The sequence below is a fragment of the Hyaena hyaena genome, unplaced genomic scaffold (genome assembly GCF_003009895.1).
Source record: "Hyaena hyaena isolate Hyena2069 unplaced genomic scaffold, ASM300989v1 scaffold_297, whole genome shotgun sequence".
Taxonomy (NCBI): domain Eukaryota; kingdom Metazoa; phylum Chordata; class Mammalia; order Carnivora; family Hyaenidae; genus Hyaena; species Hyaena hyaena.
In genome coordinates this window covers 1621356-1743251 of record NW_024080929.1, presented here as the reverse complement: position 1 = coordinate 1743251, position 121896 = coordinate 1621356, and the positions used below count along the sequence as shown (strand labels likewise).

At 40.7% G+C, this 121896-nt stretch overlaps 1 protein-coding gene across 2 annotated transcripts; it reads right to left on the bottom strand.

Moving 5' to 3' along the window:
• Positions 1 to 1166: 1166 nt before the first annotated feature.
• Positions 1167 to 113516, bottom strand: DCX (doublecortin). 2 transcript variants are annotated; one of them, XM_039247427.1, is made up of 6 exons: positions 113136 to 113516; positions 103573 to 103913; positions 33588 to 33690; positions 31271 to 31408; positions 13447 to 13541; positions 1167 to 1281 (listed from the first exon to the last, which is right to left on the bottom strand). In XM_039247427.1, the coding sequence occupies exons 1-6, from the start codon at positions 113497 to 113499 to the stop codon at positions 1225 to 1227; spliced, it is 1098 nt and encodes a 365-aa protein (XP_039103358.1). In that variant the 5' UTR covers positions 113500 to 113516; the 3' UTR covers positions 1167 to 1224. The 2 variants fall into 2 exon arrangements, with proteins under 2 accessions (XP_039103358.1, XP_039103359.1); XM_039247428.1 differs by having other exon boundaries at positions 31286 to 31408.
• Between the last annotated feature and the right edge of the window lie 8380 nt (positions 113517 to 121896).

Genomic DNA, 121896 nt, shown 5'->3' with positions numbered 1-121896 from the left:
AGAATGTCTGGTCCACATTTAAATTATTAATGTAAGCATAACTGTTAAAAAGTTATCAAAAGACTGATTCTATTGAATTGGCCTCTGCTATTCATTTTGTTTCCTCCTGGAGGTTTCTGTTTGGCAGTGACAGCATGATTCCTAAACTACGTTATTATTCTGCATTTTTTTGGTAAATTTTCTGCATGTGTTTTTTAGACAAAAGAAAAATCACCAGTTTATAAAAAGGGAGCCTGAAGAGTTTGCTCCTGAAATACAGACATGAGGCTTTATAAAAAGGATATTGGTTTCTTGCTATAAAAAGCGACCGAAAGGTGTCAGACCTGAAAACAAATTCTCACAGTGTTTTCAGTGTTGGCTGTTTACAAGGCATTCAATAGAACAGAGATAGATGGATACTGTACAGTTTTGTGTAATAACTTGCTATGTTAGACAGTGTCCTAGAGGAATCGGGTATATGAAGTCCCTCACCACCAATTCTTAATTGCTTATTGATTCCAAAGTGCCCCACTGGAGAGATTGACAAGAAATTCACTGTGCTTTAGAAACTCTACTGAAATGTCTACAGTGTTTCTCACTCAGTGCTGCCTAGTCTCTTTTTAGCTAGCCCTGCACTGGGGTCCTAAACATCTGGTGTCAGAATTACAAGTTGCTGGTGTTTCTCCCCCTTGACAGCCAGAATTGTTGTGAGACAACAAACTGGTAGGCTCAATCAGGAGTGAAGAGCGAGGCTGGGGAGCTGCCTTGCCACCCCCCCGGGAGTCTCCAGCATTCTTGAGATAGGGAGACAAGGGGCACTTGTGTTTGTCACTCTTGGATTTGCCAATGAGTTTCTTTCCCACATACGCATTTTAAGTGCTATGTATGTAAACAACCCTCTACAGAAGGAAGATTGTCGCGTGTATGAGCAACATGACACAGGGGAGAAATAGCACAGGCGCCTATGTTTTCAATAGAAAGGTCATGGACTAGCACATTTTGCATCCCCGGAAAGTTACCCCAAAGGATGATTATCAATCTATCTCTTATGGTTGCTTAACTGTGGATCAGTGGCCAAAGGAGAAATCACAAGAAAATAAACCCAACATATTACAGTGTTTTTTAAAATAACAACAACAAAAACATAAAAACTTGAAAGCACCAGTAGCCATGTTGGACACTTGAGCAGAAGTACCCTATTGTAACAGTAAGCTTGGGTTTGTACTCTGAACGTTCTCTTCTCCTTTACATGGAATCACCAAGCGAGTCTGAGTCATCCAAGGACAGAGGCAGGTACAGATCCTGTAAGAAGATAAGATACCAAGTTAACTTTCCTTTTTTTGCCATCTGAGGTGCTGCAATGGGAAAAATCACATGGTTGCTTTTTTAATTAATACTTTCTTTAATTTTTTAAAATTGTTATTGAGACAGAGAGAGAGAGAAAGAACAAGCAGGAGAGGGGCAGAGAGAGAGAGAATCACAAGCAGGCTCTGTGCTCTCAGCGTGGAGCCTGATGCAGGGCTCGAACTCATGATCCGTGAGATCACGACCTAAACTGAAATCAAAAGTCAGATGCTTAACCGACTGAGCCATCTAGGGGCCCCTCTAATTTTTATCTTGAACTAATTATAGGTTCATAGGAAGCTGAAGTACAGGGAGGTATACTTGTGCCAGTATATCCTTCACTCAATTTCCCCCAATGGTAATATCTGACCATTTTCCATGCAGTCGTGTGTATGGAGTGGTGTAGTCTTATGAAATTTTACCACATGTGTATATCAGTGTGACTACCACCACAGCTGAGATAAAGACCTGTATCTTTGTCAAAGGGCTCCGTCATGCTACCCCATTTAGAGCTACATTCCCACCTCCCCATCTCCTACCTCCAAACCTCCCTGGCGACCAATAATCTGTTTCCCATCTCTACAGTCTTGTCATTCCAAGAACATTATATAAATGGAATCATACAATATGTAACCTTTTGGGACCAGCACTTCCCATTCAGCATAATTCCCCGGAGATTCATATAAGCTGTAGTGACTGTGCACTCCTTTATATTGCTGAGCAGTATTCCACAGTGTGATTATAGCACAGTTTGGTTAACTCTTCACCGACTGAAGGGCACGGGGGTTATTACAAACAAAGCTTGCAATAAACATTCCCATACAGGTTTTTGTGTGAATGTAAGTTTTCATTTCTCAGGAATAAACGCTCACGAGTATGGCTGCAGAGTTGCATTGTAATTGGGTGTTTCATTTGTAAAGACTGCAGTATCATTTTCCAGAGTGGGTGTACTATTTCATTCTCACCAGAAAAGTATTAGTGATTTGGTCTATCCACAGCCACACCAGTATTTGGTGTTTGCACTACTTTTTTATTTTAGCTATTCCCATGGGTTTGTAGTGCTATCTCTTTGTGATTTTGATTTGCATTTTCCTGATGGTTAATGGCTTTAAACATCTTTTCATGTGCACAGTTGGCATCTGTAATTCCTCCTCAGTGAAACGTTTCTTTGGATCTTTTGTTCATTATCTAATTGGATTTCTTCTTTCTTACTGTTGAGTTTTAACAGTTGTTTTTATACTCTACATATGTCTCTAGGTTGATCTGTGGCTCACAAGTTTTTTCTCCCACTCTGTAGCTTGTCTCTTCATACCTTTAGGGTGGTCTTTGACAGAGCAAAAGTTTTGAATTTTGATGAGGTCCAATTTATTATTTTTTATTATTATGGATGGTGCTTTTGTTGTCAAACCTAAGAATTCTTTGCCTAGTGAAAGATCAACAAGATCTTCTCTTATGTTTCCTTTCTACATGTTTTACACATACATCTCTAGTCTATTTTTGAGTTATTTTTTGCATACGATGTAAGGTTTAGATTAGGGGTCATTTTTTTGGCCTATGGATATCTAATTGCTCCAGCACCACTTATTGAAAAGGCTATCTTTCCTCCATTCATTGGGCTTGTGCCTTTGTCAAAAATCAGTGGTGAATATATACATGTGTGTTCATTTCAGGCTCCCAGAGAACTCCCAGGCCCTGAACAAATGCCTGACCCAGAAAAAGTACCCCATTTTCCTACTTCTAACTTATTTCCTAATGCTTTTGCACCAGGAGTTAGGATCCATGGATCTAATACAGCCCAAGCCTTTTGTCAGACGTCTCCTATGTCTGTAGGAGATGGGGAGATGATATGACATTGGTTTTTCCCATTGTCCTCAGAGCTGTATTTGGAAGTACTTGTGATTCTTCTTGGACTTACTTCACCCATAGTCTAAATCAGTGATTTTCAAATCTCTTTCTTCTCCTTCTAAATCCTCCATTCAAGTGAAATTTTTTTGGAAACCCAAAACATAAAATAAATAAAAGTGCAGTTGTTGTAGTTGAATAAGACATGGGGGCGGGGGTCAGAATCCCACATTATCTTATCATTCACATTATCGCAAGATACTAAAGGGAACTGAAAAAATTAAGCTCAACTCTCTAGGTATTTAAGATACCCTTCTTGGTGTAATAATAAACTGAAGAGAACTTCAGTCGAGAGCTGTCCAAAAAATTGGAGCATACAGCTTCTCTGTAAGTTAGATGAAAAAAGACAAGAATACGGAAGAGAGTGACTTATTCATCTAGCATTAAGAATGCTTCTTACTGTGGGATGCCTGGCTGGCTCAGTCGGTAGAGTGCACAACTCTGGATCTTGGGGTTGTAAGTGTGATCCTCATGTTGGGTGTAGACATTACTTAACAATAAAATCTTTTAAAAAAACAATAATTTTTGCTGAGATGGAAGGGGCAAGAAAACTTTTAGGCAGATTCAATGGAAATAGAAGCAAAGTGTATTCAGAAGCCTGGGCTTTTATTTTTTATTTTTTTTCTTAAATAGTTTATTGTCAAGTTGGTTTACATATAACACAGAAACCTGGGCTTTTAGCCCCTGAATAATTAGTACTGTGGCATTGAACAAGTCTTCAAATTTTGGTGTCTTCATCAAGAAAATTCAAACTTTGGGATGGACAGTATGTAAAGTCTCTTCTACCTCTCAGACTATTATTTGGGACTATCCAGGGAAAACAATTATTTCAAAGCACAAGAAAGGCAACTATAGCAAATAGACTCACTTCTCACTGACCTGCCATCCCTTCACTGTAAATCAGGGGCTGGCAAACTTTTTTTGCAAAGGGCTAGATAGTAATTATTTGGGTTCTCTTGGCTGGTCACCTTTGGTGTCTGTAATGCAGTCCTGTTTGTTTGGGTTTAGTTTTTTATAACTCTTTAAAGATGTAAGAAACATTATTTTTTACATTGGGGGGGGCATCCCCAAACAACCAGGCCATGGACAGAATTTGGCAGCCTTGTTCTAAACTACCAAGCACAGTCTTTTATAAAACTGACAAACAGGTAGGAAGTGCAAGGCTGAGGGAACAGGAGTTCAATAAAAACTTGTAAAATTGAACTGAGGCAAAGTGGCATATGATTGAGTCACACCTTTGAATGGATTTTATTTTTCTTATACTTGAATAAAGTGAAAATTAGACATAGACTAAAGTATCTTTGAGCTCTAGACACCCAGAACAGTGAAGAAAGACTTTGAAAATGTGCTCCCACATAAATGCAATGACACTGGAAAAATTGTCAAAATCAATATTCTCAAAACTCTGGAAATTAACCAAAAGCTTGCAGCAATCCAAGAGGTGTTTATTCAAAAAAAATGGCTGAATTGCAGTAAGAATACCAAAATGTGCAGTGCTTTAGCTTCTTCTCTTTCCCTTCTCTATCTCTCCACACTCTGGGTAGCTTTGAAAGCCAATAGCCTCGGGGCACCTGGGTGGCTCAGTCAGTAAAGCATCTGACTCTTGATTTTGACTCAGCTCTTTATCTCATGGTTTATGAGATCGAGCCTGGCATCGAGCTCTCTGCTGGCAGTACGGGGCCTGCATGGGATTCTCTTTCCCTCTCTCTCTCTGCCCCTCGCCTGCTCACTCACTCTGTTTCTCTCTCAAAATAAATAAACATTTTTAAAAAACCAAGAAAGAAAGCCAATAGTCTCACAATTACGGTATCTGAACAACAGCAACTTAGTAGCAACTGGAAGATGCAGAATGAGTTGGGAGCTCCCTGAAATGCCCCATTCCCAGAGAATTGTCACTCTTCAACCGATCCGGTACCTCCTTGGAAATTCCCACTTGTAGGGCTCTCCTTCATTTGACCTGATGCAGAGTACACTCACTGTGAACAGCCTTTTCAGGGAGCATTAATCAGCTACAATTGTTTAAAATCACAGCTGCCTAAAGTAAAGGAACCCATTGGGGCAAATGAAGCTGCTCAAAACCTTAAAAGGAAAAGGTAGAGAATTAATGTCCATAGGAGACTTTGAAAAGCTCCAACATATTTTTAGCCATCTCTATGACATGGCACATATTTAGGACTGGGTGTATTCTGGGAAAAGACCTAAGAAGGCCCTAATCTCTCACCTATGGTTGTTATTGTGGCCCTGCACAAGCAACAAATGAAGGCTAAGGCAAAGATATAAAGTGCCTGACAGGGCACTGAAATAATGCCCCAACACACACACACACACACACACACACACACACACACACACAGTGTCTCTGCCAAGGCAGGAGACTTATTGGTTCACTGCATTTAAGAAAATCTAGCAAAATTATCCTTCAAGAATGAAGGAGAAAATAAGACATTCCCAGATAAACAAAGAGCATTCATTGCTAGCAGACATATCCTCCAAGAATACTAAAGAGAATCCTTCAGGGAGAAAAGAAAGGACAATAGACAGTAATTCAAATCCACATAAGAAAGAAAGAACACTGGTAAAGGTAAATACATAGGTAAATACAAAAGACAAAACAAATTGATTTTTATAACTCTTTTCTTCTATTATCCAGTTCAAAAGACAACTTCATGGAAGTGTAATTATATAAGTGTGTTGATGGAATTATTATGTATAAAGATGTAATTTGTATGTCAATAAGAGCACAAAAGGAGGGGGAGGGACAAGCTATACTATAGTAAGTATTTTTTATATTCAATTGAAATTAAGTTGATATTATTCCAAAGTAGATTGCATTAAGATATTAATTGTACCCCCCAGGGCAGCCACCAAGAAAATAACTCAGAATGAAATTAGTAAAAATACAACAAAGACATTAAAATGATATGTGTCAGGGGAGGTTGGGTGGCTCAGTCAGTTAAAAGTCGACTTTGGCTCAGGTCATGATCTTGTGGTTTGTGAGTTTGAGCCTTGCATTGGACTCTGTGCTGAGAGCTGGGAGCCTGGAGCCTGCTTCAGATTCTGTGTCACCCTCTCTCTCTGCCCTTCCCCTGCTCATGCTCTCTCTCTCTCTCTCGCTCTCTCTCTCTTTCTTTCTCTCTCAAAAATAAATAAACATTTAAAAAATAAAATAAAATGGTATGTGTTATCCAAATGGTTATCTAACACAATAAAGAGCAGGAATTAAGGAATAAAGGAACAAAAAAGATATAAGACATATAGAAAATTACAAAATGGCAGATGTAATTTGTACCTTACCAGTAATTACATTAAACATAAGTAGATTAAGCACTCAAATGAAAAGGCACATTTGTGGAATGGATTTAAGAAAACAACATGATCCAGCTCTATGATGCTTGAAAGAGACGCAATTTAAAGACACAAATACGTTGAAAGCAAAAGGATGGAAAAAGACTTACATGCAGTTAGTAACCAAAAGAGAACTGGCGAGACTATACTAATAACAGAAAAAAATAGACTTCAAGCCAAAATTTTTTACTAAAACAAATAAGGACGTTTTCTAATGATAAAAGAAATCCAAACATCTGAAAACATAATTATAAACATATATGTGCCTTAACAAAAGAGCCCCAAACTATGTAAAGCAAAAAGCACTTAATTGAAGGAATCAACAACTCAGCTATAATAGTTAAAGACATCAATACTCCACCTTCAATAATGTACAGAATAACTAGGGAGAAGACCAACAAGGAAAGAGAAGACTTGAACAACACTACAAAATACTACACATCTATAGAATACTCCATTTGACAACAGCAAAATAAACATTCTTCTCAAGGGCCCGTGGAACATTCTGCAGAATAGATCAAATGTTAGGTCATAAAACAAGTCTCAATAAATGTAAAAGGATTGAAATCATACAAAGTATGTTCTTTGACTACAGTAGAAATAAATTAGAAAGAAATAACAGAAAGATATTTTGGGGGGTGCTGGGCAGCTCAGTCGGTTTAGTGTCCAACTCTTGATCTCAGCTCAGTTCTTGATTTCAAGGTTGTGAGATTGAGCCCCGCCCAGTGTGGAACCCACATTAAAAAAAAAAAAAAAAAAAAAAAAGGAAAGAAAGATATTTGGAAAATTTACAAATACATGGAAATTAACATATTGCTAAATAACCAATGGGTCAAAGAAGGAATCACAAGGGAATTTAGAAAAGACTTTTGAGATAAAAGAAAATGAAATAACAATACAGGAAAAGTTATGAGATGCAGCCAAAGCAGTGATCAGAGGGAAATTTATATGAAATGTTCAAAATATGTTAACTCGTCAAAACAGAGAATAGATTAGTGGTTGCCAGGGATTGGGTGGAGGGAGAAGGGGCTGTGACTACTCTTGAGGGTAATGAGTATATTCTGGTACAAGTTTGTGATTACACTGAAAACTACTAAAGTGCATACTGTGAAAAGGTGAATTTTATAGTATGTGAATTACATCTCAAAAAGCTGTTCTTTAAAATAGTAGTACCTTTGAAAATCCCTTATGCTGACAACTGAATACTGATTATGTGATTCCTGAGCATACAACCCTATACAGCAATATGCACGCATCGAGGTATAATGTATATGGTAATATCCAGCATGTAAAGATGTGTAAAAATGTAAGAGACAGTTTTGTAGCGGTTTTGTTCTAGGACTATACTGTAACTATTGATGAACTCCATTAGATAGAAGATCTTTCAGGTTCCTTCTGGTTCTAAAATTCTATAAAATAGAAGTGAGATCATTGCAGTTTGTGTTTTATTAGTCAGACCAAAGCAAGAAATATAAGACAGACACTGCCGTGTTTATGAGCTCCCTGGGCATTTTTTGGGCAATATAGAAGGGCCTTTCCATTCTGGAGGCCTCTTTGAGTCCCACCACACTGACCCACTGGGGCTTTAGCATTCACCCTTGCTCTTGATTATTCATGTAACAGACCTTTCTGTGTAGTTGGTTGGTCTGTGGAAATAATTATAGGAGAAGACTATTTCAGACCTATATTTAGAGGAAGTGGGGACAGGCCTAAGGGTAGCATCATGAAGAGATTTCACTTGGGATGGGCAAGGTGAGGTACAGGCTATGGAGAGAATCCATAGGACTAGGCTAGGGAATGAACTTCTGTGCTTCTGTTCTCTATCCACTTATTTAGTATTCCAAATGTATTTTCTTGTGTGGGTAGAACAATGTTCAGGAAAAGGAATTATCTCAACACTGTGTTTTTGTTGATCAATATGTAGAAATACAGAAACACACATATTGCTTAACAATACAAATAATTTGCACCTGAAATTCATTTGCTTGGTCCCTTGGAGCCCCACAGAACAAAATGTTTGTAACAAATGCAGCTGTGCTGGCGATACTATTGCATTAGAGAAAACAAAAACTTGGTCTCTGATCCAAGGAGCTTATAGTCCAAAGGAAGTCAGAGAGGAGTTTTGAGAACCCTGGCTTCTAGTTTGCGTTTGGTTTTTCCCAAATGTGCCCTGCACTTTTCTGATGCTGTGGCTTTGTTCTTGAAAATGCTGGAATGCCCATTCTCATCAAAAGCCTACCCAGGCTTCAAGGCCCCAGCTAAATGTCACCTTGTCCGCAAAAAGTTCCCCATCTCCCACCCTCCCCCAGTCAGATGCCTTACCCACCCCTCTTTGTGCTCCTATAGTCCTTTTGTTTGGTCTTGATTACACTACCAAAATCCCCTTAGAGTGGTGTCTGTGTTTTAAGGACCAGGACCCTGCTTTATTCATCAAACTATCTCTCCAAGCACTTATAGGATGACAGTAAAAAGGTCTGGAAACATAGAGGAAAATGTACATTTAAATCTGAGCCGATGGGGCGCCTGGGTGGCTTAGTCGGTTAAGCGTCCGACTTTCGCTTAGGTCATGATCTCGCGGTTCGTGGGTTCGAGCCCCGCGTCGGGCTCTGTGCTGACTGCCAGCTCAGAGCCTGGAGCCTGTTTCAGTCTGTGACTCCNTTTAATAGAGACCCTTTATCTTAAATCCCTCTATTCCTCAAAAGTTATATACTTTTTCCTTGACCTTTTCATCACTCTACCAGAATAGAAATGATGAAACTTGGGACATAAAATCATTAGCCAAAATTACCTCATGTATACTCAAATCATAATAGGATATGGATATTGAATGATTAGGATTTATGAATATCTAAAATATTTTTAACAGACTCTTTCCAATTTTTTTTTCCCAATTAGACTGATTCTTTAAAATGCAATATTTCAGTCTGTGACTCCCTCTCTCTCTGACCCTCCCCTGCTCACACTGTCTCTCTCTCTCCTAGAAATAAATAAAACATTAAAAAAAATAAATAAATAAATCTGAGCCGAAGTCAATGGTTCCACCAACTGAGCCACCTATGTGCCCCAGCTCTATTTTCAAATAATATGTCAAATATATTTCTCTTCGATATCTAGACAACTTTGCAAGCAAAGTGCCTCCAAATATAAAGGTATGGATGCAAATCACTAATCTGGCAAAACATATTTTTAATAAACGAGAGAGTTTCACTATATGTCTAGGTTTTTTGAACATCTTTAATGTGCTACCTTCTCCAAAGTGTTGAATCATACAGGGGTTGTCTTTAACCTCGGCACCCACTTTTTGTCATTTGTAAAGTGGAAACTCCACCTGCCCTATTTCTCTCACAGTGTTATCACCAAGGCAAATGGGAAAATGACTAGCAAAAGGATGAAGCAGTATAGAAATGCAAAATGTTGTTCACATTAACTATCCAAGGATTTACTTTGTGTCCATATTGTAGCACTTGAGTATGTGGACTTTGGCTAACCCCATCACAGCTGCATTAAAGAGGATTCTCCATGAGCTGCTTAAGAGGGGAAGCCAAGAGGCTGATTACAGCTTAGGGCCCTGCCACAGCCATCAAAAGTTACCAAAGGGATGCTGGGACTTCAAGTTTGTTTCCAATTGCGCAGGAGGAAAGTCATGGCCTCAACCACCTGCTTCCTGTCTCCACCATGACTCACACCTTTCAGGTCCACTTGGATGGGAGTACAGATGAGAAGGGCTTGGGCCCACTGCCCAAGGACCTTGACGGTGCTGAGACCCAGGTAGCTGTGTAAAAGAAGGAGCAAGAAGCTGAGTCCTGGGACCCAGGGGGACTGAGCCAAGGTCACAAGATACTTTTTAGCTTATTCAGAAACACCAGTTCACCCTCCATCATTGGTGGTGTAAGCATGAGGTTATTGCCCCCTGATAGAATGCAGTGCTAAGAGACACACAACATCACTTCCATGTCAATTCTGCCCTTAATGCATACTATGGACTTACAAAGAAACATCAAGCACACCTAAATAAGAGGACATGCTACCAAATAACTGGCCTGTACTCTCCATTTCTACAATATGCTGTCAAAAAGAAAGACTCAAGAACTTTTCAAGATTAAAGAAGACTAAAAGGGACATCCCAACCAAAGGCGATGTGTCATCCCAGATTGGATCTTGGCCCAGAACAAGAATGTTATTGGGGCAACTGATAAAGTTTTAATATGGGCTGTAGGGTATATAATAGTGCTTCACCAGTGCAAAGTTCCTGATTTTAATAACTGTACTATTGTCATGAATGAAAATGTCCTTATTTTCCTATTCAGTGTATAGGAAATACACACTGAAGTATGTAGGGGTCAAAGGGTATGATATCTGCAACTTAATATCTATCAAGTGGTTAAAAAAATGGCAAAGTGTGTGTGTGTGTGTGTGTGTGTGTGTAAAAGTAAATGGGGCAAAACGTAAACAATTGGTGAATCTGTGTAAACAGTATACAGAAATTTTTTTATGTTATTCTTGTGACTCTTCCATAAATTTGAAATGATCTCAAAGAAGTTAAAAAATCAGTATCAAGTTCACCAACATCCAACTGTTTCTTAAAGGTTCACCAAAACCCAAAATTTTGCTCTAGGAAACTCTATAATTTATTATTTAATGGTTGCTTGCTTCACTGTCATAACAAAAAGAGTAATTTTAAAAATAAGGGGAGGCACTAAAAATCCCACAGTGAAGAAAACAGTGAGGCTCTGACAATGCTGCCACCTATAGTTTGTTCTAGTCCTTCAATAGTTAAATCAGTTTGGAGAATTGAGTCAAAACAAAACACCCCCACCCAAAGCCTGCAAACCCAACCAGAAGAAATTGTTTAATACTGCCAGCCCTTCACCTTAGCATAAATGAACTGAGCGCGTCAAATTGAAAAACTGAATGACTTTCGTGAGCAGACTAAATAAATGCACAAGCAGCCCCATCCCTTTGGGAAGTTACTGATGAAAGGTGCTGGGGCAGGTCACACTTCTCAGAAAGACAATAAGGGCAGAAGTGCATAGGGCAAAGCTACAGTAAGAATCAGGGTAACGCCGAAGTTTCTGTTGGAGCGTCCATAGGAACAAGCTTTGCTGCTCAGAATAACTGAAAACTGACTGAAACTCCACGCCACAACCTCTAGGTAACATTAGCTACACAGACAGTTCAGCAGACCAAAGAAGCTTTGGGGAAACAAAATAGCTGAGCAGGACAATTAGAAGGTTCTGGTTGGGGTCAATACCAGAAAGTTAAAGGGATCATTAAAGGAACGGAACAGGAACTAGGAATGACAGAACAGGTAATGGTCAGATTAACCAGGAAATTAAAGCCCTAGTGGAGAGAGAAGAAAATGAAAATGAATGTCAGGCAGTGGTGTGCTGTTAAATGTTTAACAACCAATTTTCTGGGGCAGGGGGAAACAACAGCTTTGATTTATAGTGCTTGCTGATTTCCATGGTGCAAATATTCCCACCACAACTGAGTTCTGGCTATCAACAGGATGTCACTGAACACAGAGCTGGGAAGCAATGTTCACAGTCAGCTCTTGTGAGCTAGTGTGAACTGGCTCCAGCATCCTGCTGGTAACCTGGGTGCCAGTCTTATGTGTGACACTACCTAGCTCTCACCCTAGTAGCTTGACCTTCCTGGCTCTTAATTTTCTCCCCTGAAAAACGCTAACCTCACAAGATTATTGAGAGAATCAAAGGAAATTAATGTATCTCCATCTAAAATCTTTTTCAGCTCTGACCATCTATGGTAGGTACCGTGATGGAATTAGCCACGTTGGTGGCTTTTCACCTTTTACCATCTCAACCCAAGTCTTCTTAAAAAAATTTTTTTAATGTTTTATTTATTTCTGAGAGAGAGACAGCATGAGCAGGGGAGGTTCAGAGAGAGAGGGAGACACAGAATCTGAAGCAGGCTCCAGACTCTCAGCTAGCTGTCAGCACAGAGCCCGACGTGGGGCTAGAACCCACGAACCACGAGATCATGACCTGAGCCAAAGTTGGACGCTTAACCGACTGAGCCACCCAGGCACCCCATCTCAACCCAAGTGTTCTGAGCAGGAAGAAGTCAAAAGAATCCTAGAGGAATCTGCACCAGAGTGAGCTCATCAGAGCAGAAACCACATTCACATTGCCTCAGAGATGAGGTTCAAGGCAGTGACCACTTCAGATTTTCTATACAGAAGAGACTTCTGAGTGGGAATCTGCTTGGAAAGTGGGGCTAGAGAATTTACAAACTTCTACTCTTTTAGTGGCATATTTACTTTGAGTGACTTAGACATGTAAATGGTGCCCAGGGTCAATGTGGCATATATGTGTCCTCTCTTCCCATGCTGTACCAGAATCTGCCTGGGAACGAAGAATACACAGCAAAACTAGGGTCTGTTCATATTTTGATGTCCAGCAAATCTAAAGGGAGTAACTCAGTGCTAACTTTCTTTGACTGCTGTCTTTGTCAGTTCTACAGACTGGTGCCTGGGAACATACATTGTCCTCAATGCCCTCTTTGCTATGACTCTGAATTGGAAGGAAAAGAGCCAAGCTCATCCTCTGAGCCATCATTTGGTGACACCATTAGGTCAGAATGTGTGTTTAGGACCTTTGTTACCTCTTCTTTTTGGTTAAGTGTCACTGGAAGTAGACAAACGTGTTAGCGGGGGCTGAGGTCAGAGGAATAAATAAAAGCGACCAGAAGCTTGGCCCCTGCTGGGATTCCCAGGCCTTTTTGCTCAAGGACCAGATGAAGGGAAAGTCTGGCCTTGGTGCACGGTTGAAGTAGGATGGCAGAGCAAACCCTCACCCAGCCATTCAAAGAAGTCCAAGTGCAAAGGGGTTTAGTAAGGTATAAGAGACATAATACCTTGTGCTTCCGGAGACTGCCAGGACTGGTGGGCGTGGAAATGGGTGACTGTTTAGACTTGGGGGTGGAGAGCTGGCTGCTGGAGGTCCCGTTTGCTAGCCCAAGGCAAGAGAAAAGGAAAGGATAAGAATCAACAGCATACAAAAGAACCAGTTATCCTTCCCCTCCGAAGACACTAAAAACATTCAAGCAAGGTACACAGACAACCAAGTGATTTGATGAGCGGAACAAAGGTGAAAAGAAACACATTCTTCAGAAAGGCCAGAACTGCAATCCTCAGTTAATTAGATCCTGGAGCAGTGCAGGGCCCATAATCCTCCCACCCTTTCCCCTGAGCGCTTCCAATTACAGGGCTCTGGTTATTTTCAAACCTTTCTCATATTCATTCCCAAGTTTGACCCTAACACCATCTCTGGGAGGTAGTCCGGGAACATATGATTTCGTTTCGAGGTTACAAGTGAGAAAAAAAGTAAGGCACAAAGCAGATGATGTGGCAGATAGTCAATCTCTCCCCACTCTCTTTCTTCTCACCTCCCTGCCACCCCACTCTCTACCTTGCCTCATCCTGGCAGAAAAGAACAGAAGGAAAGAAAGACAACGGGAGCTAGCTACTCAGGAAGAAGACTGAAAAGAAAATGGAGGAGAAACAGTGTGAGACATAAAGAAAGGCTTGGACAGCAAGATGGGAAGAGGAGGGAATCAAAAAAAGAGAGAAAGAGATCAGGACTGGAGAGGAGGGGAGATGGGGAAGACAGGGTAAGAGATCAGAAGAAAAGAACGAAGATGTTTGAAATCAGGAGAAAGGCACAGAGACCGAGGAAAGCAGACAGTGGTGGCCAGAGTCAGGGTGCACCGCCTTTTCTCTCTAGGCCAACAAAATGCTAAAAATGAGATGGTTTAGTATGCAACATCTTGATAGTCCATTGTGTTTGCAAATCGTTTTATATTCCCTTTGCTACTGAGTTTTTTAAATATACCATCATGTAAAAAAAAATGTGGTGCATGGGATGGAACAATTAAACAGCTTTTGAGTGGACACATGTTTAGACATCTGCTAAAGTTAAGTTCTTTGTTATTTTTTTCATGTTTATTCATTTTTGGGAGACAGAGAGAGACAGCACGAGCCAGGGAGGGGCAGAGAGTGAGGAAGACACAGAATCCAAAGCAGGCTCCAAGCTCTGAGATGTCAGCACCCAATGTGAGGCTCTAAACCAGGAACTATGAGATCATGACCTGAGCTGAAGTCAGATGCTTAACCGGCTAAGCCATCCAGGTGCCCTAGAGTTAATTTTTTTTTTTAATCTAAGGACCAATATTATCAGAGATATTCTGAAATGCACTTCAAAAATAAAGGGATATTTTGTAAATATCCCAAATGTCCGTGGGAGCAGGGAGAGGGAGAGGGAGAAGGAGAGAAATGAAAAGGAAGAGAAGGCAGGAGGGAGGAGAGAGAGAACTGAAAAAGTTAAGCAGGAGAGTAGCCTGAGGGTGTTTCTGTTAGTCTCACACAAAAGCTTAAACTGTTGTATCATGAGTATATCCTGAGGATATACTTCCTCTCCTCTACTTACAGCAACTTTTCCCTAGGTTCTGGAACCTGAGTATCAACAGTAGAGGTGGAAGAGACATCAATGGGGTGGTTTATCTTGAGTTTATCCAAGAGCAAGTAAGCTGAAGAATGGGCATGTAGGCATCCACTGTCTGGGTTGACCTGTGTATTAGTGAATGCATCTCTCGCCCACTCACTGAGAGACCTCTCTCCCTGTTAGGGCTTCCTGGAAGACATTCATTCATTCATTTAGCCAGTTGTTACGAGGTGCTTTGTCTAAACCAGGTCAAGTGTTAGACATGGGGTTTTCAGAGACAAGTAAGTCACATCCTGTGGTGAAGTAGGCAAGAATACGGTGGGCTAAATACTATGGCACATCCATGCAGAGGTAATTCTTAGAGATGAGGAGAGGCTTTGAAATCAGGGGACCGGGAGGCATAAAGAAGGAGACAAACTGAGAAAAGTCTTGAATGATGACTTTGGAATAACTGGAGACGAATCTATGGAGACAGAAGGTAGTAGATGAGTGGTTTCCAGGGGCTGGTCAGGGTTGAAGTGACCAGTTGTGGGGGAAATGAAGAGTGTCCACTAATAGGTGCAGAGTTTATTTTAGAGGGACAAAGATATTCTGGCAATAAATAGTGGAGAGTGTTGCACAATTTTGTGGTTAAATGAAAATCCATTGAGCTGTACATTCTAAATGAGGAAATTCTTATGTGAATTGTATCTCAAAGCCCTTAGAAAAAGATGAATTGAAACTAGAAGGCAGAAAAAGTTATTCTAGAATTTAGGATTGCACCAGTAGGGGCAAGGACATGGAGGTGTAAAAGAATACAGTACATTTGCAGAGTGCAAATAGTTCAAAATGACTCAAGCACAGGGTGCCAGCAGTGAGTTCCAAAAGATGAGACTGGAGATGGGCATAAAGGACAGACCACGGGATCCTTTTGTGGGACCTTTTGTTTGGGATTGATTTGTGAAAGAACTCTGAGAGTGAAACTATCAAATTTGCATTTTAAAACGGTTTCTCCAACGGCACCTGGGTGGCTCAGTCGGTTGGGTGTCCGACTTTGGCTCAGGTCACGATCACACAGTTCGTGGGTTCGAGCCCCACATCGGGCTCTGTGCTGACAGCTAGCTCAGGGCCTAGAGCCTGCTTTGGATTCTGTGTCTCCCTCTCTCTCTGAACCTCCCCTGCTCACACTGTCTCTCTGTCTCTCAGAAATAAATAAAAAACATTTAAAAATTTAAAAAAACTATTACTCCAGCTATTGTGGTAAAGCTGGGGTGGGCTGGGGTGGGCTGGGGTAAGGATAGAAGCAAAGAAATTGGTTAGAAGACAATGCACTAGTCCATTGTGAGACATGATCATGAATTAATTAAAGTAGTGGGGAGGGAGAGAAAGGACAAGATGGAAGATAGAGGCCTAGAAGACAGACAAGCTTAGAGTGTTATGTGCACACACCATGTAAACCACCCCAAGAGGAATGTGACTTGTGCTAACCAGCACAGAGACTGTGAGAGCTAGGCTTGTCCAGGGTACTAAGCTTTCTGGTGAATAAAGGAGGCACTGTGGAAAAAGCAAGAGTGTGGAGCCACATTGGGGCAAAGTAGTCTGTTACAGGAATAGGAAGGAGTTACGGGGCACTTTCAGTGCCTGAAGGACCTAGCAGGTCCTCCCTAGCAGGACCTGACCATAGTATTCAAGATAGAGAACAATCTTGGGGATCAGTCTGAGTTTATGTAATGCCAGTCTTCCCAAAGATCCCTGACCTCAGCCACAAAGGTTAACAGATGTAGGCATCCCCAGGTTAAGTTCTGGCATTTTGTTCCAATAATTGATGCCTCCTTTGGCAACAACAGATTGTAGTTCCTCAGTATTTGTCAGCCACGGTGCACAGTGGTGGTTACTATACTCCCAATGTGCAAACTGTCTTTTTCTACCTACACTCTTATTTAGCTGAGGATGAGCCCACCAGTCTTGCCAAGATGAGAACATTGTGAACCATAAGCATGTCTGCTTGTGAGGCAGTTTCTACCTGTTTATTGGCCATAGACCTGCACATACAGGTTCTTGTGCAACTTCCAGTACTTTCCTCAATATCCTCTGAAACTCTCTCACTTAAAAAGTTTAGGGGTAGTGCATAAATACATATTTTATTAATACCTTTCTCTATTCTCTGTGTGTGCATCTGTGTTTAGTCTCTGCCACTTCTCAGCTACTCAATCTTAAGCTTCCCATAATAAAAGACTTTATTGTGTCATCCACATTCAACAAGCATTTTGAAAATTAGTGTCTTAATTCTTTAACTGCCACTCACAGCCTGGTTGAAAAAATGCAAACACTTTCCCAGAATTCTTTTTTTTTTTTTATATTTTTAATGTTTTATTTATTTATTTATTTCTGAGAGAGAGAAAGAGAAAGAGAGACAGTGTGAGCAGGGGAAGGGCAGAGAGCGAGGGAGACACAGAATCTGAAACAGGCTCCAGGCTCTGAGCTGTCAGCACAGAGCCCGACGCGGGGCTCGAACCCACGAACCGTGAGATCATGACCTGAGCCGAAGTCGGACGCTTAACTGACTGAGCCACCCAGGCGCCCCAACACTTTCCCAGAATTCTTGATGGAAAAAAAAGAAACCAAAGATGGACACAGAGAAATAAAAGAACATAGACATGCACAAGCAAATGTCAATTCCTCACAAGATGAAGGAACTCCTATATTTATAGATTAGATAAAAGTACACTCAATGTGCACTTCTTCTATGGGTTCTGTGGGGAAAAAATTTAGGAGGGTGCAACTTGATATAGATTCTGAAGCCAATTCATAGAAATGTCAAGTAAAAGAGGAGCAGGGAAAAACGCAAAGAGGGCCTGATGAATTGTGCACTGTCTTACATTGGCAAATCCATGCAGAAGGCCATGACAGTTCATTGTGACAGTGGCTTGACACTTGACATCCCTTATTGTCCTTTATTTTTCTTTATTAAATGTCGTTAGCTCTTGTTTCTGAGCTTCTAATTATCAGCTACAATTTGGGGATGCACTGGGAGAGACTGCATCCCCTTTTAGTTGTCTCCCTTTCTCATTTCCCTCCTCAGAACAGCATTGTCTCACTGTGGCCACCTTTATTTCCCCATAGTCCAAATTCCTTCCTTCCTTTCTTGTCATTGTACATATAAGTTTTTTTCCCTCTACAACAGTGTACATCAGAACTTTTTAGTCTCCTATGACATCTTATCAATAAAAAACAAGATAATAATTAGTGCGTTTTAACTATGCAATAGGCCAGGCACTCTGCGTGCACTCCCCCCCCCCAAAAAAAAAAAAAAACCAGCCTCTTTTAGTTGTATTCTCATTTCCATGGTGAAAGAGAAGCTTGCTCCAGTTAGAGATAGCAAAGTCAAGATTTGAACACAGGTCTCTCTGACCCCAAAGTTTGTGTGTGTTTCAGTTTGTTTTCAGTGTTTGCTACATCACTCTTCCTTTTATAAATTAATTGCTTCTGGAACTCCTTCCCATGACAACTTTCTGACAGAGGAAGGAAGGGGGCAGAAATGTTCCTGTAGAGAAAACAGAGATAAAGTAGGACAAGGTAGAAGCAGACACCAGGGATTAGAGAAGTCTTTTGGACTTTTATTCCACTTATCTAGTTTAGATTAGAAAGTATTTAGCAAGAACTTTCTTTTATTCACCAAACAGACTGGATGTCATAGACAATGTCATTAAACAGTAGCATACAGAACTCAGCATGGCATGTAACTACCATCAGGCCACAGAGCTCTCTGGGAAGATGGTATCTGTGCTATATCTATTACTTTCCTCAGCTGGTGTCCCTCAGCTATGCAGCACAATGGCCGAGCTTGGCTCAGCATATAGTCTTATCTCATTAGCTTCTCTGGATCATTATGCCTTCCCTTGCCCAAGCGCTCATCTTTAAATCCTTGGCTGAGTCAGAATGGAGCTGGACAAACCCAAACAAAAGATGGCTGTTAAGGTAACTAGGTTGACTTGCCTATTTATGCGAATGTAAACATATGGGGGAGAAAGGGAATTGCCTATTTATAGGAATTTAAACATATGGGGGGAAGGGGCTCCCAGGAGTGAGGAATAAGGTGGGCTGAGTCAGTTTCCAAAGAACAAGGAGAAGGACCAATTTCTGGCATGGACAGCCAAGGACAGAGTATGGTCCCCAGCCAAGCAGAGTTGATGCTGAGCTCCTAGACTATGGATTTCCTTGTCTGGAGGCTGGACTGGTCCTTGGAAATTGGGATCCAGCTGCATATAAGGTGGGTGTAAGTAGCCCCAGATGTGGCAATTATAGAACTGTCTGGGCAGCGAGTTAGACATGTCAATATACTTTATGGGTTCAAGTCTGGATGGCCAGAATGGCACAGAAAGAAAAGAGCCAGTTTGGCATCAGCTTTTTAACCAAATTGATAATGCTCATTCACTTAGCTCTGGCTTTTCCTTCCATTTGAATCACAATGCTTCAGCTCAACTCAAAAGCAAGCCTATTGGTTTTGGCTGGATGTCTATCTTGAAATATTGCCCACTAAAAATAACCCATCTTTAGAAAAAGCCATGACAATAATTTGAGAGCCACTTTAATAATTGCAGTTGTATGACATGGAAAGAGCCTAAGTATCCATCAACTGATGAATGGATCAAGAAGATGTGGTTTATCTATACAATGGAATACTACATGACAATGAGAAAGAATGAAATCTGGCCATTTGCAGCAACATGGATGGAACTTGAGGGTGTTATGCTGAGCGAAATAAGTCAGGCAGAGAAGGACAGATACCATATGTTTGCACTTATAGGAGGATTAGGAGGAACTTAACAGAGGACCATGGGGGAGAAGAAGGGGAAAAGTAGTGGGGGAGAGGGAAGGAGCAAACCATGAGAGACTCCTGAATGCTGAGAACAAACTGAGGGCTGATGGGGTTGTGGGGAGGGGAAGAGGGGTGATGGTCATGGGTGAGGGCACTTGTTGGGATGAGCACGGGTGTTACATGGAAACCAACTTGACAATAAACTATTTAAAAATAAAAAAATAATAGTAATAATTGCAGTTGTAGGGGCACCCGGTTGGTGTCAGTTAAGCGTCTGATTCTTGATTTAGGCTTAGGTCACAATCTCACAGTTCGTGCATTTGACTCCCACCTCGGACGCTGCACTGAAAGTGCAGAGCTTGTTGGGATTCTGTCTCCCTATCTCTCTGCCCCTCCCCTGCTCGCTCTTGCTCTCTTTCTCTCTCTCTCTCTCTCTCTCAAATAAATAAGTAAACATTTTTAAAAACTTTAAAAATAAAAAAATTGCAGTTTTATTTCTACAATTATTTTCAAAGCATTTTACCATGTATGAATTCACATGATTCTCCTGATAACCTCAAGAAATGATGGCCAGGAATTAATGGTCTCCTTTTAATCATAAGAATATAGAGGTTTAGAGAGAGTAGAACTTAAAGGGTATAAATTACTTGTCCTCAATGGATGGTGGCCTCAGGGATTTACTTGCAGATTCGTTTCAAAATTGCCTTAGGGTTAGCACCTCATATGCCTCCCACCGTGACCTTGTAGTGACTAGTTCTCTGTGTTGTCATCTCCAATTCCCTAATGCCTTGCAGAGGGAGATCTCAATACATAATTCAGCCACTCCCTCACTTTTTCTCATATTGAGATGCTCTAAGTGTTCCTTCATTCCAGTTCAAACACACCCTGTTTGCTCCCTACCTACACAGGGAATTTTTCTGGAAGGCCATCCAAGTAGAACCAAGGTGGTTTCAGCTTACTTCAGAACAAGGCCAAGACACAGAGCCTGTGGTCTTCACACATTTATTCCAAAGAGCCCTTCAGATGGGTGTCTGGACGGGTTTAGGTAATTGTTTCTGCTCAGTGGAAAAGCTTGTGTCACTCTCCCCAGACCCATCCATTAGGGAAGCAAGAACTGAGGGTTCAGGAACAGTTCTTCACTGATGTGATCATACTGCTGGTTCCCAGGCCAAATTCAATCCTAGGTTGTGAGACGCTGTAACTTCAGGAGTTTGAATTTGAATTTTAAATCTATTTCCTACAGAGTCTTGGGCAGCATGCAGTTTGGAATGTTCTAAAGAAAGAGAGAAATAAAAATTTTCCCTGTTGCAAAACAAACATGTATACCCATTCCTACAATATTTTGACACAGATCGGTTTCCCTCAAGAAGAAGACATCTGTAAGAAGACTGATGGAAGTGCCAGGATTGTTTTCTCAGACTTAATAATGCTGACAACATTTACTTCCAGTTGAAGGTGGTTCTGTGGGAACATGTTTCTAGCGGAAAAAGCCTATTGTCAATGCTCACTGCTGGTTTCATGGGGTAGAAACTAGAAAAAAACTACATGGCTCTTAATTTGTGGAAACACACACTTTGGAACCAGTCAAGGTTCCAAATTCTGGCTTATCCTGGATGTGTGACCTGACATGTAACCTAACCTCTGTAGGTCTTAGTTACCCTATCTGTAACATTTGAATGACAATAATGCATATGTCAATTGTTGTTTTGAGGATTACACAACAGCTAAGTGCCTTAGTATGTAGAAAGGGCTTCGTAAAGACATCTTCTTCTCTTAATATTACTATTACCACTACTAGAAATGGAAGGACATGAGCAACTATGCAATATATAGGCACTGAGTTAGGAAATCCCACGTCTACAAGAGATGACTTATCAATCTCAATGGGCTGAGGACTTTCTTTGGCTAGCAGGTCAGGCGTTAGAGGACTGAAGCTTTCCCAAGTAAAGCCCATTGCTTTTTGGTTTCTTGCTGTGCTTCCAAAAACATAGCCCTTGGCCCTCTGCACCTCTCTCTTTTTACTCTCGCAGCCATTGCCACAGAGGTGGTCAATGAATGCAATGTGGAACCACTGAAGGTTCTACGTTAGGGGGTGACACAATGGAAATGTGTTTTAGGATGAGAAATATGGTGGCACCACACCAGATGCAAAAGGGGACAGAGAATTGAAACAGGGATACTACTTAGGAGTCTGTTGAGTAATCCCAGCATCACATGATGAAGGAAAGGAAGGAACTTCTGTGTGAGTAATGTAAAAATGATTCAAAGGTTCGACGCAGCATATGGCTGACTTGAAGGATTAAAGAGTAGGAAGAATCAAAGATAATACCAAGGCATTGGGCCCAGGGAATAGAATAGAATAGATTCTATTCACAGACAGGGAGTTGAGGGTAGAAATGCTTTTGGTCTTTAGACACATTATATTTGGTACATTTAAGTAAGATTGCCTGGTAGGCATTCATGGGATTAACATCCAGAAGAAAAGTTGGGGCTGGAGATGTAGATTTAACAGCCACTTCCCTTGACTTTCATATGCTGTATTCATCACCATCCCTACTCATTTGTTCATGCTTCCCCACAACACCCCCATCAGAAATAATCTATTTTCAGGTGGCTTATTCTATTGAGCATCCGACTCTTGATTTTAGCTGAATCTCATGATCCTAGGGTCATGGGATTGAGCCCCGTGTCTCTGGAAATTCTGTCCCTTTCTCCCTCTGCCCCTCTCACCGACTTGTGCTTTCTATCTCTTTATCACTTTAAAATTTAAAAAAAAAAAAGACAAATACATTTCCTATCAATTGAAATATAACCCTTCTTCAAACCCAGTTTTTCCAGGAAGCCTTCCTTACTGCCTATATCTCGCATTCACTTGGCATTGAAACAAATCATTACTGTTAACTCATATTTAGCACCACAGTGTCATGGTTAAATTGTGGACTGTGGAGCCAGACTTCCTGGATTCAAACCTCAACTCTACCACCTAGGAGCTGTGAGGTATTGGGCAGGTTACTTAGCTTTCATATGCTCTGGTTTTTTCATCTGCAAAAGGGGGGGCAAAAGTGCCTACCTCATAAGGTTATTATAAAGATTAAATTGGTTAATACATGCATAGTGGTTAGAACAGTTGCTTGGCACATAAGAAGAACTATATAAGTATTTGCAAATATTCTTTTTGTTAAATGTATATGGATACTGGTTCCCGAAATAAATCATAAGCTTCTTAGTGACAGGGAATTCTTCTTATTCCTTTTCCGCATAGTACCTAGCACTATTAGATATTCCATCCAAACTCTGGAGAGTCAGTTGCATTTAAACACAAGTCCCAGACTGCAGTAGGTGTATAGGGCTCCTATTATGGGGAGGTGGGTCAACACTACCACATCCCAAGCCCTGTGGAGTGTTCAGTGGTCCCCATTATATTGCTTTTGCCAACAATTTCTCAAGTGGTTCTCCAATACCAATTGAAACGTTGCCTTAGCTATGGGGCAGTTCTTCCAGTGAAACTTGACATAAGCTGTGGTTTTAGAAAGAATCAGAATGAGGGAGAGACAAGGGATGCTTTTATCTTCCCGAAGCACCAATTCACTTTGGAGTGACAGTAGAGGAGATGATGGAATGTCTAGGACTGGGGCCTGGGAACAGAGGTGCCCAATTCCTCATAGCTGTGCTTTATGTAGCACAAAGAGAACGACACACATGCCATTCCATTCCCCTGCCTACAGGTGAGGGAAGGTGGAAGGAAGCAGAGAAGCAGGGACTATCCAACAGAGACCTTTCTATTTACCAGTCTGGAGCTCCCACACCTTGCCTCAGAGACAGTGCAGGGATTGTCTGCCGGGAAGTCAGGGCAGCTGGGCTCTCGCTCTTGGGTAGTAAATAGTTGCATGACATTGGGAAGACCACAAGATACTGAACCTCTTTATATCTTAGTTCCCCCATCAAAAAGAAAAAAAAAATGGATGATTTTCTTTTCCCAACCTAATTCGTGGTGCTATTATGACAACTGAGGTAATGAATTTGGAAGTGTTTTTGCAAAGTGCAGAGCATTTAATATATGTAGAAGATCGTTATCTTCAACCTTTCTAAGACAGAGAGGAAAGTTATTATGCTGTCTAGTACAGTAGCCACTCGTCACATTTGCCTTTGAGCATTTGAAGCGTGATGAGCCACAGTTAAGATGTTCTGTAAGACACAGCCCAATTTCAAAGAATGGAAAAAACCTCATTGGGTTTTTTTTGCATTGATTACATGGTGAAATTATAATATTTTGGATATATTGAGTAGAGGAAAATATATTATCAAAACGGATTTCTCCTGTTTCTTTGACCTTTTTAACTGTGGCTATTAGAAAATTTAAAATTATGTACAAGGCTCACATTATGTTTCTATTGGATAGAGCTGGTCTAGACAGTCACATTCAGGAAGGACAGAATAGCTAGGTCCCTCCTCAGGCAACCCAAAGCAGCCTGTTCAGTTCCAAAGAAAAATATTCCTGGATACAATTCTCCCATGGACACACACACCCCCTTCACTGCTGTTTTTTGTCCCTTGACCTCCCTTTACAAAGGCTGTATATTTTGGCGTAGAATCCATTCTTTCTCAGAGGGTTGGGAACAGGAAAGATTTGACTTTCAGGAATAGGTACACATAGGTTGGGGGAAAAGAGGGTAGGGAACATTGGGTTGCTACAACAATGACTTACTACTGAATAACGGCAAACTAATTATCACATTGTAATTCTCTCAACCTACCAGGGTGGGTAATTAGCTTCCTTGGAGGCTCCTTAAGAAAAAAATAAAAAAAGAAAGAAAGAAAAAGAAAAGACTCCTTCCCAGCAACTAGCTACTTTGTCCTTTTAATTCAATTCAATTCAACTGGAGGTAGTTGCTGAAAAGGAAAAATTAACACATTAATGGCTGAAATGAAACAGCAAGGGACACACTAGAAAGGTCTTCGTTTAGTTCTGAGGCCAGGCTTACCTTTGCCCATCAAAGTGGCAAGTCCGGGGTTAATCAAAATGGGGGCACTAGACAAGCTTTCTTCAAACATGCCGTAGGAGACCTCTGGACTCAGATTTTCTCTGCTTTACCACAGATTTTCTCTGCAGTACCACTCGTCCTACTATAAAGACAGAGATAGCTAATGGGACTTGAATTCTAAGAGTCCATCAGCTCTGCCCAGGAAGAAAGAATGAGAGCTCTTTATAGCATTATTATGTAGGCAACCGAATCCTTCCTTAACTTACTTAGGGTTTAGCAACAGACATTCCATTTGGGGCACATTCAATATTGGCAGGAGTAGGGATTGAATTCAAAGGGAATAAAGTATACAGATTTGGATTTATTCATGGGAAGAACAGAAAAGAGACAACTTAAGGACTAAGGAATCAAATTATGATGCAAATTACAGACCAAATCGCATCAATTTACTAAACCTCAAGTCAACTGAACCATGAATTGGATCAAATATACATACATATATATACACTATAGTATATATATGAATGTCTATTTGACTTATTTCTCTTACTCTTCCACTATTACCCTCCTCTGAAAGATTTGTTTTATTTTATAGCTTTATTTTTTATGTTTATTTATTTATTTATTTATTTTTAGTAATAAATATTTTTATTTTTGGCTTAGTACACTTTTTAAAATTTTTTTATAATTTATTAATCTTTTATTTCCTTTTTTTCTTAAATAGTTTATTGTCAAGTTGGTTTCCATATAACACCCAGTGCTCATCCCCAAGTGCCCTCCCCCATGCCCATCACCCCCCTTCCCTTCTCCCCCACCCTCATCAGCCTTCAGTTTGTTCTCAGCATTCAAGAGTCTCTCATGGTTTGCCTCCCTCCCTCTCCCCAACTATTTTTCCCCTTCTTCTCCCTCCTGGTTTATTTTATAGCTTTAAATAAATATTTGCTTTCTCCCAACTCCATTGCTCTGCTCTTTTTTAAAAAAAATACTTGAAAATCTAGCAAAGTTGTTCAAACCAGAATCAAATCTATATATTTTCTAATGAACTAGAACATCAAAACATTCCTTTAACTGAACCCTAACTGAGCCAATGTTTCATTTGGTTTGAGTCCCTGCTGCAGAGGAACATTTGTGGCAGTCGTTTGCCTTCAAAGGAAGGTAGTTAAAATTCCCTGGAAATGGCCTATCTTCTACAACCTAAAGTTACTCAGGTTGAATGAAAAAAATGTGAATCCATCCCACAAGTCCCAGATCCAAGACAGACTAACACAGAATGGAAACATGGTGGTACTGCCATGTCCTAGAAAAGAACAAAGAATTTCGGCCCCACTCAACACCACTATTCTTTGGTGAAATGTGTATTAACCTATATATGTTCCTTGCTAAGAACTCAGAAAAACCTTGACATGTGCTGATGCAAAACTATGCATGGTCTATAGCTCATGGTTTTGGTTACCTGATCCTGATTCTGTGGAAGCTATTGTACAACTCTGTAAATTGTGGAAAATTATTTTTACCTCCATATGTGTAAATTCTATCTTAACCAAAATGGAAATCAAGTCTTAGACATGGGAAGAAACTTGTCACAAAGCTGGGAAGTGGTGTCACCGGGCCATCCTACAGTGATGCTTCCCTCTCCTTTTCCATATCCTAACCCCCTCTACTTCCCAGCTTGGTATGGTCCTGAGTGACATGGAGGTGGGAGGGGGGAAATGGGTATGTCAAATCCAAATCATACCTAAAGTACTGTTTTGCCTGAGATCAGTTTTGCCCCTGTGGAATGTTCACTGAGTGGATGCCCTGGACGTGGCTCTAAACTGCCATAGAATAGACAAGGTCATGTTACATGGATCCTTTTATGCTTTAGGGATGAAATCATGTGAAAGATCTAGACATATCATCTGTGATGAGCTCAAACATTCTGGAAATAGCCATTAAGGCTGGCTAGGCTAGGGTTTGGCTTCATTGATGTTCATGAATTATCTGAAATAAATATTTAAATTCTCTCCTGAGAACACCACTTTAGATTTTTTTTTTCCTAGTAGGGAGCAGGGGCTGTTTGTAATTCTGATATCTACCAAGCAAAGTCCCCTTTCCCTTTCTCAAATTGGTTACTCTTTTTATCCTGTGTGTGTGAATACATCCTCATTTCTTCTCTTTAGCAAAGGACTTCTGAAGGAGCAAAGGCAGGTCATGCCTGCCTTTGCCTAGGTTGGGATCTAATATAATTCCTTTTATTTTTTTAAATTTTTAGTGTTTTATTTATTTCTAAGAGAGAGAGACAGCGTGAGCAGGGGACGGTCAGAGAGAGACACACACACAGAATCTGAAACAGGCTCCAGGCTCTGAGCTAGCTGTCAGCACAGAGCCTGACACGGGGCTCGAACCCCCAAACCGCGAGATCCTGACCTGAGCTGAAGCCGGTCGCTTAACCAACTGAGCCACCCAGGCGCCCCAATATCATTTCTTTTAATTTGACAAATATTCACTGAATCTTAATGAATTCCTTCTCTGTTTCTAATATCTTAGAGTAAGTGAGATGCTTCTAGTTTCTAGAAGGGGAGTTCTGTAGGTAGCATGTTGGTGATCATGTTTAAACCATGTTTACTCACAGGTGGTTCTGTTCACATGTACTGGATAACCCAACTGGATACAGTCTGTAGAGAATCTATGTATTTCAAGCTCAGCATTTTTAAGTAAGAGGTTATATGGTGGTTTAAAAATAGGTCCACAAATTCTTGGCAATCTGAAAACAGGTCCACCTCCCTTCAAGAGGTGAAGATTCTTTCCTTGAATGTGGGCTAGAGTTTCTGACTGCTTCTAATGAGTAGACTAAAACAGAAGTGACAGTATGTGGCTTCAGAAACTAGATCATAAAAGGCACTGGATCTTTTTCCTTGTTCACTTTCTTGAATCACTGTCTGGGAGAAAATCCTGCCAACAGCCAGCTTGGAAGTGGATACTAACAGTCTCAGTTGAACCTTCAGATGACTTCAGCCTACTACTTCCACTTTGACTTCAACTATAGAGGGATCCTGAGCCAGACAGAAGCACACAGTGAAGCTACTCCAAAATTCTTAACCCACAGAAACTATAAAATAATAAATATTTGTTGTTTTAAGGGGCTAAGTTTTGGGGTAATTTGTTTTGCATAAGAAATGAGTAGTACAGGTTAGAAATCCAAGAGGGGCTCTTGGGTGGCTCAGTCATTTAAGCGTCCAGCTTCAGCTCAGGTCATGATCTTGTGGTTCATGAGTTTGAGCCCCACATCGGGCTCTGTGCTGACAACTCAGAGCCTAGAGCCTGCTTCAAATTCTATGTCTCCCTCTCTCTGCCCCTCCCCCATTCACACTCTCTCTAAGTCTCTCTCTCTCTCTCAAAAATGAATAAACATTAAAAAAAAAACTAAGAAAAAAAGAAATCCCGGAAATGGGGGTGCTGGGTGGCTCATTTGATTTCAGCTCAGGTCATGATCTCAGGATTGTGGGATTGAGCCCCACATCAGGCTCCGCGCTGGGCATGGAGCCTGCTTGAGATTCACTCACGTGTTCTTTCTCTCCCTATGTCCCTCCTCCCCCACTCACACACACGCGCATGCACGCACACACACACACACACACACACGCTCTCTTTCTAAAAATAAAGAAAAAGAAATCCCAGAAATGGCCAGTGATATTTTTAAATTTTTACATTAAAAAATTTAAATCCAAGTTAGTTAACATATAGTGTAATAATGATTTCAGGAATAGAATTTAGTGATTCACCACTTGCATATAACACCCAATGCTCATCACAAGTGCCCTCCTTAATGCCCCTTGCCCATTTAGCTCATCCCCCCACCCAACAGCCCTCCAGGAACCTGTTTGTTCTCGGTATTTAAGGGTCTCTTATGGTTTGTCTCCCTCTCTGTTTTTATAGTATTTTTGCTTTACTTCCCTTATGTCCATCTGTTTTATATCTTAAATTCCACATATGAGTGAAGTCATATGATATTTGTCTTTCTCTGACTGACTCATTTCGCTGAGCATAATACACCCTAGTTTCATCCACATTGTTGCAAGCAGCAAGATTTCATTCTTTTTTGATTGCTGAGTAATATTCTTACAATTTCATTCTTTTTCTCAAAAATTTTTAAATTTTTTTTTAATGTTTTATTTATTTCTGAGAGAGACAGACAGCGTGAGCAGGGGAGGGTCAGAGAGGGGGAGATACAGAATCTGAAACAGGCTCCAGGCTCTGAGCTGTCAGCACAGAGCCCTGATGCAGGGCTCGAACCCACGAACTGTGAGGTCATGACCTGAGCCGAAGTCAGACGCTTAACCCACTGAGCCACCCAGGCGCCCCTTTCTCAAAAATTTTTAATGTTTCATTTTTGAGAGAGAGAGGGAGAAAGAGTGTGAGTGGGGGGCAGGGAGAGAAAGAGGGAGACACAGAATCTGAAGTAGGCTCTAGGCTCTGAGCTGTCAGCACAGAGCCCAATGTGGGGCTTGAACTCACCAGCCATGAGATCATGACCTGAGACGAAGTTGGATGCTCAACCGACTGAGCCACCCAGGCAGCCCTCGATAATTTCATTTTTTTAATGTTTTTTTATTTATTTCTGAGAGAGAGAGACAGCATGAACAGGGGAGGGTCAGAGAGAGAGAGAGACACAGAATCTGAAGCAGGCTCCAGGCTGTGAGCTGGCTGTCAGCACAGAGCTCGACGCGGGGCTCGAACCTACGAACCATGAGATCATGACCTGAGCCGAAGTCGGACGCTTAACCGACTGAGCCACCCAGGCGCCCCTCAATAATTTTCATTCTTAATCAAAATGTTAAAACATAAGTCTTTGTAGTGCAGGCAATATGACTTTGCTTAGATAGAGGCATGTGCTATTTTGTACACTTCACTGAAACATCACCAAACACTTGCATTTTTACTCCTTTAGCAAATATTACCTAAATGTTAATTACATCTCTAGCACCATGTTGGGTGAAATAGGTACTTTTACACATCTGTTCATTCACAAACATTAGTTGAGCATCTACTAGGACCCAAGCACTGTGCTCAGCACTGAGGATACAAAATTAACATGACATCTTACTCTTGAGGGGCCCAATATTTAGCTGGGGAAGTAGACAGGTAAATACGGACTTTACAACACAGCATGGTGAATATTACCACAGATACATGAATAACATGCTATGATAGTGCAGGGAATGAAACTACTTCTATTTGAGGTATTGAAGGACGAATAGAAATTTTCAAGCAAAGAAGAGTGGTAGGATACAGGGACAGCATTCCAGCCGCAGGGAAGTAGGGTGTGCAGAGTCACGAAAGCATGAAAGCTTGTGCTGCTTCTTTCAGTTCAGTTCTTTCTGCCTGAGAATGATAATATGGCTGGTGACGGGCACACTCCTGGCAATGTGAGGCCAGCAGAACAGGCTGTTTTTCTAGGCCACAAGCATTTCCAAGCCAAGAGGTTGCTTGAGTTGCCCCAACTGGAAGAAAAGATAGTGCTTGTGCTCTCTGCCCCAAAACTCCCAGGCTGGAAGAATTATCATGGTGAATACTGAGCCTTGGGAGAACAAATGGAAGCCTTCTGGGCCATCCAACTTCTTTAACCATGAAGAACTCAAATTGTCTGTGCATGACTCCACTCAGCTTCTCAACTTGAACTTCTGTGGCCTTTTGCCTTTCAGATCAGTGTCACTCAGACGGTGGGTGCAAGGCCTTGCACCAGAACTTCAAAGAACGCACTGCTGCCTTTATCAATAAAATTATACTATGAAAAAAGAGTCAGCTGAAACAAATGTTTGCTTAGTGGCACAATTTGCATTTGACATGAGCTTCTAAGCTTGTCACAGACTGATAAATAGTTCATGGCTTGGCAGTGATCCATACACCACAGTTTTTAGATCACTCACTATCCACTAATTAAAATCCTGTGTGACAAATCTCTGTTTCCTTTCAGACCCTGGCCTACATATTTATTTTTCTCATTGTGAGAATGATGTGAATTATCTTGTTTCTCTTTCTGTGTTGCCTTCTAAAAAGTTCAAAGTCAAATTGGAAGCTCAAGTGCATCAACTATGTTGACACTTCAGGGTGGTGAGTTTTTGACATTTTTGTTTTAGATTTTGCTTTTCTGTTTCAAATTGACATTTGACTGGATTATTTAATTGACTGTGCTTTTGCTGGTGATGTTGAAGATGATGAATATGAAGACAAACACACAATAAGCATTACAGCAAGCATGGCAAAGAGGCCAGATTTCTAGTCTGCATCCATCTGAGTAGAATTGGGGTTTAGCTCTGTCTCCATGAGTCCAAGCAAACCTGACTGTTTAGTCTCTGAATGGATAGAATTGGTATCATGGAGACATGGTGGTGTTCATGAGGAATGCATTCCCCTGCATGCAGAGGGTATTGGCCTCTGTAAATGAAATCATCGTGCACAGTTAGGAGAAGAGCACTCACCGTCTTGGTCGTTACCTGAGTCAGCTGGAGACTTGCTCCGGCGCATGGGGCCAGGGCTCTTAGCTGAACTCTTCTGAGGGGTTGGAGAGGCCTTTGGGCCAGCTGTGGCTGATGGGTTTCCCTTCATGACTCGGCATTCTGGCAGAAAAAGACACAGAGGGCTCAGTAAAGCCAGGTGAAAAAACAAGGCTCCGCACATTACCAACCTCCAGAAACTGGAATAACCACTACAGGCTAAAGTACCCAATGGCTCAGGACTACAAGGTGGTCCTCATTGTCTGTGGGAATGATGGCTCTGGGGAGGGAGGCATGGGAGAAACTTTCAAAAGTCATCTGGGCTAAGCCAGGTGTTTAAATCCCTGGATTATGGAAACAAGGGAAGGAGTTGAAAAGCAGGTTTGGTGGGTTATTAAATAGTCAACTCGATCATTTGTGGACAACTCAGAATAGCACCTGTTGACATAATTAATTTCCTTGGAGAAGAGATTGACAGCTTAGAGGTTGCAGGCACACAGATGAAACATTGATGAGAAATCTAAAGGAGGAAGGGGAGCTCCATTTATTGTTTATTACATGCCATGTATTGTAATAGGCAAATTAGGGTTGTCATGCCAACTTATAAATAAGCACTCCTAGCCACTACTACCAGCACCATCTCACATTTATAGAACTCTTTATTTTTTTTAATTTATTCAGTTTTGAGAGAAAGAGCATGAGCAGAGGAGGGGCAGAGAGAAAGGAAGACAGGATCTGAAGCAGGCACTGCACTGACAGCAGCAATCCCAATGCGGGGGCTCAAACTCACAAACCGTGAGATCATGACCTGAGCTGAAGTTGGACACGCAACCAACTGAGCCACCCAGGTGTCCCGTTTTGATTTTCAATGCACATTATCATAAACCCTTATGCTGGTTTAATGAATATAAGTGAGCCAGCAGTGACTCTGTCACTCAGAGCTTAGAGAAAGCTGTTGAGTGTGTAAGGGAGGCTACCAAATGTTTCTACTACTTGCCTCAACCACAGTCTGACATGTGTGGGGCACCTTCTCTATGCAGGTGACTCAGCATCCATACTGTGGTAATTATGGACACTGATTGTGCTAATGCATTAGGAGAATTATCATGCTCATGTTGCTAACAAGAGCAGAAAGAGTATAAGCCTTTTGCTTAGGACCACAAAGCAAGAAAAGAGCAGACCAAGGACTAACAACTAAAGTCTCCTAAGTCCCAGTTTTGTGTTCTTTCCACTATGGTTTTTCCAACCTTGTGCTGTGATGGTCAAAGTGGAACCACACCACTAGGTAGAGAGCAGTCTTTTCTTTGGACACTTCCTTGTCACCTCCTATTTAAGGATATATCAATTACCCAGAAAGATTAGATGATCTTTTCTGGCAAATTGAGTGGTTTTTTGGAAATTGAGTTAAGTAGGAAGCTCATTTTTGCTTGTTCTATGTCTTGTTTTGGTTGATGGACTTTAGGGATCTCTGTCCAGAACTAGAGATGTAGAAGGTATAGGAAACTGGATATAGCCTGAGATTTGTTTAACTATTTTATGGTCATTTGTCTCTTCTCAATGTGAACACAGCAAAATGCCACCTCTTTCAGGGTCCTTGTCACTGGAGTGGTTTGTAAAGTCTATAATACAACCTGGTTTGTTTTTCTCACCACTCATAATTGGGAAATACGTTTTGAATGTGTCTTTCCATCAGGATCATATCCTAACCCTGTTGCTGTATGAGCCAATCCACTATTAACTTACACATGGAGCTTGGACTCAAGCAAAGAGAGGTGGGCAGATGTTCACCTCCTTCCTGAGATTAACAACCTCTGGAATTTTGAGTCACAGAGCAGGGGGAATGAGGCAGCAAGCCAGAAAGAGGGAAGAGGGGAAAGATTTGACACTAAGAACACAGTGGAAAATCTTTCTAAAATGGAACCATCAACATGAGCCAAGTAGCTGGAGGATGTTGACTAAAAAAAAAGTATACATATAATATCCAAGTTCTGACTCCAACTTTCCCTTCCCATAGTATGATTGTGCCTGTCAGCCCATGTGACACAATATGTGGTTCAAGAAATATGGTCACTATTGGGACAGATAGTGAGTTTTATTGAGTTTGGAGGTTGGGAATATGGGACATCTAATCAACATTTCACTTAGCGACTCATGTATCCAAATATACAGGAGAAAGACTGACAATATTTGCCCTTGAAGGTCCATGCATGGATGGTTCTCTGGTCCATATGAACCCATGGAAATCCTAAGAGATAGAAGGAGGTAAGATAATAGAGCAATCAAATCCAGTGGTTGTGCTTACCATTTTCATCCAGGGAAAAGTCATCCTGAGCATAGCGAAATTTTTCAGGACCACAGGCAATAAACACATCATCATCACCAAAGAAATCATGGAGACAGGTTACCTACGGAGAAAGCAGAGACATTGGATTGACACGTGATTATCTTGTGACAATAAACTTCATATATCATGCTGGCAGGGGAAAAAAACTTCACATCTGGGCCATCATCTTTAGCCCTTAGGGATCTCCATTTTTCAAACTACCAGGCTCATAGTCTGCATCACAGCCCCAAGTGAGTAAAGATAAACTGAATGCCATTGTCTTTTCATGTTTCCATTGCATTAAGAATAACTTCAATATCACGTGGACATTATCCCTTTGAATAAAAGTTCAGAAGCAGGGGCACCTGGGTGGCTCAGTTGGTTAAGCATTCAACTCTTGGTTTTGACTCAGGTCATGATCTCACAGTTCATGTGTTCAAGCCCCATGTCAGGAGCCTGATTGGGAATATTTTTCTCTGCCCGTGCCCTGCTCGGGCTCGCTCGCTCTCTCTCTCTCTCTCTCTCAAAATAAATAAACTTAAAAAAATAAGTTCACAAGCAGATGGTCCTGCAAATGTTATCTTTTCTCAAAGGCTCAAAGACAGAGCCCTTCTAGTCCAACTCTGGGGCCAAAGGTGTAAGCCAAGGCAGATGAGAAAGGTCTTCTCTAGCCTGAAGTAGAAAGACTCTATGGCTGACCAAGACGTGGAAGTTCTTCTCTTCAACTTCATGAGTTTTGAAAGAAGAGCACCAGTTCTCAACTAATTTTGACCCATGAAAATTGGAGTTTTGCTAAATATGGACCAAGAACATGGAAGTGACCCAGAATACCATTCCTCCTTCAAGAACAAGAAGGGGGAAACTGTCCTGACCACTTAAAACTTAAGTTTTAGGCTTGAGGCTCTGCTGGTAAAGCCCTCTTCCCAGATCTTTTCCACCCTCTAGCCTATGTATTGCTCTTTCTCCACAACAGAGAGATAGTCACCCGGAACCTTTTCTGCACAAAGAAATGAGGGTTCCTGGGAAAGTATGTTGCTCCCTGCAGCCTCCTCACTTCTCAGCTTCCTAATTACATCTGATAATTAGTCCAGCACATGAGGGAAATCCCAGAGGAAACTATAGAATCAAAACATTCTTATCCCAATCCTTAGCTTGAAACTGTTCAAAGCTTCTAATTGTTCTAAGCTACCCATTCAAGCTGCCAGCAATGGCTTTCCAAACGCACAGTGCTCACAAAGTAATAATAGCTTACTGGGTGCAGAGAGCAATGTTTCACACTTGAAAAAAAAATGTGCACATTAATACCATTACCCACCCAACCCAAGTTTTATTCAATCCTCATCTACCCACCAAGATGATTGCAAGGTTTACACAAAGTTAGAGATGCTTCAAGATTATCCCCATTGCCTCAGCCTCCCAATCATCCAGGAGATGCCAAGATAAGGTAGGAAGACTTGGAAGACTGCCAGGTTTGGCCCTATAAGCCTCTTCCCACCCCTGGGTCCTGACGTCATCAAATAGGCCAACATCCTTCAGCCCACTCGTCCCCCACCCATTCATTCCACACTCATGTAATGACAACTAGAGCTACCACTAAATCGAATGTTTATTCTGTGACAGGCACCCTGCTAAGTACTTCCAAAACTTTCATCTCATTTTACTCTCACAACAGATTCTAGAGATCGATAATATTGTCATCAACGATTCACAGATGAGAAAACTGAGGCCCAGAGACAATAAGTAAATTACTCGGGTGGAAAGTGATGAGGCCAAACGAATGCAGATCTATTGGATTCCAAAGGCTGTCCTTTTGGCCACTCAGTAATACAAAGCACTCATGTACAGTTCAGGCAAGGGGGAAACAAGGATGTTTAAGACTCGGTTCATGACTCCATGGAGCTCACAATCCGATGTAGTAAGGTACATTGAAACAGAGAATTTCTGTGTAGTGTAGTGAATGCTTGGGTAGGAGTGTCTGTAGTTGCCATGGGAGCTTTTTAGTGCCACATCCAATGACAAAGTCACTGTCTGGCACTGTTCATTCAATAAACATACTGTGTATTGTCCTGGTAGCAAATTCGATGACAGAGGTTACATGGCTTTGCATCCTGCCCCAGACTCCAGCTGACATCTCAGACCTTGGCTCAATAAAACCTGGAGCCCCTAACTTTGATACATTGTGTGCCTCTCACTTGTTTACCCCCTAGCACCTCCTTGACTCTGAAGATCTCTGCCATGCCCTCATGTTAGATGCTGCCCCTGCCCCTGACTCTAGTTTTGGTTATGAGTTAGTGAAGCCTTATCCTTGGATGTACCTCCAGTAGTTGCCTCTAGAGTGTAGTACCTTGTTTCAAGACCTGCCTGTATTCTCATGAGTACTCAGCTACTCCTTCCCATTCGACCACTAGTTTCCCGAATGTAATAACCAAGTTTATCCCTCTCTCTGTATCTCCCCATGGTTTCTGGTAGAGTGGTTACCATACAGTGAGAATTCTGCGAGGGCTCCTTTTGCCTCAACCAAATGCAAAGAAAATAAGAAGGAAGTTTTTGTAATGTTATACAAAGGCAAAAAAGTAGGAACAAAAAAGAAATTAATCTTGGCAGACAACAAGAACTAGCATTCAAAGGTTTTGAAAGGTAACACAAATACATAAATTTAGGAACAAGAAAGGAGCAATGATTGTGCATTCAGAAGTTCTTCTTTGAATAAATGTGCTAATTAGTTGGAAAATTTAGATGAAATGAATGATTTTAAAAGAAAATGTAAATAATGAGATTGGCTCAAAAAGAAATAAATAACCCCAACCAACTACTGGCCATGAAAAGAACTTAGTAAACCCTTCAAACACCAACCCTTCCCTAAATGGCACCGGAGCATTCATTTTGGAGGTTCTGGTGGAAATTGCTTCCCAAGAAGAGAAACCAAAAGCTCAAAAGCAGTCATTGCAGTGACACACCATGATACCCTATTGTAGGACAACAAAGCCTTCACAGATTGCTCTGGGGGTTGCTGTTACAATGACCCGCCCTCCTCCAACCCCAACCCTTTCCACCCCCACCCAGGCTTTGGGAAAAGCCTTTGGATAACCCCTCCTTTGGGGAGCTTCTGAGAAAAGCAAAGCCCCCTATGCTTCTGACAAATTCACAATGGTGTGGCTGGCTTCAAAAACATTCATTTTGCAATCCAGCTGTTCAGCATCATGTTTCTTGTGTGATCCCTCCCCACATTTTACTGGCTCCCAAATGTAGACAAGTTCACATTGTGCATGTGAATACCCAGCTTTCCCAAATGCCTTGGATACTGAGACACAACAGCCCTCCCTGCCTTTGTTACAAAGTTGGGAAAATAGAAACTCTCCATCTTAAATATGAGGAACTCAAAGCACAGAGAGTCAAAGTGGTCCAAAGATACACAGATGGCTCATGGCAGAATTGAGGCCAGCACTCAGGTGTCCTGATTCAATTCCAGGCAGAGCAATTCAATTGCCTAAGAGAACATGCTTTCCTAAAGACCTGACATCAAAGGCTTGTATATAGCCTAAACAGGAGAGTCCCCATGTGTCCTAATCAATGCCCAATATCCATTAAAACATTTTATTAGATTGAGAAAAGAAAACATCTGTATGGGTCATATTTTGAATCTACAGACAAGAAAATTCCTATTCACTACTGTAACTGGCAATGGAGAATGTGGTAGAAACAGAGGAAAAGGAGAAGGAAGGGACAAGGAGAAAAAGAAGAAAGAGGGAGAAGGAAAAGAAGGAGTGGGAGTAGAATGGAACTCACTTCCCAAATAAAAGTCACACTCGCACCTGCTTTTGAAAATTCCATGGGGGTAACATGACAGAAAGTCCACCTGAACCTACACTGCAAATGTATAATTTTGCAACTTAGTTTTTTTAGATAACATTTCAGTCATGAGGTGGCATCAGAAGTGGTAAAAATACTAATCATTATGATACCACTTATAGTATCCTCAGAGATCAAAGGTCTTGTTGACATCAGCTTCTGTATGAGTCACACTTGGGTCTTTAAGTCAGGGATGAGAGTACAAAAGCATGATGCCTGTCTTTGTAATTAATGAACTGTCCACACAAAATCAATAAAATCAACTCATATTAACATTGAGCCGTGAACTCAATGTTCTTTTAAAAAACAAAGAAACAAACAAGCAGGTATATTAGCTGCAAATGGCAAATTCACTCCGTGACTTGATTTAAGCTTAGATTCTCCATATGTTACAGATGCTAGCAGTTAGTTCTTGTAGAGTAGATTCTACATTTCATGATCTAATTGTTCAGAAAGAAATGTTATCTCGGGAAGTAAGTTCTTATATATGTATGAGACTCTCTTTCAACATGCAAAATATTTTCACTGTAAGTTCAATTCCACTAATATTCATTCATGAAACGCTTAACTATGGCAAAAGAACTCTGTGAGAGATACAGCCATACACAATGAAAAGCCCCTGTTTTCAGAATTGCCAGCATAATAAGCAGGTCAGAAGTACACACATAATTGAAATACAAGGCAGACTGTTGTTAGCACTATTATAAAGACACAAAGAGCAAGGAGAACACAGAAGACAAAGAGAACAATTCCAATGATGAGAAGTGGGAAGGCTGCATAGAGAAGGTGACGAAGGTGAAGCCCACAAAGAATCTGGGTCTTGAGGGATATGTAGGATATAGGTTGATGTAGACTGAAGTAAAGGGTGTTCCAGGTAACTGCACAAATAAAGGCAGGAACCTGTCTTTTCCTCTTTTTTTTTTTTAAGTTTATTTATTTTGAGAGAGAGAGAACGAAAAGGGAAGGGGCAGAGGTGGGGATGAGAGAATACCAAGCAAGCTCCATGTTGTTAGTGCAGAGTCCAATGCAGGGTTCCATACCACAAACTGCAAGATCATGACCTGAGCCAAAATCAAGAGTCTGACACCCAACCAACTGAGTGACCCAGGCACCCCAGAACATGTATTATCAAGAAAGAACTGCATCTCATCAACTACAGTCACAGAGATTCTAAGCACAATTGCCTGGATCCATCCACCAGCCTTGTAGTTGCCTACTGGTGAGATGCAGGGTGAAGAGAAGGGCAGAGAGTGTCTATGGAAAAATGAGCGGCCCCAGTGGTGAAGAAGGGGGAATCTTGCGGCAACTAAGACAAACCACACTGATTTCCTAGTCTTGCCAACACTGTGTCCAGCCCATAGAGAATGGCTGGCAAGCTTTGCAAAATGAGTTAATGAAAGATTCAGTAAGCCTTACGGATGCGGCTTTTTCTAAAACTTACCACCATTCTTATTCTGGAACATTTCCTGCCAGCAACCCTGGTTGGGCTCCAGAGGCTGGCACAGGGTTGGCTTGGTGAGCTGAGACAATGCTTCTGAGACAACAGTGGCTTGCTTGTTTATCAACTTTGTTTTCCCGTGGTTATCCTGAAATCTTACTTGTGGCTTCTCATGACAACATTCTTGCCTGGGCAAACAGCTCGTTGGTTCTACAGTACCTCTATTGGCACATGCATTACATATTCAAGGTCTTGAACTTCCCTAAATTCTCTGGTTGACAAAATAACAATGCCACTTGCATTTGTAAAATATTCTTACTGATTTCAAAGTACCTCCACATCTATTGTGTCTTATGTTCTCTTCCACACCTCCAATTCTCTGGTCAACCCAACTCAACCAGGCTTACATCCCCCTCACTCCACCAAGGCTGCTCTTGTAAAGGTTCACGATAACTTTCATGTCAAATCCCCTGATCATTTCTGTGGATTAATCTTACTCAACTGCCTAGCAACACTGGACATAAGCTGAGCAAGGCTTCCTCCTTAATACTTGCCCCTCTTCACTTCTGAGATCCCATAGCCTTCTGGATTTTCTCCTATCTCAACCTCCTTTGCTAGATTCTCTTTCTTCCAGACCACTCCATTTTTGAAAGCCCCAGTGCTCAGTTTTCAGATATCCTCTCTTCTTCATTTCCAGTTTATTTACTAGGCCATCATAGCCATCCCTGAGGCTTTAATACTTTCTATACACAGATGACTCACACATAAACAGACATCTCTAAGCCCTTCTTATCACTAAACTCTAGACTCATATTCAACTGGCTGTTTGATAGCTACATGTGGTTATCTGATGGGCATAACAAATTTAAATATGTCCAAGACTAAACTCTTGCTTCTTCCTCTCCTCCAAATGGTACCACAATTCCTCCAGTTGCCCAAACCAGAAACTTATGACTCATTTGTTACCAGAAGTCATATTTCCCCCTCTCTGTTGTCACTGTTCTACTTCAAGATCTAGTATAGTATAGCCTCATAGACAGTTTGTTGGTGGCACACACCTTCCACCCCCTATACATACACTTGTACTGCTTTCCATACTGTTGTCATGGCAGTACTTTATGAATTTTTAAATTAATTTATTTATTTTGAGAGAGAGAGAAAGAGAGAGTGTGCACATGCTTGAGCAGGGGAGAGGCAGAGAGAGAGGGAGAGAGAGAATCCCAAGCAAGCTCTCCACTGTCAGCATAGAACCCAAGGTGGGGCTCAAACTCCCAAACCATGAGATCATGACCTGAGCAGAAATCAAGAGTCAGGCACTTAACTGACTGAGCCACCCGGTGCCCCAGTACTTCACAATTTTAGTAAGGCAGATCACTCCTCTGCTTAAAATCCTTCAGCCTGCCCACCATAGATAGAATAAACTCCAATTTTTTAAATCTTAGCTCCACAGTATCCAATCTTTTATGCTACACATGCTAGCTGGCTACAGTCAGACTGTCTTCTTTCTGACACTCAAACACATCAAGACCTTTCCTGCTTCAAGGCCTTCATGCTTGCAGCTCCCTCTATCTAGAGGGTAGAATATCTTTCCAGACATTCACAGGGCTAGCTGCCCCTTCACAATCAAATTTAAATCATCACATATTTAAGTGTCTGTGTGACCCTCAAATTACATGCCATTGTTGCTTAGAATCTTAGTTGTTTTAGGGACAGCTGGCTGACTCAGTCAGTTGAGCATCTGACTCTTGATTTTGGCTTAGGTCATGATCTCACGGTTCATGAGATTGAGCCCCACATTAGGCTCTGCACTGGCAGCATGGAGCCTGCTTAGGATTCTCTCTCTCTCTCTCTCTCTCTCTCTCTCTCTCTCTCTCTCTCCACTCCTCCCCTGCTCACTCTCTCTCTGTCTCTCAAAATAAATAAACATTAAGAAAAGAATCTTAGTTCTCTTATTTCACCCTACAAATTAGTAATTATTTTAATCGCATCATACAGTTAATATTGTTTAGATTTACCTACATATCTACCAGTACTATTTGCTTACCATTCCTTGTTACACCCTAGATCTTTCTCCCAGGGTCATTTTAAAATTAGACACCTGTTATGGGGTGCTTGGGTGGCTCAGTCTGTTAAATGTGCAACTTTCGCCCAGGTCGTGATCTCAACAGTTGGTGAGTTTGAACCCCTCATTGTGCTCTCTACTGTCGGCACAGACCCCTATTCATATCCTCTGTCTCGCTCTCTCTCTGCGCCTCCACCATGGGCTCTCTCTCTCTCAAAAATAAATGAATAAAACTAGGCACCTGTTAGACTTTCCCACTCTCTTTCATGTCTCCACATCACCTTTATATTTTCTGCCTTCTTATCTCTGGGTGCTCCATTTTGGAAAAAAAAAATCTTCAGATCTGTCACTTCATTCTTTCTCTCTTCAGATGTGTTTAATTTGCTGTTCAGTCCACTCATTGAATTCTATTTCATTTTCCCCCCACATTTGCCTGGTCATAGCTGATAATTGATTTTTCTTAACCCATTTTGATTATGTTTTGTTTCTTTAGACAATCCATCTGGAGTTGTTTTATGTCCTGTATCTAATTAATTAATTAATTCTAGTGTCTAAAATCCTTGGAAATCCAAATCTGTTGCTTGTGCTAACTCTAACTCTCCCTTATGGTGGCTTGTGTGTGTGTGTGTGTGTGTGTGTGTGTGTGTATTTTATTGTGAGTTCCTATTTGGTTGAGCTAGCTAATTCTTGCAGAATCCTGAGGGGTCTAGATTGGGGATCCTTTCCTCCCAAAAATGTGTACACTTGCTTCTGCCTGGTGCCAGGAGGCATTAACAGTATGGGGCTACCTTTACTCAGCTGTGCTTTCTCTTGTGACAGGAGTATAAATTTGAACTCCAGACCTGTGTTAGAACATGCTTTGCACTCCAAATTCTCAAGGGAATGTTTGCAGTAGCAGCATCCAGGGCAGCAGAAAGACTACTGTTCTTGTTTATTCTGTTTCCCCCCTGGAGTCATGACAGAAATAATCAAGCTTCCAGGTAAGTTTTCTGGTGTGTCTGCTTCTCAGGGTCTCGGCCTAATGTGGAGACTGCAGCTTCAGGTCTCTCACTTTAGGAGGACCTTCTGTGCCCTGCATTTCTGTTAATATCCAAAGGGCTGGGCTCCAGTTATGGGGGTTTGCCTACAGGAAAGCCTGTGCTTTTCCATACTGCCTGCTGGTTTTTTGTCCCTTTCCCACATTTCTTTTCTGCAAACTTACAAAAGCATTTAAGAATGATTATAAGGGGCACCTGGGTGGCTCATTCAGTTAAGTGTCTGACCTCAGCTCAGGTCACGATCTCACAGTTCGTGGGCTCAAGCCCCACATCAGGCCTGGAGACTGCTTTATATTCTGTGTCTCTCTCTGCCTCTCCCCTGCTTTCTCACTAGCTCTCTCTCTCAAAAATAAATAAATATTTAAAATAAATAAATAAATAAATAATAAAAACATTTGTTGCAGTTCTCTCAAAAAGCTAAACATAGATTAGCCATATAATTGAGTTCCTAAGCCCACTTTCAATGTTTTGGAGTGGGTATAGATGCAGCATTCCTCCACATCTCCAATGAGCAGTGCTCTGACATTTGCAGAGTGTCCTACAATTCAACTCAATTCCAATACTATTAGGAGATAAGGTCAGATTCCATAGGTTAAGGGTTCAGTCCTAAAATATCCTCACTCTCCACACCAGACTCCAGTCACAAGCCCAGGGTGTTATCCGTGCTTCTTATTGGCTATAAATCAGAATTTAAACTTTTCCAAATTTAGGTAAATAGGGCAGACTTGTTTGGGTCCTTTAATGTTGGAGGATAAGCAGGAGGACACTTTGGCCCTCCGAACCTTTGGTAGTGCTGTATTAAAACCTTTGTTTTAACCCTAATGTCATTTTATTCATCCCACTTTTTAAAAAATGTTTATTTTTGAGAGAGAGAGAAGGAGAAAGCATGAGTGGGGGAAGTGCAGAGAGCGAGGGAGACAGAAGATCCAAAGCAATTTCTGCTCTGTGCTGACAGCAGACAGCCAGATTGGGGGGTGAGGGCTTGAACTCACAAACCATGAGATCATGACCTGAGTTGAAATCGGATGCTTAATCAATTGAGCCACCCAGGTACCCTCATCCAACTTTTATATAACCATCCAAAGATTTCCACCCTGCAGGACGAATCCTATGACTCTTCCCTTTCTGATTTTGCTCCCATCGATATTTGCCTTATTCCCCTTATTTCTCAGGACAACACTCCCCCCTTATCCACAGGGGATACATTCAAAGAACCCACAGTGTATGCTTGAAACCGTGGGTGATGCCAAACCCTATATATACTATTTTATTCCTATACATACGTGGTATAAAGTTTAATTTATAAATTAGGCACAGTAAGAAATTAACAACCATAACTAATATTAAAATAAAATAATTATAATAAGATACTGTAATAAAAGTTATATAAATATGGTCTCTCTCTCGAAATATCTTATTGTACTATACTCACCCCTCCTCTCTTTGCAGTGATGTGAGATGATAACATGCCTACATGATAAGATGAAGTGAGGTCAATGACATAGGCACTGTGATATAGCATTAGGTAACTACTGACTTTCTGATGATTCACCAGAAGGAAGATTATTTGCTTCCAGGCTGTGGGTAACTGAAACCATGGCTGAGGGGAGACTACTGTAACTGTTTCAGAATTTCCACCTTGTTGGGAAAAATCCCTTGACTCCATTCCCTTGTTAATTAATCTGTTTCAGTTAGTATCTATTAAGACCCCTCTAAAAGGAGGCTGAGATGACAAATCTGCTAAAACCTCCCAGATTGTGTTTTGATTTTGCAGCAATAAGGTTATATGGTGTGCCCAAGTAAAAGGGGTCCCCTTATCTACAGCATTTACCATGACCTGGGTAATGGTCATATTCAGCAGGTGAATATCCTGATCATCATAAACCAGTCCCACATGGCATATATACAAAGCATATCAGCTGCTTCATCTGAGGTATTCTACTTGGCATTCATAGGGGGAAACAGTCCCCCTTCTCAGAGTAAACAGGCCTTGTAGTGGCTTTTATCCAGTCCACCAGGCTTAGGAATACCCTCTTGTATGTCTGGATCACATATAGCCAAGTGTGATTGTTCCACAGTGAGCTGCATGGGTCCTGCATCAATCCAAACATGTTCTTCCACTCTGAACCATTCACACCCAAAGACACAACTCCTAAAGTTGTCATTCTCATAATTCATTTCAATAAAAATTCCTCAGGAAGCTGATGGTACTGATTCACAAAACCGAACAACTCCTTGACACTGCACTCCCTGGGTTTCAGTAACTTCTTGGTTGTGTCCTTCCTCCTATTGACTACCTTCTTGGGTACCAGAGGTCTTAAAGTGACTTTCTGTTACCCTTGCACAATTTTTACGTTGTGCAGGCTGAAGCAGCTTTGAGGCTAGTGGCCCAAGCTCAGACTTCTGAAATGTGTGTTTGGTCTAGCATCAAGGTCTGACACACTATTCTCTTTTACTTTTAGTTTATCTATTACAGATAACAATAACCAAGGAATTGAATATTTTTGCCTCTCTCTTATTAGTTTGCATTTCCTTATGCATACAGTGAACCAACTCCCGGGAATTGAAAAATACTGCTAAATTCTACTATCAACTTTTACCGCCAGTAAAAGCTCTAGTAAAAGCTGTGCTGCAATCCCATACCGTGGATGACCATGAGGTCACCCAGGAATTAAAATTACATCATCCCCCACCTTTTCAACCTCTCTCTTCCCAAACCATGTTTCCATGATCCAGAGCCCTTTCCAGCAAATCCCACTTCACTGACATCAAAGTTCTGGTTACCAACTCCACTGTGTGGATATGTATATATGTTGGCAGTTTTCCCCATACCAACAAACAATTCTCAGTTATCAACAGTGTGTCCTGCAATTCAGCTACTATCTACTCAGAGTAGTATTGATTCTCACAGGCTAAGGGCTCAGACCCACAAGACTGCCCCCACTCCTGCACTTCAGATGCTACTTCTGACCAACTGGCTATAGATCAGAGGTTCCCATGACCCCCTCATTGGGTTTGATTAATTTACTTACAGTGGCTCACAGAACTCAGGAAACCAATTTACTCACTGTAAACTGTGATTATCACAACAAACTGTGGCTTGTGATAAAGGCTATAACTCAAGAACAGCCAGATGGAAGAGATGCATGGGGCAGGGTATAAGGAATGGACGCAGACCATCCATGCCTCTTGAGTGTGCAGCTCTCTCTGCATCTCCACATATTCGTCAACTGAGCAGCTCTCCAAATGCTGTCCTTTTGGGTTTTTATGGAGGCTTCTTTACATAGGCATGATTGATTATATCATTAGCTATTGGTGATTCATCCATTCAATATCCAGTCCCTCTCCCTTCTCCAGAGGTCTGGGGAGCGGGACTGAAAGTTTCAACACTAATCACCTGGTTGATTCTCCTGGCAACCAGCCCACATTCTTAGGAGGTTTCCAAGAGTCTCTCGTTAGCATAAAAAAAGATATCTTAGTTATTCTCATCACTTAGGATAGTCCACAGCTCTTGGAGCTCTTGGACAGAAATAAGACTATATATATATATATATATATATATATATATATGGTGATGAACTTTATTTAGGGTGATGAAGAAGTTCTTGAGCTAAATAGTAGTGATTGTTGAACAACACTGTGAGTGTAATTACTGTCACCAAATTACACACATAAAATGTTTAAAATGACACAGTTAAAAACATTAAATAATGTAATATACCCAAAAACCATTGAATTATACATTTTTAATGTTTTATTTATTTTTGAGAGACAGAGACAGAGTGTGAGTGAGGGAGGTGCAGAGAGAGAAGGAAACACAGAGTCCAAAGCAGGCTCCAGGCCCTGAGCTGTCAGGACAGAGCCTGATGTGGGACTTGAACTCATGTACCCAGATCATCACCTGACTTGAAGTTAGATGTTTAACTGACTGAGCCACCCAGGCACCCTGAATTATACATTTTAAATGGGCAAATTGTATGGCATGTGAATTATATACCAACGGAGCTGTTTAAAAAAAGAAAAATATAAAACTGTGTTATAATTTATCCAGGATTTGGTTGTATTGTATAGCAGGAAGGCTTTTTAGAATACCTAGACTGCCATATTGCAGAAGCAAAAGTGAACTTTCATCTATTGAGAGAAGTCTTCCTTATCTCCTGATCTAAACTAGAACCATCACCATAGAATCTCCAAAATAGAGCCTGCATCTGTCTTGGACTCCATTATATCTCCACTAAATTCAAGCATAAAATGTCAAACATTTTTAAAATATTACCATCAGTAATAGCAAGAGTCTAACGACCATAATAATTAAAATTTAGCTCCATAATTAAAGATATTATAGTATGATAAGGTTATTCTAAATCACTAGTAGTCACCGTCCTCTATACCATATGTTAGACAAAGTCATAAGTGATAAAGATTGATTTGTTTACTAACTTCTGGGTCTATTTGCTTTCTAGTTATTTGCATAAAACAATGCAGTGTCAAGCTGCTCTCCCCCTAAAGGTCATTTCATAAGGTCCTTAGTTGCCCTAAGGGTTTTGTCCTATCTCCCTCTTTCATCCATCAAAGCATCCACTTCTTGAAGGCACTGACCATGTCTCTGATATCCTTTGTCTTGCCTCAAGGTGCTTAGCTTAGCATGTGACCCATGCCAAGGACCTTAGGGAACAGTGTTGACTGGCCACTTGTGGAGGAAGGGATTGATATTCCGTTCCCACTATCTTGTGCCACCCTCTGGGAATTCTATGCCCCTTTGCAAGCTAGTCTATCTATTTCTATGGCAAGTCATACTGTGGCTGATTCCCTATGATCCTCCAGCACTAGACCTAATTGGGCTTTTCTTATGCCTTGCCTGGTGAAAACATAACTGGTCCTTAGAAACTCTTCTCATAGGTCTCTAGGATGTAAAGTACCATATGAAACACCATGAGTAGATCGAGTTTCTATCAACTGATTTCTCACAGCCAATAGTGACTCTCCTTCCACCTCCATTGTGGAATTTTCCCCCACAAAACTCAGTTAGACTGAAATCCAGGATTTCAGATCTCAGCCAGGCTGTCATCCCTCCAGGTTATTCTTTTTCACCTTTAATACAATTTATCTTTGAATGGCCAAAGGTCACAATGATCCTTTGTTGTTCTGCGTGTGTCAAGTGGTCTCACCTCCATTACCTCATTTGGTTCGTTAGCCCATTTTTTTAATGAATGATGCGTGAAAGCCCATCAAGGTTAAGTGACTTGTACAAGATCACATTGCTAGGTAGTTACAGAACTGATACTAGAAGTTAAGGCTGCTTTCACTGTGACATACTGGACATCTAAGTTATACAGCAAAGGCTCTTATCTCGTAGATGGGGAGACCTGGGTAAGAAGATAGAGTAGGACACTCTGGGTAGCATGAAAGTCCATGAGACTTGGAAAACAAGAACATAGAAGGGGAGATGGGAGAGAGTAAGACTTTCTACCCTATTTTACCAGAAGCTGGTTGTGATTTAATAACCTGAGCTAGGCAGTGCCAGCTCCCTTGGAAGCCTGGCAACCCCTCAGTGCTCAAGGGTGTTTTTTCCTTAGCTTTTCTTTGCCATTTTCTAAGAGTCTCTGTGTCAGCTCCCACTGGGGGCCTTGCAGGGATGAGAACAGCTGCAGAGGCGCTGGAGTTGGGCTGCTGAGTCCATGCCCAGGACCGACACCTGCCCTTCCACAGGGCCCTGGGGACAAGTTGGCTCAGAGAAACAGGGACGAGACAGAACTCCATTCATCAGAGAGAACTGGGGTGGAAAAACCCTGCTTGATCCCTTGGCACCACTACGCTCTAAGGTTGGCCCTGAGCCCCACACAACTCCAGATTCTGTTCAGCAGGGTCAATTAAAATAAGAGAGTATAGTTGTAGACCCACTGAAGTTATCAGTTTGTATTTAACAAGTTATCTGGTGCCTGCTATGCACAAAGTATAGTGGGAATATGGCTTTGGAATTCAGTAGAGAAAGGAAAGATTTGGTTTTTTTTAAAAAAGGAAGTTAATGTCTTCCTAGATTCTGGGTTAAACCCTGTCAGTGACTCACTGTGGAATCAGATAAGCTGCTTTCTCTCTAGGCCTCAGTTTCCTCTGCTATGAGATGAGGGTGCTGGTCTAGAGCCTATAAGGTGGGGGGTTCTGGTCTGTGTCTTTTTTGTGTCACAAGCACTTTTGAGAAGCTATGGATCTTCTTCCCAGAAAAATACATATGTGCAGATAGGTAGTTAATGTTTCATAGAATTTAAGGGCTTAAATATTTCTCTGAAGCCCATCTATAGATACTAAGTTATGAAACTCTGGACTAGTTGATTTCTGAGGTCTCTTCTAGCTCTGACAGTCTATGAAACATTCCAAGTTGGACACAGTTAATGAGCATAGACACCAGGGCCAGAATGCTGGCAGCTGTGGTGGAATCCCAGAGGCTTAACTGTACCCCCCTTCCCAGGCTTCCTGAGACTCCAGTCCAAGGGAAGCAAAAGGATGTAAGCTCATTCTCTGCAAACTGAGTCCAAGGGAAGCAAAGGGGTGCAAACTGATTTACAGCAAACCAGAGACTAGAGTGTGCATCATACGGTTGCCTCCCAGGTTGCTGGAATTTAGCAAGGATATGACCTTTGTGGGAGAGAGTAGATACAAGAGTCATGGCCTCCGGCTGTTCCTCAGTGATTGGTTGGGGATAGGACAAACAGCATGGATTACCCAATTGGTAAGGAACATACAGCTCAATTACGTGTGTTCTGAGCTGGTGACTTAGGAGCTGATTCTCAACATGGCTGCCCACAATACTAATTGCCATAAATCTACTGCATTCCTTAATGTCTCTTCATTTATAAGAATATATTTTAGTACTAAAAAAGATCAGGAGTGAAGAAAAGAAAGAGACTTTGTGGGTGTACCCATCAGGGTCTCAGTAAGAAACCCATGACACACTTGGAGTAGACAAACTGAGTAGTTTAATAAAGGGGATTGATTACCGAGTTAGGGTAGGGTAAAAAAAACACACAGGGGATACTGAAGTATCCCAAAACTATTAATAGTGTGGGGGGGTATTATTACTCTTATTCCTAAAACAGAGAGGGGAGGTAGCAGTTACCAGAACCCAGAGGAAAGAAAGAGCATGAAAATTACATGAAAAGAGCTCACTAACTGGAGCTGTGACCCTCAGTCAAAAGATGTCCAGCAAATTCTCAGGCAGGGAGCCTAACCTTACTTTTCTACTCTCTGTGAGTATTCCCCATTGGCTAAATAAAATTGGTATCCAGAGACAAGGGAGCTGTTAACATGGGCCAGCCTCCCAGGGTGGAATAGGGTAGAAAGTAGTGAGTAAATCTGAAGAGGAACCTAGAAAGTAGGTCTGTCACTGCAGGCAAGAGAAAGGAACTGTTATTACAGCCTTGAATGTAAAATCCATCCAGTGGGCCCTGTGACATCTAGGCAAGAATAACTGAAGAGGTGTGAATTGCAATTAAGCAGTAATAATACCATTTTTCATTTGTAAAAGCCTTTATGTTTTATGTTGCTTTCATCTCATGGTCTCATCTGAGCCATAGAGTTACCATGTAGGCAAATGGGTAGTTCTATTCCTCACATGAGGAAAATGAAGTTCAGCTGAAGTAAGGTGATTTGTAAGCTCAAGTGTCTATAGAAAGGAAAAGAGAAACTATAACATAGGCTTGGACTCCTAGTATAGGGCCATTTGCACTATATCCTGTAGTCTTTTCTATATCATGTTTCAGTCCACAATGCTATTCTGACAGGCCTTTACAAGATTCCTACTTCTGACAGACATGAACATCCACCACAAGGGCAACATTTAGGAACAAACAACTGCATGGACTTCTTCCTCACATTTTGAAGAAAGAGTCAATATGATGGGTGGTAAAAAGAAAAAAAGGCCGAGTTGGAAGATAAATAAGGGAGTACAATATTCTTCACAACTATTTTCCAGGTCAAAGACTCTTAGACCCAGTTCTTCCCCCATCCTCTTTCCTTATTCACTTCTGTCCTCTGGGTGTCCTACCTCATCAGCTATAGACTTCCATTGTAAAGGATGTAGTAGAATGAAAGCAGGAAAGACATGGAAATAAAGAAATAAAAGCCTAAGGCAAATAATAAGAAAACAGAAACTTAACATGTCTTTTAGAACTCAATTGCAAAAAAAGTAAAAATGCCTTTTCACATTTGTCCCAACTTGCATGTAAACCAAGAATGAAAACCATGAGCAAGTCTATCCTTGAGTTTGCAGTTAAGTCAGATTTGGGAAAATCCTGAGGGTTCAGAATTCTTAGGAGCTGCATGGTGACTAATGGAAGGGATGAGGCAGGCACTGGATGTGAAAGAGCATTTAGGAAGGATGGGATTACTGTTGCCTATGCCTGCTACCTTAAATTCCTTCTTTGAAAGATAATTAGAAGCCAGTGAATCCTAGAAGGTCCAAGCCAATAAACTTTCAAATCCATAGATTCTAGAGCAGTTCTCAACCTTGGGCCATTTTGCCTCCCTGTAACCCCCAAAAGACATTGGACAATATCTGGAGACATTTGGGTTATCACAGCCTGGAAGAGGTGGGGGGTAGGTGCTACTGACATCTAGTGGGTAGAAGCCAGAGATGTTGCTAAGTGCCCTAACATGCACAAAACAGAGCCACACAACAAAAGAACCAAAGAACTATCTGGACCAAAACACCAGTAGTGCCAGGCTTGAGAAACCATGCTCTAGGGCATTTCTCAATTGGCAAGATGTTACCCTTGCTATGACCACACACTCTCCACTCCCCACCTATAAATATGGCGTCCTTGCTTTCACATGTGGATGTTAGGCCTGTCCACTCCCTAGAATCAGCTCAATTTCAGCAGGCTCTTGGGCTAAGGCAGAATTTGTCTCATTTTCCAGGGTGGTTTGTTTTTGTTACTGTTGTCCATTGCTATTGAGTTTTTGACCCTTGGCCTTGCTTTAACCCCAATAAGAAGCTTATTTCCTAGTTCCTAACTACTTGTCTGGTTAATGACTCACAGCCTGCCTAGACTTCTGGTTTTTGCAAAGCCCTAGGCTCTTCTAGTCCTGGCATCCTTCCCAGGCTCTGAGGTCCAACTTCATCCATGGTTTCAGTATAACACTGCTTTACTCATTCCATTCTGGGACACCAAATAGGGTTTGGGCTGGTAATCACACTAGACCTGTTGCCTCTTGAATCTGTGTGAGAAAGTTGCCAGCCCCAGGAAGGAAAAGACTCAATGAAATATCAGCTAGTGCAAGAGGCATTTCTGCTGTGACTGTCAATGAAAGCTGTAAGAGAAAGAAAGACAAGATGCATCCTGATGCAGCTGGCTTTAGTAGAGACAGAAAGATGCCCTACATGTTGTTTTAAATCTGGTTAAGCATGTATTTCGTGTTTGAAGAAGAAAAAAAGCTGAGGATAAATTGAGATCCCACAGTTGAGATAATGTCTGATCAGGCCATTTCTCAAGTTGTGGCCTCATAGGCCTAGAAAGGAGTACAAAAAAGGAATTTGCAACAACAAAAAGTATGAGAATTATAACCATGGAGGCAAGTAGGACTACTGTCTTCTTAACCTTTATTTCTGAATTTTGAGACTCAAGACGATATTTGTACAGAGGGACTGGCTTGTACTCCCGGTTCAGTCACACATTGCTGTGTGATCATGGGCAAGTCACTTAAACACTTTATTCCTCATCTTTAAAAAAAAATGGAACTAATATTACTTTGACTGCTTCATAGTTTTTTTTCAATTTGGAACAAAAAGATTGTGCATATGAAAGTGACTTGAAAAGCATTAATGCTGTATGAATGCAAATTATTGTAATTATTTTGCAAAAGTTGTGTGACCTAAGGGGAAATGAAAGTGGATAATGTGGAACCAAGAAAAGCTGGTAAAGTAAATCAGGTTTTGACAAAGAAGGAGAGACAGAGACAAAGAGATAAAGACACATAAGGGCAGGGGAGAGATCGAGAGAGCGACAGAGAAAGAGAGAGTCTTATGTGAACTGTCTTCATCCTGTTTCATAGCATCCAAGGACAAGAAGGAAAATCCACTGTCTTTCTCTGCCCCCACAAAGTACTTTACTTCCATATCCTGGGCATAGCTGTACCTACCTTCTTTTACAAAACTTCTACAGTAAAGGACTCCCTAACATTACTTGGTAATGCATTCCAGAATCTATCTTTTAGTCAAAAAACTTCTGAATTCATTCACTGATTGAATGGCATTCACTGATTGCTTATTAGAACTTAGCCACCACAGTAACCATTAGGGAACAAAGAATATGACACAGCTCTTGTCCTCGAGGAGCCGTTACTCTGGTGGAAACTCCTTGGTTGAGTCCCTTCTGTCACAGTGTAGTCCTCTTCTTGCCTCTGACCTACATTTAATGGTCTGAAAAGTTGACTTTGGGATCTTGTTTATACAATCATCTAAACTGCCTCATAGTTCCAAGTTTTGACTCATAGCAATTGTTTTTTGAGCCTGTTAAGATTGAAAACTTACACAATTAAATTAGTTTCCCTTAAGAATGGGAGAAATAATCCAAGTCCAATATATCGGCAACCAGTCCAACTGGTTGCTGGGAAGAGATGAGCTGATTGCACATTTCTGAAAACTAATTTATGCTAGAGTGTTCATAGCTCAATCTGTATCCCACCCAAGGTTGTAGGTAATGCCTAGAGAGGACCCTAACTGAACCCTACAGAATAAAGCTCTAATAGTAGACTTCTCATGTACTTTAAAATTTTGTCAAGGATATCTGAGAGATTTGATGGGCCCTTCCAATCACTCTCTTCATGTAAACCATATTTAAATCTCTATTTCCACTTTCTTTTAGTTCATCTTCTCATTATGCCACTCAGCATTTTTAATGAGCCAAATTGGTTCAAACTCAGCTAAAAGTCAAATACACAAAGAAGTAAGGGTGATTTCTGTGCTAAAAGAGAGCTTCTGTGACAACCCCCAAAGAGGCCAGGAGACAAAATGCTTCTCTGAAGACATCCAGGAGGAACAGCTAGGGAAAGTCCTGTATTCTCCCCCTCCTCACAAAAAGGCCTTTCTTTTTTCCTCTTCAAATCCATTCCACCTCCCACGCAGAGAGGCAGGACTAGTGGCAAGTTAAAGCAGGAATGCAAATTGAGGGATGTGTACAGGAAGACAGAAATAGACTGTATAAAATGGCAGCCAGTGTGATCACCTGGAAGGAACTCAACTCAAACCTTTCCACCGACAGCAAAGCAGCCCCTGTTTACATTTGTCCCTTGCATGGGCTGCTGGATCAGGAGTCAGCATTTCAATAGTTTATAGCAACAGAACAAACCCTCGCAGGGCTGAAGGCCCACTTCTCACTGTACCTCTTGCCCAAACAAGTAGTAAGGTCCACATCGAAGGGACAAGGACCTTAGCTGGTCTGAACCTGCATGGTGAGATTTCCAGTCCCAACGAACACCAGACTTGTTGCAGCGTGTACAAAGCCACCCCCAGCATGGGGTGTGGGAGACAAGCTGCAGCCATTTCTCATTTTCTTCACATTTACAGTAGATCGAGGGTCATTTAACGAACACATACTTGGAACACTGAGTTTGGATGAATTTCATTTTCTGGTCACTGAAGGGTTAGCCTTTCAAAAAATTCACTTACATTTTGGTTCCAAATTTGGTTAAAGAAAGAGTTTGAAAACAACAACAACTAACCATCAGGCTCCCACTATTTGTTATTCCTGCATTAATGGAGAAAAAAATTGTTTAATTATTGCAACATCTTTAGGATCATGTCTTTGTTTCCTCCCAATCTAGCACAGGACTGGGCACACAGTGGGTTCACAAAAAAGTTATTTCTTTTAGTATCCAACGAATCACCATTTTACTGTATTTTTGTCATGTGTGCATGTCTACATAACTGGTCTCCTCTCTTTTTCACATATATACAGGCTGAAGTACATCCGTTATTAACCTAATATCTTCAATTTCTTGAAATCATTTCCTGTTTCGCTTATTATCTCTGTCATTAACAGTTACTGACCTAACTGTTCCTCATCTGGAACTTAAGGGCAGATGTGCATTCTTCTGGTCATTTTTGTGCTGAGGTTATGCTTTAGCCATCCAAATTCAGCTCAAAGTAGACAAACTACAGCAAGAGGAGAACATGGAGCCAAGAGAAGGGGAAGGGAAGAGAGACAGGGAGAGCCATCTGAAATGCTTGCTGGGCCATGGTTCAGAGAAAACTGCCTCCCTAGACTTGGCTGTCTTTCTAGGCCAGGTCTCTGTCAATAACACATTTATTGGCCATCGTGACTTCAGCCTCTGATTTGCCCAATTCAAATATACTTTTTCCAAGAATCATCTCTCCTAGTCATGGCCCCTGACCATGACAAACAATGCTGTTGAAAGGTCCGAGTGAATGGGGCCATTTTCTCCAAATGAGTCACCACCACCTGGAAAGTTCTTGGAAAAAGGAAGAGGCGCCAGAAGGCTAAAGACAAGGAAATGTTGTCCTACTTTTTGAAAAGGGAAAGAAGCATATCTCAGAAAATATAAACCAATAATTAACTTGATGCTGATATCCAGAAAAATGTTGCAAAAGGGCTATTAGAATATTATTTGTGAGCACTCAAGAGAAATTATGATTTCTAGACACAAAGGTCATCACAAGCCATGCCCGGCTACCTTTTCTTTTGATAAAATTACTAGGCATCTGTGGGAGATACACAAATATAGTTTAAAAACCATACTTTGGGTACTGACTATGTGCTGGGCCAGGGTTGGCAAAATACTTCCTTCCTGAGCCCATGGCAGAAATCATTAATCCCTCACAACACTCTTTACAGCAGAGTTCCTACACAATGCACACTCCTTCCTCATAGGCAGTCACCATAGTTTGTTCACCTGCCATCCCAGATTCACGGTCTGGAGATGCAGATAATACATAAGGCCCTTAAGGAATTCATAAAATGATAAAGTATATTAGTTATTAAAATTCTATTATATTATAAGCATGGCATCTGTCATCTCTGATTCAAAGAGGAGGAATGAGGGCTTAGTTATACTTCACAGAGGAGGTGACTTTAGAAATGGGTCTCAATAAATGAGCAAGAGTTCTCCAAGTACAGGAGGAGAAATGCCATGATATATAAGCCTAAAGCTTTGTAAGTTAGGTCATGATTATCTATTTGTTGGCAAATTGAAGAACTGGGGGGGTTTAATGTCAGTATAATAAGTTGTAGGTTTACTTGAATAGCCCTCCCAAAAGAAATGGATTTATATTAACTGACAGAATCAAGATTTTATAGAGTTTGGGGGGGGGGACACCTGACTGGCACAGTCAGTGGAGCATGCAACCCTCAATCTCGAGGTTATGAATTCGTCTACAGCCATACCTCCCTGAATGTGCCCGATCTCATCTGATCTCGGAAGCTAAGCAGGGTTGGGCCTGCTTAGTGGATGGGAGGTTGTGAATTCAAGCTCCATGCTGGTTGTAGAGATGAATTAAAAATATAATCTTAAAAAAAGATTTTAGGAAAATTTTTAAAAGGCATGACTTATAGGCCTAAAGCAAAGATTTCTAATGTTCTCTTGAGCTCCAGGAGAGATTATATTTAATACACTTAATAAATGTAAAGTTCCACATTTAGATTTCTAAAAATTCAACTGTATACAATGGAGCAAGAAGTATATTAACAGGAGCCCTAGGACTTTAGTTGATCCCAAGGTTGATACGAGTCATTAAGATATAGTAGTTAATAGTGAGGAATAGAGTGACATAGTGAAAAGATCTCTGGAATAGGACTTAAGAGACCCAAGTTTAGTTCTTTCTTTTCAATATTTTTTATTTTAGAGAGAGAACAGGGGAGGGGCAGATGGAAAGGAAGAGACAATCTTAAGCAAGTTCCATGCTCAGCACGAAGCCCAGTGTGGGCTTGACCCCAAGACCTTGTTATCACGACCTGAGCTAAAATCAACCAAAAGAGCCACCCAGATGCCCTGATGCCAAGTTTAGTCCTATCTATTTTGCAAAGTCACTCTGTAACCTCAGTAAGTTACTTTTCCTCTCTGGGCTTCATTGTCCTCTGAAGAAATTGGACTCAGTTCATGGTTTTCAAACTGTGCTCTTCAGATCCTTGGGATGCTTCTTGGGCTACCTTGGGGAACAAGAAGGAAGTTGAAATGAAGGTTCTGTAACCTCCCACCCTCCTTTCATTTCAACAAGAGAAACTCTACTGTTAAATGTTTTAAAAATTAGGATTCTGCCTAAGATTTCGCTTTAGAAGAATTCCATTGCAAACAAATCATATTTTCAAACAATGTAGACCTCACATTTCAATCTTACAGAACATTGACAGAAATGTTGTGTGAATATTAATATAATTAGTTTCTCTATATGTACTTTGCAATGGTCAGACAATATCTGAACTCTCTTCCACTCTGGCCACCATGTTTAGAGAGGAATATTGACAAAACAGAGTGCATTTAAAGGAAGATGATTCAGGGGGATCATGGGTGGCTCAGTTGGTTAAGTACCTGACTCTTGATTTCGGCTCAGGTCATGATCTCATAGTACACGGGATTGAGCCCTGCATCAGGCTCCACACTGATAGCATGGGGCCGTCTTAGGATTCTCTCTCTCTTCCTCTCTCTCTTCCTCTCTCTCTGCCTCTCTCTCTCTCTCTCTCTCAAAATAAGTAAATAAACTTAAAAAAAAAAAAGGAAGATGACTTAGGATGGGAAAGGTATACATATTGAAGAAAATAGAGGTCTTATCCTAGAAAACAGAAGATGTGGGGGACCCCGATCAACATATTTAAGTATTTGAAAGGTTATCCTGCAGAAGAATGATTTGCCTTGTTCCGTTTGGCTCTAGAAAACTGAACTGGAAGTACTGGCCAAAAAAAAATTTAGAACAGATTTTGACTCAACATAGGAAGGAACTTTTAAGCACATAACCTTACAAAGTAATGAGCTTGCAATAAGAACAAAAAAGGAGGTATACGATTTGCAAAATAAAAGAAAAAATTATCACTATTTTTTTTAAGTTCATTTATTCTGAGACAGACAGTGACAGCATGAGCAGCTGAGGGGCAGAGAGAGAGGGAGACAGAGTCTCAAGCAGGCTCCGCATTGGCAGCATGGAGTCTAATGCTGGGCTCGAACCCACAAAACCATTGAGATCATCATGTGAGCCAAAACCAAGAGTCAGACGCTCAACCGACTGAGCCACCCAGATGCCCCATCACTGTTTTTAATTAGCAATAACTGGGCCTTGGATAAACCTCATTGGCTACAATATTATACTCCCATTGTGCAGAGCTAAATCATCGCTATTCTCATACTGGATGACTGTCTACTCAGAAAATTGCAGAAAATAAACAAAAAAGTCCATGCATTCCGATAAGACCCACATACAAGATCAACATACAAAATAATAATTTTTAATATTCCAGCAATCATCAATTATTAAACAATTTATAGGAAAAATATTCTGTTCACAAGAGCAAGAAAAACAATAAGGTATCTAGAAATAAATTTCTAAGAAATATATTGGGCCTAGTTGGTGAAAACTACATGAGTCTTTATTGAGGAAAATCAAAGATATTTTCATTTCCAGACTATTTTAAAGATGTCAGTTCTCCTTAAACTTAGATACAAAATTCAAAGCAGTCCAAATAAAAATCTCAGTAGCACTTTTATGAAAATTGACAATCTGTTTCTAAAATTCATATGGAAGAGAAAATGTACAAGAATAATGCATGATCTCTCGGGGGAAAAATTTCCAAGTGGGGATTTACAACATCAGACATCAAAATAAACTATAGAATTTAAAACAGGGTAATATTATGCCAGGAACAGGTAGAAATAAGTCCTTGAAACAGAGATCATAGATGAATAGAGTCAAAATGACATTTCTAATCAGTGGAGAAAGAGTTAATTATTTTATAAATTGGGTTGAGAACTTTCCTATCTCTTTGGAAAGAAGGGTAGACCCTTTCCCATAGCTCACAGCAAACACAAAAAAATAGAGATGAACATAAAATGAAAAAGCAATAAGAATGTTTGAAGAAACAGAGAAAAATGTTTTGATCATCCCTGGGAAAGGAAAGCCTTCTTCAACAAAATCCAAAACACAGAAATCATAAAGTAAAAGAGTAATAAATTTCATTAAGACAAACTAAAAGCTTTTCATTTAACACTTTACAAAAAAGAAGTGGTAAATAAATCTAAAATACAAACAAGGGGAGCTTGGCTGCCTCAGTTGTTAGAGCATGAAACCCTTGAACTTGACGTTGTGAGTTTGAGCCTCATGTTGGGTGTGAAGCCTACTTTTAAAAATAAATATAAAAAATAAATAAAATAAAATATGTGCTATAAGACAGAGAATATTGGCCACATATTCAGCAAAGGATTACCTTCTAAAATATATCAATTTTTTTAAAAAGAACAAACAATCCAATAAGAAAATGGGAAAAGTAAACAGAGGCAACTGATTTATTTAACTAATTGATTAATTTAAATGGCCAAAAGTTGGGGCGCCTGGGTGACTCAGTCAGTTTAGTATCCGGCTTCAGCTCAGGTCATGATCTTGTATTCATGGGTTCAAGCCCCATGTGCTTACAGGTCTCAAAGCTGGAGCCTGCTTCTGATTCTGTGTCTCCCTCTCTCTCTACCCCTCCCCTGCTCACACTCTGTCTCTGTCTCTCAAAACATAAAGTTAAATTTTAAAAAATTAAAAATAAATAAATAAAATGGCCCAAAGTCTCACTCATTCAATCTTTATAGTATCAGGGCAATGCAAATTAAAGCAGCAATTATATATTATTTTTACCTAACATACTGGTAAAAATCTAAAAGATTGATAAAAGTGTTGCTGAAGGTATAAGAAAACAGCACTCTTAAACATTGTGGATAGGAGTAAATGTTTATAAAGCCTTTTGGGGAAAAAATTTTGGCAGAATTTACCAAAAGAAAAAATACATATGTGACCCAATAATTATCCTTCTAGGAATCTAATAGATAATATATGTACAAAGATGCTTATTGCAGTATTGTATGCAATTAAAAAATAACTGGAGCCAACCTACATATCCACCAACACGGGGCAACACAATAAACTACAATATATCCATATTAGAGAATGCCATGCAGCCGTTAAAAAGAATGCAGTGGAAATATTTGTACTCACATAGAAAGAACTCCAAATGGTGAAAAAGCAGACTGTGGAATAATGGAGATTGTGTGATCTTATTTAACAAAAACAGATATATTTGGGGTGCCTGGGTGGCTCAGTCAGTTAAGCCTCCGACTTCAGCTCAGGTCATGTTCTCATGGTTCCTGGGTTCAAGACCTACGTTGAGCTGTGTGCTGACAACTCAGCCTAGAGCCTGCTTTGGATTCTGTGTCTCCCTCTCTCTCTCTCTGCAACCCCCCACTCGTGCTCTGTCTCATATTCTCTCTCTCTCTCAAAAATAAATAAACATTTTAAAAATGTGAGCATTTCTTAACTCAACATTCCACTAAAAAATAGATATATTTATCTCCATCTCCATTCCTATGTGTAAATCAGGGTTTCTCAACCTTAGTACTATTATTGACATGGAGTCAGATGATTGTATTTTGGTGTTTTTGTTTATGTTTTTGTTTTTGTTTTGTGAGAAGCTATCCTGTGCACTGTAGGAATTTGAGCAACATTCCTGGTTTCTACCCACTAGGGACCAGTAACATCCCACCCCCAGCTATGGCAACCAAAAACATTTTCAGACATTGCTGAATGCTGAATGTCCCCTTGAAAGGTAAAATTGCTCTGGTTGAGAGCCACTGATATAAATGTATTTTAAGGGAATCCTGGGTGGCTCGGTCAGTTGGGCATCCGACTTTGGCTTAGGTCATATTCTCATAGTGAGTTTGAGCCCCACGTCAGGTCTGTGTTGACAGCAAGGAGCTTGCCTGCTTCGGATTCTGTGTCTTCCTCTCTCTCTGCCCCTTTCCCACTCACACTCTGTTTCTCCCTATCTCAAAAATAAATAAATGTTTAAAAATTGTTTAATATATTTTAAAAGGGCTAGAAGGGGGTCCCCTCAGTGGCTCAGTTGGTTGAGCATCCCACTCTTGATTTCAGCTCATGTCATGATCTCACAGTTCCTGGGATCACTCCCGGTGTTGTACTTTGCACTGAGAGTGTGGAGCCTGCTTGGGATTCTCTCTCTATGCCCCTCCCCTGTGTGTGTGTGCTCTCTCTCTCTCTCTTTCTCTCTCTCTCAAAATAAATAGGTTTTTAAAAATAATAAATAAACAAATAAATAAATAAATAAAATAGCAAGAAGGATATACAGTGAACAGTTGACAATGGTCACCCCTGGAGGGAGAAAGAGTGATGGAGAGAAAAGGGTTTTCCCATATTCTTCTTTATACTTTTGGACTGCTTGACTCACTTACAAATGATAATGGACTAATACATTATGTGTGTGCTTTTTCAAAAGACACCGAAAAGCAATAAGCTTCTTGTCTCTGAGATGGTCAGAGTTGAAAGAATCACTTCTAAAGAGGAAATTGTCAGGATCTTTAAAATTGCTAGACTTCAAACTCTTTCATTTCAACACACTTTTATTTTTTTTTAATGTTTTATTTATTTCTAGCAGAGAGAGAGAGACAGCGTGAACAGGGGAGGGTCAGAGAGAGAGGGAGNAAAAATTTTTTTAATGTTTTATTTATTTCTAGGAGACAGAGAGAGAGACAGCGTGAGCAGGGGAGGGTCAGAGAGAGAGCCTGAAACAGGCTCCAGGCTCTGAGCTGGCAGTCAGCACAGAGCCCGACGCGGGGCTCGAACCCACGAACCGCGAGATCATGACCTAAGTGAAAGTCGGACGCTTAACCGACTAAGTCACCCAGGCGCCCCTTTTCAACACACTTTTAAGTTTGGTTTTATTAATTTCACCTAAACTCCTAACCTGTTACCATAAATCCAATCTTTGGGCCAATTGGGAACTATCTCCTTATAAAATGTCAAAAATAAAACTAATCCCAAATACCCAACTAAGCAAATAACAGTTATTTTCCATCAGAGGCTCATCTGTCCCTTCATGCTTCTTCTATAACTGGTTTTAAATCATCTGTACATTTCATTTACAGTAAAATTTACAGCTACAATATGCAATGCTAATCCACAGTTTACCTTTATCATAGCTGGCTTGTTCTTGTCCCTGAATGAATGATGGCAAACATAAGCATGAAAATGAAATTAGTGATACTCAAGCCAACTGCTTTATCTATGTCTTGAGTTTATGGGATTAGCAATGGTCTCCCTGGAAATCTCTCAGTTTTATGAATAAGGTCTATTCCAGTTAGTAGCAACTGAGGAGCTGATGCAGTAAAGGCATTCATGCTTTCAGCTTAACCATCATTTCTTCATCAAGGTCCTGGGTCATATAGGAAAGGCTGGGGATTCAGTTAAAGCCTTATTTTTGCTGTTGTGGAACAGAGGTATTAAGGTCTTGCAAGAATTCTGGACAATAGCTAAGAGGCAGGAGAAGGATTGTGGGAAAATAGCAGGATTGAAAAAAGGTTAAATGGGATGGTTGAGAAGAGGTGGAGAAAGAATCACTAGGTCTGTTCATAAGAATTTTCTTGAATCAAAGCTTGAGTCAAAGTTTGTTCAAAACACTATCTTTGCTCCATTTCTGACATCTTAGCCACATTCTTCATCCTCTCCTCCTTCCATGTCAATTCTCCTTGAGAAGCAAGAGAGTGATACATTGGCAGATTCTTGGAGCAGTTATGATTCAAAAAATGCACCAGTATGTCCTTGTTTCAAATTCAATGGAAATACAGTTCCTGAGCTAGTCAGTTGCCCACCACCATCCCACAAATTGCTGGCACAGTTTTACCCCTTAAGCCCCAGGGAGCAAGATGGGCCTATGTCTGTTAAGGAGCATCTGTCCCAAGGAGGACAGTGGCTTTGAGAGCACAGAAAACAGTTAACTATCAAAGACAAGCTTCATTCTCAGTCATTTCCAACCTTCCTCTATGAAAGCACTGTTGACAGATTCAGAGAATGGCTGTGACTGGGGACAACCTTACAAAAAGGTGACTTGCAGACTCACAGGATGAGATGTCTCCCTGGGGTGAGAGTAGAGAGATGGTGAGATGCCCTATCCCTCACAAAGGCCTCCTCCCACCATCCTGCCTGACCACCTGCCTTTCTTCCATTCTAAGAACATAACAGTCACAGCTGTTTGTGCTTTTACTTGACAAATTCTATTTCACACTTATGCGACAGACACCAAGTTAGGTGCTTGGGGACACAGTGATGAATAAAAATAGACATGGTTCCTACTCCCATGTTACTTAAGGACTGGCAGGAGAGACTGATATTGACAAAGTAATCACCCAAACAAATGTAAAATTACAACTGTGGTAAGGCTACCAAGGTAAGATATATAGCACATGTAGAAAGGAATATAATTTAGACTACTGGTCTACCTAATCCACCTCTCAGCCTGACCACCCCCCCCCACTCTCTTAGTAAAGAAGATTGTCCATCACTATGGTTGTTGATGGTCAGGAAGAGTTCAATCTATCTAAATTCAGACAAAGGTGCAGAAGTCCCTGCCCTTCCACTGAAACCACTTCTGGAACTAGTGAGAATGGTCTGCACCACCACAGACACAAGCCAACTGGGAGAGTAATAAAGTAGAAGATGTCTTCCACCTGTGGGGCAGAAGGATGGAAATCCAGCAACGTGTTGGTAGCAGGGATTTGAAGTACTTAATATCCACAGTCCCCCAACAGAGAGCAGGACCCCAAAGGGATAGAGTGAGAGGGTATGTGGGATGGGGCAACCATAATAGACACAGGGGACCAGAAAGGCCAGACTGCATATGGCCCAACTTGACCAGTCCCAATCTGGCTAAGGGCCAGTTCTGGTTTGGTCCTTGGAGCCCCTTCTTAGGATCCTGAAATTCACCAGGTCTAAATCAATCATCTTTGTCACCACAAAGAGGCATGGCTTACAGGTTCTCCAGTTTTGAATAATACCCAAGAGACTTGAAGAAGCCTTCTATCTAGTTTTATTCCTTAGCCACTACATATCAGACATTATTATATGTTTTCCTTGCGGCATCTCGTTCAGTTTATCCCTGCAGGGTGGGAAACTACTTGATACAACTACTTATTTGCAGTGGTCACAATTACCCAACCTCATCTTTAGTTTTCTCATGTGGGCTAGACAACAGATGTTCTTAATGAAGATTAACTGAAATTTAATGGTCCTAATTGCCATTTGCACGGACAGCAGATACCATTCAGTTCACACGCTGCCTTTCATGGTCCTTTATGCCTCGTCACATATCAGATTTGCATTTGACTGGAATGAATCTGACTGGCAGTACCTGCTGGCTGCTCAGTGTTAAGATGCTGGCATAGCAAAGGCTCCCAGTGCAGGGAAACATGGAGCAGTGGTAAGAATGGCCCTGGCTAATTTGTTTCCTAACATAGCTGTTTTCTTGGGTTCTCGGTAATGGCAAGAAAGGATTATTTTGCTCTGAGTGGGATTCAGGCTCTATCTTCACACTGGCTTCTATGTTTTTACACCACCTAATCCTGCTCCCTTTTTTTCTTAAAAACTAAAGTCTTATCATACAAAAGTCAGCAAGGGATGAGAACATCACTGTCCACAGAAGAGAATATGTGACAGGTTCAACAAATACATGAGAGGTGCTCAACCCCATCAGTAACAAGGAGAATGCAGATTAAAACAAAAGCAAGATGCTATTTCACAACCGTTTGATTGGCAAACATGAAAAATAAAGTATTAGGTGTTGGTGAGGGTATCAGAAAATTAAATATATGAGCTTTTTGGAAGGCAATTAGTAGTAGTTGATACAATTTTAATTTGCTTAATGTTTATTTATTTTTGAGAGAGAGAGACAGAGTGTGAGCAAGGGAGGGTCAGACAGAGAGGGAGACATAGAACCTGAAGCAGGCTCCAGGCTCTGTGCTGACAGCCCAACATGGGGCTCAAACTCATGAACCACGAGATCATGACACGAGAGCCAAAGTCAGCCGCTTAACTTACTGAGCAACCCAGGCACCCCAGTAGTTGATAAAATTTTAAATGTGTGTTTTCCATAACCCACAAATATTCATACCCATACCTACTTCTGGAAACCCCAGCAGGTATGTGCAAGGAGGCAGGTACAGTGCAGCATTTGTTGTGAAGTTGTGAAAGCAACCTCAGGTCCATCAGCAGGGAAATAGATAAACTGCAAAATACTATGAAGCCAAAAAATGAAATAGTATATGTATTCTATAGCTGTACATAATATATATGTAAATATATAGATACAGTTCTGAAAGGTCGTATCCACAAACTGGTTACCTCTGGGAAGGGGAAAGATTGTGGGAGAAGCCAGGCTGGTCAAAGAACTTCTTCAGTCTCATCTGTAATACTGTAATACTTTATAGCAGAATGTGTTCACATATTATTTAGGTGAAAATTAATTTAAACTAGAGGCAACACAGTTATATTAGAAAATTTGCAAACCAACTCAATAGAAAAAAGATGCATAATCCTGCCATCAAGACACTCTCCATTATAACTACAATGTGTACCCTTCCAGTCTGTGTTCGTCTATTTTATGTGGTTGTGATCTGTAATTTACATCTGTCTTTAATACAGGGTTATTCAGCATTGACACTACTGACATTTTGAGTTGGATAATTCTTCATTGTGGGGATCTGTCCTGTGCATTATAGGATATTTAGCAGCATCCCGGGCCACTACCCAGTAGATGACAGTAGCATCCCCACAATTATGACAATTAAAAGTATCTCTGCATGTTGTTAAGTGTACTCTGGCAAGCCTGCCATTGGTTGAGAACTCTTGGTTGAATACATCATCAGCATGTCATTATATGAATCTTCATAACCTATCCATGCTTTCATATTTAATACTAGTGTTGTCTTCTGTTTTACTTTCAGATCCTGGCCTGTGGATCTCAGCCACGGCCTTGATAACCTGACCTTGCTTTCTCTTTGCTCCTTTTCTAGGTTAGTTGGTTTGGAATTCCTCAACCCAGAAGTATAGTCTGATTTATCACCAGTAAAGCAATTATACAATAAGAGCCAGGCTTCTTCCCCTGACATACATGGACTAATGTTCATATCATGAGTCAGGGAAGAGGGATAGTAATCAGGAAACCTAATAAGGCCATCAAAAGTTATCAGTGCAGAGACACAGCTGTGGATCAAAGCCACAAAGCTAAAGGCCAAGGCCAAGAAGAGGAAGCCAACTAGATCTTACCCCAGATCAGCTCTCAGAATAATCAAAAGCATGGTTGCTTGGCTAACAATGCTTCCCTTTTCCCTGGCTGCTTTATGTAGACATTGTCTAGGCTCCCAAGGCACAGTCAATCCAGAGGACAGTCATACACCACAGAAGGGATGGCATTTGCCTGATGAGGTCAAGAGACAGAGACCCTAATGCTCAAATTCCAAAGTGACAAGGAGAGGTTAGTGTCAAATGTCAGTCTTATTCTTTAAGGTAACATTTACTGAGCACCACTTATCAAACACTGTGCTAGATGCTGAGGATGCCAAGATGATTCTATAATGATTTAGTCTAAAATCTCTTTACCACATAATCGCCAGAGAAGAACATTTCTCAGGAATCAAAATGTAAAGGCAATGAGAACACCCCTCATTCTGAGCACTTCATTAGACCGTGTATCACTATCCATGTCTATGCCCTCAGTATTTCACTTTGCATCTCACAGGGTATGGAGAATGAAAAGTGCATTGTGACATTCTGTGGCTCTAAGACCCCAATACAAGGAGAGGACTGAGTTCATTTCCAGAGCACGGGAGGGGGTGGTATCAGATTTCACCATGTGAACTTACAACATGGAAATTCGAATTTCCTGCTCCCTAATCTCCAAAAATGCTCATCTGGCCCAGGTTTCTGCAGCTCTAAGCTAAGTTGGAGGTACCCTCTCATGCGTCACTGTCTGGTCCTTCACTCCCCAGTGCCCTGAAGGAGTAGAGAGGGGTTGAGCACTTTATTTCCCGGGGGACTGGATCACTTCCCTGCCTGCCCATCTGGCCTTTTCTTGACGAGATGTTCCATGACAATTTGAGATCTGCAGACACAAGAAAAATGGAGCCAAGTGAGACCAGCCCTGGTGTGAAATCTGGAGAGATGATAAAATCTCTTCTTAGCAGGAAAGGGAGCCTTACAGGATATCATTATACCTTATCAATAACCCACTGTTCTCTGAAGAATGAGATGAGTTCAATCAGAGAAGTTTCCACAATGTTTTCTTGAAAATTTGGGGTTTTATTGCAACCGGGGTCAGTCACTGGACAAATGACTACCTATCCCCTTTGTCTTCCTGTAGAATGTCCTTTGTCCTAGGTTTCTCTGGCAGTAATAAAGCCCAAGGGAGTAACAAATTACAAATGATGTGCTGAGTAGTGGGATAGCCAGTGGCCCTTTGGGGCAGATCCACAATCCTGGGTTCCAGTGATAGCCCCATCTCAATGTATATTTGCAAGTCCAAGACTTGCTGGTCATAGCCACAGGCAGAGGAAACCTAGAGCAAAACTTTTAAAACTTAAAAAAAAAAAGGACCAGTTTCTTTTGTTAGCCCCCAACCTTCTAGCTGGGATGCCCTTTCCCCATTGGTGGGCCATTTACTCCCCCAGGTTGGCCAAACCATCATGCCCCACTCTTTAGAGCCTTCATTCGTAGCAAGATATAAACACTGATAATCGCTATTTTTCCTCTCAAAGCATTTCAAGCCATATGTTGGAGGGTGGGAGAAGATGTCTTTACTATGTACCACTTAGATGTTCAGCTAGCAGGAGCTCAGCCCTAGAAACAGTGGCCCCAGGTCCTAGGCCCTCCCATTTCTGTTTTTTAAACAGATTTATTGAAGTAGCCCTGCTATTTATGCTCCAATTGTGCCATACCAAACTATTGAAATTACGGTGGGTTCATGGAAAACCACATGTGGAGAGACAAGGGTTCTCCCTCTGTGGCTTTGGAGCCTTTGGCCACAAGGCTATATGAGATAATTGTGGTTTTAAAATCACCTCTTCCAAAACCAGAGCCTCCATTTCAATGGGGGGAAAAAAAGTCCATTTTTCTCAGGCTTCACGTCTTACAGCTCTTTTTAGAAAGCAACAATGGTCCCAATGGCTTGATCTAATTTAAAAAGCTTCCAGAACCCTGAGGACAGTGCCAAACCCTATGCTTTATTAATGATGCCATGGTTATTTTATCTTAGGGGACCTGGCTCTCTTTGTTCACTGCATCCAAATATTTCCTGGCCATTTTTCCAAGCAATGAATCTAATGTTGAACAACTTGATAACAGTTGGGGTCACTGGCAGTTGGATTCCAAAAAAAGCAGAAATGGGTTGATGGAGTTGAAAAATTACAGAAAATTCTCAATTCCTGCCCTGTCTTTCTCATTTCAATGTTTTCTTTCCTGTTGGTGGGACCATCTCTTTCCTGCTCCCATGTGGTACTCCAGGGCCTCCCCAAGTATCTCTTAAACTAACCCATGACTCCTCATTTAATCTACATATTTATACATTTTTATAATAGCTCTCTGGAGATATAACTTACATACTATACAATTCACTCATTTAAAGTGTACAATTCAAAAAAGATAAAGTGTACAATTTATGGGTTTTAGTGTATTCACAGAGTTGAATACACTATCACCATCAATTTCAGGACACTTTTATCACTCCAAAAAGAAACCTCATCCCTATCAGCAGTCATTCCCCATTTTCCCTCCAATCTCCCTAGCCATAGGCAACCAACCCATCTACTCTCTCTTTACACAGTAATCCATATATTTTAACAGGAACCTTTAGAAAACCTGCATTATCCAAGGTGATAGCCCTCAAAAAGGTGCTTTCGGGTTCTGTGGAAGGCCTATGAAAGGGAACATGTAGAACAGTAGTAATACAGACACACCTTAAATCCTATAATCTAGTAGCACATGTTTCCAAGAGTCAAAGGTAGTGTGTGAAGGTGTGCACTGCCAGCCTATTAACCCAATACTACTGGATGATTCCTCTCTTTGGCCCAGTTCCTTCTCCTAGGGCTTAAATCTTCAGTCCTTATAACAAGGCTTCCTTTCTGACCAAGGAACAGGTAACGTGTCACCCCCTGCCCCATATATACCACACTCACCCTTCTCTGTAGATTTCTAACTTTGAACAAAGAAGAGTGAAAACACGCAACTATTCAATAACCTTGCCGCCATCCAGGGGATCAGAAGAACACCTGGGAATAGGCGTCCCTTTCAGTGGTACCCATTAAAATGGGAAGCTGATGAAGGGCAGTATTTTTTCCTAGTCTTGAAGGGGTTTACAAATATTCTTCCCTAGTAGATTCCTTGCTTTGCTGCCCTAGCGGTTATCTAAAGAGCTTTAGATAACTTGTCAATTGGTTCAACAAACATGTTTCAGGCATCTGCTTTGAGCCAGGCACTGTGTTGGGTACCAGGCATATGAAAATATTCAGGATAGCTTCTATAAACCCAGCCTTGGTACAGCTGGATTCTACAAAAAAAACTCTGCTTATTCTCCAAAAGGAATCCAGAGCAAACTGCACCTCTCTATCTGGATATGCTTAGCTCCTGAAGTTCTCATTCAAGTTAGTCTTTGTTTTAAGCCTTCAATGACCCTGATCATTGCAAGAAACACATTAATCTGTTTCCACTGATTATTGCTTAGTAGTTTCTCAGAATAGTTTCTCAGAAATCTTGAGCAAAGCCTTGAGAGGATAGAACTCCAGATAGGCAGGATCTGGTAAAGGGAAAAAGAGGAAACTTATAGCTCCTAGCTACTCAGTGTGTGCTCCATGGACCAGTAGTATGGACATCAACTAAAGGCTTGTCTGAGACGCAAGATCGCAGAGGTATCTGGATAGCTCAGTAGGTTAAGGATCCAACTCTTTAAAAAAAATTTTAAGCTTATTTACTTATTTATTTATTTATTTATTTAGAGCAGAGGAGGGGCAGAGAGTGAGAAGGAAAGAGAGAATCCCAAGAAGGCTCCACACTGTCACCTCAGAGCCCAGTGTGGGCCCGATCCCACAAACCACAAGATCATGACCTGAGCCAAAATCAAGAGTCGGATGCTCAACTGGCTGAGTCACCCAGGTGCCCAAGTATCTGACTCTTGATCTCAGCTCAGGTCATGATCTCACAATTGTGAGTTCAAGCCCCATGTTGGACTCCATGCTGGGCATGAAGCCTACTTTAAAAAAAAAAATGCAGGTGCGCCTGCATGGGTCAGTCGGTTAAGTGTCTGACTCTTGGTTTCAGCTCAGATTGTGATCTCACAGTGCATGAGTTCAAGCCCTGCGACGGGCTCTGTGCTGACAGCGCAGAGCCTGCTTGGGATTTTCTCTCTCTCCCTCTCTGCTCCTTCTCTGCTCACCTTCTCTCTCTCAAAAATAAATAAACACTTTTAAAAATGCAGAATCTAACACTTCCTGAATCAAAAGCTGTGCTTTAACATGATCCCAAGGTGACTCAAATGCACTTCAGAGAAACACTGGTCTGTAGAAGGGCTTCTCAACTTTGGCATCACTGACATTGGGGGATGGATAATTCTTTCTTAGTGAGGGCAAGGGGGAACTAGCCTGTGAATTGTAGTATGTTTAGTTGGATTCTGGCCTCTACCTACTGGATGCCAGGAGCACCCCTCTCCACAAATTGTGATAACCAAAATGTCTTCAGACACTGTCAAATATCCCCTGGCATGGAGAAATCAAACCTGATTAGAAAACCACTGGTTGAGACCAGTCTTTACTAATTTTTAGTCATTGGAGCATCACCTTCATAATTTTTGCCATCTCCACATACACTTGTTTAAAAATGACCTTTGGGGTGCCTGGGTGGTTCAGTCAGTTAGGTGTCCAACTTTGGCTTAGGTCATGGTCTTGTGGTTCATGGGTTCAAGCTCCAAGGTGGGCTCTGTGCTGACAGCTCAGAGCCTGGAGACTGCTTCAGATTCTGTGTCTCCTTCTCTCTATGCCCCTGCCCTGCTCTCTCTCTCTCTCAAAAATAAATAAAACATTTCAAAAAAATTTTAATGACCTTTTTTTGGCCTACAGAAATTAGCCTCATGCTAGGCAATGGTATTGATGAAATAAATAGGCTTGATGTGCCATTTGTTTCCTAATATATCAAAGCAAACATAACTATTAGAAATTGAAATGCTTATCAAGGAAGCTCATTTAAAAAATCATGTGCCACAGGTAGAATGGCTACCACATTTTGGAGAACCCTGGCCCAGAATATAGATCTGGAGTACTCCAGGCCCAAGCCATGGGAAGAATCTGGGTTGGCAGGAATGTTAACAGACTATGTGATGCTTGTAGGTAGAGCCATTAAAAGCAAATTTATTTTTCTACCCAACTTCATTTCTGGCCAGCCCAAGTTACTAGGTTTGAGTATTGGGACATTGCAGCTACTTGCACTTTGGAGACTCCAAGCGTAGCCATTTTGACTTAATCTAGCATATGACTCTAATTTCATCCCCCTCACTCTGAACTACTCACAAAGGCACCGATTCCCAAAATGATCACACTCTAGTCTGACACAAATTTCACATAACCCTTCTTTTGGCCATATGTCAGTCTAATTAAAGAGTTCCTGCTTCTCCTGGCAGAGCAGCCTTCCAAACACAGGGGAGAAACAATTCCTTGGATGAGTTACATCAATGATAAAAAGATGATGAAGCAGCTGAATCAGTAGGCTGTTACCCCTGGCACATTGATTGCAGAAGGAACTATTTCTTTGTGACTTTACTTATGGGTCAATTCTTTCCCACATATGAGCCATTAAAGATCTATGGCACTCTGATAGGAATGAGGGAAAGAGAAAGAAATCCTCCCTCCTAAGTAGGGTTGGCAGAAAATATATGACAAGTGCTTCTATGAGAGCCCACACGTTGAAACTGAGATATCCTGGGGCTTCTGCTCTCCTTGCATAAACCTAAATAATGCTTGTTTGGTAACACAATCTGAGACCAGCTCCTTATAAACAAGAGGTAACAAGACAGAAGCTAAAATCCAGGCAATTTTGAACTCTTTCTTCCATGATTCCATACCATGTATTTAGCTCTAGCTATCTGGCTAACCACTCAGCCAAAAGATGAATGCCAGGAGCTGCAAAGTGGAAGTCTAGGTGGGGAAGAACTTAGGGCAATAATCTGTTGTCTGGGAGTGGGTGGAAGCGGGATGTAGCTTCCACTTATAATTTAGCCGACCCTGTTTATTGTAATTCTTCCCAGTGCTGCTATCAGCTAGAGGAAATGTTTGAGGCTAGGGGCAGAGTGTAGGAAGTAGAGATGTATGCATGAGAAGGATTGTTGTCCTACCATCGACTGACATGTCATCAGGACACTTTCAGTTTGGGACCCAGGAACATTTGTTGTGAACTGGCTTGGAGAGCCTAGAGTACACTATGTTGTTTTAAAGACCTTTTAGAATCACCTGAAAAGCTTTTTTTAAAAAATTCATATCTGGGTTGGGGGACACCTGGGTGGCTCAGTTAGCAAATCCTTTGACTCTTGATTTTGGCTCGGGTCATCATCTCATGGTTCATGAGACAGAGCCCTCCATCGGGCTCAGTGCTGACAGCACAGGGCCTGCTTGGGATTCTCTCTCTCCCTTTCTCTCTGCTTCTTCCTCACTCCTGATCTCTCTCTCAAAATAAGTAAATAGGCTTAAAAAACTCATATCTGGGTCCTATTCCAGACTAATTTGTTTCTGAAACTCTGAGGGGATCACAGGAATCAGTATTTTTAAAAAGCTCCCCAAGTGATTCTAATTTCTTTTCCCAGCATTATGAGCATTTTCAAATATACAGTAAAGTCTGTATCACCCTTATTCTACAATTAGCATTTGGTATACTGCTTTATCACTTATCTATCCCTCTATCCACTCATGTCAGTTTTTGATACATTTCAAAAAAGGTTGTAGACATCTGCACATTTCACCCTTAAACACTTCTGCAGGCATACAGTTAATTCGAGTTCAACATTTGTTTAAGTTTTCTTTTTTTAGATAACACATATAGTAAAATGCATAAATTACAAGGATGCCATTTGATGAGTTTTGACAAGTGCATACACCTGCATGATATAAACCCTTATCAAGACATTAAAAAATCCCCTGTGCATCCTCCCAGTAAACACTCACCCACCCCCACCCCCAAGAGGCTATCACAATCAGTAGTCTGTTCTGATTTTTTCCAGATGATTCTAACGTGCAGCCAGGGTAAAGTACCCCTTAAAGAGGAGTAGGCAAATTCCAACTTGCCAGCCCTTTGTAATTGAAGCAGTAGAGCTTGTTGGCTAGCAGCTTTGGAATCAGCTACACTGAGCCAAGTCCACCTTGACCAATTGCTATTTGTGTGATTTTAGGCAAGTTAACTTCTATGAACCCCAGATTCCTCTCCTATAAAAGAGGGATCATAATAGCACCTGATACACCAGGTTGATTGGGAGACTTAAATGAGAGGACATAAATAACTTGGTAATGAAGTTAACGTTTATTAAGTGCTTACAATTTGCTAGGCACTAAGCTAATCACATGGGTTATTTCATCTAATCCTCCCTACTGTTATGATCCCCAAGACAGATAGGGAAAGAGGCTTAAGAAGGGTAAGGACGTTGCTTCAAATCACACAGCTAATAATTGGAAGGGCTAGAATATAATCCCAAAGTGGTTTGATTCTAAGATCACACTTCCACACTGCTAACTACTACACTTCTTTTTCTATGCCTAACACACACAGTAAGAGCTCAAAAAATGCCATATACCGTATTTTATATATAGTATTATATATGTAACATATATAATAATATACATGTATGTACCTATTATTTATATAACTTGTTCAGTTACAAAGTCCAAATGAAGGCATGGGACCTCTGACACAAAGCTTTGAAATCACAACAATCCACTGTTACTGATCTACACTTTGGCGGTGAGCATATATATCTATGGTGTTCCTAACAATGCCCATTTGGTCGTGACTTGGAGAAACACCAGCGCTAAGAATAGCCACCATGCTGACCAACACACAAAGCTCCCAGTGACTACAGCCCTTTGGAAGAAAGAACTATGGGAAGCGCGTTTTTCCCATTAACACATTCAGCTCCCTGGCGCTCTGTTCTGCAGCTGCACTGCAGTCACTCAGACAAAGAGCTTGCCGGAAAATCAGTTACATCATCGGCTTCAGCTCTGACAGACTTTGCCAGGAGCAGCCTGATTAACATCTCCACAGAACCAGGGAATGGGCAGGACTCACTCAAGCTACATTATGTTACTCTTCCCCATAACAAAAATCCCATTAAATTGGACAATTATCTACGCCCCATTCGAGGTGGCCGTTTATGCACATGAGCATTCATTTTCTTCCTAAGTAAGGCAGCATCACACAGAGCCATCTTACCCTTCAGTCTCCCTTTATTGAGCCACTCGTTTCTAACAGCCTGCCCTCAAAGGATAGATGACACTAGTTTGGTTGGCAAAGGAAAGAGAGTGGCAAGCTTAGGCAGGGCAGCAGATGGGTGTCTAGTAGTAAACTCTGTAGCTGAGCCTAAGAGGAAGTATTGGTGACAGCTGAAAACAGAGAAGTACTTCTTTTATCACCATCAGGAAACCCACAATGACTGGTAAATCAATTTCAAAGCTTTGGAAGCTCAGTTCAGCAGGCAGCCAGCAAAAAGAGTGGGAAGAAGGGCAGCTGAGACTTAAAGCTCAGTGACTTCTTCGGAATCTCAGAGGGCTAGGCTTTTTAGAAACCCTGTGAAAGCTATTAGGGACCCTTCCACTAGGGAAGGGAACTAGCTGGCAATTCAGCTAAACAAGAGCCTGGGGTTATGATGAAGTCAGTAATCAAGGGATTCTTTCCAAAAGACGAAAGCTGATAACACAATGCAATGAAATGAGCTTCTCTGTGAGGAAGGTCAGTGTTCCATTATCACAACACCCATGGAGTTAATGTCCCCAGCATAATCACTACTATGATTTGATGCTATCAGTGACTGGACTTGTGGGCAAAACAAAGTAAGGCTGGCCTTTCTATTATTATCCTTCTAGCTCCGAAGGATCTGGGTATCCCATTTAGATACAGAGCTATAAGAACAGAGGGAACAAGTTCAAACCACAAGAAATCGCTTCCATGGTTCCTGATTCCACAGAAGGGACAAGACATTTGTGTGAATATTAACCAGCAATGACTTGCCCAATCCTTTAGGAGATTCTGCCTGTGGCTACTTTGACTCTCAACCTAAGGAGTCAAATATCTTAGGGATTGCTCTGGTCCCCATTTAGGGTTCTTGGTACACACAAAAGAATTGTGTTTGCTGAGCCAGGAAAGGGTACGAATTGGTTGTGCTTATTCTTGTCTCTAGGAATAATTGCAGTTCCAGGCACACATCTGTCAGATATTCCAAGACCTTACATTAAAGGAGCACCTGAGTGACTCAGTGGTTTAAGCATCTGACTCTTGGTTTTGGCTCTGGTCCTGATCTCATGGTTTTGTGAGTTCAAGCCCCACATTGGGCTCTGTGTTGACAGCATGGAGCCTGCTTGGGATTCTCTCTCTCTCTCTCTCTCTCTGCCCCTCCCTTCTCACACTGTCTCTGTCTCTCTCAAAAATAAATAAAGTTTTAAAAAAATAAGACCTAATATTATGTAGCATCAACTCCTGGCCAAAAAGGTCTGATCCACCATGCATGGACCAAGTGAATCCAAGTGCCCTCAGAAGCAGAGTAAAATCTTTTTTAAAAATTAATAATTTTAATAGATGCCATTTTTGAGTGCCTACTCTGCACCAGGCACTTTATAAGAGCTATATCTAATTATCACAAGAATCTTGTGAAGTAGGGAGTGTCTGGCATGTAGTAACTACTCAGTAAATAGTGCCTATTAACTATCATTGTATCCATTTTACAGATGATAAAATTGAGGCTCAGTGAGGCTTATTCACCTACTCTAGTCACAATCTATAATTAAAAGTGGCAGTTTAAAGAGATCTAAAGTTGGATACATTCCTGCCTTGTTCTCTCCTAGACAATTCTTATCTCCTCAGATTAATAGCTGTGAGCTCCCCACATCTGTTCTTTTCCTACTTTAATCCCCTAAATGATTGTAGACTCCATAAAATTACAGACCTTCCTTTATTTACAGTGGGGTTATGCCTTGATAAGCCTATTGTAAGTTGAAAACTTCTACTGTAAGTACAAAATGAATTTAATACACCTACCATACTGAACATCATAGCTTAGCTTAGCTTAGCCTATCTCAAATGTGCTCATAACCCTTCAATCAGCCTAAAGTTGGGCAAAATCATCTAATATAACGCTTATTTTATAATAAAGTGTTGAATATTTCACATAATTTATCAAATTCTGTACTGAAAGTAAAAAACAGAATGGTTGTAAATATATTGGTAGTTTACGCTAATGTTCACATGGCTGACTAGGAGTTACAGGAGAGCATTGTACACATATCGCTAGCCAGGGAAAATATCAAACTTTAAAATGAGAAGTACAGTTCCTACTGAATGTATCTCACTTTTGGACAGTTGTAAAGCTGAAAAATCATAAGTCAAACCATTGTGATTTGAGGCCATCTGTACACTGAAATTTCGCAGTAGATGCCTATACAGATGAACACATAGAAGTTTGCTCAAGAAGTTATTAAAGTAGAGCTCATGCCATGACAAGAACACCAAAGGAGGTAAAGAAAGCCAAGGCTCAATATGCAAGGCTGGATGGAATATTAGAGTTAAGCTAATCCCTTCTAATTATCTGGGTCCCACTATCGACCCACTTGAGCACAGCCCAGAGTAGATTTAAAAGCTTTCTGTGAGTAACCTAGGCAGCACTCTTGGTTTTTCTTATCCTTATGGTTGCTTGTTGGTTAAGATGATTTGTTAGTCCTATTGTAGGCCCTTGATGGCTAACTTTATATCTTAGTGTTCCCCCCATTCATTCGTAATTAGAAGGTAGCATTAGGGGAATGATTCATTGCTCTTAAGTGAATACACAGTTTACATAGAGCTCTCTGTGTCAGAATAAATTATAGTTACCCAAGCTAGGAGTACCAGAAAAGCACCAGAGAAAGGCACTAGCCTATAAAACAATATAATTGTTCTGGTTCACCTTAACTAAGTTGCATAATGTGATTACCAAATTCAATAAGTTGTCTCCAGTGGGATATGAAACAGGTCAGATTAGCACAACAATCCAACTTCCTCTCTTTTGCATATATTTCTCACAAAGATTTCCAAGGTTAGGTTGAACAACCACATTCAGCACCATGGACAACACCATCGGACGCTAGTTACTATGAGAAACCAGCTACATACAAAACGCATTACCTCCCCAAGCTTCTCTTGATTCTGCTTACCTCCCTTAGTAATCAGATATTTATGAAGACAGTGGGGGTGGGGTACTATGCTGTTCTATAGGAAGACCAGAAATGGGGCAGGGAAGGGGCTTTTGGAAACAGTTTTAGGGGAAAAAATCACGTGGATGGCTTGTTAAAGCTGCTTGCAAGGCCCTAACCCCAGAGTTTCTGATTCCGAAGGTGGGTGTGGGCCTGGTAATCTGCATTTCTAAGAAATTTTCAGGTGATGCTGATGCTGCTGATGGGGTATGGGACACACTTTGAAAACCATGTTCTAATACAAACACTTTATGGCATATAAAAAGCAACTAGGGTATAAAATAGCAGTGACTTGTCCAAGATCATACAGTTGGTTAATACTCCATCCATCCATCGAGCCCTATAACCTAGGCTTCCTGATTTCCAATCATTAACACAGAGCACCACACTAGTCACTAGACTAGCATCTGATAGATAACTATAAGGAAAGGTGAAATCGATAGAAATGGATTCAACCTTTGCTTTGTATGACTCTATACAAAATTCCCTCCAACTTTAGCTTCTAGCATGCCAAACCAGGGCAGAGGTTAATCTTCCATAACAGCACCAGAACCAGGTCCACCCATATTTCTACTACTCTGTTGGTACCAATCCCACACAAAATTCACACCAGATTGACTGCAAACTAGGTAAAGTTGCCAGATTTAGCAAATACAAATTCCAGATGCCCAGTTCAATTTCAATTTCTCATCATTTATCTGCGACTCAAATTTAACTCAGTGTTCTGTAATCTGGCAACTTTAATCCTAGGAAACTGCTGGTCAATTTGAAGAAAGGGAGTTAACTTCTTAGCTCATGGTTCAGCTATGCCCTCCCCCACCCAGATGCTAAAGAAGCTAAAGAACACCTGACCCCTCTACCACCCTCCTCCACCTGCAGCCTTCCAGGCTTGCTACAGCTCTATTGAGCCAGAGTAGAAAGGCTGTGATTTCAAGAGCAGCAAAAAAGCAGGAGCAGCTGAACTAGTATCCTCCAACATTTCTCATTTCTATGAAAAGTTTGATTCTGGTTCCATGCCCTGTGATTAACCAAAACAAGAGGAAGACAAATAAAAATTCTGTACAGCTGTTTCACACTGACAGACCTGACCTACCCAGCTGAGGGTTCTTTGTGCTGGGAAATTGTTACCTAGCAACCAAGCCTTGCAGCTGCCAGACTCCAAACACTGAAAGCATGACTTACAGAAAAAAAGCCTGGAGAAGAAGGGTGGGGTGGGGACTGCATCAATCTGAGCTTTGTCTTGGGGTCTAATACTATATTCCAGTAAGAGAAGATAAGCAGGAATTGAAGCCGCCTTCCTGTTTCTATTCAATTGCCAAGTCAGGCTGATTGGGCTCAGCTTTCCGTCACCTCCACCTGTTCTAGCAGTCACCCCTCAGTGTGAAAATGGTAGGGTTGACGGAGGGGTGAGAATAAAGATGCTTCCCAGAGATGTCAAATATTCTGTGCAATGCACATGGCTTTTATTCTTTGACAATGGAGCACATCTTTAATCTTCAATACACATCTTTAATAATTGGGCATTTCTTTTCTCCTCCCCCTCCTCCTCCACCTCTTTTCCTTCTTCCTCTTGTTCCTCATCTTCCTTGTCCTCCTTCTCCTCCCCCTTCCTCTTCTTCTTCTTGTCCCTCTTGTTTCTCCTCCTCCTCCCCCTCCTCTTCTTCCTCTTCTTCATCTTTCTCCTCCTCCTCACCTTCCCCTTCCTCTTTTCCTTCTCATTCTTCTCCTTCCTCTGTTGCTGCAGCTTTTCTCTCTCTCACTCTCTCTCTACATCTGTCTCTATCTCTCCCTTTTTCTTTCTCTCACTTTAAAAAAATACAGATGGAGGGACCTACTATCTGTATTTTTTAATGCCCCAGGTTTTAAGCACTTAGCAATGCTGCAAAAGGTGAAAAATTGGCTCAGTGGATTTCAAACACTAGCAATGTGAACATCTAACAGAGTCCTGAGCCCCACCCACTAGCAAATCTGATTTAGTAGGCTGGGGGTGGAGTCCAGGAAATCTGCATTTCTTTTTTTTTTTTTTTTTTTTTTTTTTTTACAAATAGTTTATTGTCAAATTAGTTTTTACATAACACTCAGTGCTCATCCCCAAAGTGCCCTCCTTCATGCCCATCCCCCCCTCCCCCCCACATCCATCAGTCCTCAGTTTTTGTCAGCATTCAAGAGTCTCTCATGGTTTGCCTCTCTCCCTTTCCCCCACCATTTCCGCCCTTCTTCTCCCCCTTGGTCCTCCGTCAAGTTCCTCCTAATCCTCCTATACGTGCAAACATATGGTATTTGTCCTTCTCTGCCTGACTTATTTCGCTCAGCATAACACCCTCAAGGTCCATCCATGTTGCTACACATGGCCAGATTTCATTGTTTCTCATTGCCATGTAGTATTCCATGGTATAGATAAACCACATCTTCTTGATCCATTCATCTGTTGATGGACACTTAGGCTCTTTCCATGTTTTAGCTATTGTGGAGAGTGCTGCTATGAACATTGGGGTACATGTGCTCCTATGCCTCAGCATTTCTGTATCCCTTGGGTAAATTCCTAGCAGTGCTATTGCTGGGTCATAAGGGAGTTCTATTGTTAGTTTCCTGAGGAACCTCCACACTGTTTTCCAGAGGGGCTGTACCAGTTTACATTCCCACCAACAGTGTAGGAGGGTGCCCGTTTCTCCACATCCTCGCCAGCATCTAGAGTTCTCTGATTTGCTCATTTTAGCCACTCTGACTGGCGTGAGGTGGTATCTCAGTGTGGTTTTGATTTGTATTTCCCTGATGAGGAGGGATGCTGAGCATCGTTTCATGTGTCTGTTGGCCATCTGGATGTCCTCTTTGGAGAAGTGTCTGTTCATGTCTTCTGCCCATTTCTTCACTGGGTTGTTTGTTTTTCGGGCGTGTAGTTTGGTGAGTTCCTTATAGATTCTGGATATTAACCCTTTATCTGATATGTCATTTGCAACTATCTTTTCCCATTCCGTTGGTTGCCTATTAATTTTCTGGGTTGTTTCCTTGGCTGTGCAGAAGCTTTTAATCTTGATGAGGTCCCAACAGTTTATTTTTGCTCTTGATTCCCTTGCTTTTGGGGATGTGTCAAGTAAGAAGTTGCTGCGGTGGAGGTCAAGGAGGTTGTTTCCTGCTTTCTCCTCTAGGGTGTTGATAGTTTCCTGTCTCACGTTCAGGTCCTTTATCCATTTTGAGTTGATTTTTGTGCATGGTGTGAGAAAATGATCTAGTTTCATTCTTCTGCATGTTGCTGTCCAGTTCTCCCAACACCATCTGTTAAAAAGGCTGTCTTTTTTCCATTGGATATTCTTTCCTGCTTTGTCAAAGATCAGTTGGCTGTATACTTTTGGGTCCACTTCTGAGTTCTCAATTCTGTTCCATTGGTCTATGTGTCTGTTTTTGTGCCAATACCATACTGTCTTGAGGATGACAGCTTTGTAGTAGAGGCTGAAGTCTGGGATGGTGATACCTCCCGTTTTGGTTTTATTTTTCAGTATTACTTTGGCTATTCGGGGTCTTTTGTGGTTCCATACAAATTTTTGGATAGTTTGTTCTAGTTTTGAGAAGTATGCTGGTGCAATTTTGATTGGAATTGCATTGAATGTGTAGAGTGCTTTAGGTAGTAATGACATCTTAACTATATTTATTCTTCCTATCCATGAGCATGGAATGTTTTTCCATTTCTTTGTGTCTTCTTCAATTTCCTTCATAAGTTTTCTATAGTTTTCATCATACAGATCTCTTGTATCCTTGGTTAGGTTTATTCCGAGGTATTTTATGGTTTTTTGTGCAATTGTGAATGGGATCAGTTTCTTGATTTCTCTTTCTGTTGCTTCATTATTGGTGTATAAAAATGCAACCGATTTCTGTACGTTGATTTTGTACCCTGCAACTTGGCTGAATTCTTGGATCAGTTCTAGTAGGCTTCTGGTGGAGTCTGTCGGGTTTTCTATGTAGAGTATCATGTCATCTGCGAAGAGTGAAAGTTTGACTTCCTCTTTGCCAATTCTGATGCCTTTGATTTCCTTTTGTTGTCTGATGGCTGATGCTAGGACTCAGGAAATCTGCATTTCTAACAACCTCCCCACAAGAATGGGATCTATGTGCAACACTGCAAAATGCTGGTATATAGTATCTTTTGTCATAAAATGTTTAAAAAATTTTTTGTGTTATCAAATAATACTCTTCATACCACACCACCAATTTCTCCTAACAGATAACTTCATCTTCCAACTTCATCTAATTAGGTAGTTGCCCAGTTTCTGTCTCTGGGCATGGAAAGCATCCTTAGGCGTCATTACTAGCTTGCTCTACTACTATATCCACAGTTGTCTCTCTAGTAGGCCTACATTTTTTTCTCTGTCTCCAAGTCCAGTGACTTGAAACACATTTGGAATTGACTGCGCTACCCATTTAGAGACTTCATGTTGGTTACATTATTCTTGGATTATTCACCCCACAGCCCTTTAAGTTATGGAAAATGCACAAATTCAGATGCAAAACAAAGAGGCCACCCCCTAACTCCATCTCAGCTGCTCCATGCCATTCTCACAGCAAGTTTGTGTAGTAGCTTTCTGTTGTGGTATAACAACTTTAGCAGCTTAACATAACATCCATTCGTTATGTCACAGTTTCCTGGGATGTAGAGTCCCCACGCAACTTAACTGGGTCCTCTGCTCAGAGTTACACATGGCTTCCATCAAGGTATCAGCTGTATTGTAGTTCTCACCTGTGCTTAGGGTTCTCTTCCAAGCTCATTCAGGTTGTCATCAGAATTCAGTTCCTTACAAGAATGAGGTCCTAGTTTTCTTGCTGACTGTCAGCCAAGGGCCACTCCCACCTCCTAGCAGCCACCCACTCACTGGCACATTCAAAGCCACTCACTCACTCACTGGCACATTCACATGGCAAGTTTACTCCTTCGCAAGCACAAGAAAACCTCCTGATGTCTTCTATCTCTGATATCCGGTCCCTGTTTAATATGTTTACTTCAGTTCTGTTATTCCATATGACCACTTCGAGATTTGGGGTTTAAAATTTAAAATAAGGGGGCTCCTGGGTGGCTCAGTCAGTTAAATGTCTGACTTTAGCTCAGGTCATGATCTCAAGGTTTGTGAGTTCAAGCCTGCATTGAGCGCTCCACTGTCAGCACAGAGCCCACTTTGGATCCTCTGTTCCCCTCTCTCTCTGCTCTCTCCCCCTCCCTCAGCCCCTTCCCATGTGTGCTTTCTCTCTCCTTCTCTCTCAAAAATAAGCATTTTAAAAAATTGGGAAAAAAATAAAATTTAAAACAAGGAAGCATCACAAACTGTGATGCATAATTTTTTAGTTGATAGTTGCACACTGTAATTCATACACAAGCTATATTACTGAATCTGAATATCTTTAAAACAAAAACAGAAAAATAACAGCTTAATGTAGATATAACTCATTTATTCTATAATTCATCTATTTAAAGTGTCCCGTCCCAAGCATTGGGTTTTTAGTATATTCAGAGTTGTGCAGCTATCACATTAATTTTAAAACACTCTTGTCACCCCAAAAAGAAACCCCATCCTTTTAGTAAGGTTTTCATGGGAGTGTTCAGGAAGCAAGCATGGAAGAACATGAAACTGCCCTCAAGACACCAGAATGCAGCCATTTGTTTTTGCTTATTGTACGAAGAAGACAACTATCTATCCAGAACATATTTCACAAACATCTTCTTTGGGAAACAAGCGTATTTTATCCTTTAGTTTTGTCTGTTCAAGCAAAATATTTCTTTTTTTTTTTTCATTTGTTTCTACTCATATCTTTATTTACTTTTTTAGGAGAATTTTTTTAATTTTATTTTTTTAAAATAGTTTATTGTCAAGTTGGTTTCCATATAACACCCAGTGCTCATCCCCACAAGTGCCCTCCTCCATGCCCATCACCCCCTTCCCCTCCCCCCTCAAGCAAAATATTTCATGCTCTAGTATTTACCTGCAAATAGGAAGTGTCTATATTTAGATGTAAATCCTAGTAACTGTGGTTGTCCAATGTTGAAACTTCCCCAACATCCACTAACTCTGAAAATTAGGCCAGGTGTCAAAAACCCAAAATTCAACAGAGAAGAGGCCTCCAGTTTCAGCTTGCATTCAAAGATGTAAGTTCTTATGTATAATCCATTCTAAGGGGCTTTTGAGAGTGCAAGAATACTACTCTCGTTTCCTAATGTAGCCCTCTAATACAGGCCTTTGATTCCTGAAATGTACATGTAATCCAACTGTCTGCCAGCAGTTGATAAGGCTCCTGATACATAAAAATTCCAAACAGAGGAGTTCAGCTATGTCTCTGACAGTGCTGTATGCTTTAACTCAAGCAGATGAGTAAAACCTGGACAGGTTTATGATTTTCTTTTTTTTTAAACAAATATTTCTTTTCTTAATGTTTTTTTATTTTCTGAGAGAGAGAGAGCAGCGTGAGCAGGAGAGGGTCAGAGAGAGAGGGAGATACAGAATCTGAAGCAGGCTCCAGGCTCTGAGCTAGCTGTCAGCACAGAGCCCGACGCGGGGCTCGAACCCACGAATGGCGAGATCATGACCTGAGCCAAAGTCGGACACTCAACCGAGCTACCCAGGCGCCTCATGGTTTATGATTTTCAAAGACAGCTTCAGTTTGTTTCACATCTGTGCTTTCAGGAACCTCATTAGCATGGAGTAAATATCTGAAAGGACTTTTACTTGATCAGTCAGCATGGAATGGGAGAAAGAACATTGACCTGAGAGTGAAGAGATCTGGATTCTAATCACGCCTCTGCCCTTGATGAGTTCTGCAGCCTTGGGTAGGTCCCTTCATAAATACCAGATTATGCATCTGTCAAGTGGAGAGAATCACATCCACTTAGGCTATCTCACAGGGCTGCTGTGACAACATGAATAATAGAAGGGCGCCTGGGTGGGTCAGTCGGTTAAGCGTCCAACTCCTGATTTTGGCTCAGGTCATGATCTCAAGATTCATGAGTTTGAGCCCTACATCGAATCCCCACCCCGCTGTGCTCTCTCTCTCTCAAAATAAATAAACTTTTAGAAAAAAATTATAAAACAGATAATAGAAGCAAAAAAAAACCCTTCTAAAAGCATGAAGTGCATGTGTAAAAGATATTGTTTGAATAAATTTAAATATTAAAAAATTAAATATTTAATAATAAATGTTTTCTTATAATAAAATATTCGTCTTACTACTCAACTTGCTTCTTTCAGCTTCCATCAGTTGAATGTCTGCTAACGCTTCAGCGTTACTAAGAACTATTATGAATGCAAGATATGGAAAAAATAGGGGCAGATTTGATTAAGACCATAACTCATATTTGCAATGCACCTTACAGTTCACAGAGCACTTTCACATATACTATCCCTTTTAGGATCTATAATAACTTAGGCAAAGCAACAGTGAATTCCTCAAGGACAGAGAATGTATCTTACTCATCTTAATATATCCCCAGCACCTAATGAAGTGCCTGATGAAACAAGCATTTGTTGAATTAATATGTATTATTTCTATCCCCGTCTTATAGGTGAAAAAACTAAAGTCCAGCAAGAGTAGGGACAGAGCTGAGATTTGAACTCAAGTTCTTCAAATCCATTGCACTACTCCTGTGTACCTTATTACTAGTGTTATTCATAGTGGTGGTTCTCAGACTTTGACAAACATCACCCACAATGACTGTTGGGACCCAGATTGCTTTGGATTCGGTAGATACAGAGTGAGAACTAAAGAACCTATATTTCTAGCAAGTTCCCTGGTGATGCTGATATTGCTGGTCCAGGGACCACATGCTGAGAACCACTATCTTATAGCTTTCTTTGTTTGGTCTTCTGACCAGCCAGCACCAGAACTACTTGGGAACTTGTTAGACATGCAAAATGCAAAATCTTGTAGAAATTAAAGTTTGAGGAACACCAGAGACCAATGAGCCCAGTGGCTTCCTGACTTGGGTGCTCATCAGAATCATTTACAGGAGCTTCAAAAATACATACTCTCAGGCCCCTCCTCTGGAAATTCCAGTTCCCAGGTGATTCTGATGCTGGGAATCATTGCCTTGGACTAGTGATAACCTAACATTTTTTTTTTTTAAATTAATGCTTATTTGAGAGAAGGAGGGTGAGGAGTAGAGAGAGGGGGAGATACAGAATCTGAGGCAGGCTGTGTCCAGATTCCCACAAACCATGAGATCATGACCTGAGCTGAAGTTGGACACTTAACCAACTGAGCCACCCAGGCGTCCCTATACTAACATATTTTTATCACAACTCTCCTCCCTTCCCTTCCAAATGTTATCCCCACCAGCGATTTTCCTGAGTGAACTTATCACTTAGACACCAGCAGAGAAGTATTTTACTGAGATTCTGAAGAGACTTTAGTAACAGGTAGTTGCTCATATATGTGGCACAAGCATTGATTTTGGGAAGAATAATATTCTAAATACTGGGGTAGGCTGAAAGATAAAGGGATTGTAAGCTAGGATCTACTGGGAAGATAGACCTCACACATATTAAAATAATCACAAAACAATCAGCGATAAGCTCTCTGGCATTCTCAGTATAATAAATATTGAAACAAGGCATGTGAATTGGGGTAGTTTAGGAAGCTTCACAAAAACAGTGTGGGCCTGTGTAAAAAATAATCTTACATTTTTATCACTTTTTTTTCTCAGGAAATAATTCAACAAATAGTCTCTCAGACAAAGAATAAATATATCTCAAAAACATGGGCCAGGGGCACCTGGGTGGCTTAGTCAGTTAAGCGTCTGACACTTGATTTATGCTCAGGTTATTATCTCATGGTTTGTGAGATTGAGCCCCACATCATGCTCTGTGCTGACAGTGCAGAGCCTGCTTGGGATTCTCTCTCTCTCTCTCTCTCTCTTTCTCTCTCTCTGCCCCTCCCTAGCTTGTGTCCATTTTGTCTCTCTCTCACAATAAATAAATAAACTTAAAAAAAAAAAAAACGGAGCTAAATGGGGGAACTAGAAAATGCCCTTTTCACCCAGCCTCACGGTCTTGTTTGGAAGGACAAATTACAAACAGTGAATCAGATTAAATAAAGAAAGGGTAGAAATGGGGAAATGTCTTGAATGAGAATTACCCTGGCTTTTCAAAGCTCCGTGCAAGCCAAAGTCTCTCAAGCCAGGAGCAAGTGAAGGCCCTTCTAAGCAAATGCCTGACACCATGCTAAAATTTCCAAACCTCATCCCTCTGCCTCCAGGCATGACCATGTCTCATAAAGATGATGTAGGCTAGAAATGCTGAGGCATAGGAGCACATGTACCCCAATGTTCATAGCAGCACTCTCCACAATAGCTAAAACATGGAAAGAGCCTAAGTGTCCATCAACAGACGAATGGATCAAGAAGATGTGGTTTATCTATACCATGGAATACTACATGGCAATGAGAAACAATGAAATCTGGCCATGTGTAGCAACATGGATGGACCTTGAGGGTGTTATGCTGAGCGAAATAAGTCAGGCAGAGAAGGACAAATATCATATGTTTGCACGTATAGGAGGATTAGGAGGAACTTGACGGAGGACCAAGGGGGAGAAGAAGGGCGGAAATGGTGGGGGAAAGGGAGAGAGGCAAACCATGAGAGACTCTTGAATGCTGACAAAAACTGAGGACTGATGGATGTGGGGGGGAGGGGGGGATGGGCATGAAGGAGGGCACTTTGGGGATGAGCACTGAGTGTTATGTAGAAACTAATTTGACAATAAACTATTTGTAAAAAAAAAAAAAAAAAAAAGATGATGTAGGCTAGAAATATGCTAAACAATGCTTCCTGCTATGGTTCCATATCTTCCTACATTTTGAAAATGCTTATGTTTCTTTTTTAAAAATTGTGAATTTTTAGGGCAATGTAAGCCATCTTTATTTACCAGGAATTCAATCCAATAATCCATATCCTAACTTTTGGAAGGGCACAATTTACTCATTTTCTGACTCAGGAAGACCTGGAAGGTAAAGAATGCAAGTTTCATCAACTGTCTGTCTAGTGTAATTTAATGATGAGGAGGATATTTTGCTTGGTTGCCAATGAACACTTTCTGGTTCTGTTGGCATGATAATCTCTTACAAATGAATAATATTTTATGTCATACAGAACACTTTCACAGATATTTTGATACCTAAGGTCCCTTCAGCTGTAAAATTTTGTGATCTAATATTATCCTTCTAATGGTCCTATGAGGTAGGTTGAACAAAGTTCCTTAACCTACTCTGGGCCTCAGTTTATCTGTCTATAAAATGAAAGGGTTGGACTAGAACAATGGATGAACATTGACTTGCCTGAGGAGATTTAAAAAATACTGATATAGATGCCTGGGACCACTTCCAAAGTTTTTCATGTAGTTGGTGTGGGGCCAGGTCTGAGCACTGGACCCTCTGAAAGTTTTCCAAATGTCTATAATGGGGATCCAGGACTGAAACCCAGCAGACCAAATGAGGTCTTAGGTCTCTTCCAACTCAGACATTCTTAGTCTAGATGTCATTTGCACTTTACAGATGAGGGAACTGAGGCACAGAAAGGTTGATTGACTGGTAGATTGATCTTATGTTTTTCTACTTCAAAGCTCAGACCTCTGTTTTAGGCTGCTTTTAGTTTGCTTAATGTCCCAACCACATATGGTCCTTAACCCTGATTCTGCCCTGTGTATCTTTATGTATAGAAATCCAGTATTTCAGAAATATCACTCAAGCCATTAGGCTTCCTCTGTTGAATTCACTATACCCTCTCTCCCATTAGACCTTTCCTAATTAGCATCCACATGGCCCTGATCTAAGTAAGCATGACTTCTTTTAGAACTTACTATTCACATAGCCATCCTCCACTCATTCATTCATTCAACATATGTATTGGGCACATACCGTGTTCTAGGTCCTGAGGATATATCAATGAAAAAGACAACGCGTCTACTCTCAACAGTTGTTTATATGTTGCCCTACAAGATCTAAGACTTTATTCTAGGCATAATGGGGTGTCTGGGTGGCTCAGTGGGTTAAGCATCTGACTCTTGATTTGGGCTCAGATCATGATCTCACAGTTCATGAATTCGAGCCCTATGTCAGGCTCCACATGGAGCCTTCTTGGGATTCTTTCTCTCACTCTCTGTCTCTACCCCTCCCTTGCAAGCACTCTCTCTCTCAAAATAAATAAATAAATAAACTTAAAAAATACTTTATTCTAGGTATGGAATATGTCTTCCTAACTAGATTATAAGCACCTCAAGACTAGATACTCTGTTTTCTGGTACTTATTTAGAGTACCCCAAAGTGTCTTGTACAATACCAATAGTAGATGTGTCTCAAATGATTATAGAGAACTATCATAGTCAGTTATCCTTAACAGAAACTACTATTAAGAAAACTACTAATAAATAGCAAAGATTGGGTGTTTTGTTTATTCTGTATGTTATAATTCAAATTTACTGATATCTGGGATTCTTGCCTGTGTGGAGTCATTTCTAGACATCAACAGGAAGCAGTTTAAGCTAGCCTATTTGGGATCTGCTAGATTTGAGTCATGGAATCACAGAACTTTACAAATAGAAAGGACTAAAGCACAAACAATGTTTGCTTTGTGGGAGAAACTCTTGGAGTAATCTACTCTATAAAAGTAGAAACCATGATCCAGTGATTTACTGGCATGTAAAAAACCTTAGCAGTGGTTTACTCTAGATTACCTAGCTATTTAGCAGCAGAGCAAGAGTCTCCAGGTCCCTTTCCCAAGTGTCTTTTCCATTATTCCTTCCATTATTCCAAGGGGTTGGCAAACATTTTCTATAAAGGCTCATGACTTCAGACTCCAGACTGAAACATTAACTGTTCACTGGGTCTCTTGCCTACCAGCCTGCCTGCATTTTTCAGATTTTCAAGGCCACACAATAGCCTGGACCAATTCCTTAAAACTAATCTCTTGATAGATAGATAGATAGATAGATAGATAGATAGATAGATAGATATCTTTTGACTTCTGTTTCTCTGAAGAACATTGGCTAACACAGGCCATATGATAAATATATTGGGCTTTGTGATCCCAAAGGGTCTCTGTTGCACATTTTTCTTCTTGCTTTTTAGACTTCTACATAATTTGCTGACCCTTGATCTATTATATTATGAGTAATGTAAAATCAATTCTCCTTTGTATTCCAAAGCAAAATTTCATAGACACTGCAAACTCTGATTAACCTTAATTGTTTCCAATTATATTTCACCCTTGCTTTGTATCCCCACTGGTTCTGCCTTTGTGTGAAGATTTCCAGGGCCTGTATCCTTGCATTTATGCCGTATGTGTTACATACACAAACCCAGTCACCCTACACCATTCTGTTCTACTTCATGCTAGGACTTGACAAGGGCAAGGGCAGTATGGAGCAGACGCTGTCATCCTTGAAAGCCTCATTCAGCTGGAGGGATGGAAACATATTGATTTAAACAAATTTTTTGCTTGACAAGAAGGGAGAGAGAGATTGCTCAGTTTGACCTCAAGGTCTCGACAAGGTCCCGGTGGAGGACCCAAACTCCATACCACTCAGTGAACTGAACCAGAGTCAGGACTGTTAAGCCACGTGGTGGGGGGTTACTGGGAATGTTTTAGCTTAGCCAGTAAATAGTTATTTCCCCTGGAGTCTGAGTCCTAGCTATAGCCCCAGTTGGAGGAAAATCTGAAAGCGATGGTGGCTATGTAAACCCCTGTAAATTCTTACCTTCTACATCAGTTCATCTCCAATTCCAACTACCACCAACTCCCAGGTGGGGCTAATTGGTATACTTTTAGCCAACAGACTCTTTAGCAGCCAACATAATAGCAGTAGCATTCAGAACCCCATTCCAGGGTTGAGTGACTGTTGTTAAAGAAGATTATTCTTGGGGTTGAGATAGAGGTGTCTATATTAACTGCCACTAAAAATAGACCTGGATTAAAACAAGCACCCACCCTGATTCCTCTGGATGAGCCTGCAGTAATCTATCTAATTGCTAATCAGCTTCCACATGCCTTTCACTCAGCTGCCTTCTGCAGGGCTGCAGGCTAAATGATAGAAGCCCTACTAGCCTGGAAATGAATGACACCATTCATCAATCCCAGAAGTGTCTCCTTGAAGATGCTGAGGAAGCAGACCCTGTTCCCTACTCTGAGTCCACTAAGCCTGAGGAAATGCTGACTACTGATGGCATTTTATCATGCTTTGTACAGTGAGTAAAATATGTTAGAGCCTAAAACAAGGGTCTTACTTGCTACTTCTCAACTATTGGGAGGTCTAAGTAACTACTGCTCTCTTGATCTGAATCCTCAGTCATAGCAGTCTTATTCACTGCTCAGTTCACATGAGCTCACAACCAACTCAGGAAGCAGCCCAGTATATCCACAGCAGATTATCCATTTGGTATGGTGACACGATGCCAAAGGCCCACCATACTTTTATAAACCCATGAAAATGATTTCATTTCTTTTAAAATCAGAAAGAAAACAAACATTTAGGTTGAGGAAAATGTCTAAATATATAATGCTAACATATTCCTCTTTGTACCAACACAGTGGAAATAATAATAATAATAATAATGAGCCCACAAAAGTCATAATACATCTGTAAGTATATTGACTCTTCCTGAAGATCCAAAATCCAAAGGGTAGAATGGCCCATTAAAGAACCCATACTTCTTTTAATCAGGGGAGTCCCTGGGAAAGCACAAACATCAATTCCCAGCAGGTGACAAGCTGAACACTTGGAACTCCAAGCAAGGCAAGGCTCCATCCTCTTTGCAAACAGCAAGAGGAAGTTCACCTATCAACTGCCATATTAAATAAACCATGGAAGCAAGGACTGCCAGAGGGAAGCTTTTTATCAAGGCTATAATGTCTCTGGTGAGTAAGACCAGAAATGTCCCGACATATAAATATTTATATACAACTTCATCAGATGAGACAACCAATACTTAAAAGAAACAGGGGCACAAGCATGCATATGCACACTTCAGTAGGTACTGGTCTCTGGCTCAAAGACTCTTTCAAGGGATATTACCATGCTGGGCAAGCCATTCAGGCCCCTAGGGTCTGCCAAATTGTTGCCAGCTGGAGAGCATGAACTTGGTGCAAAACAAAGTGTGCAGTCCACATAAATGGCAAGCACTACTTATGGCAGTGAAGTCTAATTAGTAAACCTGTCTCTGATTCCTCCAATGAGACACTGCAGCGTGGGGTAGTGGGGGGAGTGCTGGCTTATATAGGATTAAATCTATTGTGAACGTTCTAAATCTGGCAATGAAACTGAGCCCTTGCTGCCTCTTTATTACTGTGGTTAAAGAAGCTCAACCTCAATGCCTGTAATCAAAAGGAGTCTCATAATTTCTTACAACTTTGGGAGACTCTTGAAACATCTGCTAGAAAAATCTCCTTTTTTGATCAGTTTCCCCTTTTCCCTCTAGAGTCTGTAGCAGGATAAATGCTCTCAAGCTCCACCTTGACTGTGGATGAATAGGTGTCACCTTGGTGGTGACTGTCAATACTCTAGCTACAAAGACCCTCTTGCTCCAGTTTATCACCCCTGTCAAAATGCAGTGGTGCCTGTTTTCTCTCCAATTAATTATTCCTTTGGGCCTTAAAGGGGTTTTTTTTTTCTTTTCAAGACTCTCTAATTAGAATGCAAATAAATACCTGAGGCAGAGGCCAATGATTCCCAAAGTGCATTCTACCATATGGTCATTGTTTTTTATTTATTTATTTAAAAAAAAAAAAGGTTTGATGGTGTTCAAACAAGTTTTGGGAACACTGGAGTAAACAGAATCAATCAGGTTTCTTTACAGAGAGATTATTGGAGTTATTTTTCTTCTAAGACGGGAATATATTATGCAATGTTACTAAACTTATTTGTTCAAAGAACACTTGATCAGACTAGTATTACATATAACACAGTTTGGGAAATGTGCTCTAAACTGATAGGAGCTAATATTATAGTGAGGATTGATTTGCTAGAGTCTTACCAATTGATTCCATAAGATGAGATCAAGATCAGACCCAAAAAAAGAACTGATTTATCTCGGTATAGAGCTTTAAGTTATAATGTAAGGTGGGGCACAATTGGACAAATGACTAACTGCATAGTAAAACACATACATGACATAAGTTATATTAGAAGGGCATTTCAGCAACCACGTACAACATTAAGAGCTAGCAGAGAGTAAGGCCCTAGGAAAATGGGACACTAGATGGGCAAGTTAGGATAGATCTGGAGCATGGGGAGCTGTCAAAGAAACATCAAATCTCACAGCCTGACCCAATCATGGCTGTTTGCCTGGTTGCTTCTGAGGGTTTTCCTGAGCCAGCCCCTGCCCACTGATTTCCTATCTCCTGCAATAATGACTGTTCAAATAACCTGGATTTGATTGGCTTCATAGCTTAAATATTCATCTGAAGCAGAACTTGTCTGCCACATTTGACACAGCTGCACATTCCTGTCTAAAGCTATTGCTCTAATAGTTCCTGGGCTTCTCTTCTTTCCCCTCCCTTTAATGCAAATACCTCCCCCCCACCCCCATGGTCTTCTCCTGTAGCAACTTCACATGTGAAGCCTTGGTGAGTTCATCTCATCTTGCCTGACTTTTACTTCCATTGTTTCCAAATTACTCCCAAATCTGTATCTCCATCCCAGACCTGTCCCCTGAGTTCTAGACCCATATATACCATGACTTTCTGAAGACTCTTCTTAGATGTAGCAAGGCATTCCAACTTCAGTATATCTAAATTCTGCTTCTTACCCTGGATTTCCCCACCTCAATGAATGGCCCTATCATTCACCCATATACCTCAGCCATAAACCTCAGAGTCACCTAAATCCTGCCTCTCCATTGCTTGTAGTAGGCAGAATTCTTATTTTCTTTAAACTTTTCAATGTTCATTTATTTTTGAGATACAGAGCATGAGTAAGGAGGGGCAGAGAGAGGGAGACACAGAATCCAAAGCAGGCTCCAGGCTCTAATCTGTCAGCATAGAGTATGACAAACTGTGAGATCATGACATGAGCCAAAGTCAGATGCTAACTAACTGAGCCACCCAGGCACCCCTAAGCAGAATTCTAAGAATGACCCTTGCCTTTGTATAATTTTCTCCCCTTGAGTGTGGTATGAACTGTGAATATAGCATTCCTATAATTGTTACATGGCAAAAAATAATTTTCAGATGTAATTAAGGTTAGTAATCAGTCGATTTTTGGGTTAATCAAAGGGAAAATCATCCAGGTGAGAGCAATTTAATCACATGAGCTCCTTTAAAAGCAGATAGTTTGATCTGATGGCAGAAGGGGAAGTTAGAAGATTCTAAGCATGAGAAGGATTTGATGTAACCTTGTTGGCTTGAAGATGGAGAGAGTCATGTGAGAAGGATGTGAGTAGCCTCCAGAAGCTGGAAATGGCTCCCAGCTGACAATACACAAGGAAATGGGGACTGCAGACCTACAGGTCCAAGGAACTTAATTCTGCCAAAAGCCTGAATGAGTCTGGAAATGGAGTCACCCCCGGAACCTTTAGATAAAAGCTTAGCCTGTCTGATATCTTGACTTCAGCCTTGTGGGACCCTAAACAGAGAACCCAGTCAAGTCACCTTTAACTCTGACCTACAGAACCATGAGATAATAAATGGACGTTGTCCTAAGATACTACATTTGTGGTAATTTATTACATAGCAACAAAGAACAAATATATACCTAAATTCAATTAATCACGAAGCTTTCTAGTTTCTACCTCCCAAATATTTCCAGAACCTGTTTTCTCTTTTCTTATGCCCATTACTACTGCCTGAGTTTAGATCCTTCTATTCTCCATTCTGTTCTACCACACAGCCTCCTACTTGGCCTCCCTACTGGTCTTATCTTCCTCAAATCCAAAGCAACAGAGTGACCTACCAAAACTGCACATCTGATTACATTATTCCTCTGCTTACAATCCTTCAATGGCTTCTAGCCCTACCGGATAACATCCAGGCTCTGTAACATAGTTTATGAGGTTGTTACTAGATCTTGCTCTTGACTTCTTCTCAGCTTCATATTCTGCCACATATGTCTTGTTCTTTATCCTGTAACATAGGGTTTCTCAGCCATAGTACTACTGACATTTTGGGTCAGATAATATTTTGTTGTGGAGAGCTGTTCTGTACATTGTAAGATGCTTAGCAGCCTCCCTGGCCCCTACCAACTAGTTGTCAGTAGCACACCAGCCCTATTCATGACAACCAAAATTGTCTCTAAACTGTCAAATGCTCCCTGGGGAGAAATTTTCCCTGTTTGAAAACCAGCAGGGAACTGCTGTGGTTCCCTATACCCAAGCTGGCTTTTGTCAGGAGCTAATATTACAATACCTGGAAAGGGTAGACTGTGTAGTATCAAATAAAAGTGTTCTAAATCTAGGAAAAATATATGGACTGGGATTCTGTAAATCCCCTTTGATATACGCTTTTAATATTTATTTCTGAGAGAGACAGAGTGCAGTGGGGGAGGGACAGAGAGAGGGGGACACAGAATCCGAAGCAGGCTCCAGGCTCTGAGCTGTCAGCACAGAGCCCTATGTGGGACTTGAACTCACAAAATGTGAGATCATGACCTGAGCTGAAGTCGGATGCTTAACCAACTGAGCCACCCAGGCACCCTGCCTTTGATATACCTTTTTAAAGTTAAGAAACTTTGGTGGTTTGGGGATAGTCTGTGACTCTTTGTACTAGGAATCCCTTCTGTTTAGAAAGCATCTTTGATTCTGGAGAATTAGAAGGGCCAGGATGGGACTAGGATAAAAAGAAAAAGGAAATGGCTTTTTTGTATTTACTCTAACTTTAAGAAAACTTGTGAAAGGTAATTTTATTTTTCCTTTTTACTGTTTTGGCAAGAACTGTGGGCCCAATCTCTACACAGAAATAAGAATCAATTTGTCTTAAGCACCCCTTGGGGAGCATGTTTTAAGAACATAAGCTTAGTGGTGAGGGGATAGGAGAAATCCCAACACCCAACAATTCCATTACTAGGTACATATTTGAAAGAAATGAAAATATATGTCCACACAAACAGTTATGCACAAATGTCCATAGCCACATTAATAATAGTAGCCCAAAGATGGAAACAACTCAAATATTCATCAATAAATGAATAGATAAATAAAATGTGGTATATCCATACAATGGAATATTATTCATTTATAACAAGGAATGAAGTCCAAATACACACTACAACATGGCTGAGCCTTCAAAGGACATGCTGAATGAAAGAAGTCAGTCACAAAAAAACTACATATTGTATGACTAGTTTATATTAAATGTCCATAAAAGGAAAATATATAGATATAGAAAATAGATTAGTGGTAACATAGGGCTGGGGGGGGGTATGGGGTTGGGGGTGGTAGCTAAAAGGTACAGGATTTTTTTAGGTAATAAAAATGTTTTAAAATTAACTGTGGTTGTGGTTTCATATATCTATAGACATATATGAAAATCATTGAATTGTACACTTTGAATGGGTGAAGTATATGGTATGTAAATTATATCTCAATTAAGCTATTACTGAAAAAAGTAACCCAAGCAATTCAGGGCCTTGCCCTACATTCCATGCCCCAGTCCTGCTTAGTACCACCCTAAAGAAATAGGACATGGGACAAGCAAGTTTGGATGGGTCTTGGATGAGAACATGAGTAGTCTACAGCATGGCAGTGAACACTACCAAGGAAAAATGGTTCCTTTTCACTTCTTTTATCAAGTCTCCTTGGTTTTTTTCTACATAATGAACCTTAGCCAGCCTCATTGCTATAGCAGTGGCCTCGGAGTGAGTGAGTATTTCCAAACATCTATGTAAGAGAAACTTCCATGCTGTTAGCTTACACCACATTTCTTAACAGTTCTAGAAAACTTCAGAGTATTTTGCTGCTAACTTTTGATGCCAGGGTACCCCCAAATATGTGTATATGGGCCACTACTATTTCTAAGTGTCATATTAAATTCAAATTTAGGGGCACCTGGGTGGCTCAGGTGTACAACTTCAGCTCAGGTCATGATCTCATAGTTCATGAGTTTGAGCCCCGTGTTGGGCTCTGTGCTAACAGCTCAGAGCCTGAAGCCTACTTTGGATTCTGTGTGTGTGTGTCTCTCTCTCTCTGCTGCTCCCTCCCCCTCAAAAATAAACAAACATTAAAAACTTTTTTAAATAAAATAAAATCATAAATTCAAATTTAAAAAACTGTCTTATCGTTTCAACAAATGGTGCTGGGAAAATTAGCTACATATTTCCCCCAACACACACAACAAAAAAGAACCTTGATCCTTACCTCACATCATACACAAAACTGAATACAAAATGGATCAGATACTTAAATATAAGAGATAAAACTATAAAACTTCAAGAAGAAAACATGGGAGAAAATTTTTAGTTCCTTGTGTTACGTAAAGTGTTATTAGATATGATACCAATGCATACTGCATAAAAGAGAAATTAATAGGGGCACCTGGGTGGCTCAGTCAGTTAAGCATCTAACTTTGGCTCAGGTCATGATCTCGTGGTCTGTGAGTTCAAGCCCCACATCAGGCTCTGTGCTGACAGCTCAGAGCCTGAGGCCTGCTTCGGATTCTGTCTCCCTCTCTCTCTGCCCCTCCTCTGCTTGTGCTCTCTCTCTCTCAAAAAAATAAATAAACATTTTAAAAAGAAAATTAATAAATTAGACTTCATCAGAATGAAAAAATGCTCTTGAAAAGTTAAGATAGTCATTAAAAAGATGAAAAGACATGCTACAGACTGGGAGAAAATAATTGCAAATTACATATCTATAAAAGACTTGTATCCAAAATATATAAGAACTCTCATAACTCAATAATAAGAAAACAGATAACTCAACTTAAAAATGAGCAAAGGATCTAAACAGACAATGTCCCAAAAAAAGGTATATAAATGTTCAATGGCATGTGAAAAAATATTTGATATCATTAGTTATTAGGGAAATTCAAATGAAAACCACAATGAGATACCACTTCATATCCACTAGGATAACCAGTTTTAAAAGGATGTGGAGGAACTGGAATTCTCATACATTGCTGATAGGCATGAAAAATGGTGATGCTACTTTAGAAAACATATTGGCAATTTCTTAACATTTTGAACATATAACCCAGCAATAACACTACTAGGTATTTACCCAAGATAAATGAAGGCCACATAAAAATCTGAATATGAATGTTAATAGCAGCATTATTCATAATAGCCAAAACGTGGAAACAACCAAATGGCCATCAACTAATAAATTAATAAATAAAATGAGATAGATTTCTACAATCGGTTATTATTCAGCCATAACAAGGAATGAAGTACTGCTATGCCACAATATGATCATTACTGAAAACATGCAAAGAAGTAAGCCACAATAAATCACATAATTATGTGATTCTGTTTATATTAAATGTCCTGAATGGGCAAATCTGTAGAGATAGAAAGTAAATAAGAGATTGCCTAGGGATGGAATGACTGGGGATCGGAGCATGATGTCTACAGAGTGTAGTACGCGTATGTGTGTGTGTGCGTGTGTGTGTCTGTGTGTGTGTGTGTGTGTGTGTGTGTGTGATGAAATTGTTCTAAACTTGATTGTGGGGATGGATGCACAACTCTGTAAATATGCTAAACTCTGCTGGATTATACACTTAAAATGCATGAACTGTATGATATTAGAATTATATCTCAGTAAGGGTATTTTAAAATCAGTATTTGAGGGCAATGCTTTTCTTGCCCTTTTGAGGGAATGACAATGAGAAAGATGAAAATAAAGAGTGAAGGTCAAGAGGCCAATTACTTCATGGCTGGTAATGGAATAATCTGCATCCCCAGATCAATCCCCACTTGATAATCCTCTCCAGTTTACTCAAGAAATTGTTCCAGTGCTAACTTTCCCTATTGGCAATGATCCTTCCCGGCATTGGAAATAGCACCACCATGGTGGAGATACCTTAATAATGACACTGTCAAAACACCTGTCACAATTTTAGCAGGCTGGCTTTTATCTTGTTTTGTTTTATGATTCCTCCACCCTCTACTTCTTATATCACCCATTGGAGGGAAAAAGAGGTCAAATCAAAATTATAAGCTTGAAAATATGCTTTAGTCATGCCATCACAAAAATTTCGAGATCTTATATTCAGATCTTATGAATATAAGAACCGTGCAAATACTGTAGGGACCATCCTAGAAAGCAACATATCCCCCAAGGTGAGTACTACATTACATTGGAGATTATGGGAGCACAGAGAGTTGAAGGACATTGAGAAGAATAGTGGCTTGGTGAAAAAATATTTAGACAGAAACCACACTGTGAGATGAATACTCTGTTATCATAGAGCTAGAAGTACTCTTGGAGGTCATGTACTTATATCAAAACTTAAGGGGCAGAGAAGAGATGTGATTGGCCCCATATCACATAGTTAGTGGAGAATAGAGAGGATACTAAAACTCAGGTCTCTGAATCCCAGTTTAGTGCTCTTTCTATATGCTGAATGTTGGATATTGACAGACTAGTTGGTGTGGGAGACCGGAATACGATGCCAAAGCTTTTGATTGAAACAGCCAGGCCCCACCTCCATCGATGCTCAGAGCCAAGAGCATCTCTTTAACAATACAACTCTAAAAGGATAAATTACTGAAGAAATAACCAATTGCCAAGCTACACTTTGCCTTTTCTTTCCGGAAGGACAGTATATTTGATGTTTGGCTACCTCCATCATATGCTTTCTTTTAAAGTACAAAATCTACATCACTGTGAGGCATCTTGAAGTACACATTACAAATGGCAGGGTAGTTTGCAAACTGTCTCCTGTCACAGAGCCTGGCTTTCCATCTTTGCTCTTTTCCACTTCATGCCTAAGCCAATCCTCTCAAAGCCTGTCTTCAGGAATTGAATCTGTGGAAGGGTGGGGAGGGGTATCTTTGGCAATACAAACATCACCTTTCCAGCCTTGGTTTGTTCAAGAGAAGGTCAATGATAAATGACCTCCCTCTTGGGGCATAACTTATGGCCACGTGGCCTTTTCTGTTGAGCCCAATGTTGACTGAAAGGGTCATAACACTAGGAAGAAAAAAAAGGTTGGCTCTGTGAGAGGTGGAGGCCAAAGAATGTAAGTAAGACCAGATGTAGCTGGAGGGGTCAGAGATGATGGGGGTGGGGGAGAGCAAAGCTGGCTACATAGGCAAAGTAAGAACACATTCACCTTGGGAAATGCACTCAGCATTTTCAAGGTTAATCCAACTTGTCTTCCTGTGTTTCCTGTAATTTCCTCTGTGCCTGCAGCACCCAGTTATTTGGTATAGCAAGACAGAACAAGTTTTTTTCTGGAATACTTAACAGTTTTTCAAACATCCTCTGTGCTCTCATTTTCCTATTTCATCATCTTATGGTTCAAAACATTTCTTAAAACTCCTGTTCTAGCTTTCAAGGCTTTGGGTCATCTTGGAATCAGCTTAAAACCCTTTCATGTTATTTTTCTGAGACCTAAAATTCCTGGTCCAAGTAGTTGGTACTAGAAAGATAATAGAGGAACAAAATAAATTCATCCAATTGAAAACTGGGCTAACAAAGCTAACAGAAACACTAAAGGCTATACTTAGCCTTTATGCTCATGTCTTGAGGCAGTGATAAATCTTTAACTGCACAGAACCTGCATGTGGACAAAATGGAGACCAGAGATGCCAATAAGTGCAGCATGAATATAGATGGTGTAAAGACCAGCTGCACCCCTGTTTAAGATGCCAAAAACCTGGAAGTCTATTATTAAAGCTCTGCATCTCTAACGGAAATACCATGCTCCATGCTTTACAGAAATGAATACAAGGCTAGGGGGTGCCTGGGTGGCTCAGTTGGTTAAGTGTTTGACTCTTGATTTTAGCTCCAGTCATGATCTCCCAGTTGTGAGATAGAGCCCTGCATAGGGCTCAGTACTGGACGTGTAGCCTGCCTAAGATTCTCTCTCTCTTCCTCTTCATTTCCCCCCAAAAAACAAACAAACAAACAAACAAATAAATACAATGTTTAGAAAAATGAACTTAAACCTAGACTACAGAGCTCTTATTACCAAGTGAAACAGAAATTTGGGTTCTAGTCTTTAAACATCCATGACCTTTAAGCATAAATGCATGGCTTGATCATGAAAATTAATATTTGGATAATTTTGTCAACACCCTACAACAACCACTCCAGCTGTGAAAGAATCAAACTAAAAATCTCACCTGGGAGTTAACTAACATGCATGATCATCTAACCCTTCATATTTTCCCTGACCTCCTAGAAATCCATTACAGCCTTTGAAATTAGCAAGAGCCCTGCTGATTCCTCCTCATTTCATTAGCAACTTCTTATCGAAATGAGGAATAAGTTCGTACCCATTTGTACTGATGATGGTTAATTTCTCTGTCTACACAGACCACAAATATCTCAGGGGCAATGAGTCAGGAAATCTGTCTTTTATATTGGCAAAACATAAGCCTTAAAAAGATCAAGGGCTCCGAAAGCCATCCAAACAAAATAAAAACAGAGAGAAAGAGATAACAGCCATGTCTGTAGATTTCTTGTCAATCGGTGTAAGCCAATCAATCAAATGGTAAACGGAAGAACAGAAGCAATAATAAATCTGGAATAATCAACTGGGTTGTTTTAACTGATCATTATTCAAACAAATGAAGAGAAAACCACGTGATTTTTGTCAATTTGAGATCCAGTTAAAGCAAGACCAAATCCACGTAATGGCCTTGATTTCATGATTAAAATGTTCCATAACAAATAATCTTGACCATACGTTGTCCTTTCCACCTAGTGCCACATTTAGTCAAAGACAGACATGGAATATCCAAGCAAGTCCAAGCCATTGCAACACATGTGCCTTCAGCCTGCATTGAGGAAGGTCATGTTCCCAAGCAGTAAGACTACCCACCAGTAATCAAAGTGACTGACAGGTGTTAACATTAGAGCTGTCATCACCAGAACTGGGGAATGGGCTGGGCTCCAGGATTTTGCGTTTGGCTGACTTTCAGTATACTCAGTACCTATTTTGTAATTGGTAGGTTTGTTCTTGCACCCTCAAATTTTGTTATTTAATGTCCTTTATGTAACCACACAACAATGTTTGATTTGTGGGTTACTCCATGCATACCAATCTTACCAGTGAGGTTAGGGTAGTTAGTTCCTAATCATTCAGCATCTTCTGTAAACAGCATTTCCTAGTGTGCTCTGTAGAATATATACATGTATATCTCATAAAAATGTTTGTGGTTAAATAAAATTGGGAAATCCTGGGTCTAAATTAAATGGGTTTCCTTTCTGCAGGACTTCTCAGAACATTTAATGTGCCAACGAGCACTGTGAATCTCTAAGAAAGGCATATAATTTTCAGGATTTCACAACATTATTTGACCACAGAACCCTTTTATGAAAAGCTGCAGGGGAGCAGGAGATGGGGACAATTTTTAGAATATACTTTGGGAAATGTTGCCTTCAAAGTCTGTCCTCCATGACTTCCAAGTAAGAAACAAATAGGAGCTCTCCAGGTGGAGTATGCACTCCTATCTTTTCTGATAGACCTAAAGATAGTGTTTGGGGCACAGAAAGCATAGGGCTTCTGAGAACATCTACCTGGGCCAAGTGAGAATCTTTTTATGTCAGTCCATTCAATCAACAAACATTTATAGAGATTCCACAATGTATCAGGAGCTGAGAATTAAAAAGAGAAAGGTTAAGATTGCTTTAACTTTGCACAATGAAGACAGAGAAGTTTTCAGGGATAATATGATATTTGAAACAGGCCTTAAAAAACAACCCCCAGGGGTCCAAGCAGGCAGAAAGAGACATTTTAAGGAGAAGGAACTGTTTTCAGAGGTACTGATGCCTGACAAGGCATTGTTCTGCTCCCTTGAGCACTGCTCCTGATGTTTCTGTACACACATTGTATCATACACTGGCATTTTGTAATATATTCCCCAAAGAAATGGGAGCTAGTGCTTGAAGGAGTTGGAGAAAGCTTGTTTCTCTGTGTGGTCTGCTATAGGATGAAAATCCATCCATCACTGGTTTAGAGCCTACTCAGGTAGGAGGTAGAGGTGTGGCTTTATTTACCACTAAGAGCAATCACAGAATGCCAAAGGTATGGTACAGCTTCACAAAATGCTGGGAATTCATGCTAAGAATGATGGAGGGAAAGTAGAGGGTAAAGAGCTAACATTTATAAATATGTATCTAAATTGTTTAGCAATTGACATATTTCATTTAATGAAGAATCATACGTGTACATATTTACATCTTGTGTTTTAATTTACAAAGGTCTTTCGTATTCATTGTTTCTTTTGATATTCAGGAGAATCCTGTGAGCATGGGTAGGGCAGGCATCATCAGCTCCTTTATACAGAGAAGTGGGAGGCTTCAGAAAGTTAAATGGTTAGCCCAAGGTCACATAGTAAGTTGCAATATTATAATTAGAAACCAGGTCTTCCGCATCTCAGTCTTAAGTCCTTGATTTGTATTTGTCATGCATTACTCCAAGAGGCTGAAGGGATAGAGAAGTGGACTTATGCCCAATATAAGGAAAATCTTTTTAAAAAAACACAGCTTTTCAGCAGTGGAATAGGCTGTCTTGTGAAATTGAAATGGTTGTAGAGTATATCCTTGCCATAGGTGGAAGATTAAATGCCATGGCTTCTAAGGTCACTGTCAATGCTAAGATCCAATGATCCTAAAACCCCTAAGTTCTATTTCCCCAAAGTAAGGTTTCCAATGATTAAGTCTGGTCCTGGGAAGCTCCTGTGTAATACCTCCTTGGTCCTCAAGAAAGAGATACTCTTTGAGAGATGCTTGGGAGTTGGAACTTTTCCCATGGCAGGTAAATTTGTTGCTTTTGTACAACACAAATCACATACAGCCAATGCCTCCAGATATCACTCAGACCACAAAATGAGGAACATGTAGAAGTTCCTCACGGGAATTTAGAAAAATTCCCAAATATGTGATTTTGAGTTTTACCAGAAATTTAAAAACTTGCAGCATTCAGTATATGTTAGAAATTATGGGAGGAGACACAGTTCTGCATTTGAACACTCATCAGTCATTCTGATGTACAGTGAATCTGCTTTTTTAGAATATATATAATTGCTGAAACAGCAAAGGTATTTTAAGAGGTAGAGAGTATGGACCGATAATAATCCACAGTTGTCTTCTCTTATGTGGGACCAGGATTCTCTTTAGAGCCAACAGAACCAGCCACTGTTCCAATTCTCTTGTAACATATTTTGTCATACATTTACAGCTCCCTATGCTCAAGAGAATGGTGCATCTGTCTGATGGAGACGCCTGGCTGCATTCTTTCCCAGATATTAATATAGGTGGCACTTTAGTAGCATAACCAATGACATGAAGAACCTGATTTGGAGAGGAACAGATGGCAGCATCTTTCTTGGGCTAATTTTAGGATCCTGAAATAGTCCCTTTCTCACACAAAACCATCAGTGTAACCAAATTAAGACAGCCATGTCACATGGAAAAGGGAGAAAGGAAAAATGTGGCCTAGTGTGAGGCAAAGACAATGAACCAGAGACTTCAGTGTTTCCCCGGTATCTTAGTCCTTTCATAGAATACAAGTGCTAATTCAACCTCTTTTCATCAGAATGGATGCTGAATACCCACATGAAGCTATCTAGGAAGAAATGAGCCCGCAAATCTCATTTCTCGTCATATGCATTGAGTGATCAAGGTTGCATCATGTGATAGATAAATGCATATTTATAAGAATGTATAGGATCTAGGTTCTAGGTCTTTTACTTAGCAGATAAGAAAGCTGAGGCTAAGTGACCATCTTACTCAGTGAGACGAGGCAGATTGAATTTCAAAGCCTCAGATTTCTAGTCCATTGCTTTGTCTGCTGAAAAGACCTTTCTTCCAAATGAGACATGAAATATTAGGTAGGGATGATGGGAGGTGGAGAAAGAGTCCCCCAACCAAGCAAATGATGTCTGAGGTACAGGGTGGTCATCCAGGTATTTAGACCAACTGAGAAGAAAAGTACTTTGAAAAAAAAATGTACCTACCTGTTTTCCATCTAGGGTGTAGAGTTTTTTGACAACCCCGGTCTCTAGTTTGATGGCTTCAGTGATGTCAGTGAGAACTTGTTCAAAAGAGTGGGCTGTCTTCTTGTTCAGAAGCACACGCACAGCCTTCCGAGGCTTCACCCCACTGCGGATGATGGTCACCAGCTTGGGGCGCACAAAGTCCTTGTTCTCTCTGGCCTGGGCACTATTGCTGCTAGCCAGGGATTGCGGGGCTTTCATATTGGCAGATGTCTTCACATTGACAGACCAGTTGGGATTGACATTCTTGGTGTACTCCACCTTTTTAAAGAAGTTGTCTGAGGAACAAACATAGCTTTCCCCTAAGGGAAGAAATAAGTGGTGATTAGTTCAATAGCAGATACATGGACTAGTCTAACCAAACTAATGCACATTGACCTTGGAGTAAGACTTTTAGAGATATGGTGATAATAGCCAACTGTAGGCGCAATTTCTAACTGGGTGCTTTCTCTAAAAATTTGTCTCATTCCAGTTCAAGAGCAAGTCATCAGCAAAACATTTTTCATTATAATGGCATACCTAAGTTGAAAAATCCTATAAGGATTTTGAGGGCTTTAAGGACAATGAACACATACATCTAAGTATAATCTAACAAGCAGGGTTCTCAAGCTTGATACAATTTTATTACAATTGAATATTTATGTTAATTTCTAGGCTGTTTGTTGATATTTAGGGGCATATCTGGAATGTTTTTAACATGTTTCTATTTCTTAATGTTACTGTCCTATTTCTGGACTCATAGCCACATTCCATGGTTATATTATAAACCAGGGAGATCTTTCAAGTTAAAGTGACCCAAGTATCCTTGCACATTGGGCATATAGTACATACTTGCCAAGAAGCTAGATTGTCCTTTGCACAAGGACATACTGAGCTTGAGTATGTGGCTAAACAGTGGAATATTGGTATGTGAAATGTGTGTGTGTGGTGAATATATATACTGCTCTACTGCTTACCTCCACGTCCAAAGGGAAAAACTGCCTGAATAACAACATGCACACACACGCACACACACACACACACACACACACAGCATTGCTTGTGTTTGCAAATCTGGCTGTTGCTTGAGGAATACTTTCCCTTATTACTACCACCCACCCCTCATCTTTTCATTTTCCCCAATGCTATACACTAGATCTGTGTATTAAAGGCTATCTTCACCAGAACTCACCCTTGGCTGCCACAGTAATGAGGTGGAGATTTGAGAATACGTTATGCAGCTAGATTTATGGATTGGAAGAATCTAGTGTAATTTTCATATTTACCTTTGACTAGAGGAAATGACTAATATAGCGGAAGGAACACAGGGGCCAGAGGCAAGGTAGTGGAGCAAGGGGGGGCGGGGGGGATTAGACACCTGGGACTAGAAGCTGGAGAAAAGAGAAAGAGAAGTAGGCTCAGCCTGTGGGAAAGATTATTGGAAAAGGTTGAATTTGTTGAGTCAAACACATTAGCCTCAAGGTATATCGAAGTTCATCCAGAGGTCGAGCTGCAGAAAACTAGTGTGAGTTAATCAGGCTTAACTCATCAGTGATAACTCAAAATAAATAAGCTGGTCAACCCTAGCCCTTGCAAAGGCAGCATTAAACACAAGTATGGTCTGATGGTTCTTCTTCCGTTGGTCTCAGCAGGAGAACCACGCAGGGACATTCAGAAATACTGGGCTGATAATTCACTCCTTTTGCAAATATTGATTGCTTTGCTGTAGCACCAAATCCTTTAAGTCATGTTAATTAATAAATTTCTCAGTTGGTGCTGAGAGAAGATTCAGTGAGATTCTCTAGGGCACCTTTGAGGACATTTATGTGTGTTTTTGAAGGGGAAGGGTGAGTGGCTTCCAACGTATGCAAAGAGGCTTCCAACACTACTCTGAGTCCAAGAGGCTGTTAGTGTTCTGTCTTGACAGGGGGACCAAAGGAAGGTTTATAAGTGAATACAGGCATTGTCTCCCACTTGGTGCACATATGCACACCCAGGATGGAGTAGTCAAAGAACTCAGTCAAAAGAAACCCTAATTTCTCTCACCTCCTTGCTGGCAAATCCAACCTAACACAAGGGATTAGAAGCTAGGATCTTTAATTTGTGACTTAAAGGGGTTAATAAGCCCTTTCAATTCCCCCATCTATTCACAGCCAATATCCCCCACAACCTTAGAGATGGCCCCTTGCCTTAGCACTCCACCAGATTCACAGGTACCTTCCAAGAGGTTAGTGCCTTTGAGTCAGATGTTTTCCATAACTTGTCAAGTACTTTAAAACTCTGACAACTGGTGGTGTAGAAATGTGTGAGGCTATATATTTATGATTTCACTTATCTACAGTCTCCTCTGGAGAGTCAGCTGTGTAACCCTATTAGGACTCTGGACTTATTTTGCTCCCATGTCTTAAACCTCTTAAGCCTCTGAACTATGAGTATGATTAACCACCCCGAGATGAAAATGAACATGATGGCAGACAGCTACAGTATCATATGGCACCAAGAACTTTCCAGAGGGCCCAACTCTCAGCCAAATCTATGTTGAGCACCTTCCAACAGTGCATTTTAGTCTCTCCACTCTCTCCTTTTGGCCCCAATATGGAGTAATGGAAAAAGAGCAGCTGATGTGATGTCAGTCAGAATAAGGCCTCCAATACTTCCTAGCTGTGTGCCCTTGAGCAAGTTACCTAACCTCCCTTAGCTTCAGTTACTTGTCTGCAAAGTGTGAATGATAATAACAATACCTACCTCATAAGGTTGTCATGGGGCACAAATCAGATGATGGATAGAAAGTGCTGAGCCTAGAGCCTAGTGCATGGGAAACACCTGATAAACTCTAGCTATTGTTATCATTAAGGCCCTAGTCTTAAAGAATAGAGCGAGAACAAGAAAGAAAGGGGAAAGAAGCAAGGATGAAGAAAGAACTGAGGAAAAGGAGATGAAAAGAAGAGGAGTAAAAGCCCAAGGAAAGAAAAAAGAAAGAAGCAGCAGCAGCCATCTTGGAACTGAGCTATAATCATGTATATAATATGATTATTGCCCACATCTCATGCCTCAAAGATACCAGCTTCCTACTGGTGAAGAGGAGGTATCCAGTTGCTGAAAAAGCCACATGTAAGAGCTCCATGGTTAACATCCAGTTAACCAAGCCACGTGGTGCCACTGCTGATGCACACTGAGGGGAGGACACTTTTTAAAACTTTATATTTTTTAAAGCAGTTCTAGGTTCACAGCAAAATTGAGGGACAACTACAGAGATTTCCCCCCAACCCCCATCCCTACACATGCATAGCCTCCCTCGTAATCAAACATCCCTGACCAGAGGGCAGGATATTTATGGTGGTCAAGGGCAGTAGCTTTGGAAGTCAGTCCCTGAATTCCAGTCCCAATCAGGCCTTTAGGAGCTGTTTGACCTCAGGCAAATCACTTAATCTCTGAGTCTCAGCTTTTCCTTCTCTAAATTGAAGGTATTACACTAGGTGACATCTCAGTTCCTTCCAGCCCTGAAGATCTACAAGAAGGAATTTTCTTCTCTTTTCCATCCTCAAAAGGCTGTAGGAGGTAACGTTATGAGAGTCATTAAATTTTAAAGAAATAGGCACCTGAGGACTACTGAGGACTCTCCACTTGTACATCAGACATGCTGCTTCTCTAGACCAAGGCTTCCTTGTTCTATTTTGCAAATATCTGCAATGTCTGCTGCCAGAGCTGGGTGCTTCCTGCATGTCCAGCTGCCTGGCACTTAGAGCTGGATGAAGTGAGTTGCACCTTTACACAGCTGGGTTCCCATCCTGCCACAGCTTCCAGGGGCCATTTCCCACCCATTGGGAGCCTAGAAAGAAAGCCAGAGCCAAGCGAGGTGAAAATTTGCTGGAACCAACAATCTGCTTCAGTGCGGAAGAAGGTAAGGAAATGAAGTCATGGAAGCACAGCTGGAAGGCCAGGAAGGGAACAAGCTGTGGGCTCAAGATGATCTAATGTGGGGGCACCCGGGTGGCTCAGTCAGTTAAGTGTCTGACTTCTGTTCAGGTCATGATCTCACGGTTTGTGAGTTCGAGCCCCACCTTAGGCTCTGTGCTGACAGCACAGAGCCTGGAGCCTGCTTTGGATTCTGTGTCTTCCTTTCTCTCTGCCCCTCCCCTGCTCCCTCTCTCTCCCTCTCTCCCTTTCTCTCAAAAATAATAAACATTTAAAAATTTAAAGAAAAATATGATCTAATGTCCACCTCCCTTCACTTTCAGGATGGCTCCATTTTCAAAAACATGAAATACACTCATATTTTCTCAGTGCAAAAACACTTCTGCCTGGGCTTTCTCCTCTTTTCCAGAGCTTCCTCATTCAAAAAGGAAAATATTAAATGATACTGTATTGTATTATCCTGTCTATTAATGTTGTGTCTCTTTCCCAGGCGTCTTGAAATCCTTCTTTTTGGCAATGTGCTTGGCTTAGGAGCTAAAGTATAAATTAGTGATAAGGTGGTTTCATCTCATCTCATCTCAAATGAACTATGACAAAGGGCCTGGATCATAAATGATGTCACTGTTCAACTTAGATTTTCCAGCAAGACGATACCAATTGTCAATATTCTGTCCCACAGTCCACATAATAATGCTCAAAATAATACCCCAAAGATTGATCTGGATATTCACAAACAAGTAAGTGGGGAAGGAACCGGGCAGGAAAGGAAGGAAAATGATTTTGCAATGAGAACAAAGCAAGACAAAATTAAGAGTCACATTCATTGACTCACTGGGAATATGACTAACACATATATGACCACAGCCTACATGGCCTCACTGAGACTCTTTGTGTACACAAATAGCTGTCAGAAAGCTGAGATGAATAACCTGATTTGGATCCAAAAAGTCACCCTTGCAACTTTCAGTATCTAGCAGCAGACAGTAAACTAGACGCATTAGACAAGGAGTGTCACAGGCCAGAGTGATTGTTAACCAATACCAATTGTTTTTTATTTCATTTTATTTTATTCTAAATATTTAACAAAGTGGCCATTTGGAAACTGTATGTTCTATGCTCTATTATTCCTTTAAGATCTACAAAGAAAAAACATACACACACAGAACAAAAGACTTCTTCACTTCCAGGAACTCTAATCACTGTAGTTAGCTGAAAGGGACCATCGGGATCACCTAACCCAGTATTTCTCAAGTTTAAGAGATCACCTGGGGAGATTTGTTAAAAACAGATTCTGTGACCCTAGCCCTAGGGTCAGTAGATCAGGGATATGATCCAGGAATTGATATTTTCCTGAATATCTGAAAGAACCTGAAAGGCAGCCAGGTTTGAGAGCCACTGGCTGTCCCACCCCCTCAGTAGCATGATCATTATTGCTATTATTTTTTTTGTATCATTAACAATAATATCTTATAGCTTTACCTTATTGATGTGTTTCCATAGCTCTTATCTAGTTATATCCTCACAACCACCCTGACAGGTAAAGAAGGCAGGTGTTACTAGTCTCATTTTACAGATAAGAATGTTACAATAGGTACACAAGATGTGGTCCATACATACAATGGAATATTCTTCCTCAATGAAAAGGACAAAAGTGTTGATACACAGTATAATGTGGATAAACCTTGAAAACACTTTTCTAAGGGAAAGAAACCAGTCACAAAAGACTAGATGGTGTATGATTCAGTTTATATAAAATGTCCATAATAAGCAATCTGTAGAGACAAAGGGTAGGTAAGTTGTTGCCTAGGACTGGAGAGAGTGAGAGAAATGAACAGTAACTGCTAATTGATACAGGGTTTCTGTTTGGGGTGCTGAACATTATATATAATTATATTATGATTATGGTTGCATTACTTGGTAAATTTTCTAAAAATCATTGAATTGTAAGGGTGCCTGGGTAGCTCAGTTGGTTGAGCATCTGACTCTTGATTTCAGCTTGGGTTATGACCTCAAAGGGTTGTGGGTTCAAGCCCTGCATTGGGCTCTGGGATGACAGCATGGATCCTGCTTGAGATTCTCTCTCTCCCTCTCTCTTTGTCTCTCTTTCTCTCTCTCAAAAATAAACTTAAAACTTATTTAAAAAAATTTTTTTAATTAAAAAAATCATTGAATTGTACACCTAAATGGGTGATTTTTACATTGTATAAATTATACCTTAAAATGGTGGTTTTCTTCAAAAATGCTGTTTTAGAAAGAACATTATTTACACTGATGATAAGTCATGTAGCTAATCAGCTATAAGCTAAGACAGCTTAATAGTCATCGCTACCCGTTTTTCAGTGTTACTGTATGCCAGGAATAATAGTAAATACTTCCTATCCATTTTCTTATTTAATCCTCAAAGCAGCTATTCCCACTTTACAGATGAAAAACTGAGGCTCAGGGAATATAAATGGTTTCCCCAAGGTCACACCAGTAGCAGGTGGCAGATCTTGGATTGGAAACAAATCTGATTCCAAAGACTTCTTTTCCTGTGATAACCTTCTGCCTATAAGACTAGAACCTGCTGCTTCTGATTCTTCATCAGGGATCTTTCCAAACCTTTTCAGTGTGAAGTCTCTTGGGGAACAATGTGCATGAATTTTCTTAATTTTTCATTCAACCTGTTCCAGTGGTGAACAAAGTGAGGGACTTCTGCCCTCCATTCCTAGAAGAGTAGTTCCAAAGGGCAAAACAAGAGAGAAAAACCTTTTTCTTCTTTATCTTCCTCATCTCCAGTGCCCTTTTCCATCTGGTTCTGTGGCAATGGAAAAACTGACCACATTTCTCTAGATTATCCTAGTGATACTCCAGAATTTTCTTGACTGAATGGGCCGTAATAAGGACTGGGAGGTCATTGAAGCCCACTGCAGCTTATAGATGCAGATGATATATGAATAAATGCAAGTGAGCCTTATTTACATTCTACATAACCCAGGAAGTACTACCAGTGCACCCAGGGGAGGAGTCCAATCTAGCAGGACTCAAAAGGGTCAGAAGACAAGGCGCAGTCTTCAAAATTACATTTATTATCTATATTGAACTGAGATTATCACAAAACATACATACACACAAACACACACACAAACACACACACACACACACACATCTAGGAAGAAAAATCAATATCAAAGGTTTGTCCTTGAGCAAGATATGTTAGCAAATGGATCTGGGGAGGGAGGAAGTCTGTGCATGATACTTTTCTTATATCTAATACAAGAACATTCTAATTCTTACTCGAAATACAAAGTCCCTTGGTTCATAATTCTGCCCTAGCATCTGTCATGGTCTGTAACAAATCACAAATAGTGGCAATGAGGACACACTGGGTGATTCAAGGTACTTTGTTTGTGAAAATTATGACGGAATCGCCCCTCAGATTCAACTTAGTCACAGGTTTTAAAGTGACAAAAGATGCACAGCCTATCAGTTACTCTGTTGGACAGCTCCCTCAACATCCGGCCAAGTCCTTCTAGTTTGCCCTGTCTCTCCTTTAAGATGCGTGCTAGGATAGTAAATCCTTCCACATTCAGAAAAAAACTCAGATTAACCTGTGCCTGGACATTCAGCATATGATCAAATAATCTGAGCCTTCTCAGCATTGTTTTTCAAGGTCAGCTATGTGGAAAAATCTTAGACTTGAACCCTGAGACCCAGATCCAGTAGCTATATGGACACCGTCTCTTATCAGTAACTGGCCACAAATCACTTGACCTGACTTGAGAAATAGCAGCGACTTGCAATAACGTGGTCTTGTGTGAAGAAAGCCCTCATGCTCCTTTGTCTAAGAACACAAGAAAGCTAGAAGCAATGAAGCAGAGGCGGGGCACTCCCACACCAAGTCATTTAACGTGCTGTTTCTCATTCCTTGTTGGCTGCTTCATAACCTAGCTTCCCTAGAGATCTGCCTGCTCTAAACTCACCTTTGTTCAGGGAATGGAAGGTGTGAGGAGGTAGGGCTAGAGGGATGGAGGAGAGGGTTTGGGAAGCACCATTTGCATGATCACTAGCTCTTGAAGTTGTCCGTTTTTTATAAATTTTTAAATGTTTTATTTATTTCTGAGAGAAAGAGGGAGAGAGCAGGGGAGGGTCAGAGAGAGAGAGAGAGAGACACAGAATCTGAAGCAGGTTCCAGGCTCTGAGCTAGCTGTCAGCACAAAACCCAGCGGGGGCTCGAACCCATGAACTGTGAGATCATGACCTAAGCCGAAGTCGGATGCTTAAATGACTGGCCCACAGGTGCCCCTGAAGTTGTCCTTTAAAGCACCGTCTCAAGTTAAATTGATTACATGTTATAGCGATTTAAAAGTGGGGATATGCAACTGATGAATGGATCAAGAAGATGTGGTTTATCTATACAATGGAATACTACATGGCAGAGATAGAATGAAATCTGGCCATGTGTAGCAACGTGGATGGACCTTGAGGGTGTTATGCTCAGTGAAATAAGTCAGGCAGAGAAGGACAGATACCATATGTTTGCACGTATAGGTGGATTAGGAAGAACTTAACAGAGGACCATGGGGGAGGAGAAGGGGAAAAATAGTTGGGGAGAGGGATGGAGGCAAACCATGAGAGACTTTTGAATGCTGAGAACAAACCGAGAGCTGATGGGAGTGGGGGAGAGAGGAAGGGGGGTGATGGGCATGGAGGCGGGCACTTGTTGGGATGAGCATGGGTGTTGTATGGAAATCAACTTTACAATAAACTATTTAAGAAAAAAAGTGGAGATAGGGATGCATCCACCATATAATTGACTTGATAATGTAAAATATTAAGAATGTGTCCCAAGAGTGATCTTCTAAATAACCACAGAGAAAGGCGTCATAAATGAGCAACTTTTGGTAAGAGCTGAGATATGCCTTCTTTTTGAGAGGTTACCATGTTTTTTGGGGTTTTCAACAACATAGTCATAAAATCCAATTGTAGAACCAAAATCTAGAGAGGATTTAAAGGGACTTAAGTACAATGAGTCAGTTCCTATTCTAATAGGAATAGTCTTTATTAAAATACCAGACATACCTACAGCTTTCTATGGTATTTCTCTCAATGACCTCAGCCTTAGGGACACACCCTGAAGTGGGCTTTTTAGAAGCAACAGCTGAGCAGTGACCACTTACCTAAAAAGATAATCCTTTATGAATATGTCCAGGAAGTCCTGTTTTTAGGGTGCATATTTCCATGTGCCGCAATTCAGTCTCTCACCAGCACAAAGGATATTTGGATACCTTTCTGTTAACCCAACCAAAGTTCCTTCTTCATTTTACAGCACTAAGGACTTCATGGTCTGCCTCAATAACGCTACTTAGAATTGACTATGAACAAGTAAATGACACAATTCAGTTTCCTTTGTACCTGGCAGATAAACACAAGGCATTATCACCACCATCCACACTCCAACACCAGCAGAGACTGAAGGCTATGAAGGGCAATGACTAATGGCTCTGTTGATGCCTATAGGACCAGAGAGTCTCGACAACAACCTGGTGTTCTGACAAACACACTTCCTAATTTTTTTCCATGAACTCCAAGAAATGTAACCATAACCAACGATGCCACCCCCCACAAAGAGCCACCACCCTTGAAATTACCTTCCTCCAGTTCATCCATGCTTCCGATTTTCCTGGATCCATCAATGGTGTAAATGTAACGCACTCCCTGAGGCAGGTTGATGTTGTCAGACAGAGATCGAGTCAGGTCAGCCAGCAAAGCATCGAAGCTGCGAAAACGGTCAGAGGACACAGCGTACACAATCCCCTTGAAGTAGCGGTCCCCATTGCGGTAGAAACGTACCTTCTTGGCTTTCTTCTCGTTGCTCAGTGCCTGCAAGGTTCTGGTTCGGTAGAAGCTACAATGGGCGCTGTGAGTGGGGCTGGGCAGCCCATTCATCCTTGACCCTCGCATGTTCCTGGATGTCTTATCTCTTTCGTCAAAATGTCCAAAATCAAGTTCCATATTTTGATGGAACCTCAGAGACCTGAGTGTTGGACAAAGGGGGTGAGAAGAGGCAAAGAAAGAAGGGCAGAGAGGGGAAAAAAAAATTCAAATATTAGCCAGTTCCAGTTCTGCAATCTGCTGCTTGTGAAAAGAACTGCTTGAAAAAAGCCTGTGACCCATCTGCTGCTTGCCCCTGACCTGCAGGAATATTGATCTTAATAGAGAAGAAGGAGGGGCTGAGGGGGTGATGGTGGTGGGGGGGTTGGGGTGGGAGATGGGGAGGGAGGCACTTTGGGCACAGTTCCAAACAGAAGAGAGGGAGGGATTTTGAAATTGCTTAAAATCCTGGGACTTATTGACAGTGGCTCCTATCAAATTGTAACTTCAGGCTAAATACATTAAAACTGGCATCTGTTTCCTCACACATGCCCACATGACTAACAGTTGTAAATGAATCCATAGCCTGACAAGATCCCCTTGAAGAGAATAGAAGGCACTAGCTGAGGTTAGTATCTCCAGTTTAGGAAGCAATCTTTGTGCCTCAGTAAAATGACTACTAGGGGGAATGTTTTAATTTTATTCCCAACCCTCTTTCCTACCCTAATGTGTGCATCCCCTCCCCCCCCCCCAATAAACCAGGATTCTCCTTTAAAGGGACAGCCTCCAGGGAATAGCTAGTGTCTTTGTGCTATTCATCAAACCCTTTCCCCACCGAGCTGGTGCAGCTATCCGACATTCATAAGAAATAAGCTGGGGGAAAAAAAAGGTTAGAAAAATCAGTTATTTAAAACGTTATCAGATCTGCTTCTCCCTCTCCCCCCAGTACCATTTGATCACAAAGTCCTTTGCTTGCTTTCTTTCCTTCTTTCTTTCTCTCTCTCTCTTTCCTTTCTTTCTTTCCTTCCTTCCTTCCTTCCTTTCTTTCTTTCTTTCTTTCTTTCTTTCTTTCTTTCTTCCTTCCTTCCTTCCTTCCTTCCTTCCTTCCTTCCTTCCTTCCTTCCTTCCTTCCTTCCTTCCCTTTCTTCCTTTCTTTTTGTTTCTTAATATGTGCACGATCCCTCCCCAACGATGCAGCCCCACCTCTTAATGGAATAATTTAATTGTTGAAAGGTTCCCAAATGAGTCCCTGAGAAGCAAGCATATGGGACCTTTAGAAACAAGCACACCTTTCATTGTTCTGGATTTCTATCCTGGCTGAAGAGGCATTTTGCCCTCATAGCACACAATTCACCCCAAACTTGTCTATTGCCCAGGTGCATTAGCTCAGGCAAAAGATGGTCATCTTTCAGATTTGCTTTTTCCTCTTCTGCTGAACTGGGTGGGGGGGGGGTGGAGGGAGAGAGAGGGAAGAAAAGAAAAGAAAAGAGAAAGGAAAGGAAAGAAGAAAGGAATGAAGGAAGAAAGGAAAGGAAAGGAAAGGAAAGGAAAGGAAAGGAAAGGAAAGGGAGAAAGAAAGAAAGAAAGAAAGAAAGAAGAAAGAAAGAAAGAAAGAAAGAAAGAAAGAAAGAAAGAAAGAAAGAAAGAAAGAAAGAAAAGTGAAGCGAAGAAAAGAAAGAAAGAATCAGATCATGAAACCAAACACAACATAAGCCTCAAGCACTAGCAAAGGCAGTGACCACAGCCTATGAACCAAACTATTAACATGCACCTCACAGATGGGGATAAAAGGACTCACAAAGCAATCAGGGCTCAGCTGCTACACACTGCCATATCGAGATATTTGCAAGGGACCAGGAGGACAGGAGATAAAGGAGGATGGATGTCTAGTAGGTTTGCCAGGCTCAGTCCCCCTTTTCTTCCAATGTCACCATGACCTGTGCTGAGCTCAGCATTGTCTCTGTCAGAAAACCTGCAGTAGTAAGAGACCCCACCTCCTGAAGACAAGTAGCAAGCATTTCCCCAGGCATGCCAGTAACATTTGGCTTTGCTTTAGGATCAGGGTGGTATTATTCTAAAGTATTATTCATCACAGTGAAAACAAAGGAACGTCAAACTCACTTTTCCAAAGGAAAATCCCAGGTAGAGGCTTGGGAAAAAATCCGATAAGATAAGGCAAATAAATAAATAAATAAATAAATAAGAGAATGAGAAGGACAGAAAAAGAAAGAGCTAGAGCGAGCGCTTTGCCTTGTGCTTTTCCCGTTTGACATCTGTTACATTCTGCCTGAAAATCACTGGAAAGCCCCACTCACCGGTTTTCTGCTGGTTGGGTGGAGATGCTGAGAGAAAGAAAACCAATCTCTCTATGCCTTTGTTGTCTGAGCTCCAAGCAAGAAATTCCTGCCAGGGTGGATAGATGCCTTCTAGGTCCTAGTGCCTTGTCCAGCTTCTCCCCTATAACTCAGGCTTAGTGAATCCCCCCAACTCCTATGATTAATTACATGCTTTTTTTTCAATTCACAGGCTGCATTAACAGCTAGAAGGTTTCATTTATAACCAACAGGAAATTGCAGGGTAGCAAAAAGATTGCACAGGCAAGTGCAGAATGTTCTAATGAGCAATATGCTAGCCCCCTCCCCCCTTTTAAGGGAACTGGCGATTTCGCTTGGCCAAAACCTTAGCTTATTCTGCCTAAGGACCAGAATCAGAGAGTGAAACCAGGCTTCTTAGAAATTGTAGCTCTCTCCCTTAGAAATTGTAGCTCTCTCCCTTTCACCTTCTTGAGACAAAACAATCAAATCTGAACATTCTTGAAGGCATCTTGTTGGCATTCTTGAAGGCATCTTGAAGGCATTCATGCACCCAACACCTGGCTGTTTTTGAAATAAGGTCAGTGGAATAGACTATGAGGGGGTATGAAAAGCATAAGACAAGGGCAAGTACTTCCAGAACTTCATGGGGGATGATGTAGAAAAAGGTCCCAAAAACCTTGTAACTTATTGTAGCAATCTAGCTAATGGAATCTGTGTCATTTACCTTTGAGAGTTTAAGAGTTCAAATCCAACCCAGAGACCTTTCAGTGTGAAGTGCGAGATGAATATTAGACTCTCCTCAAACTTCCTATGTATTGCTAATTATCTTCTTTATATTAAATATGTTATAAAAGGGAAGGAACCAACCAAATTAAATTTGTTAAATCAGGCTAGACTACAAGACAAAAGAAGAGAAAGGTGAGAGACTAAAGTAGGGGCAGACTACCATCTTCACAACTAAGGCTGCATGCATTAATGGGTAGCACCTTGAACTATCATGACTCCATTTTTTCTTGGCTTCCAGGAAATTCAGAGCAATAGTATGCTTAGTAATGATTTTCTATCTGATTCTTAATGCAATTAGCCCTCCTTTCTAATATATAGCTGTTGGTGATTAATAGGTAAGCATTTTTTGTGCATGTGTTCTACTGTATGATGCCTCAAAGTGGGATAAAAAATGATATTCCTTCTCTGGAAGGTGTTTGCTTAGCAAGCCTACGCTGTCTATGTTAGTGGGGCAGACAGCTGCAGTGTGCAATCTGCCTACTCAAGGCTGCCCACCTTGCTGTTGCTCTTCTGGTTTCTAAAGAAGTACCCTCAGGGGACTGCCTGTGTATCGTGTGTTCTCTTCCATTTGTTTCTGCCTTACACTGTGGCCATCTCCTGAAAAATCAGGATTATTCAGGTCAAGAGCAGAGAAGTATCAAGGAATAGGAACAAGGAAATGGGGAAACTCAAAATAATGGTTGCAGTTTCCGGTACAGCCCCTCTGGAAAACAGTGTGGAGGTTCCTCAGGAAACTAACAATAGAACTCCCCTATGACCCAGCAATAGCACTGCTAGGAATTTACCCAAGGGATACAGAAATGCTGAGGCATAGGAGCACATGTACCCCAATGTTCATAGCAGCACTCTCCACAATAGCTAAAACATGGAAAGAGCCTAAGTGTCCATCAACAGATGAATGGATCAAGAAGATGTGGTTTATCTATACCATGGAATACTACATGGCAATGAGAAACCATGAAATCTGGCCATGTGTAGCAACGTGGATGGACCTTGAGGGTGTTATGCTGAGCGAAATAAGTCAGGCAGAGAAGGACAAATATCATATGTTTGCACGTATAGGAGGATTAGGAGGAACTTGACGGAGGACCAAGGGGGAGAAGAAGGGGGTAAATGGTGGGGGAGAGGGAGAGAGGCAAACCATGAGAGACTCTTGAATGCTGACAAAAACTGAGGACTGATGGATGTGGGGGGGAGGAGGGATGGGCATGGAGGAGGGCACTTGTGGGGATGAGCACTGAGTGTTATGTGGAAACTAATTTGACAATAAACTATTTGTAAAAAAATAAAAATTAAAAAAATTAAAAAATTAAAAAATAATTAAAAAATAAAAATAATAATGGTTGCAGTTTCCTTGTCCAGCAAGGCCAATGTCTTAATTTTTTATTACACATTATAAGTGGATAACAATTGATTTTGTATAAGGATTCAAAACATTTTTAAATTTCTAGTGACAATAAAAGAATGTATAGTATGATAAAAACTTAAACATACAGGATTTACAATAGATTTTAGAGGGAATTCCCTCATGATATAGGCTTTGCAACACTACTGTGGAGGCTGCAAAATGTCTTTAGTCAACAGTCTAGGGTAGATGATTTTGTTTGTATACATCAAAGAGCAGACAGGTGAACAAGATCAATGTCTCCAGTGTGAGGTACATTAATGTTAATAAGTATTCTTTAAAAACAAACAAGCAAAAAATGGTTGTTTGGTCAGAAATGTTTAAAAAGTGGTGGAATAAGCAAAATTTGTTTTCTTTGCCATAAAACTTCTCCTTTGATATACTTTAAATGTGGCATGCATCTCCAAAAAGGCAATTTAGCATAAAGGTCTTCGTGGTTTTTTTCAAAGCGCATCTCATTGACTAATACTTTATGGATAAACCTTCTGCAAAAACTGGACTAGATCATCTCACAATCATATTTCCTCTCAAAGAACTCTCAACTACTCATCAAGATTTTTCTCCCACTTCCTCAAAGGAGAAGGATTACTGGCAAAAAAAGAAGGTCTCAGGCAAGAGTCCAGGAAGAAAGTGCATCTTTATGTATGGATGTCAATTTTGACAATCAAGGGGCTCAATGGAGTGAAGAGGTTGAAGAAAAAGTACGACACCACCATTGTGGGAAAAGTGGCACTAAGATGTTTTGAGTGATTACCATGTGCCCACAGGCAAGATGCAGAATCTGAGACATCAGTCACTGCTCTCTGAGGAGCTTGAAGACTCATTGAGGAGACAGGACAAGAATATGTATCTTGTAAAAATCAAGACGAGGAAAGGGGGAAGGATTCAGGTCTTTCTTGATATGTTGTAGTGTGGGTTAATCAAACTCAGCTTAAAGATCAGGATCAGGTAGCAAGACCATTCATCATATGCACACACACACGCACACACATGCACACACACACATGCATATACAATTTATCACTAGAATACCTTACCTATCAAAAACACAGACAGTAGCATCTGGGGTTAGGCAGGTTATACAACAGGAAGTGAAGTTGAACATATATACAAATTGTTTATGGGCACCACAAAACTATAAAGTACGTGAGAATAAAGCCCAAAAATATGTCTAAGACTTTATTGAGAAAATCATAAAATTATTGAAGAACATTACAGAAACTGTGAATACATGTAGAACCAGATGGTGCTTATGGATGGCCAGATGCAATGTTGTAATGGTATCAGTCGACTCCAAAATAATCTATATATATGAAGAAATTCCAATGAAAATCCCACCAGAAAGTTTTGTGAAATTCATAAATATCAGTTGATGTGAAATATATGTTATTTTAAGGATTAAATGAGTAAACAAATTTATGTAAAGTGCTTAGAACAAAGCATGGCACATAGTATGTATGACACAAGTATTAGTTTTTATTATCCTTCAAATATTCACATGGCAAGTGCTTCACTTCTTTAAATCTTTTCCAAATAGTGACTTCTCAACAAGACCAACCCAGGCCACCTTATTTAAAGTTACAACTTTCCCTCTTAACAAAGCACTCCCAGTTTCCTTTATTCTGCTCTATTTTTCCATAACATTTATCATCTTCCAACATACTACATAATATACCTATTTATTATGTTTATTATATATTTCCAAAGTAGAATGTAAGCTCCACAGGGACAGGGATATTCTAACAGCTTTAATAAAACATTCACAGTACCAACAGTAATGTTTTTGTCTTTAATACTGTATTCAGAGTGCCTAGAACAATGTCTAGCATATAGTAGGTACAGGTATTTTAAAATTGGATTCAGTAAAATAGATGGTATTGAGACAATTAACTTTCATATAGAAAAAAATTAAATTAGATCCCCACCTCACACCATACACAAAATAAACGCCAGATGTCTGAATATAAAGAATGGAACTTTGAAATGATTAGACTAAAATAGAGGAGATTCTCTTTAAATCTCCATGGCTAAAAAAAAAAAAGACTTTCTAACCAAGATGAAAAAGCAGAAACCTTATAAGAAAATGTTTATAAGTCTGATTACATGAAAATTTAAAGCTTCTGAAGGTGAAAGAGAACATTAAAATGTTTTAAGGCACACAACAGATTGAGAAAAGACATTTGAATCTTATGTAACTAACAAGTATTAATGTCCTGAAATATAGAATATAAAGTTATACCAGTAAGACAAAGGCAAAACCCCAATAGAAAAAAATGAGCAGGGGCCCCTGGGTGGCTAAGACAGTTAAGCATCCAACTTTGGCTCAAGTCATGATCTCACGGTTCCTGGATTCAAGCTCCACATCAGGCTCTGCGCTGACAGCGTGGAGCCTGCTTGGGATTCTCAATCTCTCTCCCTCTTTGCCCCTCCCCTCTCACGTTTTCTCTCTCTCTTAAATAAACTTGAAAGAAAGAAAAAAATGAGCAAAGGATATGTCCAAGTTATTCATAGCAGAGGAAACCTTGATGGCCAATAAACATGTGAAAATATGCTCAACTTCACACATAGCTATGGAAATTCAAGTTAAAACAGAAATTACATACTTTGCATTAAAAATAGAACTACCCTATGACCCTCCAATTGCACTACTAGGCATTTATCCAAAGGATACATGTGTGCTGTTTTGAAGGGGCACATGCAGCCCAATGTTTATAGCAGCACTATTGACAATAGCCAAGGTATGGAAAGAGTCCAAATGTCCATCAACAGATGAATGGATAAAGAAGATATGGTATACGTATACAATGGAGTATTACTGGGCATTCAAAAAGAATGAAATATTGCCATTTGTAATAACGTGGATGCAATAAAGTGTATTATGCTAAGTGAAATTAGTCAGAAAAAGACAAATATCATAAGACTTCATTCATATGTGCAATTTAAGATACAAAACAGATGAACATAAGGGGAAGGAAGCAAAAATAATATAAAAACATGGAGGTTGACAAAATATAAGAGATTCTTAAATATAGAGAACAAACTGAGGGTTGCTGGGGGGGTTTTGGGTGGGCTGTGGGCTAAATGGGCAAGATGCATTAAGGAGGGTACTTTTTGGGATGAGCACTGGGTATTATATGTGGGGGATGAGTCACTGGATTGTACTCCTGAAATCATTATTGCACTATATGCTAACTAACTTGGATGTAAGTTTAAAAAAACAATAATAATAAAAATAAAATATAAAAATAGAACAATTTACATAAAAAGAAATTACATATTTTGGAAACATTAGATTGATAGGAAATTTTTAAATATGGCATAGCAAGTATAGGCAAAGACAAAAAACAACTGAAACTCTCATATAATGTTGAAGGAAACATAAATGGGTACAATTTTGGAGAGGAGTTTTTGGTAGTAGCTAGTCAAGTTGAAAATGTCTATCGACCTGTGACCGAGAAATTCCATTTCTAGATATCCATCCTAGGGCAATGCTCACGTATGAATTCAAATGACCACTACAAGGAAATTCATAAAAAGCATTATTTGAAATGTTGAATAATTAAAACACCCAAATGCCCATCATTGGCATACTAGTATATTAGTGGTTATTCATACATGGAATGTTATATGCAGTGAAACAGAATAAATGAGTGCTAAGTGTCAAGGGTGGTGCACAGATATCTGTGTAGCCACAAGTTTTCATTTCTCTGGTAGTGAAATGCCCGGTAGTGCAATTGCAGAGTCCTATGATATCTGTATGTTTAATTTTATAAGAATTTCTAAGCTTTTTTTTTTCAGAGTGGCTTAATATTTTACACTCCCACCAGCAATGGCTGAGAGATCCAGTTTTTGTACATCCTCACTAGCATTTGGGATTTTTATTTCAGTCATTCTAGCAGATGTGTCCTGCGATCCATTTATGGCTTTAATTTGTGTTTCTCTAATGTGTAATAGTGTTGAACATCTTTTCATGTGATTATTTTGTGTGTGTCTTCTTCGGCGAGATCACTTTATACCTTTTGCTCATTTTCT

Bases quoted from the DNA above. Each gene is read 5' to 3' on its own strand.
- DCX (XM_039247427.1), bottom strand. From the start codon at position 113,499: ATGGAACTTGATTTTGGACATTTTGACGAAAGAGATAAGACATCCAGG. The intron at 33,691-103,572 runs GTAGGTACATTT...CTTTCTCCGTAG, and splicing joins ACACCCTAGATGGAAAACAG to GTAACCTGTCTCCATGATTT. The intron at 1,282-13,446 runs GTATTATGTCTC...ATCTTCTTACAG, and splicing joins GCAGTCTCCGGAAGCACAAG to GATCTGTACCTGCCTCTGTC.